The sequence below is a fragment of the Eublepharis macularius genome, chromosome 4, assembly GCF_028583425.1.
Source record: "Eublepharis macularius isolate TG4126 chromosome 4, MPM_Emac_v1.0, whole genome shotgun sequence".
NCBI classification, from domain to species: Eukaryota; Metazoa; Chordata; class Lepidosauria; order Squamata; family Eublepharidae; genus Eublepharis; species Eublepharis macularius.
Genome location: NC_072793.1, coordinates 107,770,467 through 107,914,645, shown reverse-complemented (window position 1 = coordinate 107,914,645; position 144,179 = coordinate 107,770,467). Strand labels below are relative to the sequence as shown.

Sequence of the window (144,179 nt, the reverse complement as noted above, 5' to 3'; positions counted from 1 at the left end):
CCTTTTATTTGGTCAGTTAAAAAGATTTTTACCTGGTATAAAAGGAGTCATGGTAAAATAATTTTCCAATTTTTCTAATTGTAGTTTCATATGATAAAACTTTACCATTACCAATGAGATTACGATATCTACGTATACAAAGGGAATCATACTGCTGTGCTTGCTACATTGGATCACTCAGCAATTGGACTAATAGTTTAGGAACAACTTTGAGAATGGAATGCAATTTCTGATTTTATTTTAAACTAGCAATAAAGTCCATTGTTTGGGAAAATACAATGGGTCCTAGCAATGCTTCCCCCCTGCTTCCCCCCACAGCATCAGTTGAGGGGGGGATCGGGAAAGAGATCACGGGCTCCCCTCTCCTCTGGCCCCTCAGCTGCTGCCCGGCTTGTGCGCGGCCCTTCCAAGCCCTACAGAGGCGACAGGGAGGCTGCCCCCCCAAGCCGCTGTGGGATCCTGAGAGGGCCTCGCTGCCATGATGAGCCCTTCTGGGCCTGTAGAAGCCCCGAGGAGGTAGCAGGGAGGCAAACCATTTTGCCCTCAACTCATTTCTTATCTCTGCATACTGCACCTGCATGAGGATAAAGAATGAACACAGTTTGCCTTTTAGATAGTAGCATATGGAGTCACATGATCGGGCTACCCTACTGTTTGTATATTTATGAAACTTTTGCATTTAAAACTTTGAGTGGGAAATCAATGGTAGAAAGTGGAGTACTAGGCATGCCCAGTTTCTACAGAAGCTGAAAGACAGGACAATGGTATAGCAGAATCCTGCATGCACTAAAAAAAAAAAAAGGAAAGTTGGGTGGGAATGCGCCAACATCATTTGTGACAAGGCTCAGATAATGAACACATTTTCTTTTTTGGGACCTTTTTCCACAACAAACACCCAAAAAACATGCATGAGGATGATACATGTGAAAGGGGAGTTCTCAAAGAGGATTGGGATAATGCGGCTTTGGGACAGGAAAAATCTGAAAAAAATTGGAACATGTGGAAATGGCTAAGAGCAGCTGGACTCTAATCTGGAGAAATGGGTTTGATTCCTCACTCTTCCACTTGAAGCCAGCTGGGTGACCTTGAGTCAGTCACGGCTCTCTCAGAGCTCTCTCAGCCCCACCTACATCACAGGGGGTGTGTTCTGGGGAGAGGAAGGGAAGGTGATTGTAAGCCAACCCAAGACTCCTTTGAGCAGCGAAGGGCAGGGTATAAAACTAACTCTTCTTCTCCTTCTTTTTCCTAGTCATAAAAAATCTTAATGATAACTGAAGAAAGAGGTGAAATTTGTGGAAATTTTTGGAGCCATTTTAAATACATACTTTGACCAGATGTTCAACATAGTGTTAATTATATAATTATCCTGGTGTAGCGGTTTGAATATTGGACTAGGATCTGGTGAGCCCAAATTCAAATCCTCACTCTACCATGGAATTTTGCTGGGTGAACTTAAGCCAGTTACATATTCTCAGACTAACCTACCTCACAGGGTTGTTGTGAGGACAAAATAGAGGTGAGGAGAATGATATAAATTATGCTGGGTTCCCACTGGGGAGAAGGATAAATATAAATACAGAAAATAAAAAAAATATTTTTTAAATTCTTTTTTATTGATAATCAGACATCCAAGGATATTTTTAGAAAAGACTGCTCAGTCAAAGATGTATCCATGTCAGCATTAACAGTGAAATCTTAAGCAGATTTACTCTGCTCTAAGCACAGTGAAATCAATGGGCTTAGACGGGACTAACTCCGCTTAGAATTTTACTATAAACCACTTAGATAGCCATGTAAAATTGGCAACACGGTAGTAAATCTTTGTATTGGAAAACACAGACCACCATTAAACCAGCTGGCTTGCATAGTTTTTAGTGCAATCCTGAGTTTATTTCCCCATACTAAGAAAATTGTTTATTTTCAGTGCATTATTGCTGGAATAGTCATAACAATAAAATTAAATTTGGAGAGAACAGGTTTAGTTAACATTTGCAATTTCCCCTCCTCTTATTAAACCCAAGTACTCTGCATAGATCTGCCCCCTGCTTTAATCTTGAACAACAAAAATTGGAAAATTGAAGGAGACCTAGCTGCTGCCAAGTCAGTTGTTTTCCAGTGATTTTTGAGGGGTAGGCACATAGAACAGGCAGTAAAGTAATCAGGAACTATGTGAGATTTTGTGAAGAATTTGTGAATCCCAGAGTGATACAGTAGTAATATAAACAAAATCTTATCTTATGTGTATAGATATTAAATGGTAGCATTGGTTTCTGTATACTCTTTGTGTGTGTGAGAGGAAATGAATCAGCTGTGAATTTTGTGTTAGAAATAATGGGCACCCTTAAGCCATGTCAAATATAAATCTCTAATAAAATGAGAAGAGCAACAATTCTACAGATACACCCTACACAATTCTATCTGAAACTGTATCATTTAAATTACAGTAACTCATGCATGATCCTTGTATTCGAAGCAATGCCTTCTTTCTGAATAAACTTTAACTCATAAGAAATATTTGTAGCCTTTTCTGACTGAAATTACTCTAGTTCATTAGCTGATTTTTCCTCTTTTTTCAATGTAATTTCTAAGATCCTTACCAGTATCATCTCCTGAGTCCTGGTTAAGCAAGAAGAGCCCTGCCTAGATTCAGTATGTAGAACTAAGACTTAATGCCGTATGGAAGACACTGGGCACTAAGAAAAAAAAAAGCTCCATTCTTGTCAGCATAATTTTGCCCTTGTAGTATGTGTGCTAGATCATGTGATGCAAATATGTTTCCTAGCAACTGGGAGTGAACAGATCTGTTTAGAGAAATGAAGGTTGGCAAAAGATGCTGTGATACGTTTCCCCCCAATGTTATGTTTTCAGTTTAATTTTTTAAAAAGTATATCCAACAGACTCCACATTATGGTTGTTTTGGGAGAAAGGCATTTTGATCCAGAAACAGATAATGAGGAATTTGTAAAAATGATGTAGAAACTGGAATTTTTATTAGCTTTAAAAAAGGTTATTTATGTTACAAGAGAAAAGTTACCTCACTACATGAAGATTAGAAACGCGGCTAAAGGTTTTATAAATAATTTATAAACAATTCATACACCATAGATGTATTAAAAGTATCTGGAAAATCTTTTTTTTTGTGCTTTAGTTCTATTGTATATATTGTACTGGCTGGGATGCACAAACCTGGTTGGCAGATAACCAGCCCTCTTAATTCTGGCAGCTAGCACAATCCCCACCCCTGCTTTTCTAAGCATTATAAAGAGAAGGATCTATGTGTGGGAACAAAAGGCCAACCTGTACAAACAGCAAAAGTCATGTAAAATTATGTTTTAAATATAAATACATATGCAAACATTATGGAGTATTTATAAATAATTATCAGTTTAAAAGAAATAATTTCCCCTACATTTCTAATTATTATACAGCCAGGCTCCTTTCCAAATGAGGAAAATATTAATAATCAAGAATCTTATTTATTTATTTATAGTCTACTTTTCTCACTGAGTTTCAGTAAGACTCAAGGTGGATTACACAGTGTAAATCTATACAATCCAATGCAGACATTTCGATAAACAATGTAATAGGGTAAATAAATGCAAATGAAAACAACTAGAAATCCAATATAGAGCTGAAGAAATGCTGAAACAGAACATAAACAAATTCTGATATGTTAAACAACACAGGAACTAAGTGGTACGATCAAATTTACAGCAACTGACCATACATGGTAGTATAATCCAAAGCCCCTGTCCCTTTACTAATACTTCTCTTTGAGACCACTTTCTTATAGTATAGCCTTCCTATCTGAATAAAAAGCCCTCTTGAATAATTCAGTTTTGCACGGTTGCAGAAAGTGAACTATGAGTGGGTGCTTTCCTGACCTCTTTGTCCGGGGTCTGGGTCCCAGCCCCCAGACTTGGTAGGAGGGAACAGCAGGTCAACCGGGCTGACGGGCATACAGAGGGGGCAGCCAGCAGCCAGCAGGCCAACTGGTCAGCCAGCAGACAGCAGGTCAACTGGTCGGCCAGCTGACAGCAGGTCAACCGGTCTGACTGGCAGGCAGAGGGGGCAGCCGGGGGACAGCAGGCCAACCCCTCCCATGGGCAAATGGGGCCAGAACCTGCCAGTGCCAGGGGCAAGGGGCAAAGGCCCAGGGCCTCAGGAGGCAGGGGGAGACAAAGAGAGGCCTGCGAGTCCCACTCCCCTAGGGAAGGAAAGGGGACTAAGCAAGGCAGAAGGGGGCAAGAGCAGAGGGATTGGGGGCCCAGCAGTCACCCCTCAGCCTGGCTTTAATGGCTGCCACCGTGCTTGTGGTACAGCTCTCACCCTCCTTCAGAGCAAGGACCTCCCCCACCTCTGCCTCTACTCACATGGAGGGCAGTTGGCCAGCAGGAGGAGTTCAGTACCCTCATCTCAGCCACAGCAAGGCTTATGGCAGGCACCAAGCTAAGAAGTTGCTGTTTGGGTCCCAGCTCGGCCAAACTAGTGGGGCCACCATGGCGTGACCTGGGCCATTAAGGTTAAGGTCCTTCCTTACAGGCATGGGTGGACTTGCAGGAGATGGCAAGTGCTGGCCCAGCATCCTGATGATCTGGTCTGTAACGCTTCCATACTGGTCAGGCAGGAAGCAATGAACCCAACAGCAATAGTGAAGTCTAGGCGGAAGGCCAACACAGATATCTTCAAGAGGATGAGCGAGTGGATCTGGGAATTTAGGTTCCCTATCCACAAATTAGGGCTGAATTTACACAGGGGGATGGAGTTCACCTGTCAGTGAAAGGGAATGGGATACTTATAGGAGGCCTGCGGCAAGGGCTCAGGGTGGCTTTAAGACACATGTGGGGCATGTAGGCCTAAGCAGAGGCTTGGCCTTTGCAGTGGCAGGTTAGATGTAGGGGGGAAAGCAGCAAGACGGTGAGCACCCATGGCATATCTCCATTGTTGGGGAATTAGGGTATGTCAGGAGCAGCTGGCTTCCTCATGGCACAGTGGTGCTTTGTGATGAGGGGAGCTTTAAAGGGGTGAACCACATTGCCTGGCCAAGCTAGGGCACAGTCATATGATGGATGGCTTACACCCAGGGCAGAGGGTAGCTCACCCAGACAGGTCAGGGCAGAGGTCCAAGATCAACCTCAGGACCTGAACTGTACCGCTAGTTAGGCCCTTGCAGTGGTTGCAAGTTATGTTGCTATTCAATAAACGGCCCTTTATATCCCAACTCTGGTGTCTGCCTCTTCATTCTGATGAGATGGGGGTGGGTGGGAATAACATTATGGTTCACTGTAAAGTCAAGATAGATCAAGGACCAAACACAAAAGTTATGTGGTTTGCATGGTCTACTCTGGTCAAAAACACTGTAACTTTTGAAGAACAGGTGTTCAGAGGCAGAGGGCATTGAATTAAGTGCTAATCACAGTTCCAGCAGGTCTCTCCACTGCAACAGCAGGTCCACTGTGGCAAGAAATCTGATGCTCCCTGCAAGCTGATTGGATATTGCTGCAGCTTTCCAGTCTGCTCAGGGCTTTGCAGGGGATTGGTTGTGTGATAGCTAGGGGTTGGACAGAATCACAGACTTGGAAGGGGCCATACAGACCTTCTAGTCAACCCCCTGCCCAACGCGGGAACAGGGACTGCCTTCTGTCCATCAAAGGAGATTAATGCAATGCAGGAATAGGGGCTATAAAGAAGCATTAGAAAGGATGTGACAGCAAGGGAAGATGGAATCAAAGAAAATAAAGAGGACAAGGGAAAGGGGAACAAAGAGAAAGATGTAGCAGGTACCAAAGTGTGATGATGCAACAGAAACAGAAAAACCATCTTAGGTTCACCGCAAGAATCCCTATATAACTTTTCGAACTTTTTCTGTCCTATCAAGTATCTGATCCCACGTTAGAGTGGGGCAGGGATGTGATGAATGTGAAAAACCCTTACCTGAGTCCTTGGAGATCTGCTGCTGGTCACAGTAGACAATACTAACCTTGACAGGACAATAAAGTGATTCATTTTAAGGCTGCTTCAGGCATTCTGTTATATCCCAACCAGTTAATTTTATATACAATTTTTCTATGAAAATAAGAATGCATTGAGTGAGGTCAAAGGCATGTGAACTCTGCAGAAATGTACATGATATAAAAATTATTAACTTTGCTGACAGACTGGTGTCCCGGTCAAAGGTGTATGCATCCTACAAATAAGTGTCAGAACAGATTAATAAACTAATTTGCTGCTCCCTAGCCTCTAGTAAAGTGCTGCTTCTTTGCCATTTGACATCATTAGTTTTCATGTATTTGTTTAGGAAATGTCTATGCTGCCTCTCCAGAGACCCTGCTCATACACAGTCAGTATAACATGGAAATAAAATTGTTTTGTCTAAATTACATTTTGTATGTGTTTGTAACCTACTCAGGAATCTCCAGGACTGAGGAAAATGGGATAGAAATAAAGTTTGGTACCAGTAATACTGTGTGAGCTGATCTTTTACAGAAATGGATTTTCCTGAAACACCTAGAACGTTTTTTCCTGGGCTAGTATTACACAAACAGAAGGCTCAGTTTGTTTCTGATATAGTAAGGGCCTAACTCCATGTTACATGCATATATGTGTAACAAAAGCCCAATGGCTCCCCCCACCCCTAGAAAAAGCAGGTTCAAATGGAGATTATTTGGAGCAGGGAACATCCAGCGTGCATGTGTATGTGTGTTTCTTTTCCGTTCCAAAGGCCCCCTTAAAGTTACTTGTGAAGTTCCAAGTGTGTTTCCACAAACGTGCATTTGAACTCCACAGAATGAAAAGCAGTGTGCGAGATAGGGAATTACAAAAAGTGTTGAGCACTGCATTGCCATAACTCCTCTGTTCTATATTAGCCCCTTTGAAACGCTTCCTTCAGAAAAGCAGTCAGTAGGTCTTTGCTACATTAACAATATTTTCCTTGTCCAAGGATCATTTTGCCCTGTTACTTCATTCCCATTTCTTAGTACCCTCTGGAAACTGGCTTGATAAGTTTGACATTATTATTGCCATTACAAGACACTTGCTTAAAATGGGCAAGTTTCATTGTTCCTAACATCAGATCCATTTCTTGTAGGCTGGAAAACTGAAATATTTTCTGTGCATTGCACGTTTCATAAGATCCCGAGGTTAGTGCAGCACGTTCCACAAAGATATGGTAAATATTCTAGATACTGGTCATTGTATGTTTAGATCAAATATTCCTCAAGAAAAAAGGGGGAAATTCCCTTTTTAAAGTGAACATGAAGAGTTGAAAGAAGAATGACTGAAGGCCTGATGGAAGGGAAACAAGCCACAAAGGCACTCAACTTTGGGTGGATTTGTCCTTGGTGTTTGTGGACATATATAGGATGTATATGTACATACTTATGAAATTTGTAGTAGTCCATCTTCAGTAACTGCTGTTGTTAAAACATATGCAATTCTTCTGAAGAAACTGTTTGAATGTTATCATGAGTACATTTTGAGACTGCACAAGGATTGTGGATCTTACTGTTTTTGCCCTCCCTCAAGCAATCCTTTTCAGACTCATTGAGGGTATCTCTAGACAATATGTTTCTGCACAAACATGCACTAGTTTCAACATGGTCCCTGCAGTCTGGTGTCAGTTGAGAGGAACTTCTTTAAAAATGAGAGCTCAAAGGAGCTCAGAAGGGTCCTGCAGAGGAAGGAAAGGCTCCCTCCCTTTAATGTTGTTTTCTCTCATGAAAACTACATGTGAGGGGAGTTATTTCACTGTTCTTGCAGCTCCATGTGGAGAATCTGTGCACAAATTCTCCACTTGGAGCTGCAAAGTTGGCAACCTCCGCCCCTGCTGTTTTCAAACAGGAAAATGGCCAGAGGAAGGCAGGAGTGCTCCCTTCCCTTGGGGAGCTATTCTGAGCTTGTTTGAGCTCTCTATTTTTTTTTTTAATAAAAAGAAGCAGTTTCCTTCAGCTGACATTAAAACCAGTGCATGTGTGTCGTCTTGAGAGAACCCACAGTATAATAGCCATGCAGGTCTGGAAGCTGCAGTGGGAAAGGGGGGCAGGAAGAAATCACTCCCTTCTGCCCTTCCTTGAGTAGAAGAAATCATGGTTCCCACAACCCCAGGAATAAACGTTCCCAGGGTCAGAAAGCATTGTTGGAGGAAGGGAAAAGCCATTTATCATTCAAAACCTTCTGCTGATGGATTTCAGGATCCAACCTAATGCATTTGTAGGAGAATAGATGTTCATTTATTGAAAGTCCAATCGCTGCTGTTAATGTGCTCATCCCTCATTGGTCCTCTACCTGTTTCTCTTTGTGCCCAAAGTAACAGTGGTGCACAACAGATGTTTCCCTTTATATCAGCAAAAAAGTTCACTATTTTTTTTAAAGGATCCTTTTTCTACAGCTGTAGTTCTAGTTTAGTGAAAAGAACAGAACCCAAATCCTGGTGTTTGGGAACTGATAAATTGAATTCAGCAACTCCCTGCTGTTTCCTTAAAAACTACTGCCAATATACATGGCCACAATTAGCCCTCTCCTTTAATACTTCCATTTGTTTGCCAAGTAGGAATGGTTGGGTTTGTATATATATTGCTCTCCCACTTTCTTCTCCTTACGTACAGGGTGAATACAGCTTCAAAGAAAGCATTTGCTGATCAAAGGCAATTATATTTATTGACTGTCATTGAGTTCTTAAGTTTCTTTTGAGCTGAGATCTTTCAAATGTTCATAGAATAATCATTGATACTTTTCACAGCAGCCCTTAGTTATTATATATAGTCATAGACTGTGGGAAATGCTGAAAAAGTCCATGCAGGTTAAAATTTTCTAATGGAAATTGGGTTTTTGTATAAAAACACACCAGAATTTCCTATAATAATTTTCGGTAGGACTCCACTGACTTTTGTGTGAAAAGAATAGCTGTTCTAATGCTTGGGGACTAATTACCATCTCCTTGTGTCCTGCCCTTTACAGGATAATAGCCCTCATGCCATCAACTGCTTTTCTTTTTATGTTTTCAGAGTTCTTCAACTGTCATTTGTGTTGGTTCAAATGTTAAGCCTAGGTTTTGTAACTTGGGGAAGGTAGATTGCTCTGCTGAAGACGATGGAGGATTGTGTTCCCTTTTTGTTCTTGGTGGGGGACAGAGGGAAATTACTCTCTGTCTGGGGCAGCCAACTTTGCTCAGAATGCAGTCTTCTCCCCTTCTTTGACCCTCCAAGTTTTGTGAGCAAGTAGAACATGCACTCACAACAACAGAGCCCCAGAGGAAAGCAAGTGTCTGTGGGCAGGTGCACAATGTGTCAGGAAAACAGCTGCTTTGCTTACTGTTCTTTCAAGGGGGATAGTGAAATGAATATCTCTGGGGCAACTGGTTTTGCTCATAATGGCACCAAAATTACATAGAACACAGTCCTCCTCCCTCCATAACATAAACCCTCTGAGTTTTCAGTGGCTTCAAGCCACTGCCTACCTCCTCCACAACAGATGAGCCTCCCTTTCACTGAAGCCACCAGAAGGCAGGCAATGTCTCTCAGGCACCAGGCTCTCTCATGCAGCCCAGAGAGGAAGAGGCTGGCTCGCCTTTCTGTGAACCTCTGGGCATCAACCGAGGCCTTTCGTCAGCTGGTCAGGTTGCAGTGGCTGAGGAAATACTCCAGAGGTGGTTGGTTCCTGGAAAGGAGAGACAGCCCCTTCCTCTCTGGGCTGCATGAGAAAGCCTTTTGATTGGTTCATTCCTCTTCCAGGCACAGTAACACTGGCCTGCCTACCTGTGCTGCTACTGCACTAGTAAGACCTGCTGTAAGAAACATATGAAGTGATCAGTGGGAGGAACTCATTACAGTTTGAATTTCTAATTTTGTTCCAGTGTTTTGGAAGCCACTATAATGAGCCAAACCAGCAAATTTTGTTTGCATTTTTGGCTCTCCCCCCCCCCCCCGCCCCCATTATGCACACTTCTATTCATCTGGAATTTGGAGGCTGATTCTGATATTTTTTATTGACTTGACTCCATAAGATTAATTTATTATAAACAATGGACATGAGTAAGATTTAGTGATGGTGCTGTTCTTTGAGATGCATGGTTTTTAATACTGCATTCTTATTTTAATATTTTATTACTGATTTTAATGTTTGTATTTATATTATTTTAGCAATATATATATTCTGAAATAGGTTTAAGTAAGATAAATCAGTATAGGGCCAAGGTTTTTATTTCCTGTTGCTGATCTCTTATTTTTCCAAGCAAGAGAAGAAACACTTAAGGGCAGACAAAGTAGGTCTGGAAGGGACTTTTTCAGAGATAAGCCAGACAACTTGGCACCTCATACCTCATTTCAAACATCTTACCTATCCATTGGTAACCAGGCATAAGCATGCCAAATCTTTCTCTGTATCTCAATTTCTTTCTTCTTTTTTAGCATCCATTTTACCAACTATTTCCTTCACACTTACCTGCTTGGTGTAAAACAGTTAATACACAATAAAGGAAAAACTTTGTGTGATTGCCTGAATGCAGACAATTAGTTACAGTTGTTTACCAATTGTCAAACCACAATGTGAAGACAGGAACTGAAGCTGGTTTATTAGCCACACAGACAGGTTTGGTTCTGGTGTAATACAAAACTCATTTAATTTAAATGTGTGGATGGTTAGTGAAAAAAAGGTTTGGCTTGCAGAGGATCTGTGAATACTGACTTGTCTCAGCAAATCTAAGCTTCAGTACTGTCACTCCTTTTGCTGTTTCCCCACCACAGACCCAGCAACTTCAATGCAGCACCCAACTGATGACAAAGCCTTACTTCATCACCAACTAACATTATTGATTCAAAGGCTGGGAAGCTTTTCTCCAGTACAGAGATCAGACACTGAGCCATGCCCCCCTCTACTTGAATGATAGCCAAGGAAGTGGAATTAAACCTTCCCTTGCCAATCCTCCAGGAAAACAAACTCCTACTGCCAAATTCAGCACAATCCCCACATGAAAATTCTATAAAACTCCTTCCCAGCATGCCATCTATGCTGCAAGGCATACAATATGCTTGTGGCATCCTGCCCCTCTCCCAGTCTTGGTTGTAGGCTCCAGTATGTTTCCATCTCCAGCTGAGTGCTGTGTACCTAGAGTATAAATAGGGTGCTTATGTAAATTTACTTTGTTGTTAGAGTACAGGCAATTAAGACAGCACAGGCTCCATTAGAACTTATTTTTCCCTTAGGGATATACAGAAGTTTGCCATGTTGTTTTGTCTTTAAGAGGATGGAGGCAGGAATGGAGACAGAAGTTTACTGCCAGACAGTTTTGTTTTTGAGCCAGGCATGTAGGTGAGGCAGATGCAGAGCATTAGCAGGAAACAATCAAGGGTTAAGCTAGGATACCATGTTTGTACATAATGGTTTAGAGTAACTGTAGTCAACAAACCAGCTTCATATCCTGGTTTCAGACCCTATATTAAAGTACTACTACTTTACTAACTTTAGCTTATGTCGTTATGCAGGTTAATTGAATGGTTTAGTGTTACATTTAAACTACCTACAATTTAATGTTTCTTTGTTGCTTGTTAACTGATCCTTGCAGACATCCTGGGCTTAACCTTCAGTTGTTTTTGGTGATGTCTTCCTACGCTACAGAGAAAGGAAATGAAACCAGCATTTGTCAAGGTGAACCAGGGCCATTTCCACACGGCTTACCTTCTTCCGTAAAACAGCATCATCACGCGAGAAGATGCTGTTATCATGCGAAATCGCGTGAGAAGACACTGTCTTCCACGATAACAGTGTCTTCTCGCATGATAACAGCGTCTTCTCACGTGATTTCACGTGTGAAGATGCTGTTTTCCGGAAGAAAGTAAGCCGTGTGGAAACGGCCCAGGGTTAATCATAAATAAACCATGGATTTTTTTTTGTTATGTCTGAACCAAGCCCTCCCCCACCCCATATACAAACACATGCACCCTATGCTGTACTGAAAAACGAACATGTTAATGTATCTGTTTGTGATGTATGAATTATGTACCTTTTATGCCTTAATGCAGAATTAATTTAATAACAGAAAAAAATAGACCATTAAATAAAGCACAGTGGGTCTTTCCTTTTCTTAGTTGGTTATAAATTCTGGTTGATATATCATAGTTAAGGTTGGTACAGACTTACATCTTAAACATGATTAAGGCTAGAAAAGAACATGCAGTGATAATTAAAGTATTGAAAGTAGACCTGAGTGGTACATCTCTAATAGCTCAGAAAATATTTTTGACCATGGACAATGTGATTAAGAGGTGAACACTTAACAATTCGCGTATGGTTTCAAATAGGGAGCAGGGTAGGACTCATACTTAACTCTTTGAAATTTGTCATGTATATAACACAGATCAAATAAACTTCCAGTGTATTAGGGTGATTCACAGTATGTTGTTCCACAAAAAAAGAGAAAAGTAGCCATTCATATAATTTAATTACTTTTAGTAATATGCTTGCATTGCATTTCATCCAATATATATTTTAGTGTACATAGATTAATAATTGTGATTAATAAAAGTATATAAGTGGGGGACCCACAAGTATATAAGTAGGAGACCCATAAGTCCCCATTTCTCTGCATCCTTCTCTCCTTCCCACTTACCAGCCAACATACTTTTATCTGTCCCCCTACCTTCAGCTTTCCCTCATCATAGCAGCCCCTTCCCAGGAGAGGTTGTACAGTGTCTGAACTGTGCAGTGCCAACTGAGCCTGGCCCAGTTGCATGGTGGGAAACCTGAAAAGAGTAATGGGATATACCTATGGCTGCCAATGCCAGGTTGGGAAATTCCCTGGAGATTTGGGAAGGGTGAATGGGAAGAGAAGAAGCCTCAGGGTATAATGCCATCTAGTCCACCCTCCAAAGCAGCCATCTTCTCCAGGGGAAGTTATCTCTATAGATCAGGGAAGGGGTAAAGCCAGAACAGGACAGAATGGGAATTAAATAAATAGTGGTACCACAAAAAACAGTAGGATGTGTTAAAGACATCAGAGAACAATATTTTAGAAATGAAAACAAGGCAATATCATGCTTTTATTAACCCTTCCCCTGCCAAACTGCTCCCAGAACACCATGGAACAGGCAAGAACATGCACTAAATAAATGATAGGACCACAAAAACCAGTGGGAAGTATGAAAGATACTGCAGAACAAGATTTTAGAAATGAAAACACGGAACTGGCATGTTTTTATTAACCATTTCCGTACCAAAATGTTCCTGAAATACCACGGAACAGGCCAGAACAGGCACTAAAGAAATGACAAGACTGTATAAAAAAGTGGGAAGCATTAAAGACACAAGTATTCTATAAATCAAAACATGGAAATATCAGGATTTCATTAACCCTCCCCCTTCCAAAATGCTCCTGGAACACCATGGAAAAGGCCAGAAAAGGCACTAAAGAAGTGCTAGTACCACAAAAATACAGTGGGGTGCATTATTAATAATTAAGACATTAAGGTGGAAACACCCATCCCCTCTTCACCCAGCTCAGATCAGAAGCAGAGCAGGTGGCAATGCCTGCCCCCCTTCACCTGGCCAGGATCGTTCCATCCAAACCCCAAGACAGATGGGATTTGGAAATAACTTCCTACGAATAATTAAGACATTAAAGATCAGTCAAGGAGCAGGTGACAATGCCTGCCCCTTTCACCCAGCCTGAATCAGGTGACAAGAAGGTGACAATGCTTGCCCCCTTCACCAGGCTGGGATCAGGAGCAGAGCATGAGGCAATGCCCCGCCCCCCTTTACCCAGCCAGGATCAGGTGTGGAGTAGGAGGCAATGCCCACTCCCCATTCACCTGGCCAGGATCAAGCACAGAGCAGTGGCAATGCTGGGCCCCCCCTTCACTCAGCAAGGGTCAGGTGCAGAGGAGGTGGCCATGCCTGCCCCCCTGCCTTCATCCACCCATGATCAGTGATGGAGGACGAGGGAATGCCTGCCTGCCCACCCTCCCCTTTCTAGAGCCCATTGTATTTTTTCCCACAACAGGCTTTGTTGCTAGTTACACAAATACAATCTGAGTTATTAAATGTGACAAATTAGATCAATCATGGTATAATAGATAACATTTAATAAAATCTTTTGCACTCCCCAAATTGATATTTCTTTTCCAAGCAATTCCTATAGTAATACCACCAAAACTCCTAAATCAATGGCAAACTACCTTAGACAAATTTATGTGGCAATGCAAACACCCAAGAATTGCCTTAGCTACATTAAGACTAAAGAATACACAGGGTGGATTTAATTATCCAGACACAGACATATCAAAAATCAATCCAACTAACAAATATACTTCATATGTTACAAATAGGAGACCAAACAGATTGGACCAACATTTTTCAACCGCTACTCTACCCTGTGTCTATCCAAGATTTAATATGGAACAAACAAAACTCTCAAAGATCTTCTACTAAGCAAAATGTCTATTTCATAGCAATTTTAAAAACATGGGACCTTTATAGAAACAAACTCACCCTGAAATTTCTAGATTATCTTCTTTTTGTCACAAAGCTGATTTCCTCCTGGTCAAATTTCTGCTTTCAGTAAAAACTGGAGACAATATAAAATAACTCGCTTGCTTCAAAAAAAGGAATCTTAGACAAATTAGTTAGAAAACTCACCACAATATCCCATGGTATACCTACCTCCAACTTAACCATATGGCCTCTCACATAAGCTTAAAGGAAACCATAAACAACCTAAAAACAGAATTTGAATTACTATTAGACAATATGAGGTCACTCGAAAAGGCCTAATTTCAAAAGTATACAATATCCTTCTTCACTATATAAAACCCATAATAATAAGCTTTCAAAAAAAGTGGTATCAAGATAGTAACTCACCAACAGATGAACAATGGAACAAAATATAGTCTTCAAGTTTATTTGATTCCCCAATAATTAACATCAAACTTCCAATGCCGCACAATTCCTGAGACAGGAAGGCATAGAACACCATACCACAGTGGCCTACACTCCTGAACAAAATGAAATAGCAGAGAGATAGAATAGGACACTGCTAGACATGGTGAAATGTATGTTGCATAATGCTCAACTACCAAAACAATTTTGGGGAGAAGCAGTCATGACTGCCACATATGCACATAACAGACTGCCAACAACAGCTACTGAAGCTACCCTATTTGACCTTTGGCATGGCCATGTACTAAGTGTGAAACATCTGAGAATCTTTGGGAGCAAGGCCTATTCCAAAGGAGAAGAGAGGCAAACTAGATGACAGAGTCTCACAAGGAATTCTTATTGGATATTCAGCACAAAGCAAAGGATACAGGATCTATGATCCATAAACCAGAAGAGCCATTGTGAGCAGAGCTGTATAGTTCAATGAAAGTGAGAAGGCTAGACCTGAAGAGGGGGCCATCACTGAAGAGAACAGCCAAATCACATATCCTGATTCAGATGAAGAACCTGGAGATTCTATGATACTCATCACTAGTACACCAAGTGCAACTATAGTACCAGATGTTTCACTACCAGAGACACCTGACCCATGAGAGGGCCAAAGTCCAGAAACACCTGACCCACAAGAGGAACAGTGTCCAGAGACATCTGACCAACCAGAGGCACAGAGTGCTGAGGTGGAACCAAGGCAATCAAAGCATTTAACCAAAAGTATTCCAGCTCAGTGACTGTTCTACCTTGCAAGAATGATGGAAATACCTGAACCTACTTCATGGGATGAATTATCCTAGCTACCGCCAGAAGAAGCTGAGAAATGGAGAAAAGCCACACAACAAAAACTTGAAGAAGAACAAAACACAAGAACAAAACATGGAGACTTGCACCACTACCTTGGAAGAGGAAGGCAAGTGGTGTGCAAATGGGGTTTCAAGGTCAAGCATGATGAACATGGCTCAGTTCAGAGATACATAGCAAGACTAGTTGCTAAAAGTTACTTTCAGAAATATGGAACTTTTGCTCCTGTTGTGGGACACACCACAGAAAGAACACTACTAAGTGCCGCTGCAAGCAAGAACATGCACGTGGAACAATTTGATGTCAAGACATTTCTGCATGGTGAACTAGAAGAAGATATCTACATGCTCCAACGTCCTGGATTTTAAAAAGGAGCATAAGAACACTTTGTATGCAAACTACAGAAGAGATTCTATAGACTCAAATAAGCTGCTCAAGTTTGGAATTTACATTTTTTTTATTTTTTTTTATTTTTTTTTATTTTTTTTATTTTTTTTATTTTTTTTATTTTTTTTTATTTTTTTTTATATTTTTTTTAATAAAAAAAAATAAAAAAAATAAAAAAAAATAAAAAAAAAATAAAAAAAAATAAAAATAAAAAAAAATAAAAAAAAAAGTTTGGAATTTACATCACTGTATGATGTAGGATTCAAGAGTAGTGAAGATGACCTTTGTCTATACACCAAGCTGAACAATGGGAAATGGATTTATCTACTGATTTATCTTGATGATTTGATGCTGGCCTATGAAAATGCAGATGACAGCAAAGAAGTTGTACAACACCTAAGCAAACATATTGAACTCAAGCAACTAAGTAATGTTACTCACTACCTAGGCATGCAACTTTACAGAGAAGAAGATGGACATTTCCTTATTAACCAAGAACAAAAGATTAAAGACTTTATATCCTTCATGAACATGGAAGAGGCATACACAGTTGCTCCTCCTATGGAATCAAGCTATATAAAGGATCTAGATGACACTGAAAAGCTACCAACAGACAACAAGTATCATACTGCGAAAGTCAAGCTACTCTACATTAGAACACTAAGAAGACCTGACATAAGTGCTGCAGTGGGTCTACTATGCAGAAAGTCTTTAGCACCAACCTTCAAAGACTGGAATGTACTCAAGAGACTTATTAGATACCCGAAAGGTACAGCACATTTCAAGCTCAAGTTACCAGCTAACAGCAAACCTGAACTAGTTGTGCTCACAGACGCTAACTATGGAGAAGACTTGAATACCAGATTATCTTCCCAATGACAAACTTTCTTCTATGGAAATGGAAAGATAAACTGGACAAGCAAGAAGCAAAATGCAGTCACTCAAACTTCAATAGAAGCTGAATACATCTCAGTTGGATTATATTGCCAAGAGATAACATGGCTAAAGAGACTACTAGAAGATCTTGGAATACAGATGTCACAACCTGCAACAATCTGTGAAAACAATCAAACTTATATCAAGCTTCTACAGAGAGATGACATTCACATGGGAACCAAGCACATTGACATGAAGTATCGCCTCCTGAAAGAACTACAACAGAAAGGCATTGTGAAGACGATCAACTGTCCATCCGGAGAGATAATTGCTGATGCCCTAAACAAGCCGCTACCAAGACTTTGTTTTCAGACTCTACGAGACAAGATGAATCTCATAGACTGATCCAAGGTTTCAGAGAGGGACAAACCAAAGAGTTAGAAAGATAGAGAGGTCATGGCATTCTGTTTACTGTTTACTACTCTGACTATCCTTTGATATGTAGATTGCTATTCTCAGGATTTCCTCCTGCTGATTTCTTCCCTCTCACCTCTTCCTGGCTTTGTTACAGGCACCATCTCTCTCCTCCTCCCTCCATCTTGGAAGCATGGATGCAGAACTTGTCCTAGCATCCATGACCATCCTTAGACTAGATAGGTAGTTAGGATCTGTCGCTCTTCCTTTCCTGTCAGAGTATGGAGCTCCTACAATAAAGAACTCTTATTTCCTTTCTAAATATAAGCAAGTGTATGCTTTGTTATTTTCTCTCCTGCACACACACCAGCCAGCAGAACCAGCTCACAACCACCTACAATCACACTTCCTCTGCTAAACAATAAACTCTGCTAACATGAAAGCCTTTAATTGCGTTTCTGGGGCCAACATACCAATTATTTATCAAAACCAGCAGAAACACTAGCAACATAATGCTAAGAGTATAGCAGAGAGCAACAAATATAAATAGAAGGATGAAAAGTGTCCTGCTCACCAGGTTGGAGGCAAGTCCTGGCAACAACAGGGCCCACAACAAGGCTTCTCAGGTCAGAGTCCAAGGTCAGGTAACATATTCCAAAATCAAAGACTGTGGCACTTCAAGGCTCAGGCAACAAGCATGTCTAGAAAACCAAGATTGTGATGCGTTAATCCCACACTGACTGTAGCCTTATAAAGGGAGTTTCCCCTACAAGTGAGGCTGGGTTCATTAGGCTCCTTTCTCCAAGCTGACTCATCTCTGCTACACATGAGGAGCAGATCAGATCCTGTACTGACTCAGGGGTCTCCTGACATTTCCTCAGCAGGGGGAAGACCTTGGGCTGCCAGACATACACTCTTGTGCCTGATCCATGGCTCTGCCCTTACCCTCAGTCTTCTCTGCTCCTGAGGTTCTTTGGGAGACAGTGGCATGTCTGGCAGCAGGCAGGTCCATGCAAAGGCCTCCTGGCTTGACAACACTAACATGATTGCCAACCCTCCTGGAGATCTCCACAAATTGCAGCTGATCTCTAAATGACAGATTTTAACATTCTCAGAGATATGGAGGTTTCTTAGGTTGGCCTATGTGGAATTATACCTCACTTAGGTACCACCTGACAATTGATGCCAACCCACCTAGACAACTCCTCAAATATTACATGCAGTAGGGGTGTGTGGGTTAGTTGTCAGGAAGAGCTAATTAGAGGCAAGATTCATAGAGGCAAGAACAATAAATAACAGCTGAGATTGGAATAACACATTTGGTAGGACATGTAAATAGCAGCAACTTGGCAGACAGATAAAAGAGTTAACAATAATTCATTCATTCATTCATTCATTGCATTCATTCATTGCTTTCCCTGAGAACTGCCCTGGCAGGTTGAAATGTTTTCCTGCGGGTTTCTCAGTTTTGTAATTCTTGATGTCAGATATGTGTCCATTTATCCTTTGGCTAGGGTGAGCAGTAAATTATCATAAAGCATAATGAAGATGTATTGTCGAAGGCTTTCACGGCCGGAGAACGATGGTTGTTGTGGGTTTTCCGGGCTGTATTGCCGTGGTCTTGGCATTGTAGTTCCTGACGTTTCGCCAGCAGCTGTGGCTGGCATCTTCAGAGGTGTAGCACCAAAAGACAGAGATCTCTCAGTGTCACAGTGTGGAAAAGATGTTGGCAGGTCATTTGTATCTACTCAGGAGGGGTGGGGTTGAGCTGAGTCATCCTGTAAGAGTTTCCCAGGGTGTGGAATGCTAATGGAGGGAGGCTTCACTGTATCCTGAGGAGGTTCTTTTGCATATGGATTGGGGCTTGATGTGCTAATCTTCTCTGCAGGGCTATTGTTGAGTATAGAGTGTTTTGTTAGCCTGGTGTTTTTCAGAACTGGAAACCATGCTCTGTTCATTCTTAAGGTTTCTTCTTTCCTGTTGAAGTTTTGCTTATGCTTGTGAATTTCAATGGCTTCCCTGTGCAGTCTGACAAAGTAGTTGGAAGTGTTGTCTAGTATTTTGGTGTCCTGGAATAAGATACTGTGCCCTGTTTGAGTTAGGCTATGTTCAGCCACTGCTGATTTTTCAGGTTGTCCAAGTCTGCAGTGTCTTTCATGTTCTTTTATTCTTGTCTGGATGCTACGCTTTGTGGTCCCGATGTAAACTTGTCCACAGCTGCAGGGTATACGGTATACTCCTGCAGAGGTGAGGGGGTCTCTACTGTCTTTTGCTGATCGTAGCATCTGTTGTATTTTTCGGGTGGGTCTGAATACTGCTTGAAGGTTATGCTTTTTCATAAGCTTTCCCATCTGATCAGTAATTCCTTTGATATATGGCAAAAACACTTTTCCTGTAGGAGACTGTTTTTCCTTGGTTGTTTGATTCATCCTGGGTTTCCCAGAGGATGTAACAGCCTTATTCCATCATTGTCTGACAACCAGTTACTTCCAATGGGATAACGAATTCTATGAACAGATGGATGGGGTGGCCATGGGGAGCCCTCTCAGCCCAGTTATAGCAAACTTCTACATGGAACATTTTGAAAAAACAGCTCTAGAATCAGCACCCCACAAACCTAATGTATGGTTCTGGTTTGTGGATGATACATTTATCATTTGGAGCCATGGGGAGGAAGAATTGATGGGGTTTTTGAATCATCTCAACAACATCCACCTGAACATACAATTCACAATGGAGGAAGAAATCGAGGGAAAACTCCCATTTCTGGATACCTTGGTCATCCGCAAAGCAAACTTTCAGTTAGGTCACAAGGTCTACAGGAAACCAACTCACACTGATCGGTACTTACACAAAAACTCCAATCACCACCCCCGACAGAAAAGAGGCATAATGAAAACATTAGTGGATCGTGCTAGACGGATATGTGAGCCGCACTTTCTCAATGAGGAAATTAATCATCTAAACCACACACTTCAGGCAAATGGCTACTCCAGAAATGAAATCCGAAGAGCAATCAAACCCAGGATGAATGGTCCTAGCTCCTGAGGGGAAAACTACCAATGTGGTCTACAAAGAGGTCCTTCAGTAGAGAAAAACTGGTTGTATGTATTTTTCACTCATAGCAAAGCAGACCTTGAGGGGAGCTCCTGCCTGCTTGCACCCCCCTCTCTCTCTGATTGGTCAGCTGTGGAACTGTGTGCTCTGGGGTAAAAATCAGGTAACAGAAACTGCAGATAGTTGAAGAAAGACAGTACAAGACTCCTGAATAGGAATTTTATATAAAAGTCAGTATGGCAACTGAGTTTTTAAATGTTCTTGAGGAGATAGAGCACAACCTTTCTAGGGGCTATTTCGATGTGAGCCTCTCAGATGAACCTGCCAAAGTGCCCACCACACCATCCTTCCCTCAGTCCAACTCCACCCCACACCTCTTGCAGCCATCACCTCTTACTGCCCCCAAGAAACCTCCTCACAGACATTGTGCAAGGCTGCCACCATTAATGAAAAACTACTTAACTATAGTTTGTATTTAACTTTCAATTGATGTTTCATGTTTCTTGTGTGATTTTATCTTTAACTTTGTTAAAAGCATGTTACAATAAAAAATAAATTAAAAAACACACACACCATCACAGTTAAAAAAAACATCCTACTTAACTTCCTCAAAGGGACACAAATGGAGTACAGATCGATGGTGCAAATGGATGACACAGTTCACTTCCCCATGGATTTCCTCAACTCGCTCAACCCTCCTGGCTTCCCAGCCCACAAGCTTCTCCTCAAAGTGGGGGTTCCAGTGAGGCTGCTCTGGAACCTCAACCCACCCATACTCTGCAATGGCACCAGACTGCGAGTGAAAGCCCTCCACAGGAATGTCATCAAGGCCACATTGTTCACTGGCAGTGCTCTGGGGGGAGTTGGTGTTTATATCATGCATACCACTCATACCATCAGATAACTTCTTCGAGTTCAAGAGAGTGCAGTTCCCCCTCAAGGTCTGCTTTGCTATGATGATCAACAAGTCCCAGAGTCAGACACTGAAGGTGACAAGAATTGACTTGATGGAGGACTGCTTCTCACATGGGCAGTTCTACGTGGCCTGCTTCACGGGGCTCCTTGGTGGCTGCGGGCAGCAGCAGTGGGCTTCTGGGTGGTGAGCCATGGCAGTGGGCTCCTTAGTGGCAGAAGGTTCAGCATCGCGGTGTCAGGCCTTCCTGCTGCCACGCTGGGCCTTTCTGGGCCTGTGGAGGCTCCAAGGAGGAGGAGGGGAGGCAAACTGTTTTGCTCCTGCTTGCTTCTAATCCCCGCATACTGTGCATGTGCCGTATACTGCACATGTGCAAGGATAAAAAGTGATTTGTCGACAACACGGTTTAGCTTTTATGTCTTAGGATGGGCAAGTGTGCCCTCCATTATTCCCTATGGGCAAGTGTGCACTCCATTATCCTCTATGGGCAATCATGCATTCTCTACTGGTAATCATGTATTGTCTATGAGCAATTGGTGTCCTTAGTTTTAGTATGTCCTTTGAACTCCTATGTCTTTAATGCTTCCCACTGTTTTTTGTGGTAGTGGCATTTAGTTATTGCCCATTCCAGCCCACGGTATTCCAGGAGCATTTTGGCAGGGAAAGGGTTAGTAAAAGCATGATATTTCCACGTTTTCATTTATAGATTATTGTTCTCTTGTGTCTTTAAAGCGTTCCTCCTTTTTTGTGGTACTAGCATTTCTTTAGTGCCCATTCTGGACTGTTTTGTTCTGTTCTGGGAGCATTTTGGCAGGGAAAGGGTTAAATGAAGCATATTTCTATGTTTTCATTTCTAAAATCTTATTCTGCAGTGTCTTTAACACATCCCAGTGTTCTTTCTGGTACCACTATTTGTTTAATGCTTATTCCGGCCCATTCCAGCTTGTTCTGGCTTTTACCCCATCCCTGAAAATCAGTTGAATTCTGGAAGATCTCCAGGTCCCTCCTGGAGGTTGGCAAATCTCAGGTTACCTCATTTTCCTTGGTATTCCTTTCTCATACTATTTCCAGCCTTCTGATAGCCCCCATATCATCACCTTTCCTAGTTTCTATCTCTTCTTCCTACCCACCGGCCAATCTTTTATCTGCTCCCCCTTCAGCTATATTTATCTACTTCATTTATATCCATCCTACTTTTATCTGCAATAGCATTCCAAAGCAACTAATATTATTCTCCTCTGTTCTGTTTTATCCTCACAAAACCCCTATGAGGTAGGTTAGGCTGTGTATGATTGTCATGATCCTTGTCACCCAGTGAGCTTCTAGAGCAGAGTGGGGATTCAAACTTGGGTTTCCCAGATCCTAGACAACCACTACAACTGCACTGGCTTTCATATCAGATAGTTCTGATTAGTCATGCAAGTCATGTTGTATCAAGTCACCCAGTGGTTGCTGTCAGGTATGGTTCTGATGAATTCTCCCTCAAAGGCCGAAAGGGCCCTGCTCCTTTCCTTTCCTTTTACTGAGAGAAACCATGCCTTGAAGGCTGGCTATAATGTGTGGTTGCCTAGCAACAGCTACTAAGCACATTCGTTTCTTAAACTACAGATGTTGTTTCTATTTTGGCTTTTTTTTAAAACCCCACTCTGTATTTTTAAAAAAGATTTCAGATTTATATGGAAATCTAGGGCTTTTTTCAGGGTTGTAGAAAGATCTTTCTTGTCTGTTTATGTCTCCAATCCGTGGATTTAAGTATCCACAGATTGATCCATTTTGAAAATTAGATATATTGAATTAACCAAAGAATACATTTGCAGTCATATCTTTAAAAGACATGCTATTTGTCATACCCTTTAGGAAGAAGAACTCTGTTGCTGCTGTATTTGTTTGATCTTGAAATGTCCTCAAGCTTTACTGCAAACATTTCTGCATGACTTGGAGGCAATTCTTGGACAAAAAAATATGTAGCTATGTTATCATCTGTGTGCCACAAAGCTTGTAATGTAGCAAGTTCAGGAATAAATTAGATTTTCAGAATGTATCTGTGAATGGCAGGAAGGTGACAAGAGCAGTACAGTCCTACAACACTGTTTTGAGAGAGAGTTGCTGGCAGTTTGATTGCCACAGAATCTGCAAAGTTCTGTGAATATCTTAGATTTCTATTTGTATCTTACCAAATACTGTTAATATATATTAAAATGTTATGTCTAGGAAAGAGGCCCATATGATTTTAAGTCATGCAGAACATCTTTGAGCAACTACATATAAGATTTAAGACACCTGCTGTCCCTTCTTATTCACCCCAGTAATTTCATCGGAATATCTTGATGTTGTAGAATTGAAAAGTGTAAAATTACAACATCTAATATAATAAAACAGGATACTTACTATCCACATATCCCAATTAGCACAGTTTCTGATCAGTGCTGCTGTATACGTGTAGGATCTGCTTGAGAAGATATTTGGTTACCTGCATCCTTTGTATGATCTCAGTTTATTAGCATCATTTTTAATTGTGCAGATCATGACTGTGTTAATGTTTTTGAAGACACACTTCAGAGAGGCAACTCTGAATGACCACATTTGGTAATTGTCTAGTTTCATTCATTTTGTTGTGGATTTGTGTATGAGATAAAGGGTGGGTAGATTGGTTTCCATTCCCAGCAATTAGATTTGACAGATTTGAAGACAGTAATTTGTTGATCTGCTGCAAAGAAAATGGAACACAAGAGAGAAACTTTTGGGAATAGACCATCATTCAATAGAAATATTCTTATTATGTATCTTGGTCTAATATTGGAGTAACATTCTATAGTAAGTATGCAATAGGAGTTTTGCCATTGACTTGAATATGCTTTAAGGCCACTCTACAAGCAAACACATTTCTGGTGTTTTGTTTTTCAATATGCAGCTGGTGCCTAAGCTCTCAAATTTGTTCCAGCTGCAGTGCTCATGTGACATGGCTATTAGCTTGATTGGTAGGCAAAGCGAGATGTTTTAAGGACAGTTTAATGCGATAAATTATTGTGTTACAGGCTGGGTTTAAAAATACTTTGAGTGAAACAAATGTTTATGGAACTCTGGAAAGGGCTACTATATGAATCACCTTTTCTACCGATTTCATTCAAAAATTAACTTAATTCCTATTGGCTTGTGGTTGCTGTCAGTGCTTGAATTATAGGGATGCCATAGGGAGTGGTCTCCCTTCCTCTTGTGATGGGACTACTTAGGTGCAGGTTTAGAAAGCTGCATCAGCATGCACTCTACACACAACATTAAGCATGTTAGAATTAACATGTGGGGGAGGGAAGCAAGCATGGGCCTACTGACTCTGCCTAAATGTGATTGCCAGCTTATAAGCAAAGCATCTATGCACACAGGAAATGTACATGCATAGCCTGTGGATCCATGATTGGGAATGCTCTCTTTCTAAAGTTCCTAATCACAAGGATGGAACCTACATGAATGCATTTCCTATACACGTAGGCTCCATGCTTATGACCAGCAATTCTGTGTAATTAGAGTTTCAGTGCTCATGCTTGCTCCCTTACCACCTCCATTGATTTCCATGTCCGGAACATTGTATACAGAGGACTTCTTTGTTTAGGTGTCAGACCGAGAAATGCATTCTAGTCCAACTCCTGCTTTGGTTACAGATCTATCCATCCAATTACCCCAATTAGGGCATCTCTGGCCAGCTGGTTTGCTGCCTGCTCCTCTCCTCCAGAGCACTTGATCTGATTAGCTTTCAGTATTGTAGACAACTTGCATCATGATCACTGTGGTTCAGTCTATTGTATATGACAGAAATAATGGCAATGTTTCTAATCAATGGTAGATATTTCCTCAATGGGCCTTTATAACTTTGGTCAAGCAACCTATCACATCTTAGGAGGTGGACAAATGTGACTCTGATTGAAAAGAAATGGCAGCTCTGATGCTGAAGACAGAAGCAGACAGACATTTTTGATGGAGGGCATATAATAACTTACAGGGATATGGGGAGTGGATCTGTTGCCGTCAGTGGGAGCCTCTTTCTTTCCATCTATGCTCTATTTGTGTGTTAGCAGAGAACAGAGCCGCTAACTAGGGTTGCCAGCTCCCTTGAGTTCCCCAGCGGAGGACTAGGAATCTGGCATTTACCCTCCATGCCTTTTGGTGTTTCTTCTTGCGCATATGCTATGCGTGCACATGTGCTCCCGGTGCGCATGATGACATCACTTCTAGGAAGTGACATCATCATGTGGGTCAAAGAGCAGCCCACTGTGAGCTCTTGCGCTCACCAAAGGCCTGAATCACCCCCCATGGGCCCAATTCAGCCTGAAACAGGCCTGTTGTATGGTGCGGGAGTGCACTGTGGCGGGGAGTAGGGGGCGCTCCATGCTGCCCGGGGGTGCATCGGGCTGCTGGGGGAGGGTGCCCCGGGGTGGTGCGCCCCCCTGCTGGCCAGGTAAGTGGGGTCAGGGGGGAGGAGGTGGGAACAGGAGTCCCCCCACCCCCAGCGGGAGGTTGGCAGCCCTACCGCTAACAGAGGGGATTAAGCATGGAACTGGTGCAAGAGGTAAGAAGGGAATAAGTGAACGACCTTTTGATTTGAGCTGTTCTGAAATTGTTTGAGTTTTAACTATATTTCTGCAGCTTGCTTCAAGCACATAGTCCTAATGGGAAGCTGACTGAAGTGAGTCATTTGATATATAGCACACTGTCAAGAAACTGGCCTCTCTCTGTCTGTTTCTTGGCTTTTCAAAACTTTGGTTCAGGCTTTTGGGCCTACTTGGGCCACAGAATGAGAAATCTCTGGAAATTAGCTGACCTTTGAGCTCTGAACTAGTAGAGATGAGATCATTGGATCAGAGGGTTTCAAGGCCATAGATCAGGATGGGAGGCTCTTTCTCCATTTCATTTATTTAGTGCAAGGAACACTGGTTGGGATAAGTTGCTATGATTGGGAACGCATCCTAGCTGCAGAGATGTGGTCACATGTCCTAATAACATCCCTGGTGGGTCAAGAAGGATCAGGCCATGCAGACAGCCTGGCATAAAGCAAGGGTCTTCATTCTACTCTGTATACTGTTTGTGGATACTAGCTGTTTACATGCCATCTTGAGCTCTTGACCTGACAATCAGCTTTGGTGTCAGCTATAAGTCTTTTGTTCCTGGACTCTAGACCTTTGGAGTTTTGCTGAACTTTGTGGTTTGACTTGACAACATCTGCGTTAGGGAACCAAAAGCCTGTACAGGATTTAGGGTAAATATTTAGTTTTATTACTTTCTTTTGCACGATTTCTACATTTGTAACCTTTTGCACAAATCTTAATAAACTTTATTAATTATATTTCTGTGGTGTTGTTTGTGGACTTTGATCTAAATCCAGTACCATGGCCTATTCGGCTACAGCTACCATGTTAGCAGTCAGATTCCTCTCTGTGCTGGAAAGGCAGTTGATGGATGGAATATCATAAACCCCTTCCTCCTATGCCATAAGTCTAATGCACTGCCTGGCCCAAGGCAAAGTGAATATCAACTGGGCAGGAGCCTGGAAAACTACCAGAGTAGTTGACTGGCCCCTCCAGGCCCCGGAGAGATGCAGAAATAACAAGGTTTCCTAAGAAAACCCTTGTCTAATCCCACCAATACACTGCTACACTTCCCCTCACCCACTTATTCTAATCAAAGTTATTCAGCAAACCTGGTTGCTTTCCCACCCAGTGCTTACCAGTTCATCAAGCAGTTCATCAAGCAATATTTTCACCTATAGTCTATCTCAGATAGTCACTTCAAACCTCTCCCAACTTATTGTCCACCTCCAGAGACAGTGATTAAGTCACTACTTACCTTCATCCGGAACGCTGTGGAACATCGTGAAAAAAAATGCGGAAGATAGCAAAACTCACGCGAGAAGACGCTATCTTCCGCGGTTTTTTCATGACGTTCCACAGTGTTCCAGATGAAGGTGAGTAGTGTGGAAACGGCCATTGTTTTGGCACAAGGACGTCAGCTTACCCCAGGGAACATTTCACTCTATAACTGGGCTCTCCAGCCATGTGCTGTGTGTGTGTCCTGGATACCTCCATGTACCCCCAAATCCGTTTGGGCTTCTCCTCATGAAACACTGGTCATTTTGCCACTGTCTTCATGGATCTATATCTTCAAGACTGGTAATTATTGCCCTTCTTGAAACTGCTTGTTCCCCCTTTCCTCTGATTTTCTTAGTAAGCTTTGTATGCGTGCTGTGTGTGGTTTTCTGTACATTTGCCCTTTTATTCCTCATTTAATTAAAAAAAATTCTGGTTGAATATTTCCCTGGCTTATTTGAGAGTTCTCTAAGGGAATAATCCCCATAAACTTTGGTACAGATTCCTAGTTACCCCCTCTTGCTTGCTTCCTTAATGCTAACTCCTCCAACCAATTAAGGAGACCTCCTATTTGGGTAACAATCAAGAAATTGTTTTTGTGGAACTCAGCCTGCTAGTGTCCTGCATTGCAGGGCTGACTGTTTATTTAATGTTTAGTAGGGTTGGAGACTTCATTCCTTGGTCACTTAGCTGAGGTTTAGTAAAGGAGGACTGGTGATGGCTCCCATTACCCTAGGAGGGAAGGTTTTTGTCCCTTAGCAGTGTTTTTGCTCTTGACCACCACTCCAGCCTCCTTATAGATTTGAGGGGCTGCAACACTTACTGTTGTCTGACGTCTGGAGCTTGAGGACGCAACTTTAAGCAATTTTAATTAGAGGTTACACTCTAGTAAGCAGAATGCAGCTTCTGGAATGTATGAAAATAGCATGTGAATAGAGCTTTAAAGGGGAGTTAGAGAGATTCATGGAAGAAAGGTCCATCAGTGGCTACTAATTATAGTGACTAAAGTGAACTTCTGTATATGGAAGCAGCAAAGCTCTGAATATTAGAGCTAGGAAGCGGCATTGAGGAAGCCTTCTATGGCTTGTTCCTCCAGGGAAACTGGATGGCTGCTGTATGAAACAGAATGCTGGACTAGATGGATTCAGCAGGCTCTGCTTATGTTCTCTACTTGCATAACAAATACTACAAAAACACAGTATTCAGTACTCTCTCCTCTAAAGGAAACCAACCCAGGTCAGTGCTAGCCCCTGGAATGTCTCACCATTCAGAGAAAAGGACATGTATAATAATATCTGTCTTGGCATCTCTCTACAGCACTGTTTTTGCTGTGTAAGCTACAAAGGCACAATACATTAGTGGTGGTGGTGGGTGAAAGTGTTCATAATCCCAGAAACCATTTAGGACTTGTCAATATATTGATTACGGTTTCTCAGTACCAATAACTGCTCAGCATTTGGACAGTTTGTTGGATTCCATTGACACTCTTGATACACAGCGGATTGTCAGAACTTTCCTTGGACCTAGTAATTGAGGGACCAAAAGCACATATGCATTATAAAGTGCAATTGTAAATTAGGATTCTTGAACGGTTATCAGTGAAGTAAGAACCCAAGAAATTGCATTTAAAATGGCCTTTTTTCATAAATCAGAAATGGGACACTTGCACATTTTGAACTGTCTTTCATACATATATATCAATAGCAGAAAGGCTGAAAGCCACTTTAGATGGTATGTATGAATTCAGCCCCAAACTCTTCAGGAAGTATAGTATCTTCCATAATCCTATTCTGTTTCCTTTGTTATAGATCCTGAAATCTTCTTTGAAACTATCATAGCCTTAAAATAATGACCAAACTTGAGCTGCCAATGTACTTTAAATATACAATATGATAGCACAGTTGGTTTATTCTGAGATTCGCAGACAAAATGTGTGGCATGAGTTCTATAAGAAACAACTGCAATCCTGATTTTTCAAATTAATTAAAATGAGAAAAGTTAACGCAACCATTCTATCAGCAGTGCAAGAAAATTGATGGCAAAGCAATGTCACAGGCCATTAGACATTCTAATGGGTTCAACAACAAATAGGGATTGTTTGTAAGTCAAGTTGCTTTTTAATTTTCCTAGTGAATTTGTTTGGATTAATAAATTATTTAATTCTACTTTTCAAGAGAAAAATGCATCATTTAAGACATTAATATATTAAAAGGAAAGCCTGTCAGCCTATATAATTTATTCTAAATACATTTCTTCTGATTATTGTCTTTTAGTCACCAGATTTATAAGCATGGGGAATAAGATCTTTGTTTCTTTGTCTTTATTTTCTTATTCCAACCAGTTGCACATGATCTACAAATTTCTTTAGAGGGTAATTAGATCTAATACATTTAAAACTTAAACCCTGTCATTCATCTTGTCTGAACAGTTATATTTTAGGTGGAACTGACTAATATATAAACTTTGTCCCAAAGTAATAATTATAGTGACCTTGTAGTTTCCTGCATTGTGCAAGCGATTGGACTAGATGACCCCTGGGATCACTTCCAGCCCTATGTTTCTAAAAAAAAAAGCCATACCTGAGTGGTTAGAAATGGTTGACATTTTTTATAATAAAAATAGACACAGTGTTATTTGTCCTCCTAACGGTGTTCTACGCATCCATTTGGGCTCACAATGTCCATAAGAATTAGTAATTTTAATACTTCATAGGCTGCTTTCACAGTAATTGTCATTGGTAATGTTAAGTATTGACTGACGTTGCCAGTAGATGGGTGAGTTGCACAGTCTGTATCTATGTATGAATGTGTGTATAATTTATATGTTGCTTTTTCATGTAATAATTCATGTAATAATTGAAAGGAGTTTTACAATCTAATAATAATTTACTCTACAGTATAAGAAAGCCAGTGTGGGAAGTAGAGTTGGTTCTGGGATACCAGGGTTCAAATTCTCACTCTGCTGTGAAGATCACTGGGTGATCAACAACCAATCAGAGGCTGATTCCGCACATGTTGGATAATGCACTTTCAATGCACTTTATCAATCGTTTGAGGTGGATTTTTTGATCCGCACATGAAAAAATCCATTCCAAATGATCTATAAAGAGGATTGGAAGTGCATTATCTAACGTGTGCGGAATCAGCCAGTGTCTCTTAGCCCCTTCCTCAGAGGGTAGTTGTGAGGATAAAATGAGGATGAATAAGCAGGGGATCAATTTGTGCTAGATAGAACACAGAGATAATAAAATAGGAAACCACCAGTTTATGGGAAATCTTGTGTAACATAGAAAAAGAACCTTGTAAGAAGGGCTTCCAAATATCTCAATTTTTCTTTCTGATCATCTAGGCTTTGAAGATATCAGGGGACTGCTGATTTAAAGAGAGCCCTGAGATCTCTCCTGTGTGAATGACATATATATTTTTGTATTTTCCTCATGACTGTTTCATGCTAAAGTCTTGGCCCACAACCAGATCTGATACTGTTGAAGAATGTGATATACAACATGTTCAGGATGTCCATCGAATCTATGTTTTAAAGCTTACATATAAAACATTTACTGAAAGCAACAAGTCCTTTATTTTTATGATCAAATCTTGACTGAAAAATGCCAAAGGCCAAACTATTTTCTGTTAAAGTTAGAAGAGAGATAATAAATATATGGCTTATACATTTATTATATTAAATTTGCTAAAATTGCACATACTGTAAAATATATGATAAATTTATAATGATGAAAATGGCAGCTGCCATTTGAGGGGCAGGAGGGCCCTTTTTCCTCCTCCTCCACTGCCCTGCGGGCACGCGGGGCAACGGTGGAAGCTGAAAATGGCCTTTCCACACCTCAAATGGCAGCCACGGCTACCATTTGAGGGGTGGAAAGGGCATTTTTGGCCTTCTCCTCTGCTGTGCGGGTCTGCAGGGCAGTGAAGGAGGCCTCCACCACCCCAGCATAAGAGGGAAGGTAAGTGGGGGGGCTGGGGCTGGGGGCTCAGTTTTGAGCTGTTTAAAGGGCTCTGCCTTGCAAGTGGCAGGTCCCTTTAAACTATCAGTTGGCAGGCAGCAGGTGGGATTCCCCCGCCTGCCTGCTCATAGTTTAAAGGGTCCTGCCCCTTGCAAATGGCAGGAAAGGGCCCTTTAAATGATTAAATGCCCCTTTCCCTGCCAGAAAGGGGCATTTAAACCCCATGAACCATGAACTGGTTCATAACTGGGCCAGTTCCGTGCCAGTTCGTGGTTTGTGGAAACCCCACGAACCATGAACCCCATGGTTCATTTTTTTTCTGGTTCGTGCCCATGTCTACTCCCAACCAGGATGAAAGAAAAGGGAAAGAAGTCTCCCAACAAAAACAGGATAAGAAGAGTTGTCCCAGCCCAGTGAGTAAGAGCCATTGAGCCTAAAGGAGGATTATTTAAATTGGTGCTTTTCAGAGAAACCATTTTGTCAAAGAGTTACTGACTTCTGCTGTTGGCATGGATGTTTACCTTAGTTTAAATCACTGCTGAACAGGTTTGAATTTACTGTTTCCCTATTGCTTTTATTTATTTTCATTTGATTTATTTATTTATTTGGCTTTATTCTTATTTGCCAGGCTTTCTTCCTGTTTTGTTTTTCCTTGGGGGGAGGGAGACCTTGAAAAATGAACACATTTAGTGTCTGGAGGGGGAAGGGTTGTTTTTCTGTTTCTTTTTATTGCAATTTCTTGGCTTTTGCATGTAAGTTTGGGGGTGGATTCTTAAATCTGTTTCCACCTCCCCTTTTGCTCATTGCTGATTTAGGGTGGTCTGAATTTTAAATTTTTGTGTGTATGTCTTTAAGGGTTCTGGTTTTTTTCCCCTTCAAATTTTAATTTTTGCCTAGTTTCTTATAGGGAGATAGGATCTCTCCTTTATAGGTTTTTTAAAAATGCTTTTAAAAAACATATAATGTAATTGTTTTGGGCATTGATGTTTTTTTTCTGTCCTTCAAATAAGTAAAGTGGTTGTTTGTGGTTTATGACTGGGCCAGAACCAGTGTAACATCACTGATGTCATTGTGTCGCCTTGACAGCACTCCCACACTTTGCAGCAGGCCAATTTGGGCCCCAAACAGGCCCAATTTGGCCTGTTTGGGGCCCGTATTAGCCCATTGTGATGCACACTCATGCTCCCCAGCCTCACATAATGACATCACTTCCTGCCGGTGCAAAGAGCTTGCTGGGAGCAGTAGTAAGGTAAGCACTGGGTCCGCAATCCCACCGGGAGTGTATGGGGACCTGGCAACCCTACATTTGGCAAAAGCGAAACCACCTCAGACCTAGAACTGATTTTCCCATAGAAAATAATGGTCCTTATATTCTGAAAAGGGACCTGAAATGGAACTCTAGACTGGTAACAGCACTCCTGAGAGTTCAGGATAACAAAATTGGTGCATCCCTCAAATCAAATCTGAATTTAAAACTTTTTTCAAACTGCATACTCCTAATCAATGCTCCCACATAATTGTATGTAGAGGAAATTTCAGCTTAAATATTCAGGCCTAGCTGTGCCTAAATAAAATAAGAAAACTTTGATGGTAATCATCATTACCCATGTTAGAAGCTATTTAGTAGCACAGATTTATAACCAGTGTTATCCTTGCATAACCAACTTAATTTGCTGCCGCATTAAAAAACTATTTTCAATATGCTGATCCATAGCTCTTACTTTCACCCATCTGTTGTTACCTATCTTTGGGATAACAACAGATCCCATACTAACTGAAAGCTTTCATGGAGCTTTTAAAACATTTGCTTTCCTCTGCTGTTCATAATCCACAATATATTGCTGTGAGATTGCTTGCAGTTTACTGTGAATGGGTGTCATTATCAGCCTCATGAAAGTCAGTAATGCACGGGGTAAAAGTCGGGCTATGACCAAAAAAAAGTTTAATGTTAAAAAAACTCAACATTACTTAAAGTTAAGGAAACTCATTGTCAGTAGATGATATTCTCATGCTCAAGGGCTCAGCAGAAACTCCTGCTCCTAGCTAGGGTTGCCAGTTACAGGGAAGGAAATTCCTGGAGATTATGGGAGTGGAGCCTGGGAAGGGTGGGATTTGGAGAAGGGACAGGCTTCAGCTGGGTATAATGCCGTAGAGTCTACATTTCAAGGCAGCTATTTTATCCAGGGTTACTAAGTTGCATGGAAATCAGCTGTAATTCTGTGAGATCCCCAGCCACCACCTGGAACTTGGTAACCTTATTCCTAGCTGATAAAAAGGGGCAGGATTGTGTAGGAGAACAAGGAGATTTACAGGTTTGGGTCCAGAAGAGACAGGAAAGACAGAACAATTATGAAATGATTGGCATTGCAGGAATCCTTTCTGGGTATCTAATCTAAACTAGCTATATTTGTAAATAAAACATATTTTACAAATTTCCATAAAAGTCCAGTGGAAAGGGGGTAAAGCTGGTAGCATTCCATTCCTCTGTTACTTATCTCTTCTCTTTGTTTCTCCCCCTAACCCTTCTCTCTCACTCTTCCTCCTCTTTCTTTCTTTCACCCACTGCTCTACCACCCTTTCCCTTCTCTCCTTCTTTCTCCCTGTGAAGAACGAGGCCTGCTTTCAGCCCTTAGTACGGTGCTTTTTTATTTCACTAAATACAAGTTTCCTTCCCTAATCTGATGCTAAATTCTAACTAAAAGCCAAAATAAAAAGCCTCTCTAAGCTTATGCTGTTATCCACAGCCACCAAAATCCCTGTCTGAGAGGGTATTTTTTCCCTCCTTAAGCTGAGGCTAGCTCATCCCTCCCAACCAGTAGACTTCCAGGAGCCCGATTGTCTGGCAATCGCTTAGATTTGCATAAGGCTTAAATCATAAAGATTGGTTCAGAGCCCTGAAGGATAGGTGGGACTTGGAGGATGGTTGCCACCCCTTCCTAGGTCACAGGTGTGTAGAAAAACCTCTTTTCTCTCTTTGGCCCCAATTCATAGATGAGGCCATGTTAAGAATTAGATATATTGATAACTCTGTTCAGGATTGCACTGCCAGTCACCTTTAGTTCAGATCTTTTGACACCTTGAAGAGTACATTCCAGTTTTCAGACAGAGTTACAATTTACATTTTCCCATGATTCTAAAATAAGACTCGCTATTGCTACATTTCTAATGTAATACCACTCTGTTGTTTCCTTCTTTCTTTTATAATTTATCTTTCCAGGCCACTGTCAGCTATCATTAAGGTATATGCAGATACATTTTGTGTTAGACAGACAACAGATTCTGGTTATCTAAACGTAAAATAATGATTGTCAGAACTACTTAATTTCCTGTATAAAACACCTGCTAGGCTTCAATTTTGAATGCTCTGGTTATATACAAAAAATAAAGTGTAGTTACCATTTAGGCTTTTTTGTTTTTCTCCAGGTAAGATATCAGCCATGGATTTTTGAGAATGAAAAGTAGCTTTGGAAGGCTACAATTTTGTGTGAAGGTTAGCAATGGAGAACAGAGTAACTATTTTCTCACAGAAACCACCTCCAAAATATGCCCCCGCCATGATAAGTTCCTAATACTTTAGTGGACTGTCAGGCAATGACAATAAATGCAGATCTCTGTTTCTTCAGGTGCATGGTCTAAGCAAGATTTATGTTGACACATGAAAATTCCTTAAATACATTTTTTTCAACCTTAATACAGCAGACAAATAAAAGCTTCTAGATTCAGTTCAAACACACAGAAAAGGGGCTAGTGCTGATCTTCAAAGCTTTTTATGGTTTAGGACCAACTTATCTGAAGAACCACCTACTCCCTTACGAACCTACTCAAACACTGCGGTCGTCTTCAGAGGCCCTGTTTTGGGTGTGGCCACCTTCCAAGATCCTGCAATGGACAACCTGGGAAAGGGCCTTCTCAATAGTGACACCAAAACTGTGGAACTCTCTCCCCAAGGAGATTAGCCTATCTCCTTCTGTTGCCATATTCTACCATCGGATGAAGATTTTTTTTAATTTACTTGTCATTCCCTCCATCCTCCCCAATATTTTTAATGTTGTTTTTAATCTTCCGTATTTAAATTGTTTTAATTATGTGTTTATATGTTGGTGTAAATGGTTTTTAAGAGGTTTTTAAGATGATATTTCAATTTGTATATTTTAAACTTGTGAGCTGCATTGGTAGTCCTGTGAGGGCAGACAGGCTAAGTAAAAATCCTGCAAACAAACAAAAAAAATTCCTTCTACAACTAATTTATGTAGCTGTTTGTTTCATTATGTAAGGGAATATTTTTACTTATTTATGTATTAAAAACAATTCTATACTGACTTTCCACCCAAATCAGGGTCCCCAAGGCATTGAACATTAAATTTTTCAGACATTAAAAGCATTTAAAATACAAATATATATAGTTAAAAAACAAAAACAGATAAAAAGGGAGGAGGAATATTAAAAGTTAGTGAGGGAATGCAAACAAAAAATAGTCTTCATTCAGTGGTGGAAAACAGTGACGGAGGGAGACAGACGACTCTCCCTAGGGAGGGTGTTCCACTACTGAAGTTTTTAGTGGAGTTTCCTCCAACTTCTTTTCTTCACTAGGTTTATGCATTGGATTAACATAATGACCCATGGTTGAGCAGCGGTGGCACACTTCTTGAATGATTTTCCTGTTATTCAATTGGCTTTTTCTTTGTGCTGTTTATTAGCAAAACTCATTCAACCTGTAATGGAATCCTTTATAAATCTTGCACTTATGAGAATCTTTCTGCTTTTCATAGTTGTTTAGATAATTTAAGTGGGCTCCAGACCATGAATATTTTCAAGGTGCAATAGACTCCCTTTTGTTTGCACTTGTGACTAGAGATGGGCGTGAACAGCAATACGAACAAAAAAAGCCACGAACAGCCCAATCTGCTGTTCATGAACAAGCTGTTCATGAAGCCCCATTCTAAATGAACAGGTGGTCATTGCAAGCTTCGTTCGTTGCTGTTCATTGCTGTTCATCAAGCCAGACAGTCTGGCACCTGCAATCAATTCCCTTGGCAACTTAGGCAGGGATTGTCTGAACTCTGTCTGAACTCCTGCTGTTGCCCTGGAAACCCCAATCTAAGCCCAATTTAGCTTGATAGGCAGGTCTTCCTTTCAAGCGTGGAGCTCCAAATTTGTTACAACAAGGGAGCAAAGACCAGGGGGGAGGGGGGGCTCCCAGCTCTGACTTTGCAGTCAGTGGAGAGATGCTGTTGGCATTTTGATAGAGTGCATTGGAGCTTGAATTTTCTTTGTGTGTGGTGGGCTAGGGATCTACCCCTTCAACTTCCAGGGCTGCTGCCAGGCTCTGGGCCAAGCTATTATTTACTATTGGTACCTTTCCTGCTGCCTGCTCAGGTAAGGTTTCTGGGAGTGGTGCAGTAGGGATCTACCCCTTCAAGTTCCAGGGCTGCTGCCAGGCTCTGGGACCAAGCTATTATTTATTATTGGTACCTTTCCAGGTCAGGTTTCTGGGAGTGGTGTGGTAGGGATCTTGACTTGGATGATGGCTGGAGGAGAGCCTGCTGGCCCCCACGAACAGCCAACCACAAACATGTTCGTGAACAGGGCCATGTTCGTGAGTCCCTGTTCATGGATGGCAACAAACAACGAACATCATGTTTGGTTTTTTCCCTTTTCAGGCCCATCTCTACTTGTGACTTGTATGATTATGTTTTAAATATATTCTTCAACATAGTAGTGTTCATTTTTAGTTGGGGGGATTGTCTTTCCCCTGTGTCTTTTGACTTTTTTGCATCTGTAATGTACTCAGTCACACTAGCTTAACTGGTATTTTAGGGCTGAATTAAGTGTTGCAGACCTAAAATAGACAACATCAAAAATTTCATTGCTACATTTGAATTTCAAGCAATGGAAACAACTTCTAAAGTTTCCTAGTTATTTCTTAAATAACTAGCTGTATGTTCCATCTAATATATGTAGCAGGCTGCCACAGATGATATGAAATTTCCACTATCAATTTACCATAATCCTGACTAGAACAATGTGCCCCATGCACAAAGCCAGAAGTAGAAATATGTATAGACCAATAACCCTCCCTATTTTCTGTATCTATTACAAGTAAAAGGGAGGGAAGGCAGCATGTATAGCCCAATCTCGTCAGATCTCAGAGGCTAAGCAGGGTCAATACTTGGATGGGTGACCACCAAAGAAGACTCTGCAGAGGAAGGCAATGGCAAACTACTTCTGCTTTTCACTTGCCTTGAAAGCCCCTTGCTGAGGTTGTCATAAATCAGGTGTAACTTGATGGCATATGCACACAATACAAGTAAAAGGTTAAACAAAACCCTCAAATAATAACTATTTTGGTAGGGCACACAATTTAAAACTGCTACAGACCTGTGTTGTTGTGTGTATGCTGATGGATGTTATGTTACCAAGGATAAATAACTGTTTTGGGGTTCAGATGCTGCACACATATGAGATACTGCCATGTGGAGTAGCAACATATGCAAGTGGTTTTCTATGGTCTCCAGATGGGAGCTACAAAGTTTATGTTGACCTAAGTATGAAAAGAGTGTTATGTTGTACATAGCTGCAGTAAACATAAGCAGCTGTCTTTGAGGACTGCTATTTTATGGAAATTCTGTTGTTTTTGCCACAGCATGAAATAGATACAGCATGCTGTGAAAGGATGCCACAACCCATATGCCACACGATAAAGCTTTTGACTGTACCAGAAGGAAGATTATGTAATTTTGGCATTTCTAGGATTTGTCAGACAAACAAAATGTAATAAGAACAAGTGTAAATTCCCAAAATAATGAACTCACATTTACATTGATAAAAGAGTCTTTTTCCAGGCAATAAAGTCTTTTAACAACATGAACTTGATTTGAGACAGAATAGCGCCATGTATTTCATTCTGAGTTACATCACTGCCTAATTGTACAATTTAACTTTCATATTTAAAGACAAGCTCCAATGGGTGTCAAAGGAACATAAGAAGAGCCCTGCTGGATCAGACCAATGGTCCATCTAGTCCTGCATCTTGTCTTCCACAGTGGCCAACCAGTTACTATGGAGGGACAAGAGGGTATAGAGGATGATGTTGCCTCTGGGGTGTAACTTTTTTGGGTAGACCTACTATGCTATTTAACATCTTTATGAACTTGCTAGAGAAGCAACCCAGGGATTATGACTGAGTCCTGGTGACTCCCCGTTCATTTTTATTGGTGGCAAGCGTGAGGACAGATGTTCTGGATTAGTCCCTAGAAACAGTAATGTGCTTATTGAGTGCCAGTAAACTGAAGATAAATCCACATAAGATTCTAGTGCTGCCAGTTTTTTAAATAATAATAATAATAATAATGAGCAGCAGCAGGGGCAGTAGTAGTAAGAGTACATTGGACTAGGATCTGGGAGATCTGGGTTCAAAATTCCAGTCTGCTGCAAACCTTGCTGGGTGACCTTAGGCATGTGGACTTGCCAATAAAAAATATCTAAAAGTTTGAATTGATGCAAAATACAGCAAAGATATTCCTGACGAACTAATTGCAGAAACCTTATCTTGTCATTTGTAAAGACTCACATTGGCTGCCAATGTGCTTCTCAGCTGAATCCAAAATGTTGATAATGATCTCTAAAGCCCTTAATGGTTTTGGAACAAAACTATTTGAAAGATGTTCTTGGAAACTGAAAACAGAGTATTTCAAAAGATTGCCATCTCCCATATGAGCCTAGTGCCTCCCTCTGTTCCTACTGACTGCAGTCTCAGCATGCTGATTCAAAACACTTTCTCTCACCCATTGTAAATACTGCCTTATAAGCAGAATACTGGTATAGTAGGGAGAAGACTGTTCTCCCTGATGAGAGGTGTCAGGTTTTGTCTTGCAAGAAGTTTCCACGTGGATAGGAATCATAAAACCTATATTTCCACTTGCAGTCTGGAGTGATATTGTCTACAACAGCATCTCAGGATTCTGCCTCCTCAATCTGCTGTGCTTGTAGACCAAGCATGATGTATACAAAATACCTGCATACAAAATACACTTCCCTACTATCTTCCTCATAATTGCCTACCCAGTTGATAATATTTTAGATTTGTGATTCTTTTACAATAATTACAACTAAATTGATTGTGTATGCTGCAAAACATTAACAGAACAATCCTAAGCAAAGTTATAGCCTCCTGATTCTAAATCCATTTAAGTCAATGGGCTCAGGAAGGGGTAGCTGTCCTTAGGACTGAATTGTAAGAGCACAGGTTTGGATCCAGATTAAAGTGGCAATTTCCACCTTGCTTACTGCAGACTAGGAGCATACAATCAGATATACTCAAACCAAAATTATACCCCAAATTAGCTATTTTGAATCAGCTCACAAAACGATGCAAAAATTCCTGAAATTCCAAGAGTGATGAAAATTTATCTCCCAGAAATTTGGGAACATTTCATAGAGGCTCAAACAGGAAACTGGATAACAGCTGATGGTCAGGTAGACCTGTCTTCCACCAAAGGCCCTTTAAATTTTTAAAGGGAAAGGACCAAACCAGCCCTTGACCTACCATATCAGCATCATCCCTGCTGGAAGCTTCTGCCTGCTACCAGCATCACAGGCAGCATAGCTGGAAAGTAGTTGATGGGTTGGCAGGCTCCTTGACTCCTGCAAGGCTTAACTGTTGCAGCAGCCATTTCCTCCCTTCCCCCCAATTGTATATGGTTATATCAATATAACAATAAGAAATATGTGTACCATGTTCCCTGAATTTCCTGCTCTCATTTTAAAAAATAAGTCTATATCTCCTTCCATTGCAGAGAGATTCTTTTCCTTTATATCTCCAAAATAAAAGGAACTAGAGATTTACTTTTAAAAAAAGGAAAACCAGGATTCAGATAACCTGGTACACGTATCGCTATTATCTTGTTAATATAACAGCTAGTTTGCTATGGTGGTTAAGAACGCGGGAGTCTAATCTGGAGAACTGGGTTTGATTCCCCACTCCTCCACTTGAAGCCAGCTGGGTGACCTTGGGTCAATCACAGCTTCTAGGAGCTCTCTCAGCCCCACCCACCTTACAAGGTGTTTGTTGTTGTGAGTATAATAATGGCATACTTTATAAACCAATCTGAGTGGGTATTAAATCATCCTGAAGGGCGGCATATAAATCAAATGTTATTATTATTATATTGCTATTCAATTGTTGATGAAAAAAATGAAAAAGCCTTCAGTGGCAGGGGATGAAACACCTAATGTGACAACCAAGCTTCACAGAAATTCAGGAACTCACCAGCCCTGGCAGATTAATGGCATTCACAAACAAGACCCTGTCCATCATTTTTCAAGTGTTCTGCTTTTGATGCTGGCAGCTGGGAGAAGCCTCATACAGGAAATATGCTGGCATAGTAAGTAGGGGGCTGGCTTTTCTCTTTCTGTACCTCCCCATTCCTGCTGCTCGATGGAGAGGAATGATAAATATAATGGACCCAAATTTTGGGACTATCAAAGGACTTGCACAGATTGGTTCATGAGTTCTTCTCAGGGTGTGAGTGCTTAAGTAACCATATTATATGTTTCTTTAGAAAAGAAACTATTTGTAAAGTTTATTGGGAGATACAAAGACAAACAACAGCCAACAAATGCCAGAAGTCATACAAAACAACAAATTAGCTTATACTAAGACTTACACAGTCTCCAAATTGTGCCAATTTACAATTGAGAGCAAGCATTTGTGTAGCATAGTTATAGCCCCCTATCTCTCCCAGCATAAAGTCAAACCTGTCCTCCAAGGTTCCTGCCATCTCTTTATAGTTATTTATTCCAATCCAAACAAGCCTTACATCACCTCTTCTCAAGTGTTCCCTTTCTTAACATGAACAGTCAGTCTCATACAGAGCTAATAGTTTTCAGCCTTGAGCTGATAATGGCAGAGCAGTTGATTAATGGCATTCACAAACAAGACCGTGTCCATCACTTTACAATTTAACCCTTAAGGAGAAAGCAAAATGCTAGTTTGCTTCACAGGGACCCCCCTCCCCAAAAAAAGCTGGAATGAAATCCTGAACCAATAAAAACACTTCCAAAAAACCAGGATAATAAATAGTGCCCTACCCAAAACTTTGATCTAAAATTACTAGGAACATATGAAATACATATCTATTCTTTATAATTCATTATGTTATCCAAACTAGTATCACTGCCTGGCAATACAGTTTGATATTCGGTACTGGCAATCCTCCTCGTTTTTTGTCATCCTGTAATACTTTAAATTGTATCCTTGGTTTCTTCTCTTTCTATATAAAGTCATTTATTACTCTCTGCCACTTATTTAATGTCTTTTGATCTATATAAATTGGAACCAAAGTTCAGTTTTGGTAGTATATTCATTTTAACAGTGGAGATTCTTCTTAACCATGAAATATTCAATTTTCCCCATCTTTGCAAATCTTCAGTAATGTTTCTCCACACTTTTTGGTAATTGTCTTTATAAAGATTCTCATTTTGTGCTGATACATTTATCCCTAAGTATTTTACAGGCTTTGTAGTAATGACATAGTCTATTTTTTAAATCACAACTCAGCCACATTGATGCAGAGACCATGCCATGATGGTAACACATGAATCCTTGGGGGAAAGACTTTATTCAAATGGGTGGAATGACAAGCCTATGGCTACAATAAAAAACAGTAAAAATGATAAATACTGAATCAGTAGACCCTGTTTAGGATTTCTTCTTATTTCTGTTGAAAAGATCTCTTGTAAAACTATAATATTTGTTAAAGGACCATTAGGATTTGGGCTATGCTTATCATCAGTAGCATTTGCCAAGCCATTAAGGAAAAACCGTTAAGGATGGTTTCAATAGGAACCATCCAGCACCCTTATCTCAAGTTCCTTTAGCTGATTCCAGAGGAAGAATCTCCCCTCTTTTATTTTTACACACCCTTGTTTCAAAGATAAGCACATAGTCCTATTTAATGCACATGAGATGGAGATTTTAATGCAAAAAGATGAGAAGATGAAATGCAGAGGCAAGAAGAGATTAATCCATGAATTTATAACCTTGATTTGAATAGCTTACTTTCAGTGGTAGTATTCTAAGAAACTAAGAGGATTCAATTTGCTTTGTTTTAATTTGCATGTTTGTGTTAATTCTGATGCTAATTGGAATATCTCTGAATGTCTAATGTACTAATCTAACAAGGGACATTTTCAATTAAATGCATCATAGTGGGAACTCTAAAACTAATATTTATGTACAAAGTAGGATCATAGTTGTTTTTTTGCGCCGTACTGCTTTATTCTGTTTGACAATTATGCTTGACAAAGTGACTGATTGTGAAATGCCTTTAATAATACAAGATAAAAACCTTTTGGGGAAAACAGTTTCAAAAGGTAACAAACAGTGAAGTACACTGCATCATAATATTGCATATTGGCTCTAGTAAAGGCAGAACATGTTAAACAGAGTTACTGTGGTTTAAGCCAATGGGAGTAACTTTGCTTAGGATTTCACTGTAAATGTGTTGGCAGAGTGCCTATGCAGCAGTCAGGAAGACCCTGATGAAGAGTAATGAAAACTTTATTAATAGATATAACAAACCGTATAGAAAAGAGAAGAAAATAAGAAAATAATCCTAGATGCTTTGCTAGTGAGAAATTCTAGAAGAGAAGGCCTAAGAATGCCCTCTGCAGGATCTTTTTATCTTCTTCTTTATACACAAGACATTACTATAGTCCAACAAAATGGAGCAGCAATTTTTAGCTAGTGTGGTTAAAAAAGCAACACTTTCCCTAGACACTTTGGAAACTCATGGAAGTTTCAAAAGTATTTTATAATGCAGTGTAGTTGTGATAGGCTGGCATGGAATGAGATTATCCTTCGGGAGAAAGGAAACAAAGCTCTAACAATGGCACAGAAGTTATTATGGATTCACCAAAGAACTTTCTAAATTGTTATTAGCTAACTCAGACTTCATCATTGCTAGCTGTAAAATGGCAACTCTTTACAAACAAATGGAAGCAAGCTGACAACATTCTAGCTGTGAGATTACATCAAATCTTGGATTGGTGACTAGCAGGAATTTAGATGGGGATTCAGCTCGTACGTCATCATCCAATTTCGGTGTGGCCCATTATTTTTATGAGTCTGAAGCATGCCAAATCACAATTGCACTCATTGTGTATCATCATTGTAGGCTATTGATTTCTAAAACAAGTATTTCTTTCTACTAGCCACTATGAATACAGAAAAAGCAGGATAACAAATAGAGACAGAGTGACTTGCCTCTAGTTCTGTGCTTTTTAAAAGGAGAGTGGAATCCAATAGTTCTGACAGCAGGGAAAGAAGAGCTATACATTGAGGTATGGTAGTATAGCCCCCAGGCACTTGTGCTCCAGCATGGGGAATATAGTTCCTAGACCTTAGTGAGGAGTTCTCCTTTCTTGCCTCCAAACCAGGATGCAGTAGAAATCTTGGATCGCTGCCTAACAGCTGTGGTGAAATGGCTGAAAATGAACAAATTGAAATTCAACCCGGACAAGACAGAAGTGATGCTTGTTGAGAAGGCAGAGATCTTGAAGGATAATATAGTCCTCACTTTTGATGGAGTTCATCTAACCCTTACAGACTCGGTCAAGAGCCTAGGGTTATACTACTACTAGAAAAGCAAGCTAAGGCAACTGCAAAAAATGCTTTCTACAACCTCATACTAGTCTGGAAGATGGCTTTTTACCTCAATATGGCTGACCCGGCCACCTGAATCCATGCTATGGTAACATCAAGACGTGACTCTTGTTATTCATTATACATAGGTCTCCTGTCTAAATTAACTAGGAAACTCTGGTGCAAAATGCTGCAGCTCAACTGTTATCAAGAGCAAGCAGGAGCACGAACATCACTCCCATTCTGTAGTCACTCCACTGGCTACCTAACAGTTACTGTGTCCAGTTCAAGGTATTGGTTATTACATACAAAGTTCTTCACGGCTTTGGTCCGGCATACCTACGGGACCACCTTCCTCCCTATGTTCTTCCATGGCAGCTTCGCTTATCTGAACAGGGTCTCCTGCAAGTGCCACTTTGTACATGAGTGAAATCAGCTGTAGCCTATACATGGGCTTTTACCTTGTAGAATGGCCTGCCTGAGGAGGTCAGGAGAGCCCCTGCTCTCCTGGTTTCCACAAACAATGCAATACTGAATTATTCAAAAAGGCTATTTTACTCAGATAGGAAGGCTATATTGTAGGGAGGGGGTCTCAAATACTTCACTAATGAGTTAGGGAAGGTTCTTAAGCCTTATGTATTATCTGTTGCTTTAAATATGTGCTCCTATGAACTACCTCTGCTTCATGTTGTCTAATGCCAGTCCTAAAATTGCTTATGTTCTGTTCCAGCATTTCAACTCTGTATTGGATTCTTGCTAATACTATGTCTTGTAAACTTGTATTTATTTACCCATGGCATTGTTTATGGAAATGTCCTTGATACTGACTGTACTAATCTCATGCTGTGTAATCTGCCTTGAGTGTCAGTGAGAAAGGCAGACTATAAATGACCTAAATAAAATAAATAAGATTCCTTTTTCAGTCACACTATATGTTTTGTAGATGTATACAGTTCAGACCCTATGAACACTAACCAATATCGCTTTGTCTCTTCCGAGAGACTTCTTCAGATTAAGAACCTTAGGCTTTTCCTGGCCACCTACTCCAAATTACCCTGAATGTAGTAAAGTCTTGGAAACCTCTTGTGCTAATTCAAAGTCAGGCAAGAGCATCTTTTCTTTGTTCTTTAATATGCATGGTTAATGTTAGGGTTTAGATGGTGAACCATCAGAACTACAAATCCATAAAAAGTAGAAAACTTTAATTACAAAAAAAGTAATCGTTTTTAAAACAAAAATATAGAATTGAGCAAAACTCTATTTTTGATTTTCCTAACAAAGGAAAATAAAATGTAAGCACTTTCCCTTATGTTATTGATATTTCTTGCTCATGCCCTCTTCATGTTAGCGTTATTTTATTATTTGTACTGGTAACTTCAGTAATATTAAGCAGAATAGTTAAAATGCATATATTCCCTGAGAAGGTATTTTTTCCCAGCTCAAGGATTTTCTGCTGAAGCATAAAATTAGGTTTTAATTGAAGAAAATCAAGGTTTGCTATGCCCCCTTGACTCACCGGGAGGCTGATTTGTGGGCTTCTGGGTGCTGGTGCATGGTGAAGGCTCCTGCTGTGGTGTCTTGGCTTGAGCAACGTCTTCTGATCCATGTGACCATGCAGGAGCCAATGGATTCCAAATGTTTGGCTGGCCAATCAGGAGCTGGCCAACTGGGCTGAGGGAGCGTGTCTAAGTGGGCGGACCTGGGCAGCCTTGTTGTCCCTCTGGTCCATCCAGTAGGGTTAAGGGCGGAGCTGCTTGGGCTCCATATGCATTTCTCTGCAGCTGGCAGTAGAAGCAGAAGGAGTGGGTGGCTGAGTGGGTGGGTGGCGGTGGAATGTATGATCAAGCACATTGGTGGCCAAGCACAGTGGCAGCCAAGCAGGGATGCAGCAGCAAGTAGCAGCAGCAGCAGTGAGGAAGCAACAAGCAGGGGGTAACAGCACAGCATTGGGGCTGTCATTTCATTTTGCTGGCCAGCAGCAGCTGCCACTGCTGCATCAGGGAGAGCCAATTTTGTCTAGTGGTTTAAGAATGTGGGACTCTAATCAGGAGAACCGAGTTAGATTCCCTACTCCTCCACTTGAAGCCAGCTGGGTGACCTTGGGTTAGTCACAGCTTTTAAGAGCTCTCTCAGCCCCACCCACCTCACAGGGTGTTTGTTGTGGGGATAACAATAACATAGCTGTTGTCTTTTGAGAGCTCTCTGTCTTTTGGTGCTACACCTCTGAAGATGCCAGCCACAGATGCTGGCGAAATGTCAGGAACTACAATGCCAAGACCACGGCAATACAGCCCGGAAAACCCACAACAACCATAGACATTCTAGACTTAGCTCCTCCTGTGTGAGTGCAAGGTACACCCTGATTTTCACAAAGTTCCTCCTGCACACTCTGGGCCTGCCACTGAGTGCACTCTCTCCTGCCTCATGCCATAAATTCCCATGGCAAAGAGCTCTCAGGCAGAGCCTGTGCCAGCATCTCTACTTACTTGGGCTCATGGGCACCCCGGCAGGAGGTTATGTAGGGTGGGAGGGGATTGATTGGCTGCTGGGGAGGGAGCTCAGCTTCCACAAGGGGCACAAGTAGATTTGTCGCTGTGGTAGTCGGCATCCTATGCTCTGCTGAGTTACTTGGGTGGGGCCAGATGTGTGGAGGGAGGCAACTTTTCCACTACAATGGGTGCCGATGCTGTCATTTTTTATGACATAACTTTCCGCTGCTGCAGGGGCATTCCCAAGCAAAAAAACGTCTTAAGGAGAAGACTGTCATGGTCCAGCCTGGGCTCAGTGAGAGTGAGGACTCCTCCTCAGGAGGAGAGGGGCTTCGTGTAGCCAGCCAGGACTCCTCAGGAGAAGAGGAGCTCCATGCAGCCAGCCCTGACTCAGCAGAGGCTGGTAATCAGGAGCCACAGCTGTTGGCTAATCAGAGCCTACAGCCAGCAGCTGAAGCAGAGCCATCAGTACTCTCCAGCCCCAGCACCACAGGGGAAGTGCAGCCAGGGACTTCCACAGGGGAAGCTCAGTCAGGGACTGCCAGCACCACAGGGGAAGCCCAGCCAGAGGCTTCTACCCCCCCAGGTTCACCCACACCCAGAGAACGCTGCAGACAGCGCCAGAGACTGGAGCTGCAGGAGAGACAGCGCAGTGCTCGTCTCCTGAGCCAACGCCAGCTGCTGGAGGGTGATGATGAGTAGCTTCAGGATGGAGCCCCAGCAGCTGGCTGAAAACCATGCCTGGCTATAAAAGCCAGTCAGGAGCAACAGCCAGGCGTGGAAGCAACGTCTCTACTGTCTGCAATCACTCCGTGCTCCGTGAACCTTGCCCGTGCCTACTGTTGGACCTGACACTACCGGTAACTGACCTTGGACTGTGCCTGACCTTGCTCTTGGACTCTGGACTCAACTCTGGCATTAGCTTGTGCTCTGACCACTGCTTTGACTTGGCTTTTGGTTCCTGAAACTCCCTCTGGACTTGGTATCAAGGTTTGGACCTGCACCACCCTGCTTGGGCTGGCCCAGCCCGTGACAAAGACCAACTTGCACCCCACCCCCTGAGCCACTGGTGCAAGGATTTATGCCACAGATCTACCAGTGCCTGGCCACTGCAGCTGGGTGCAAGTGGGGAACCCAGGTGCAACAGCGCTGGAGAAAACCACCAATGTGAGGTTTATACTGGCATAATGGGTGCGTATGCTGATGTGGGGGCTTGTTGTCTTCCTAAGTACTCCCCCTCATAGGATTGAGCTGTCAATTTACAATACATGTACTTCACAGTAGTATCTTTGATTTTAATAGGACTACTCTGGCATAAATAAATAATGAATTATGGCCAAAATAATTAAATGGCAAAGACAGGCTAAATCACAATGTTACTTTTTGTGTGAACTGCTGTGCCATCTTAATATTTTGAGAAATTATTTCAATCACTCATTCAGGAAAATACATGTGACAAAGCACCATAAACCAAATGATCTAGAAGTAATTCCCAAACAGAACCGTACACTTTTATTTAACTCTGTATGGATGTGTATTGTCTTGTTCTGAGAGTATTTTGTCAAAACACCACTGTTTAAAATGATTATGTACTACTCCAGATAGATGCAGCTGTACTTTATCACCTTCTGTGCAAGAACCTCTGGAATATGAATATGAAGTTATGCTTCTAAAAATCAATAGTCCTGTTGCCTGGCAACAGAGAATGGTACTAGCAAAGACAAAATAGCTTTTCAGGAATTTGTTATGAATTAAACCTGAATGATTCGGTTAGTTTATGCATACTTTGCAATGTATGTATGATACAAGTATTTTGCTACTGAAAAATAATCATTCTCATCAGAAATGCACTTGTAAGATAATAGTTTTGTTCATTTATGAATTAAATATTACAACTAACTCTAAATAATATAGCTATATTTATTCACATAGTGTATTTAATTTCATTATTTTAAATATCTCATGGTCAGTTGCGAATACTGTCACTCCATGAAAAATACCTTAAGACAATAGTGAAAATGATGAGAATGGACTTGCTTCTATGTAAGTTTATCCACTTACCCAGTCAGCTGTAACTTGGCTTTTAATTGTCTTAATTTTCTTGCTTGTGAATTTATTTATTTTTTGTACTGTTCTAGTGGCATTATTCTCGAAAATGATAACAACAACAACATTCAATTTATATACTGCCCTTCAGGACAACTTAACGCCCACTCAGAGCAGTTTACAAAGTATGTTGTTATTATCCCCACAACAAAACACCCTGTGAGGTGGGTGGGGCTGAGAGAGCTCCTAGAAGTTGTGGACTGACCCAGGGTCACCCAGTTGGCTTCAAGCACAGGAGTGGGGAATCAAACCTGGTTCTCCAGATTTGAGTCCTACACCCTTAACCACTACACCAAACTGACTCTTATGGTGGTTATGGTGGTAAAACTGTGTCTAGATTGTATCACTTCACAACTGAAGCAAGGACTTGCATAATGGATGCTGCCACTCGCACTGCCCACCCCCCACCCCGAAAATTAGAATGGAGTAGAGAACTTCCTAACATCTAATTTCCTATGTGATAATGTTTTTATTTTTTGTATTGCATTCCACTCTTTTGATGCTCATGATTCCCACACAATTCTAGAACCTGCACTGGGATTAAATAGCTTGTGAGGCTAGAAATCTTGTAATAGACTGTAACACTAGAAAGCATGTGCTCTTTCTTTGTTGTGCTAGAGACCAATAGTGCAGTCCTATACCAATGGTCATAGTAGTGTGTAACTCTGCTTAAGATTGCACTGAAAATGCATGCCAACTTTACCCTCTTAGATATTGTTGATTTCAACAGAATAAAAAAAGAACAATTTTCCCTGAAAGAACATTTCAAATCTATACATTTCGCCAGGCCTGACAGAAGAAGGGAGGATGCCTGTGTCTGAGACACCTGGCTGTATTGTATCCTATGAATTCAGCAACATAGCTAGACAGGTGTGAGAGAGGCCTCAATGAAGGTTTCTCTCCTCACTTCAAAAGGCAAGTACTGAGAAGGGCAAGTCTCCCACAATAGTGGGTGACCTCCCAGCCTAGCCCACCATTCTCTGCTGCTACTTGACAGGTCATTGGGTAAAAAATAGAGGAGAGGGGTTCTTCAGCATCATGCTATTATGTGGTGTTTCTTTTAGTGCAAAGCAGAAAGTGTTATTATGTTGAAAGCAAGGTGTAGTGGCTAGACTGATGGACTAGGATCTAGGTGACATAGGATTAAGTGTCCACTCTGCTGTGGAAGCTTTCTTGTGACCTTGGGCCAGTCACAAACTCTCAGCCTAATCTACCTCACAGTATTTGTTGTGAGGGAAAGAAATAGTGGAGAGTGGAATGATACAAGCCACATTGGATCCCCCATTGGGGAGAAAGGTGGGGTATAAATGAGGCAAAATAAAAAATAAAACCAGCTCAGTACTCTAAGATTCACTTAAAACTCTGTGGCTTAAAAGTAGATTTTTGGGTGAATCTTAAAGCATTGCCCTAATGTGATGATATCACTTCTTATTTTGCGCTGGAAGTGATGATGGACATCATTGGGTCACTGAAAAAATTGTTCCTGCTGAGTGATGCTAGGGTTGCCAGGTCCCTGGGCAACCAGTGGGAAATGGAGGGAAGAGGAGGCGGGCCCCTTTCCAGAGGGTATGCGATCATAATCCCAACATGATGATGTCATCTCCAGTGTGACCTGTAAGCAGCAGCATCATGCTGGGGCTGATTCTTTAGCACTTGGGGAAAACACAGCTTTTTGCAGGAAAATGTTATGGTTTTGGCCCAGTCCTGGAACAACAATGTTGCTTCTGGGTTGTGCTGGAAGTGATAGCATTGCAAAGGAATGATGATCACATGCCCCGTCTCACTGCCCTGCAATCCTTCTGCTGATCAGCAGAGGAGCAGAGGGCAATGGCCTGAATTACTTGCAATTTGCTCATCATACATAGGTAAGTCCAAGTGACATTGATCATTGATACTCCCTAAAATTTTTGGCACAGCTCATGCCTATAAAATAACAGAGACACAAGTTTGGGAAACCGAAGCTCATACTGCTATTTGAAGGATGGCACAGCAATGGCTTCCAGCTTCAAGCCTATTACACATTAGTGGCATATAGACAAGGTCCCCATCAGTGTGGTTGCCAGATGTTGGGTGAGAGGCCCTGCCCTCTCCTTCACTCAATGTCTTGACTTCCTATCTTCCACAGGCCTCTGACTTGAGAGGAGAGGGAGTTTCCAGCAATACCCAGGTCCTCCTTTCTCTGTCCTTCCTCCTTCTGCCATCAGGAAAGAAGGACCAGTATATCCTCCTTGGCATACTCCTTCACTCTCTTAAATAGCTCTGTACAAGCAGGGCAAGTCTTGTTCCCACCCCAGCTTTGTCCCCTGGAGTAACAGCTATCCCTTCTGTCTCTGCCCTCTCCTTGGGCAGTGGGTTTGGTCCTGGCCCCTCCACCATTGAAGTGGAAGTGTCCCCTGCAGTTTCCACTCCACCCTACTCCACCTGAGAACTTAAGTGGAAGTCACAAGACCCAGGTGCCCCTACAGAGTCTGCTCCAGATGTTGGGGTTTAGGATGCTGGATTGAGTTGCTGGTGGGGGCACAACTCTTGCCACCTGGGGGGCGGATTGTGTCCACATTCCCTAGACTGTGATGCAGTGATTAGAATGTCAGACTAGGATCTGGAAGACCCACATTTTAGTCACCACTTGAAACTTGCTCGGTGATTTTGGGCCAGTCACACACTCTCAGCCTAGCATAACTCACAGGGCTGTTGTGAGGATAAAGTAAAGGGGACAAAGATGATATAAGCCAATTTTGGAGCCCGATGTATTGAAAAATAAATAACATTATGACACTACTGGGGAGGACAATACCCCCCACAAACTCCCGAGACAAGCCAAAGACTTAACTGTCAGAAATGTGGCAAGTTGAACCATTTTGCTGCACTGGGTAGGTCAACTTAAAACAGGTCATTTAATACACACAAAATTATCAGAACTGCTCATAGCCCCATGTTGTGATTAAAATGTTCATTAGAGAGAAAAAGTGGCCAAAGAAAGAATGGGAGAGAATGCAGAAAAGCAGAAGCCTACAAAGCAGCCAGACATAGAAATAGGAAACTCTGGTTTTAGGCATTTCCCAAAATCAACTTTATTAAGGTCTCTTAGGGAAGACCAAAAAAAAAGGAATGTCCAGATCTTCTGGTCCTGCCCATATTGGCAAAGTTTTCCATGCTCTAGTCTCTAATGTTCGAACTGAGTTAATAAAGCACAGCCAATTAAAAAACAGAGGAAAGGTGAGATACACTATTCAGAAATCCATCCCTGTTCTGAAGTTCCAGGCCAGGTTTACTTATGGCTCTTGTTACAAACAAGTCTTAGGCAAGCTACTGAAAAGGACTCTAATTTTTCCCACTTCGTTTCACATAGTTTGTTCTGAGTAAAGTTATGATTCATGTACCTTGAAAAGCCCTCAATATGGTTTTGAGTGATTGCAGCATTTTACACTATTCACTTCTTTCCTCCATGTCGTCAGGGTTCCAGGCCAAAGTTGCTGTTTTGCGGTCTCTCATTGGCTACTGATTGGCTTTCAAGTACAACATAACCTTGAATTCCAAACTGATTGCATTCCGCTTGCAGGAGAAAACAACTTGCCTTATCTGTGACTTTCTGGCAGTTAAGCTCAGAAGCATTCAGGACACAAATCCCTTCTCTGGGACAAATATCACCCACTGGAGCTCTTCAGTTATTATTACTTTGAGCCAATAGCGTTCCCAGTGATACACCAAGTTGCCTTAATCTATTAGGCTGTGGAGTGGGATGGGGAGTTCCCTGTTTAGAAACATTTAATGTTCACTGGATTGGTGGACTGATTTTAGTATAAATCATTGCATTAAAAAAAAGTTTTATTTTGAGTTTTTTTCACTGCTTTGGATTTTCATAAAAAGTAATATATAAAGAAGTGAAATAATAGAACTCTCCTTTCTTAACATTCTTCTGGAAGTGACCTGGAGTATGAACAACTTTTAGTGGCTCTCTAATTGGATGTTTATTGTCAACAATTACATTTGCAGGATATACACTGCATTTTAAGTGAAAGCATCACACTTAAATGTCAACTAATTCTACATGCAAAATGTTAACATAAAAGCAAATCACTTTGGAAAACTGGCACTTGTTTTACAATCTCTGTGTCTGGCTTTATGCTTGTTTTCAAATTTTCAGCTGCTATTCTCTTTTATGCTTGTTTTCATTGAATGTCCTAACTGTTGTTCATTATTGTATTTTGCTCAGTGAATGTTCAAGTTGTTGATTATATTGTTTTTCACTTGCACGGTGTAATCTGCCTTGGGTCTCAGTGAGAAGGGTGGACCATAAATAAATGAATACGACAGGGGATCAGAATGTGTTGGATCCTTCCATTTGAGAAATGCAGCACTTTAGGCTCCTTGCTCTGGATGAAGTAGAATGGTAAGATCTAACCCATTTTTTAAAAAAATAGAAAACCCTCTCACACTTGCCCTTTTCTTATTAGTTCTTTTATGTAGTATCTTGGGGTTACCATGAACCAACATAAAGTTAATCATTCTTAAACCCTTCCATTTCAATAGGCTTAAGTATGTCTATTGCTGTGTTGGACTGTGGACATGTCAGTACCTCATTTCCTTCTAATTATTTGATAATCTTTTGCTTATGAACTTCATTGAGATGGCCAGGAGGGATAACATCTCATCAGTAATTAGAATACGTTGAGTCACTTCTTTATGATTGCTAACTGATGAGAAATACTTTTCTGGTTGGAAATACATTATCAAAATTATGTGATTGAAAAGAGGATCCTTCAACATTAGAAAGTTCCTCACATGATGTAAATCTTGAGAGGTACAAAGCTAACATAATAACTGTGTTTCTTGACCTGCAGTAATTAAGAGACTGCTGCAAGCCCTCTGGAGATATTTATGGTTAGAGGACACTTGGCTCCAATTCAAAGTGCTAGTTTGTAATTTTATCACTGACTCACAGGGATACTTGTTGGGGCATAATTATAATTCCTTCCTTTAAGAGTAAGTGAACTGAACAATATAGAATTAGTTCTGTATTTAGTTATTTCAGTACCCAATAATATCTTTAGTGACAGTATTTGAGAGATCACATAAAACTATTTGACAAAGGCCAAACAGTTAAAACCTCAAGAAGGATCACAACATTTTATACCTTTATTTATATCCACATTTGATGACAGTTAATTGATAGATGTTCTGAAATACTTCATGTGCTACCTCTGCTCAGAGTCACAGGCTTCTTGATGAGGGATCAAAGGAGTGGATCCGAATCATTTTGTGAATGGATCTGAAGCATTTCGTGATTGGAAGCAAGCATTCTTCTGGCCACCCAAGAGTCCTAAAAAAAAAAAGGAAGAGAAGAAAAGGAAAGACTTGAGAGGTTAAGAATTTATGTGAGTACACAATGGAGATTTGGCTTGTAAAAGTCAATTCATGTTGGCAGAGCAGTAGTATGAAGGGGAGGAAGAGGTTGGGAACATTTATTCTAGCTGACTGTGACATGGGCTGAGCATCTTGCCCACCCCATTTACAGATAGTTAAAAACTGGGCTTCGCCAGACAGATGAACCAGAGGACGAAAGTCAATGGGCTCTTGGCCCTTAGCCTGTGGCTCTGTGTAACAATGCCAGTGGTATCAGCACCACCCCATGACATCCTCATCGCTCATCACAAGTTTTAAATTTTATTGGGAGCTTCTTTGGATGCAGATTTTTATTTAAATTTGTACTGTATTATGTGCACCTTTATTTTGTAAGCTGTTTTCAGTTTCCAGTAAAGTGGCATCTCTGTGTGTGTACATTAGGGTTGTTATGGGGTGAAGAATTTCTTTTTCTGAAATACACTTTTTTAGATATAGCCATTAATTCCTCTTATTTATTTATTTTTAAGAGCAGGATTTCTCTTTCATTTCTTTTTCATTTCTCTTCAAAGAGAAATCAAGGCATCCTTCTGTAACTTCAGCCCTTGCAGTTATTTTATGTTACACACCCCAAGGTGGTGCTTTAGGAAGGCTTGGGAAGACATTGCCTGCCCCTGAGCATCTGCAGAGTGAGATTCTGAAGTTTTGCACAACTTCCCTTCCTGTCCCTCCTCTCTTCAAATTTCTCTTTGACCAAAAAGTAACTGATTAGAAATTGACTCCAAATTCCTAAAAAGAGGAAAAGCAAAAGATTATTGGATTTCAGGAAGAAACTGAGTAAAGAAGAACTAAGATAATTTCTCTTAACTCTTGTATGTGCATGTGCTCAGTCAGGAGAAGATGCTTCCTAGTTCTTTTATACAACATCCCTCATAAATCCTCTGCCACTGCACATACTGAGGAGTACAATAATTTTTCTTCCAGTGAATTAGCTCAAGACAAGGGAAAAGTAAGAATGATGTCAGAAGACCCTTGTCTGGCTTATCACCCATCCATTGTTGAGCAGCAGGCCACTATGAAGAAGATGAATTGGAGCAGGGCTTTTTGTGGGGGGGAAAGAGGTGGTGGAACTCAGTGGGTTGCCAGCACAGGGGGTAACTCCTGGCAGGAGGTGGTGCCCCTGGTACCACATGCACATGCACAAAGTACGTGCATATTCCCAGGACCGCACAATGACATCACTTTGGGTCAGCTGGAACAAAGGGGGAGTTTTTAAAAGTTTAAATCGCCCTTAACAAAAATAGTCACATGGCTGGTGGCCCCGCCTCCTGATCTCCAGACAGAGGGGAATTTAGATTGTCCTCCGCGCCACTCCAGCAGCCATGTGACCATTTACAAGAGGTGCCGGAACTCTGTTCCACCGCGTTCTAGCTGGAAAAAAACCCCTGAATTGGAGACACGTGATACAATGTGTTTGTAGTGTGGCAATCAGGATTGATAAATGATTGGACAGAACAACAGTGAAACTCTATTAAGTTAACCTTCACAAGGCACAAATGCAAACTCCACATTCAAATACCTTGGGAGATAATTATGTGCATAACTGTAATAATAAATATAATAAATAATTCAGTAGAAACTTATCATCTTTGTGCAGGGATTTTAAATTTTAAGATATACATACACATATGTGTGTGTGTCTGTGTGTATGTGTGTGTATGCTGTACTTTCCCAGCTGACACTATATTTACTGTGATCTTATTTCACTATTTGCACAGCAGATTGGCATTCTTTTGTAAGAGTTGAGTTCCCTAATATGGCACCTATGGATACCTTGGCACCTACCAGTACTTACAGTGGTGCTCACTATGCTTTTCAGAAGTGGGCCAGGCCATTTCAAAGGTAGGGTTTGTTAATGGCTGCCCTCATTCAAATGAAAAGGTTTTCCACAACTGTAATAGCAGCCACAACTACTGGAGGATCAAGAGGACTGGTAAGTAGAGATGGGCATGAACTGAAATACGAACCAAAATTAAGCATGAACCAGGCCGGTTTGTGGTTCGCGAACCGTGGTTCGTCAGATCCCATTTCTGACAAACCATCATGAACTTTAGACTGGTTCATTTGGTTCATGTTTTGGTTTGTGACTGCAGACAGACTGGTGCCAATCAATCAGTTTCCTAGGCAACAGGGGATGGACTTCCTGTAGACCTTCTGCTGATCCAGAAGTGACCTTCTTCTGGCCCGGAAGTGACCTTCTGCTGGCCTGGAAGTGATGATTTTCTGACCCGGATGTGCCATTTTCATGAACCAAACGAACCGGTTCGTGAACCGGGGCAGGTTCATGAAACTTCATGGTGCGTGGTTCATCAAATTTGTTTCTCCTTTCCTCACTCCTGCCTCAGGCTATCCTTAGTCTCTTTTAATTCTTTCTTCTCTTTCTCCCTCCCTCCTCCAACTTTCCTTTTCTCTTTTTATTCCACCTTTTCCCTCCCTTGGGCTTTCCTCCGTATCTTTTTATTCTAAGATTCATTTGCAAAGTGAGGAGGGAGTCACTGTGCTTGATTTTACCTCCTGTGTCAACCATTTTGGCTCTGCTTCCTGTGGAAGCCATTTGTGGTAGTGCTAACCACCCCTCTCAAAATTCCACAGGTGCCCACAGATTCAAAAAGCTTGAGGGCCCATGGTATAGAAACTTACCTGTTTGTCTTATTGTAAATAGAAGGCCATTGTTATCAAATGATGGTTTATATCATATTGGGTGATCAGTAAGTGAATGAACTTCTGATACTATGGCTGATGCTTTTAGGTTGTGCATAGTGTTGCTTGGGCAGATATGGGGACATTATTAGCATCTGGGTATACAGAAGTGTCTGATTCCTGGATTTGTGTCTCCATTAATTGGCCCACTGTTGACTGTAGAGTGTCATTTGTAAGCAAGGAAAGGCCTACCATCCAAAGTTTGTGTGAAATAAGCATGATTGTCTATGATGGGCTATAGATAGTGATAATACATTGGAGTGGTCTTTATCTGGCAGAAGTCAGTTAAAACATTAGTTGTTCTGTTACTTTCTCTAGGATCTGTTGTACAGTAAACTACCTGTTATCAAACTACCTTTTATCAATTCATCTTTGATGTCTGAGATTGTTATGAATTAGGAAATTTTTGTTTGCCATTAGTTGCCATTCAAAAAGTAATAAATATTTTGTAAAATGCATTGGATATAATTATATGTTGTATATGAATAACTGTAATAAAATGTTTCTGCTGCTGAAGGCAAAAAAAAATCCCTTTGAGCTAAAGGTCAGTTTGACCTTTGAAGCCAAACTGATAAAAGTTTTGAAATGAAGTGAGAAAATATCCATTAATTTACATGTTGACATTTTTATTTAGCCTTTGCATCTGCCTTTAGGAATATGACAAGTGGAAGCCTGAGAGGAAATCATGACTGTGACTTTCACTTACTCCTTTTCTTCTTCATGCCTGCACCCACTTGCTTACCTTCTCTTTCTGACAGCAGCCAGTGCAGCAGATGGGGGGGGGGAGTCATATTCTCCCCCTTCTTCTTAATCTCCTTCTGTGCAGGCACTTGCACTGGCAAAAAAGCCGAAAGTGGCAGAACAACCTCCTATTCTCCCTTTCCTCCCAGCCACTGTCTCTTGTCTTCCTTCTCTCCTTGGCAGGACCTATAGCTTTTGAAAGAAAGAGAAAGCAGAGCTGCTTCTTACTTGTTTCTGCTGAGCAGCACTGTCAGGTCTGTGCCCACTGTCCCTCCATGTTGTTACCCATCTTATAATATGTTGCAATAGCCTCTTGTACCTGCTTCCCTTGTTGCCTTCCAGATTCCAGGACGGCCTATCCCTTATTTCGGATGGCTCGCCACAGCGGCCTTGGGACAGCTCCTTCCATCCCACTACTGATTGTGTTCGGCTGGGAGAGCCTCAGGGGTGGGGGAACATGCAAACGGGGTGATATAATGTATCCTGTACTCAATGCGTCATTCTCAACAAGAGACGTGTACAGCCAGACGCCTTTAATTGCTTCTGTGTAACCTATGGACATATGTATCGAGAAGCCTGTGATATCTCAATAAAGATCTATTTACTCAAGAGAGCTTGGATTTCTTGCTCCAAGGGTTGGGAGTCACCTTCAATGTATACTGTCTTCCATAGACTGACAAGCACTACCAGCAATCCAATTCCAGGCCCGCTTGTTTTCTTGCTCTATCTCTCCCTGCCCATTCAGGTTCTCCTGCTCTTTTGTCAGCCAGTGTTATATCAGCTTCCAAGACCTGTTTCCTTTATGTTAATTACACATACACAGACAATGTTTCCCTAGTTCATTTTTTTAAAAAGTCTGCCTCCATTTTTTCTGTTTTTAGATTTTTATGGAAACTTGGTGGGGGGCTTTCCCTCCAAGTTTGTAAAAAAAAATCTCTCCTCTCTATCTGTGGTGGAGAGTGCCTTCAACTCATGGCAACCCCTGATGGGGTTTTCATGGCAAGAGACTAAGTGGTTTGCCATTGCCTGCCTCTGCAACCCTGGTCTTCTTTGGACGTCTCCCATCCAATTACTTACCAAGGCCAACCGTACTTGGCATCTGAGATTTGATGAGCTAGGGTTTGCCTGAGCTATCCAGGTTTTCATGGTCCCAATTCACAGATTTAAGCATCTGCAGATGGGATCATGTTGATAATTAGTTGTATTGATGTATTACTGACCTGAAACATTAATTTTAAGGAGTGAGTCCTATTTAAAAGGCGAAACAATGAACAATCTTAAAACATAATATGTTCATTCATATTTGTCCATAAGGGCAGTATATAAATTGCAAGTTATTATTATTAGATATATAGCAACGAGGCAGGGGTTTATTATTTCTGCATGTAACACATCTTTCAAATGTATTTTTTTATCTATAACAATTTATATCCTATAGTCTGAAAGGTTCTGAGATGTCAGTAGTTTCTGACATGAACAGTTTGAGGCTCATCCTCAGAAAGGCACCTTCAGTGTCAGTAAAATCAGCATCTCAGTGTGACTGCTCAACTGGCTTTTTAGTTATGCCTCTGATGATGTGATTAAATGTTAAGTCTTCCTATGCCTGAGTGGAAGAATATAATATGAGACACTGGATTGCTTATTTGTTTCTTCATAATATACTGTAGGATCTGAAAGGATCTTGTAAAATGTATTGCTTCCCTGCTGTATGTTTATATATTAAAGTCCAATCAAAAATAGAAAAGTACCATGATGGTTTCAATTGAAATAAAAGACTGGAGAAAATTGATTTCTTAGGGGGACACTGTTATTTATTTTCATGATCAGAAACTACCAGAAGCAAGGTGGTAATAGAAATCTGGGACAAAACAAAATTTTGAAAGCAAACAAAAATGAAATTGGAGGATTACCTAACCTGTACCCTTAATATGCAATGCATTCACTCAACCTCTTGGAAGACAGCCTAACGGCAGAGTTTCATGTACATACAAGTCTGTTTGGCAAAGGAAGAGAACAATGCATTGAAGAAGTGGATTAAAAAATTCCTATAAATATATCATTAATGTATCTAGCCACATTTTATTGTATTTGTTATTTACATTATTTGTAATCTGCCTTTCTCACTGAGACTCAAGACAGATTTCATAGTGGATGTCAATACAATTGATTGCTGGGACATTCAATAAACAATACAACAGGGTATAGATTGCAAAAATTTGAAAATAATCAGAAATCTGCTACAGAGCTGAAACAATAGAGAAAGAAAACATAAGAAATTTAGCATGACATATTAAACAATATGGAAACTACCCAGTAGGAGCATACTTGCAGCAACTTACAGTAAAAAGTAGATAGGGGTTCTGTAGCCAAATGTTCCATCTGAATAGAAACACTCTGTCCCACCCTTGCTAATGCAGACTGGAGGATACAGTTATCTCCATAAAGATAAGTTCTTTGACAAACTTCTGTACTGGCAGAATGGAACGGTAAAGTGCCAAATTTAATTCACGAGGCATTGCATGCAGTCTATATTAAAGAAGAAATATAAAATCATCTCCAACAATGGCACAGAGTGTGGTAAGCAGGCTCAAATGATAACAAATAGCTCGCCAATTTCAGAATTAAGTAGTTTTCTGTTTGTACCAGGACTCCTATAGATCTGGCACTTGCCTTCAAGCCCAGAACAATATCTTAAATTATGAGAAGCAGTTATTTATTTATTTATTTATTTACATAAATAATTACATAATTATGCTTTCTTACATAGAGCATAGAGAATGCCACTGAACAACAATGTAGAGTGCCCGCCAATCACTGTTGCTTAATGATAGCTACCATTCATACACTTGGAGTTAAGGAATCACAGGACACAAAGGCTCCAGGGATTTGAACCTTGACGGTTTTCTTTTATAAGTACATACTGATAGTAGCAAAAAGTTCCACATAGTTCCTCCAACTTAATTGACACTAAAAAAAAGTCCTGTAGGGTCATCCTTTAGCAGTACAGGATTTACAGCAGCAGATAATGAGGTGGAAATACCATAAAAATTAACATGAACAAATCCTAATTAATAATTCTTCTTCCATGATTTTGTTCAGATTTTTTTAAAAAAATTAATAAAATGAAGTCTTATGTTTCTACTGCCATCGCCTTCTGGAAACAAACCCCTGTGACTGAGACATTATTTTATAATTAAAGTACAAGCAGCTGAACTAATGTCCCACATAAATTAGAACATGAATTTCTTCAGGGAAATCTTGCACACCTACAGGGAAGAAATGACCTTATTTGCATTTTTCTCATCAAAATGCTGTCAGAGTGTCCTCAGGATACTGTAGAAGCACAGTGAAATATCACAACTAGCTCTTATTCATCCAGGCCTTCCTTCTTTAACCATGTTTAATTGAAGCACAGTAGTATCCAATCATCACTAACTAATACAATGAGGCTAGTGCTATAGCCCTTTTTAGGACTTTTCTAAACATTTACTTTTTCCAGCCAAGGAAGAGATAACATAATGAGAAATCTGGCTCTAAAATGGCTGTCTCTATGCTGTTGCTTGAGCTGATACAAACTAATATCTTCACTCAATATGTTTTCAATTGCTTCTAATAACACTGACAGAAAAATAAACGCAGCTGTAGTTTCTTTACACCTATAGCAAGATATTTCCCATAGATAGTTCAAGTAGGAGAAATCATTCTGTGTAGTATTCACAAAAAGACTAGGGCTGTGCAGTGTGCAAAAGCAAATATATTTTCTTGAACTGGTGCTCTGCTGTTTCCACTGAGTTCCTCAAGCACAACATAGTAGGAAGACATCAGTGTTCTGCACATGCGAAGCTTGTGCCCCCCCCACCCAGCAATTTCTTGAAAAGTGAAGCTTGTGCTGCTTCCCCCCCGCCCCAATTTCTTGATATATGTGCTATTTTTGTTTTTCTTAACAAATGGTGACAACGTGAATTTGTTTCATAAAGAATATTGAATATTAGTTGGTTTATAAATATGATTATTTGAGAACAACAGTGTCAGAATTACATTAAGGGAAGAGGTCATCTATTCTCATGTAAACCATCTCTAGTTGTCTCAATGTACAGAATTTTCCTAAACTTCAACATTATGGTACCTGTGCAGCCCCACATGGATTCTGCACATGTGCAGGCCAGCCATGGAGAGGTTTCTAGAAGCTCCAAGAAAAAGAGGGCATTTCCTTCCCTCTCTCCCACATGGAATCCTTCCTTTATTGGCACAAAAATGAGGAGGAGAGCAATTGTCTTTTTGTTGAAAGTCCTTATCCGAGGAAAAGTTTGGACTTGATTTTTTCATCCTTTCTGTGGAAAACAAGGCACAGTTTCTTTTCTCTTCTGATAACCACAAACTTTGCCTCCTCTGTTTTGGTGAAGAACATGATGTCTCCAGATGCTCTGTCTGTAAACAGTTCACACCAAAGCTGAGGCATGACCCAGTCTCCCAACTGAAGGCAGCATTATCAGAGAAACCTCTTTGGTTCCATTTCTGAAAAACATCCAAGTCCAGCACCTCTCCAGACTCCTGAAAGATGGGTGCGCTTTTTGCCAGTTCCACTTGTTCTGAGTCCAGTTCTGATGTCTTCAGGTCCATCCTCAAATCCATCTAAGACCTCAGCTTTGGTTCACACTGCTCTGAGTCACAGTACTTCTGAGTCACCTCCAAAAAATCCAGCTGACATCTCCTGTTGCCCTCAATTGATATGCTGAGGCTCCTCAGCCCCGCCAATCAGGCTTTGTGCCACATTGTAATGTGGGATGAGGCAAACTAGTCCATAGCTTAAAGTAATGAGCACAGTATTGCTGAGTCATTGTGCTGCTGGACCCTTCCCATTGTGGCTGTGATTTGACATGTTGGTTTGGTACTGGAGTGTGACTAGTTTTTCTTTTGTGCATGGAACCTGATTAACGCCCTGAGGAAGCAATGAATTGTGAAACGGGGGAAATGGAATAATATGCAGGCATAATCCTGTTGGCGTTTGCATCAGAACCTTCAGCCTTCCAGTGTACCACCCACATATGGACATTTATTTTGATCATCATGGTTCTTCTGTATACATTGTGTTCTAAACCAACTTACTTTTGAGTTTATTGGCTATTGGTCCTGGCACCTTGCACATTACTAATTGACATTCATTGTTTTTTTTGTATCCTTATTATTAATTGACATTTATTGTATTTATTGCATCCTTTTCATTGTATTTATTGCATTCTTTTGGTCTCTGACCTTGTATTTATCTTGCAACATATGTTCATTTGACTAATAATTGGAGGAATTAATTTTTGTACAAGCAATTTATTTTGTATTTACATTACACTATTACCAGCATATATAAAAAGTTTTCCATAATTGTTTAGTATGATTTTCGCTGCCTTCCCTCCCCCTTTTCTTACCTGTGTTCACATTTGGCAGGAAAAATATCTAGTTGTCTACTCAACAATGTCACTGCAATGCAATATCTGAGCAAATAGGGTGGGATAGTGTCAGTGATTCTGTCTCCTAGCCATATGAGTATGGAATTGGTGCATTGCCAACTACTCTACAATACATGCAGTTAATGTAGCAGGTTCCACTAACCAACCTGCAGATTTCCTGAGCAGCATCCTAGCACCACATGAATGGGAACTCCTTGGAGATTACCTACTTCCAGTTTTCCATTGTCAGGGCACTGCTCCTATTAACCTATTTGCCACCAACAGCAACAAAAAATGCAGATTGTTAAGCAGTGTGGGACCAGCATCCTTAGGCATTACCGTTTAGCATTCTTGTTCAGACACACTCTACTACACCTTTCCCACTTTCCCTCTTATCGCTTGAGTTCTGTGCAAAATTAGATGGGAAACACACCTGAATTACATTGAGGCAGAAGAAAGAGGACAGCTGACATCTCCTGTTGCCCTCAATTGACATGCTGAGGCTCCTCAGCCCCGCCAATCAGGCTTTGTGCCACATTGTAATGTGGGATGAGGCAAACTAGTCCATAGCTTAAAGTAATGAGCCTCTCTTCAGAAGGTTTTGAAATGATTAGATGTTATAAAGTATGTTACAAGCATGTATAATATATATTTGTAGCTAGCTGCAAGCACAATGTTCTTGGAAGCATAGTTATAGCATAACTCAATCTTTTACTACTCAAAAGGATTCTTTTAGGAGAGTAGCAGATACTGTCCCATATTCACTTCTAGCTTCTACATAATATCTCCTTGCTTCTTTTCCTCTGGCTAGAGAACAATGTCTGTTAGATGTATCTAAGAATCCTAGGAAAGCCTTCTCTGCTAAATGGAGAGATAAAAGAATAGTTCTTGAATCCAACCAAGTACCAAGAGTAGTGGTGTGGCTGTAATGGAAACAATTACTATTGCTGATAATACGGGGCAGAAAAAGGAGAGAGCAATTGAAGTGTCAAGGGATGGGTGCAGACGAGCTATCTGAGTTTAGCAGTGCATGGAGATACTGGTACCAGTGTAGATTGGGGTAGGGGGTTGCCAAAGAGTCACAAAAAGCAATTTCTTGCTCGGAATGATTGCATAACTCAGTGGTGATGCATTTGGGAAAGTTCCAGCTATAAAAAAATAATACTTTGGTTGTACTGAACATACATTGATAAATCAACTTATTTTATTTTTATCCCTTATTTTTCTGAATCTGAAGACCTATACTTTTGACCACACCAGACATAGCATTTTACGTATGGATTGGTTTTCTCAGAGTTAAACCTTCTTTAACACCTTTACATAGAAACATCCAGATATAGTAAGAAGATGGGCATCACCTGAAAACATCTGAACTTACTTGGTTTTCAGAAGTGTAATAAACCATATTCTTGGATATGCCAAGGATGCCAAGAGGAACCATTGCCCCTGAAAAAAGATTTCCCTCATTCCTTCAAAACAATGAGAGTGAGTTGAAGGAATTCACCAGTCCTTCATGTATTGAAGGGGGGGGGACTTCCCGAGGAGTGCAAAATCACCCATTTTAACCCTTTGCTTAACTTAAAATCACAGCAAGTATTCTTTTGCAACTGCAGACCATGCCATTATACCAAACAAAGGCTCCAAATTAATTATTATAAATTCCAAGAGAGCTTGGTTGTTTATGAAATCTGATATTTCAAGAATCATGCCAGCAAAATGGGGCAGAGTTGCTGTACTGTCCAGCAGCCCAGCCCTAGAAACCCCTGTAAGACCCTCCCCTTTTGGATATGCTTAGCATTGCATTATGTGAGGAGGCTGAAGTGTAGTAAAGCATTATAAAACCCCCAGAATCTTACACTGACTTGAATTTCAGAAATCAATCTATGATTTCCAAAATGGTGTCTGAATAATGATACTAAAATATTTTGGCATTGGAAGGTGCATATAGTTGTAGTCATGGCTCTGATAAGAAAATCCAAGGAACAGACAGGCTGTGCATTTTCATTCTCTAAATCCTTGGAAAATCAGGCAAGATTCACAAAAGTATCATAGTAGTGAGTAGGGGTATGCAGATTGGTTCAAAATTCAGATTAAAATACCTAATTTTGGCCAATTCAGTAAAATCTGACTATTCTAAATCAAAAATCAAGTATCCTGAATTTTTATCAAATTAAAAAAAAAATCAGTGAAATACGGCCATTGTTTTCTATCGGAAAATCACTCCTCCATCCACCAGATATCTCCCAGAGTTATTTTTCTATAGAAAACACTGGCTGAATTTTTTGGAACTACCTGAGCTGAATTAGAGAAACAATTTGGAATTCAGGGAAATCTAATTTTTAACTCAGATTTGGTAAAAAAAATAATTGGACTTACTAAATTTTTGGGGGTGCACACCCCTAGTAGTGAGTACAATTCATTCACTGAGTGCTGAGGGACGTAAGGTGGGTAGAAAAATTGGGATAAAAAGAATTTTATATGATACTAAAAATATCATAACTCATACATAGGTATATCTAACTTTAAAATGTGAAAGCAATCTCTCATACCCTGAGATCTATTTCAGTCTTATATACCATCATTTAAAACTATCTTTCTAATAATAGGATCACATTAAAACCACTTCAAAGACCGTATAATATAACCTTTATTTTTTTCTAAGCTCTTGTAAAGTTACATAACAACCGTGCTTTAGTTAGGACACCATTTATGGACAGTTAAAATGCATCTTAATTTATAAATATTTTACATTTGGTCCATAGAACAAGTTGCAATTTTCTAAATTATACTGTAATCTTTTTTTTTAAAACAGACTCTCTCTCTATATTAGAATATGTATATATTACATATATAATATTAAATAGAGATAAATTTGCTTGTTGTTTAGAGAATAATTATTGCAAAAAGCATATATGATCATATAATCTTTCTTTTTTAAGGGTGAATACTACAAAAAGATACAGCTATTCACAGTTTACACACAGGAGTTCTACAACACTATTTTTGTGCTATATATGATGACAGTTTGTACAGAGTTTTGCTGAAGAGCAAATCTGTCAAACATCTGTCATAACTGGTTTACAATCAAACATTGATACTGCATTTTTTCTTAGAACAACATGGGACTTGGTTACAGAAACAATAAAGATAAAATCTGAATTTGTATCTTAACTCTAATAAAATTCACATATAATGTGTATGAAGCATGAGTGATATGCAAGTATGACATAAGTTTCTTTTTTTCTAAACCCTGAAAATCTACAAGACATTTGGACTTATTTGTGAGTTCATCTAGAGACATTTAGCATGTATAATAGATTTCTGAATATTTTACAGTTGACCTACTGTATGAAACAGTTTAGATTCTACTAAACAATACTCTTTTATGATATTTTATCTGTCAGGTTGAAATATATGCATATATATATTTTCTACAATAATGTGCTTGACATTCTGAGAATAATACCTTATTGCAAGAACATGTTTGTTACTTTCAGACAAAAACAACAAAAAACCCAACATTCACAGTTAACATGTTCACATAGTAGGTTCTACATAAAGTGTGTGCTATCTAACATTGTATGTTGCACAAGGTTTTGCTAAAAAGCATGTTTCATTGCACAGTTCTGTCACAGTCATTTAAAATCAAACATCACATACCACTTTTCTCATGATCCTCACTGTCAGTCTTATAGCTGCCAAACAAGAGTTGCCATTATGGATTCTCTAGCCTTGCAATGTTCTACACAGGACGAAATCCATTAGTCTTGGACGCCTGTGTAGAAAATGCATGATAGAGCCCAGAATGGAGTTATTTATGGCAAAACGTTTTTCTCATATGTCTATCATCACCATGTAAAACACAAATATAAATAAAACCAAGCAATAAAATTCTGTTTTCAAAGTGCTTTATAGATAGATATGCTTGCTAGTTAAAAACTGTTGATCAGCGCTCATTTTAAAGCCCTAAGTTATATTCAAAGGGAATATTTTAATACTTAAGCCATTTGTTTGATTCTGTTTTGGTGGAAAGGTGTTAAACCTGTTGATGGGTGCAACATAAAGTGAAACATAATCTGTCTGAAATAATAATTTGTACAGCTTTATTATGGCAACCTTTGAAAAAGGGGCTTGTCACACTTTGATGTAAGTATATATCAATACGACTGATTCTATTTATAAAGTTCACATTATTTTGAAAGATGGCTCTTCCATTGAAAATATTCTAAAAGATATCTCACTATAAAATAAAGGTTACCTACTGAAGTTTTGAGGCCAATAGATAGATAGGTAGTTTTCCAATTTATTCCATGCTGTATATTTAGAAATAACTTCCTAGTAGTATTTCTATGTGAATGGTTCAATAAACCTCTGCAGGTAAGGAGATTGTCAAGAAAATTAGAAAAAAACAACTCAGAAATAAAACTGGTTAATGTTTGGGGGGCAGTATTTTTACTGTTATTTTCTTTGTAAAAATGCTTTGCTGGTGTATACAAAACAGCTTTCTAATTTAACTGTCCCCAGAAATAACAGTCGGGATTCAAACTGTAAGAAATTTATTAATAAACTACTAAAAGCCAGCTGCAAAAAATGTCAAATTGTTGCACTAAAATGTAGATTAAAAATGGCCTACATGTTGTTTATAAATTTCAAAGGTATTCAACTCTTACCAAGAGATAATAAAAATGTTAACAGTCTATGGATTCCCAGAAAACATAAAAACATTGTCAACACCTAAGCCCACAAAATGGTTTGAGCATACCAACATTGCTTCCCTTATAGTGGTGATGGTCTTTTGTGCCACTAGAGGTAGGTAATATTATTCTCAGACATAAATTTGTGGTCATATTCAACCATGTTTCCTTTGTGTATGTGCTTCCCACAGAAGAAGGTCTGTATCATTTCAAAGACACAGATTTATATATATGCTTCTTTGTTTGCAGAATTGCTCTGTTGGGCTTGTTCAGGTCCATTTTCAGGATGAGTAATGTCTTCACTGGGCTGAATCATTACTTGGATTCGCTAAAAAAGTATGAGAACGATAAATTACTCATTTTTATCAGTGTAAATATTCTCTGCTTATATTCAATGTATACTGTACTTTCTAGCTGTCATTCCTGAAAGGTATTATTGTACAAGTTAAATTCTGAGGTAACAAAGAAAATAACGAAGAAGCATAGTTCCACATTGTCTTACTAACACATGTAATCAAAGCAGTAGTTTTTGGTCAGTAAAAAGGAGAAAGTGCCAAAGGAGTATTACAGCTGAACATCAAAAGACGAAAGTAATGACTACTGAGGAATTCTACAATTTTAAGGTTGACAATGAATGAATGAATGAATTTTTACGATCAATGACCAACACTTAAAAACACCAGTAAGAAGGTACCACAGAAATAGATAGAAACATTAGTAAAATCATTCAGAATACAGTAGATAAAAATTTAAAATGCTTGATAGTATAGTAAAATCTTAACATTTGTCTACCTGAGCAGTTAAGGTTTTCCTAATCCTTGAAGCAAGCCATCCAAATCTGGCTACCTGTTGAGTGACTTCAGGATGCCTATCTGAGAGAAAACTTCAAGGACAGCTGAGGGAAGTACAGCTCATTGCATTAGTGTAAATATTCTCCTATACTCTTGATTTGATAAATTGATGAGATAAGGCATAGGAGTTACCCTATTAATAGGATCTAAAAGGACTTGCCATTTCTCTATTCTGTTTAAATCACGTTGCCTTGCAATATCTAGTATGGACTATGTTTGAATATGTCCTTAGCTTTCTCATAACCCATAGAGCACAGACATAGTTTTGAAAGACCATATAAAGCTAATTTCTTATTCAACACCCTAAGCCATGGAGGGACGAAGGAATCCAGAATTATTAAACTTATCAGCCCTTTGGGTAAAAATACTAGTTTTAGCCAATACAAAATCACTGCAATCCACAGCCTTGCCTCTACCATGATCATATCAGTTTCAATTCAAGTGAGTATATTTGAGACGCCTGGGGCACTTGTAAAAAAGTTCTCAAAAATTTAGATTGAATCATTTTTTCTTAGATCTGAGGTAATATTTATAGGGGCTCCATAAATAAGCTGACTAAGGGATTTGGCCTTGAATAATCTGAGGGCCGCTATCAAGCATTTATCTCCTTTATGCCAATAGAATTGTTGAATTGTGCTCAAACTCCTTTTGGCATCTGAAACAACAGAATATAAACAACAGAATATAAACAGTTCTCAAGCCATTCGCCTGGAAAAAGACACCCAGATGCTTAAAATATGAAACTTGTTCAATAGAAATGGATTTTAAAGTCTAATAATAAGTTTTGGGGGGTTTGTTTTTTGCAAAGGCCATCACTTTTGTTTTAGAGTAATTAACCTCTAGGTTGTTTTCTCGGCAGTACAGGGCAAATGAACTCCTAGCTCTCCTAAGTCCAATTGGAGTCCTTGATTAACAATGAAGATACTGAATTTGTTAAAGATTTTCCATTTCTTGGCTCAATCATTAATAGACATGGGCATGAGTTGAAATATGAATCAAATTTTGTGATGAATTGGGCCAATTCGTGTATCACGAAAATGCATTTCGTGGGGCCACATTATTAATTAAATCCACAACTTTTGGGGCCGATTTGTGAATGCTTCATGATGCCAGACAGCCTAGTGCCAATCCATTGATTCCCTAGGCAACATAGGCCCAGAATGTCTGCAGACCTTTAGTTGCTGTGGAAACCCCAATCTTAGCCCACATAACCTAGATAGGCAGCTCTCCCTGCCAACATGAGAGCTGAGCAAAGCTACAAATAATGAATATCATGTGGAGGGTTTGTGCAAGTTTACCTGGGAACTGTAGTCAGAGACTCTTTCTCCTCTCTGTTTCTCTTCTCCGTTTTAAAGAACTGGATGGTGTAGTAGTGGTGGTGGCAGCAACCTCAGCAGCTCCTTCTACCACTGCTCACTGCTTGCCAGCTTCAGGATCCCTTCCCTGACTCTCTACCTCCTGTCCTCCCGCTGCTCTGACATGCCTTCCCACCCACCCCTGCCCCCAAGCTCCACGGAGTGGATCCTGAGCGGATCTGCACTGCTCGGCTTTTCTTTCAAGAACTTGGAGGTGGGGGGGAGGGCATGTCAGAGCAGCAGGAGGACAGGAAGGAAAAGTCAGCAAAGTGAACCTGAAGAGAGGAAAACCCAAGCAGATCCAATCCGCTTGACTTTTCTTCCAGCAGCGGCAGAAAACAGGAGGCCAGGAGGATGGGAGGGTGAAAAGTCAGCAAAGAGAGCATGAAGAATGCTATTTGGGTGGCTGGAGGAGAGCCTGCTGAAGTCTCCCTGTGAGTTTGGCATTTCTGGGTATGAAGGGGGCCGTTGTAGGGCCATGGGACCTGATGAATCACAAACACAACTAATCGTTTTGCGAAACGGGACCATTTCATGGAAGTTCATGTTTCGTGGATTGTTGAACACAACGAACCATGAAACTCAGAGTTTGTCTTTTTCCCATTTCATGTCCATCTATAATCATTAATCAAAAGGGAGATTGCAACCAAGAAATCAGGAGACATACACTTTCATTGATTCGTTGATTTCAATGGGCTTAGACTCTACTTAGGATTTCACTTTAAGTCTTGGAAGAGCAGCCATGAAAGAACTGCAAAAGATCCTTAAGTATAAGGATGTGGTGCTGTAGACCGAGATCAAGATAATTCATACTATGGTATTCCCCATTATGATGTATGGACGTGAAAGATGGACAATGAAGGAAGTTGAAGGAAGAAAATTGATTCATTTGACATGTGGTATTGCAAGAGAGTTTTGCAGATACCAATGACCCCCCCACCAACAAAACAATTAAGTGGATTCTAGATCAAACAAAGTCTGAATTCTCCCTAAAAGCTAAAATGACTAATCTGAGGCTTTTGTACATTGGCTACATTAAGAATAAACATGACAATGAGTTACTGGAAAAGATAATAATGCTAGGAAAAGTTGAAGGCACTAGGGAAAAGGGGAACACCCAACTGGAGATGGATTGACTGAATAAAGGAAACCATGGTTTACTGAATCTGAGGGGGGGAAATCAGAATTCTGTGAATTCTGAATTGATTCTCTAATTTGGTTTGGATATTTCTGAAAAAATTGGCCATTGTTTTCTATGAGAAAATCACTATGGGACAATTTGGTGGGCCGGGGATTTATTTTATGACCAAACTTCACCAAAATTTGAGGGACACTACTCCTCTGTCCTCTAATGACCCTCCAAGATTCACGAAGATTGGACCCCAGGGGCCAATTTTATGGGACCCAGAACAAGGTGCCCCCAAATCGAAGCTGACTCCCATTGCAGAAACACACTGGGGCAAGGCTACGATGGCCAAGACACATTCCCAAATGCAAGCTGAGCTCATCCCAAGCGAAATCCCAACCGAACCAAACTGATCAATATGGGTAGCCGTGTTTGTCTGTAGCAGTAGAAAAGTGCAAGAGTCCAGTAGCACTTATAAGACTAACAAAATTTGTGGTAGGGTATGAGCTTTTGTGAGTCACAGCTCACTTCCTGGTGTCTGACAAAGTGAGCTGTGACTCACAAAAGCTCTTACTCTACCACAAATTTTGTTAGTCTTATAGGTGCTGCTGGACTTTTGCTCTTTTCTAGAACCAAACTGAAGCACAAGAATGGAATCCCCTCAGAACCAAAGTGAAGCAAGGGGACTGACACCACATCTGAGAATCACATCCATTCCACCCCAAACCAAACTGGAGCAAGGGACACTGTTGCAACTTAGTCTAACAGAAGCAAACTGAAGCAAGGGAATGTCTTGTGCTTGTGGTTCTGTACTGTTTGGGTGTTTCCCCACTGGCTAAACCCAGTGCCTGGCTGCTGTGAATGACACTGGTTCTGCTGGGGCTAAGTTGCTACAATGTTAAAAATTCAGGATACCTGATTTCTGATTCAGAATTCTCAGATTTTACTGAATCAGCCAAAATTCAGTATTTTAATCTGAATTCTGAACCAACCTGCACACCCCTAGCCATAGTGTTCAGATGGAAAGACCTGCGCAAGGCTATTAATTATAGGATGTGTAATGTTTTGCCATATAAATATTTTGTTTTTTGTTTCTGCTGTTAATGTGGGGTTTTTGAACATTTGTTATTGTGTAGGCCTCTTAAGTAAGAAGAAGGGAAGCTGGATGGGTGAGTGGAGTGTGCTGTGATTGGACAGTAGCTGTACCCTAGGGGACGGAGAGAACTGTAGGTTTAGTCTGAATGCTGAGGAAAAGTGTTCATTCTGTCAAGGTCAGTGAATCTGTGTGGAAGTGTGAGTGTTCTACTTTGTTGATGAACACAGCCTAAGTGGAAACAGTTCAAGAAGTGTGTTAGATTCAAAGAGTCTGGGTGGGAAAGCCTGAGTGAATCTCTGTCTCTGTGGATAAGAGGTGTGCATATTCTGTTCATGAAGGATGTGAAGAAATTAAGTCTCTGTGACTGGGTCATTTTATTATTTCTAGCCTAAGCAGTAACTGCTTGAAAAATCAGTCTTTGTGACTGGGTCTGTGACTGTACATTTAAGGATCGTTACTAATATGAGACCACCAAGTTTATGAACCTAGGTAGTTTCTACACGTTGTTAAAGAGACAGCTCACTCACTGAACTCTGGCTTTTTCCCACACATCTCCAATTTCAAAGTGGAAGCAGGCAGTTTGGCTTTCATTTCTTTGGTGTCTTTTCTGAAAATGGAATCTTCCACACTTTCCTGTGCTGGCTAAAAGATGCTGAAGAAACAGAAACTAAACTGCTTGCTTCCACTTTGAAATTGGAGATGTATGAAGCGAGTGAAAAAAAAGCCAGAGTTCAGTGAGTGGGCCGTCTCTTTAACAGCATGAGGAAATGGGCCTAATCTGAAACCAATGCTCTTATCAATACTCTACAACCATTACACATATGCACTTAGTAATACATTCTATTTCTGGTTAAGCAAAATGCCTGTTTCATCTGGAATACAGGATCCCTTTTTAACCTTACAGCCATCCATATGACCATTCTGTCATACAGCCATCTATAACTAAGCCTTCATAGTTAAATTATTCAAGTTATTATTAAGTTAAACTAATCAAGAGGGCTTTTTTCTTAAATGGGAAGACTATACAGCAGGGAAGTGGTCTCAGTGAGTGCATTGGTAAGGGATGGAGGCTATAGACTTTACTTCTATGTACTTCCTGTTGATGTACGTGTGATTCTACTGGGTAGTTTCTATGTTGTTTAATATGTCAGGCTTAGAATTGCTTGTGCTTTGTTTCAGCATTTCTTCAGCTCTGTATTGGATTTTTGTTGATGTTAAATCTTTGCAAATTTGTATTTACATACCCCATTACATTGTTTATTGAAACATCTTTGAAACTGACTGTGCTGACTCACATTGTGTAATCCACCCTGAGTCACAGTGAGAAAAGTGGACTATAAATAATGAAGAGCTCGAACGTAAAAGCCATTGGTGGCAGCAAAAACCTTTTGGGAATACTAAGGAAATTGGGGAAGCAGCAATATATAAGTCACACAAAGGGGGCAACATGCCACAGTTGGTGTTAGCAGTGGGATTCAAACCCCAAACAGAAGATGTACTCGAGATATATAGCCTAAGTAAAGTAGAGATCACCTGAAGCTCTGTGTGGGAAAAATAAGGGTGTTGATTGTGACCAGAGCCCTCCTGAGGAAAAGGTTTAAGGTAACGGAAGGATAAGCTAATAAAAATCCTAGGTATTTTGAACAAAAATGCTAGAGGATATTTTGGAGTTTATTTAATTCATAGGGTCACCATAAATTGGAAGCAACTTGACAGCATGTAACACATACAAAGCAGTAGATAAAAATCTGCGGTTTTATGAACTGAGGATGATTCATGGTATTGATTTCATTAGTCAATTCAATTATCCTGATACTATAGTTGTACCACAGTGAATCTGTATTGATAATTATTTCTCTTGAATAACAAAAAAAAACCCATGAAACTTATTGCTACTCTGATGCTAGTCCAGATTTGTAACAAGAAGCTTGATAATTTGTTCAAATAAAATGAAGGATGGATAGTCATAATATTCGTGTAAATGGAGGATGTAGCTTCAAGAAGATAAACGGTTGCCTCTGTTTTCCAAACTCTCAATTGTAGCCATTCCCTGTGGAACCACAGGAATCAAATGAAATGAACCTACGATGATTTAACTGTTGTAATAATTTTCTCTTCACTCTGAAGAAAATCAGATAATTTAATTCTTTGGGAAGGCTATAAATCTTAGCAAAATCTCACTACCAGAAAACTCTTGAGCTGGGGGAGGGCAGGGGAAGAGACTGTGAGAACTACATTGCATAAAGATTGGACATAAACTGGACATTGAATGCTCAAGACCTATTTTTTAAAAATATTATGATTATATACTTGTGTCCTTTTCCTGTTCTTACATAGTTTTCAATTTACTTTGCAGCATCAAGTGCTCCTAAACTATTTACTTGGTCCTCAGCCCTGCTCTTCCCTTTTGATGCAGCAAGGTTACCCAACTTAATTCAACCGAGTATTTTTAATGTGTTCTCATTAGTTTGAGCCATGGCAACGTCTATTAATGTGTATTCTCTAATAAGAGGGATCTTATTGTAGCTAAAAGCTTATCTATTCTTTTATGTTGTAACAATGAATTCAACAATGTTTGTGCATACTAAGGGTGAAATCTTGAAAACACGAGGTATAGTACTTAATACATCATTTACCTGTTTTAAGGAACCTTTTAAAGCAAGGAACATATATGCCATGTATCCTGGAATCAGCACCATAGATGATAGAGCCATGAACCAGCCAACACCTTGGCCCCATTTTGGGAATACATAATTGCCCATAGTGAGAGGAGTCATTTGGACAGCACTGAAGATAAATACACCCTGTAAAATGATGTGAATATATAATAAATTAGTTATTGGTTCATTTAAAAATGTTTAGGCTTTTCCATTATATATTGCCAGACATCAGCTGTACAACTATCCAGTGCCTACCCTTATATAGAAATGTATGCTTTTAAACTGCAATAGGATTTTTACCTCTTTGCATCTTAGTACTATAAAATACGTATTCTGTATATTCACCATCATGATCACTGGTTTTGCCTACTGACAGGAGTAGCCGTAATCAATATCGGCTAACTAGGTAGCAAAAAGAAACATTTTCTCTGCTTAAAAACTTAACAGAGCCATCCTAACACTTTCCTAGGTGTAAGCATCATTGAATAAAATGGGACTTAATTCTGGTTACACCTGGTTAGAATTCCTCTTAAATTAAAACAGTTCAGCAAGAAAAAAAAAAGATTGCAGACTTTATGTTAGATTATCATCACCTCTGCACTATAAATAAATAATAAATTCTTTGAAATAATGTGACTCATGCCACAATGGGCCATTGCTATGTTTCTGATGCCCTGCTGGCACATAAACATTTCATTTAAAATGTCTTTGATCTTTTAAAAAAATGAATTGAAAGATTTTAACCACTTATAACAAAAGCATTACAATGAAATCAAACACAGATAAACATCTTGACACCGGACTGTTTAAAAGCATTCCTAAATTTCAGGCCAGGTAACACTAAATCTTTTAAATATAAAAATACAAAATAAAAACATATCAATGCCAGCAAATTTCCTGACATTTTCCCCCAGATGTCTGAGAAGTAGGTCAAAATACTTAGAGAACTGATGAAAACACTCAAGTTGAATTGTACACACAAACAAAAAGCATTCTTACATTGCTAATGTAGTTTGCTTGATTTTCAGTTACATATAAATGGTTATTATACCATAAAAAGCACACACAGTGTGTGTGTTTGTGTGTAATAAAACAGCCAACAATGCTCAATCTGTGTGAAAAATTAATTTGAGCTGGATATGGGGTAGAAGATACCTCTGGAATCTCACAAACAGTGAATGAAGACGACGGTGTTCCCTTGTTCTTTCCCCTAGTGTTTGGTATTCTGACATTTATTTCTTTAAAGAAGTTGAAATCAACATACATCAAAGGTTTAAAACTACATATTCATAACAATAGCACTGAAAATACACAAGAGCAGAGATAAAACCAGAAAACATCCAACAAGTGGACAACATCACCACTATCCATCCTACAGAACTGAACTTCCAGAAGGCCACAATTTTTATTTATTATTTTACTGAAAACATTTCCATGCTGCCTTTCCATCCAAACAGAGTTCCTTGAGGCCATGAGCATCAAACATTAAAATATTTCAACATTAAAAGCATTTAAAACAAAGTATATAAACAACAGTACAATAAAAACAAAAACAAGCAAAACACCAAAAACCAAAAGGAGGGTTATGCCAAAGAACAAAAATATCTTCACATGCTGGTGGAAGACAACAATAGAGGGAGGTAGATGAATCTCCCTGGGAAGGGCTTTCCAAAGTTCTGGAGTCAGGACAAAGAAGGCCCTTTAGTGAGTTACTACCTGTCAAACCTCAGATGGAACAGACACCTGAAGCAGGGCCTCCAAAGATGACAGAAGTGGACAGGTAGGTTCATATGAGAGAAGGAAGTCCTTTAAGGTAGGCTTGCCCAAAACCATATAGGGCTTTAAAGGTCAATAATACCAGCACCTTTAATTGAGCCAGAAGCAAACTGGGAGGCAGTGTAGATGGAACAAAACTGGTTCCTATGACCCACTCTGGTCAATCCTCTGGCTGCAGCATTCCATATCAACTTTAGCTTCTGGCAACCTCACAAAGCAACAGAGTGCATTTCAGTAATCTACTCTAGATGTTACTAGAGAATGCACCACAGTAGCAAGATCCCCCCCCCCCACTACACCTGCAGGACCACAGATGGTAAAAGGCACCCCTGGTAAAAGGCACCCCTATCCAGAACAGGAGACGTCTCACTTCCTGGGTTAGATTTTCCCTCCACCAGTAGTACTTCTGGTTTTTTGGGACTGTTTCAGTTTGTTAGCCCTCAGCAATGGAAAGCTGTCTCCAGGCACCTGTTTGCAGTTTCCACAGCCTCTCTGGGATCTGTGGAAAGTATGTAATAGAGCTGAATATCATCTGCATATGGGAGGCAATTCAGCCCAGATCTCTGGATGACCTCTCCCAAACTACTTTTTACAATCTCTTCAGAACCTGGAACTCACATTGTTGAAGGACCATCTCACCCAGTATAAATATATGCAACAACTCTGATCCTCCCAACAGTTCCTTCTTTCCATCTATATATCCCTTTGTGGTCAGACATGGCACATTCTTGAGACTTTTCTGTGGCAGCATTTGTGTTGTATTACAAGCTTTCTGAGATTAAGGAAGCACCACCAATTATGTCCATTCCTAGAGAATGTCTGACCACAAAGGGATGGATGGATGGAAAGAAGAAACTGTTGGGATGATCAGAGTTGTTGCATATATTTATACTGGGTGAAATGGTCCTTCAACAATGTGAGTTCCAGGTTCTGAAGGGATTGTAAAAACCAGCACCTGTTACTGAACTCAGAAACAAACACGTAATCAAGTGTCCCAAAATTGCGGGGGGTGGGGTTCATATATGCAAAGCAACTAGCTTCAGATAGTAATTCAATTGGCACTACTGAAGTCCCTGAGACATCCTTAAGTATAGCCCCACATGGAATCCACTACAGTAATCTAACCTAAACCCAATTCTTACTAGTAGATCCACCTTGCCCATCAACAATGTCATAAGCATACTTCATCCACCAGAGCAACTTAAGCTATCTCTGTTCAACAGCCAGTCTAAAGCCTAACTGAAAAGGGTCAAGGGCAGATGAGTCATCCAGAAAACCCTGGAATTGCTCTGCCATGACTTGGTAAATTACTTTGCCTTAAAAGGCAAGTTGGAAAGTGGCCTGTATTTGGCTGCAACATCTTTTTCCAGAGAGGATTTCTTCAATAACAGTCACGCTGTCAAAACACCCAAATCATCCTGGAATCCATCCAAGGCAAGACCATCCTAACCAGGCTGCTGTCCCTGCAGGAGAAGCCATCCCTCATGACTTTAACAAGAAATGTTCCGACCATAGCAGTGGTTGTATATTCTGTCTGTTTACCCATCCAACTGAAATCTGCTTGATAAAAAAAACATCCAACATGTGTCCTTTTCATGTGTTGGGCCCCAAGTAACCTGGCTGATGGTTGCCAAAGTGGCCATAAAGTCACTGGCTATAAAGTCACTGGCCATAAAGGAAGCCTTACAATGGTACTACTCACTGGTAAGCTAGCAAGATGGTACACTCATTACAATCTGTACCTGGAACCCAACACTAGGGAAATGCAATTAAGGGCTGGCAACAGTTTGCATAAGGAACCTGAGAAAAAAGGTCATGGAAGAAATTACCTTCACCTCACAACCCCCACACTGGAAACAGTGAAGGACTGCATACCCAGCTGATATAATTTGAGACAGAGTAACATTGTCAAAATACTTCAGCCAATTTTCAGTCATGCATGACAGTTCAATATTCTGCTATCATGTAATAAGGAGAACTTAGTCCTCACAGAATGGGCATTATACAACATCAAGCCTGAACTGGCGGGATCACTGAGAGCATACACACATATTCCCAAGAATGGAACAGTGATTACATAAATTCAGAGCTCAAACTTTTCTCAGTGCTCACCTCTAACATCCAACACTCAGCCCACCATAGGATTGTCAACACTGGCAGGGGAAATTCCTGAAGATTTGGGGGCGGTGCCTGGGGAGGGTGGAGTATGGGGAGGAGAGGAAGTTCAGCGGGGATGTGATGCCATAGTCTGCCCTCCAAAGTGCCATTTCCTCCAAGGGAACTGATCTCTGTAGTCTGCATATCAGTTGTAATTCCAGAAGAACTCCAGGCTCCACCTTGAGGTTGGTAACCCTAGACCACCACCATACCTCCCTAACAGCACACAAATATTACTCACAGTCATATCAGACATCCACTTAATTGAAAAGAAGAACCCAGAAGACTAAAAGAACACATCAGAAGTCCATCACTGATACTAAAGGTAAATCTACTCTACAGTTCACTCAAATGGAATAGCTAATAAGCAACAAAACAAATAATATTTATTATCTACCAGAAACCAATGTTTCATACCAGAAGAATATGTCAAAAGTATGTTGCCTTCTATCATCTTTCAGCACCACCATTGGGAGGAAGGCTTGGGCTAGAAATGTCTTGATGACAATTTTGGCCTGAGAGGCAGGGCTTCTCAGTCCCTTGGCTTAATGTCTCTGGCTGCCCAATGACTTCTGCATTTGGAGGTTCCATTAGCTACTATGCTGTTGATAGACCTATCCTCCATAAATCTGAGTAAATTTTAAGGTGTGAGTATAATTCATTTTGTTCCACTGTGTATTCTTAACAAACTTGTGAATGAGAGCTCAAAGGCCTTTCTCAGAGAAATCATGCTTGTAAGGAGGTAATACTTATCAAATTGAAAATAGTATCCTGTATCATGAATACGTTATCAAACTCCCAATTAATGCCTCACCTTGTTTTCCAGTTCCAAATTATCTGCACTTTTAAAATTGGCTTTCCCTGAAAGGATTTTATTTCTGGTCAAGACATCCTAAGACATAAAAGCTGAGCCATGTTCCCGATGACTCACTTTTTATCCTGGCACAGGCACATTGAGGATAAAAAGCGTTGGAGGTGACAGGCCTCTGAGGAGCCACAGAGCTGGCGGGAAGGCAAGATGCAGGGAAGCCCTCCTGTGTGGCCTCCCCGCCATCTCCGCAGTCCCTGAGAGGCCTGCCAGTGGGGAGGCAAAGCATGGCGAAGACCTCCTGCATGGCCTCCCCGCTGGCTCCATAGCCCTTGAGAGGCCTGCTGGCAGGGAGGCAGAACACAGGGAAGCCCTCTTGTGCAGCCTCTCCACCAGGTCCGTGGCCCCTGAGAGGTCTGCCAGTAAGGAGGCAAAGCACATGGAAGACCTCCTGCACAGCCACCCCACTGGCTCTGCGGCCCTTGAGAGGCCTGCCAGTGGGGAGGCAAACCACAGGGAAGCCCTCCTGCGTAGCCTCCCCACCAGCTCCGCGGCCCCTGAGAGGCCTGCTGGCAGGGAGGCAAAACATGGCGAAACCCTTCTGCGTAGCCTCCCCACTGGCTCCGCGGCCCTTGAGAGGAATGCCAGTGGGGAGGCAAACTGCAGGGAAGCCCTCCTGTGCGGCCTCCCCACCGGCTTCACAGCCCTTCAGAGGCCTGCCGGTGGGAAGGCAAAGCACAGGGAAGTCCTCTTGCAAGGATTCCCTGCCAGCTCCGTGGCCCCTGAGAGGCTTGCTGGTGGGGAGGCACATTGCAGGGGTTTTATCTGCTACAGAATTAGTTGATATGTCAGGCAGTTCATTTTATACAAAGAAAAATCAAATTATGCTCTGTTCATGCTATTTCATAAGTGAAATAGGATATGTTTCTATATATAATGCATATTGTTTCCAAATAACTTGTTCCAGTGATAGATGAATTTTTTTTAAAAAAGGAAGCACATGAACTTTTAAAATAGGGCATTAAAATTATTTTTTGTTTGGATTTGATCTGATTTATCTTAGAGAAGATAACAGAAATCATGACATATACATTTTTTAAGAATGAAGTTTGCTTGTTGTATCTTATCAGTAAAATCACTTATAACTTTTCAAAGACAAATATTTTGTTTCTTACTGCCACAATGATTGGAGTAAAGAAAGACCAGCAGAGTTTCCACCAGATACAAGGCCTATATCCAACCATCTCCTGGATGTTGTCATAAAATCTGTTCACACCTTAAAAAACAGAAATAACATATGAATTAATGTCAGCTGGAAGAACTGTATCTACATTCATCATAATAAAAATAATGCACGTGCAACTTCTGGGTGCATCATGGTAAAATATAGGCCATTTCCCAATACCCTCCTAAAGATTTTATTAGTGTTAACCCCAATCCTTTAGCCTTTCCTCTGTATAATGAAACATAGGGGGTAGTCTCATCAGGGGAATAAACTGGTCAATTTTATTTTGGACAATACATTCTAGCCTAAGAAATTGAAATGTGTAGCCTATAGGAAACGAACAAGGAACAGAACCATAGTCTAGATAGCTGTAGTTACAAAATAAATTGGTGCACCCCCTGTCTCCCTGCCACATGACTTAACATTGAATATATAGAGTGCACACATAGTTTCTCAACAATAGAAACATCAGCATGATAGACTTGGGTTTGATCTCATAGCAGCAAGTGGTAACTACTTCCCGGAACCTATGCAAAACACAGCAATTTGGAAAGGCCTATAGAAGTGGGGAAAAGGCATTCTAGTTCTCTGGCACATGAATTTGAAGTAATTTATGCCTAGATTTAGACCCATCAATATTTTACATTAGAATATTTTTACAAGGAAATCAAATAAGTCAACAAAGGAGCAATAAAAAAATTAATAGAATTACTGAAGGTCTTCTGGAGTTAATAGTACAAACAGTTTTGAAAGTATTCAAGTACAGAATTAAAGAATTATCCAAGTAGAGATTTTTAGCACAGTGTATGAATATTCTCTGAGGCATGCTACACAGATTCTTTGCTGTGGTTCCTACGGAACAGCAGCCCAGCAGTCCATCGTACGTACATTTATGAGGGAGAAAGCAGTTCTTTAAGTACCCTGGTCACAAAGTGTTTATAGCTTTGAACATCAAAATCAAACTTAAAATTGAACCTAGAAACAAACTTCAAACCAATTAAGTTCTATTGTAACAGGTATAATGTGCTCAAACTATAGAAACAAAAGTACAGTCATCTTTTGAACTTTTAGACGCTTCCGAGAACTTTTCAAATACAGTCCCATGTACAGTATTTTACAATAGTCCAGACCCTATTATCAACTTCTGATTTTTGACTTTGAAAAAGGACTGGAACAACCATTGGATGGTACCTCCCTGTCTAGATCTAGCTCAGTAGCCTGGTAGAAAATCGTGGTTAATGTTATCAAAAACTTCAGAAAGTTCCAAAATAATTAATAGGGATGCAGTCTCATTATCCATCTCAGAATGAAGTCAGGTTTTTTTGAGCCATACTGAAAATGGTCCAGATAATTTGCATCTTCCAAAGAATGTTGCATTTGAGGGAATACTGCATGCATGATCACCTTTTTCAAGTTAGCATATTTAGAGTGTCCTGAAGATATTAAAGTTGAAAGCACCAAGAACAGGTTTCTTCAGAAGCAGTCACACCACAGCTTCTTCAAATGCCACTGGAACTATCCCCTTCATCAAGGAACTATTTAGTACTTTTATTGCCCATTTGGCCATCCCTCCCTTTAAGAAGGCAGGGAGCGTAAGGATCAAGCATACAAGTGGTTGCTTTCTCAAACAATCCACATATTGTAAAGTATTCCTCAGGCTTGACCAGAGGCACCTATGGGAACAACGACCTATGGAATTAGAGGTACCTATGGTAGATGGTTGTAATATATGTGGTATTTTCATATTAGGGTCTTTTTTGTTTTCTACACTTATACTATTTTCATAGAAGCCCTGCTCCTTTTCCCACTTATGGGAGTAAACTAGAACATTCTTGCATCGAATGTGAGATTCAGTGATTCAAATGATGTTATTTGAAAAATGTTCAATTAAAGTCACCAAGATTTTCCCCATCCCCCTTCTGGGACAGGGTTGCCAGTCCCCTGGTGGGTGCAGGAGATCCACTACCTAGACCTACTGTTGGCTGCCACTGCTCATGTGGCTAGCAGAGGGGAAGAAGGCATGGAAAGTGGGAGGCATACATCTGAAATGGGCATGCAGGTTCCAGCATCTCTGTCTGATGATGACATCATTTCTGGCATGACACAGAAGCTCTGGGTTGTGTCAGGGGCAAATTATCTCAAAATCAGCCCCAAACACTATGTTTAGGGCCAATTTTTAGAGAATCTGCCCCCAGGGTGACCAATTGCTTCCACATTGGGCTGGAAATTATGTAATTGGCCAGTGAGGTGGGAACCCACATGAGCATGCATGTGCTTTGCACATGCAAGAAAAGAGTCCACCCCCAGCCAGCCCAGGCCACCAGTTTGGCCCCTAGGAAACCTGGTAACCTTATAAATCTTGGAAGAAGGAAGTAATACTATTTAGAACAGCTCTACTGCATAACACTGAGCAGATGCAATGATGGTGAAGTAAAAAAAGAATATTTTCCCAGCTAGTCTATTGAGGTTTGAAATACCATGTGGAATGTTGGTTGTATAAGATTTGTGAATTTTTATCTGTTTTTAGCTGCTGAGACATAATCAGTACTATCTTAATAATTATTCCCATAAAGTTCAGAATGCTAAAACATTACATACCATAGCACCAGGATATGGAGATACACTCAAAGAATACAAGAAATAAGAGACTCATTCCACTTGCAGAGTAATAGTCAAAAAGCTTGAATACATATATTCCACCCTGGAATGTATAAAATTTAGGTTAGTTCATCATGTTTTTATCTGAGATTCCTTTTCCGATTAAGTTTAAACTTAGTATTAAGTATAGTTTACCATTTCATTTCAATATATATTACTTAGAAAAATGTTTAAGGCCTACAACGGTCATTAATTAGACACTTACATGGCATAAAATATGTTGCCTAATGTACAAATAAAAATCCCACCCCCTGGGATATTGCTTAGATGGTGTACATTCGAAATGAACAAGACACACAAGGGATAGAGAAATGGAGGGAGAGATTTAAAGAAATAAAACAAGTTTACACCATTTAAATCTTTAAAGGTATCAAAATGAGAATAATAGCTAATTAAACTGTGCACATGGATTTTTGCCTCCTTACAAAGGTTAGAGTTCTGAGGACTGTGCAAGTTAATATATAGCACATGTGGCACAGGAAAGGTATTTTTTCATAGGTGAACTTGGTCAGTGTAAGGACTAGAGTGATATGCAGAAGCCTTTCCCCTTATTTGTTTGTTTGTTTATCTATCATAAATTTGATTGCCAATTGTCCAACAAAGTGCTCATGGCAGTTTACAGCATATTAAAACATAAACTGTACATAATAAAAACATAAAGATAGTATGAAATACCTCACTCCAGGACAATCCAGAAAAAAGAAAGTATGTGATTTCTTCATCTAAAGTATCTGATAGTTAACAAACCAAGATGGGATCCACTGTCTCCATAAATTAATTTAATCAAACAGGCTGAAAGATTAAGTCTCACCTCTTGCCTGCTAGTGTAGGTATTATGTTCACATGCATTATGCTAATCTCAAAGCCATTAAATGATATTGGCATTTAATAGTTTAGTAAAAGTGGAATCTTACCCATTTCCCCATACACTTAAATTCATATGCTTATTAGAAAGGGTCCCTATTGTTTAGCTATATTTGGTAATAAATGCAACCGTAACAAAAGATGGATAATATGCCCCAGTATATGAACATCTGAAATTACTTTATGCTTAGTCAGACAACTTGGTTCATCTAGTTCAGTATTGTCTAGCTTGATGGGAAGTGGCTGTCCAGGGACTCAGATACCAGAAGGTCTTTCTTAATACCTGCTATCTGTAATATTTTAACTGGAGATGCCTAAGTTTGGGACCTTCTGCATGGAAAACATGTACTTTACCACTGAGCCAAGGTTCTTTCAATATCTAATTTACCTGAGTAATATTGGACAGTCCTATCAGATAGGAAATAACACACACAATAGCAATGAAAATCTCTCTTCGAGTTCGCAACAACTTTGGAAATTCATCCACTAGAGCTGTTATGAATCCTTCAACAGTACAGAACTGAAAGAAAACATAGAGGTTACAAACAAAACCAATATTAGATTCAACCACAGACATTCATTAATATTCCAGCTCTTCTTTACTGAAAAAAACTCAAAGCTTTTTTCTTTGTCACAGATTAAACTTATTTTAAAATACTGTGAAAAACTGTATAGCTAGCACAGCACTCACTAAAAACTGACATTCAATTCAACACTTCAATAAATCCAGTTGGTATATTTCATAAGTAAATGGATAAATTTTGCATTCAAGTGGATTATAAATAAGAAATGAAAATACAGAAGAACTTTAAAATCAGAACATGATATTAATTTGGTATGATATGGGACAGGTCTCTCTGGACTCCCATTCTTCAACTAATTTACTGCTGCTGAGGTTCCAAACTTCAGTTCAGAAACTAAAGGCTTCCATCCTAAGAACACATTCAAGGGAGTAAAATCCATTGAACAATATGAGACTTAGGGGGATTCCACATGATCAATTTTGATCGGACTTTCTGATCAGTCATGCCGCGGTGGAGTCCTATGAATCCACTTCTCCTCGATTCCACATTAGGCTTTTGTTTCGCATATTTCATCAGCTCAAAGTCCATCATGCGGAATTTTTGACAGGATAAAAATCGATTCCTCATCGCTTTTTCCGGGGGAAGTGTCGAATGATGCACATCTTCATTTTTTAAATTTTTTTCCCCCAAAAAAAGTTGCTACACATAAACGTTGCATCAAACCAACACATTAGAAAAAAATTTCTCACAAAAAAAGTTGCTACACATAAACATTGCATCAAATAAACATATTGGATAGGCCAGAGCACTTCCCACCGATATTGTGGAAGAGTATTGGCTATTGACATTTGGAGGGAAAATTGTTACCAATGACCCCGCGTCTATCTTTCCCGCTTTCTTCGTAAGCAGTGTGGTTTAGTGATAGGTGTTGTGTTGAGGACGGTCTCTTTCTCCCTCCATGAAATGCCTAGACCACTAGTTGAATGCTGAAGTCCCTCCATCACACTTTCACTCTACCTCAGAAGCTGTCAGCTGTCAGCGAGCAACAAGTAACAAATTTGGCGTGTTGTAAAATGGACCTGTTATTGGTCAGCTGTTGTCATGTGACACAGGATATGTTTCTGCATAGATTTGTAGAAACGTTGCAACGTTTTTTTACATTTTTTTTTTTAAAAGAGGGGAAGGGAAAGGGTAGTGGGTGTAGTTTAGAAAACATGATTGGCCAATCAAATTAAGTTGATTCGAAGGGCGAGAGAAAAGGGCAAGGGTGGGGAGAACATCGGATAAAGAATTCCGCATGACTAAAATCCCTAATCTGCTGCGCATGGACAAATAAGTCAGGGGAAAGCAGGATGGAAAAAAAAACGGACAAAACGTGCAGCGACTTCGAATCTGCTGCTAGGATTGCCTTCCCACATGTGGAAACACAAGAAAAAATCGAGGTCATTTAGAAACTGAAGCAGGGAAAACCATTCATGCGGAATCACCCTTATCTGAATAGATCTGTTTAGGATTGGTCCCGTAATAATTTATAGTCACAGAAGTACAATGATGTACATGCCAATCTTCTCACCATTCCTAAGTTTCAGTTTTTTCATGGGAGAGTAAATATTTCATTCATTAGGAAGATTGCCACTGAAAACCGCCTGTTTGTGGCAAATGATCGCTATTACACAATAAGAAGGCAGCCTATGGATTTTTCCATCATACTGTTATTCTTCATACCACTGATCTCTATTTCTGGTGACCATTGGAAAGTCTGTGATAACTGTTAGCATTTCAACACACTTCAATAAGAATTATATTCCATAGGAAAGCCATTTTCAGTATCAACCCTGTTGTAATGTAGAACAGGTGCATTGTATAACCACAGGGGAAAAAATGGAAATAATCCTGAAACTTTTTTTTTAGAAGTTCAGGTTTCAAGAGAGAATGAAGAGTTCTTAATTTATTTCAATCCATGTATTGTCGAAGGCTTTCACGGCCGGAGAATGATGGTTGTTGTGGGTTTTCCGGGCTGTATTGCCGTGGTCTTGGCATTGTAGTTCCTGACGTTTCGCCAGCAGCTGTGGCTGGCATCTTCAGAGGTGTAGCACTAAAAGACAGAGATCTCTCAGTGTCACAGTGTGGAAAAGATGTAGGTCATTTGTATCTACTCAGGAGGGGTGGGGTTGAGCTGAGTCATCCTGTAAGAGTTTCCCAGGGTGTGGAATGCTAATGGCGGGAGGCTTCACTGTATCCTGAGGAGGTTCTTTTGCATATGGATTGGTACTTGATGTGCTAATCTTCTCTGCAGGGCTATTGTCGGGGATAGAATGTTTTGTTAGCCTGGTGTTTTTCAGAACTGGAAACCATGCTCTGTTCATTCTTAGGGTTTCTTCTTTCCTGTTGAAGTTTTGCTTATGCTTGTGAATTTCAATGGCTTCCCTGTGCAGTCTGACAAAGTAGTTGGAAGTGTTGTCCAGTATTTTGGTGTCCTGGAATAAGATACTGTGCCCTGTTTGAGTTAGGCTATGTTCAGCCACTGCTGATTTTTCAGGTTGTCCAAGTCTGCAGTGTCTTTCATGTTCTTTTATTCTTGTCTGGATGCTACGCTTTGTGGTCCCGATGTAAACTTGTCCACAGCTGCAGGGTATACGGTATACTCCTGCAGAGGTGAGGGGGTCTCTACTGTCTTTTGCTGATCGTAGCATCTGTTGTATTTTTCGGGTGGGTCTGAATACTGCTTGAAGGTTATGCTTTTTCATAAGCTTTCCCATCTGATCAGTAATTCCTTTGATATATGGCAAAAACACTTTTCCTGTAGGAGACTGTTTTTCCTTGGTTTTTTGATTCATCCTGGGTTTGATTGCTCTTCGGATTTCATTTCTGGAGTAGCCATTTGCCTGAAGTGCGTGGTTTAGATGATTAATTTCCTCATTGAGAAAGTGTGGCTCACATATCCGTCTTGCACGATCCACTAATGTTTTCATTATGCCTCTTTTCTCTCGGGGGTGGTGATTGGAGTTTTTGTGTAAGTACCGATCAGTGTGAGTTGGTTTCCTGTAGACCTTGTGACCTAACTGAAAGTTTGCTTTGCGGATGACCAAGGTATCCAGGAATGGGAGTTTTCCCTCGATTTCTTTCTCCATTGTGAATTGTATGTTCAGGTGGATGTTGTTGAGATGATTCAAAAACCCCATCAATTCTTCCTCCCCATGGCTCCAAATGATAAATGTATCATCCACAAACCGGAACCATACACTAGGTTTGTGGGGTGCTGATTCTAGAGCTGTTTTTTCAAAATGTTCCATGTAGAAGTTTGCTATAACTGGGCTGAGTGGGCTCCCCATGGCCACCCCATCCATCTGTTCATAGAATTCATTGTCCCATTGGAAGTAACTGGTTGTCAGACAATGGTGGAATAAGGCTGTTACATCCTCTGAGAAAATCTGATTAATAAGTGCAATAGTGTCTTTTACTGGAACCTTGGTAAACAGGGATACAACATCAAAACTGACAAGTATATCTTGTGGATTGAGTTTCAGAGAACTGATTTTGTTGATGAAATCTGCTGAATCTTTGATGTAAGACGAGGTTTTCCCGATGTGGTCCTGCAGGAGTTCTGCCAGATGTTTAGCTAATTCATATGTCGGTGAACCAATGGCACTCACAATGGGTCGGAGTGGGACTGAATCCTTATGTATTTTGGGGAGTCCATATAGTCTAGGTGGCTGTGCTTCAGTCTTGCATAGTTTTCTGTGCGTTTCGGGATGTAGTGAGGAATTCTTGATCAGCGCATTTGTTAGCCTGGTGATTTTGCAAGTGGGATCTCGTTTTAGTTTTTTGTAGGTGGAGGGGTCCAGGAGTTCCTAAATCTTCTTTTTGTATTCCTCTGTTTTCATGATCACTGTAGCATTGCCTTTATCAGCTGGTAGAATGATGATGATACAACAGATGCTACGATCAGCAAAAGACAGTAGAGACCCCCTCACCTCTGCAGGAGTATACCGTATACCCTGCAGCTGTGGACAAGTTTACATTGGGACCACAAAGCGTAGCATCCAGACAAGAATAAAAGAACATGAAAGACACTGCAGACTTGGACAACCTGAAAAATCAGCAGTGGCTGAACGTAGCCTAACTCAAACAGGGCACAGTATCTTATTCCAGGACACCAAAATACTGGACAACACTTCCAACTACTTTGTCAGACTGCACAGGGAAGCCATTGAAATTCACAAGCATAAGCAAAACTTCAACAGGAAAGAAGAAACCCTAAGAATGAACAGAGCATGGTTTCCAGTTCTGAAAAACACCAGGCTAACAAAACATTCTATCCCCGACAATAGCCCTGCAGAGAAGATTAGCACATCAAGTACCAATCCATATGCAAAAGAACCTCCTCAGGATACAGTGAAGCCTCCCGCCATTAGCATTCCACACCCTGGGAAACTCTTACAGGATGACTCAGCTCAACCCCACCCCTCCTGAGTAGATACAAATGACCTACATCTTTTCCACACTGTGACACTGAGAGATCTCTGTCTTTTAGTGCTACACCTCTGAAGATGCCAGCCACAGCTGCTGGCGAAACGTCAGGAACTACAATGCCAAGACCACGGCAATACAGCCCGGAAAACCCACAACAACCATTATTTCAATCCATTTATGAGTTTATACAATAATAAATAAACAAATAATATATCATATAACTTCAACAAAAAAAAACCATTAAGCAAGGTGAACCATAAAGAACTGGGTTTGCTTGCATTTTTGTACATTTATATGAATTTTTAGAGATTTGCAGTAATCCCTTATCTCATTTTATGTTCTCATCTTATGTTCTCATTGCAACTGTGATATTGGTTATATCTGTGATTTAGTTTATGGATGAACTATTAATTATATGAACCAGTGTTTCTCTGCACTGGATGTGTACAAATTCCCTGGGCCAGATGGGATGCACCTGAGAGTGCTTAAAGAACTTCCGAAAGAGCTTACAGACCCTTTGTTTATCATCTTCAGGTCTCTTAGAGGCAGGTAATGTGCTGAACGACTGGAGGAAGGCAAATGTCATCCCAATATTCAAGAAAGGAAAAAAAGGACAAACCAAGGAACTACAGGCTAGTCAGCCTGACCTCTATCCCAGGGAAGATACTGGAGCAGATACTAAAGTCATCAATCTGCAAGCATCTGATGGATAACGTGATGATAAGGGGAAGTCAGCATGGATCTGTTCCCAGTCGGTCCTGCCAGACAAACTTCATCTCCTCCTATGACCAAGTTATAGATCAACTGAATGCTGTCAATTTAGTTTATCTGAATTTCAGTAAAGCTTTCGACAAGGTTCCTCATGATGTTCTGATGGGTAAACTGGGGGACTGTGGACTGGACTCTAGAATGGTTAGATGGATAGGGAACTGGCTGGATAACTGCACCCAAAGAGTAGTTGTCAACAGCATCATGTCTGACTGGAGGGAGATGTCCAGTGGAGTGCCACAGGGCTTGGTTCTGGGCCCAATGCTTTCCATATTTTTATAAAGGATCTGGATGAGGATGTGAAGAGATTACCCATTAAATTTGCAGATGGCACCAAACTAGGATGAGTAGCAAACACTCTTGAAGACAGAGATAGAATTCAACAAGTTCTGAACATACTAAAAAAGTGGGAAGAGTTGAATAAAATGCAACTTAACATGGATAAGTGCCAGTTCTGCACCTGGGTAACAAAAATGCAAAGCATGCATACTAGATGAGTGATACACTTCTGGGTAGCGGTGTGAACAAGAACAAGATCTTGGAATACAAGTAGATGGGAAGAGAAATATAAGCAGTCTGTGTGATGCAGCAGGAAAGAGGCAAATGCAATCTTGGGGTGTATCAACAAAGGCATAACATCCAAATCACAGGATGTCATTGTCCTACAATGGGTGCAAAGCAACCAGGATGATTGGGGCCTGAAGACCAAGCCCTATGAGGAAAGACTGAGGAACTGGGAAATGTTCAGGATGGAGGAGGTTGCAGGGAGACATGATTGCTCTCTTTAAGAATTTAAAAGGCAGTCACTTAGGAGAGGGGAGGGAACTGTTCCTGTTGGCAACAGAGGATAGGACTTGAAACAATGGGTTTAAACTACAGGAGAGAAGGTACCGGCTGGATATTAGGAAAAATGTCTTCACATTAAGAGGAATTCAACAAAGGAATTGGCTGCCTAGGGATGTGGTGGGTTTCCCCTTATTGGCAGTCTTCAAGGAGCTGATGGATGAACACTTGTCGGGGTGCTTTAGGATGTTCCTGCATCGGGCAGGTGATTTGATTAGATGGTCTGTATGGCCTCTTCCAACTCTGATGCTCTGATCTTATGAAATATTTTAAGTGATTAAAAGTTCTGCTGTTTACAATAGACAAACAGGGCAGCCACAGACACAAGAAGAAACTAGTGGCCCAGTGTTCCAGGACATATTATATTTCTACAAAAAAAACTTCAAAGGGAGAATACAGCACAGAAGTGCTGAATTAGGATTCATCATGAAATCTCAATCAGGATCAAACAAGGACTTGGCTTTCTCCATTCACTATAGGTGAACACATGAACACATGAAGCTGCCTTATACTGAATCAGACCATCAGTCCATCAAAGTTATACTGAATCAGACCATCAGTCAATCAAAGTTACATGACTGATAAAGTCACTCAGACTGATAGCAGCTCTCCAGGATCTCATATGGCAATCTTTCACATCACCTATTACTTGATCCTTTTAACTGGAGATGCCAGGGACTGAACCTTGGATGTGCATGCCAAGTAGGTGCTCAATCACTGAGTCACAGCCCCTCCCAAAGGTGCTACTAGCTCTGTGTAGCCTTTTACAGATGTTAAATGTTCCATTTATCTTGTTTTGCACTGCATCTTCCTTGATTAGCAGTGCAGTCCTAAACAGAATTACACCTTTCTAAGCCCATTGACTTCAAGGGGTAACTCTGTTAAAGATTGTACTGAAAAGCTGGTTTTATGTTAACTCTACTCTGTCCAACTTTAACAGTCAGGATTTATCTTTGATTGTTTTTTGTTTCCAACTGACCTCTGCTTATAATAACCCTCCACTCTGCCTTTTGTTGCTGAAAAAGGGAGCTTTGACTTTCAAAATCTTATACTCTGAAAATCTGATTGGTTTCTAAGGTGCCACTGGACTCAAATCCTTTGTTGCTTGTAACTTTCAGCATAAATAATGCTATGGATCTACAATTCAACCACTGAATCAAGTGAACTCTGACTCGTGAGAACACTCAGAGTCATAAGGAAGAAAAGGTTGGCCTTATATATAATCAAGAACTGCTCTGATGATCAAAAGATGCACAAAGGAATAAAGTGAAGTGGGATTTCTTGACATTTACATTAAATTGAGATCTGCTAGCAGACATAAGGTAATTTGGAGATTTTGGAAAAGACATATTTGGTAGTAGCCTGTTATCTATGTGGGGACTACCAGCTACATCCCTCTGGTGGACATTCACTGTTACCATAATCATGCATTTCATAAAAACTCTGGTGTGATAGAAAGGTAAACTGAAAAAACCTTTTCTTGAAAGTTGATTTGTCCAGTATTGAATCAAAGAAACTTGATGTTAAGTTCTAATGACTATATGGAAATATGCATCCTTCTATTGAACAAAATAATCCCCTTGGATGACAGGATTAGGATCTTGGACAAGAATATTGTTTTGAATTTTTTTGGCGTTATAAACTTGTTCACTCATCCAAGGTCAATAATTGGTCAGTTTCAGTTAAAGGTTTTGAAAGTAGAGTGGCATATTTTTTATAGAATTCTGACAGATAACCATCTGGCCTGGCAGCTTTATTGTTCTTCAGTTGCTTTATAGTTTCTATTACTTCAGTATTTGTTATAGGGTTATCCATAATCTTGCTGTGATAGCATTCTAATTTTTTAAGATCCTTAAGTGAATTCATAAAGAATGATATTTTGTTGATGTTTGGATTTTTAGAAGTATAAAGACATTCGTAAAAGTCCTTAAATACTTGAATAATGTCTACAGTTTTGAATTGTAGATTGTTATTCTTATCCCTAATATGATTAATATAGTCGCCCAATCTCCTTACTAAATCAGGATTATAAAATCTTTACAGCCATCTTGGCAAAGCATATAAACTCATTTATCTCCAATTACATACATTCTGATCAAACAGGTTTTATTCCTACTCGTAACATAACAGATAATATTAATAAAACACTGCACTTAATAACACACTATAAAGCTTATAATACTGAGGCGGCATTCTTATCTTTAGATATTGAGAAGGCCTTTGACTCCCAAGAGGTTCCTTATTTACTCAATATTCTAGAATATATTGGATTTGGCTCTAAATTTCTCACCGCAATAAAATCGATATACTCCAATCCTATTGCAAACATAAGAATCAATGGTAGAACTTCAGAAAATTTAAATATTAGCAGAGGAACTAGACAAGGGTGTCCACTTTCACCAATACTATTTGCCATTGCCCTAGAACATTTGGCAGTAGCTATAAGAGAAAGACAATCAGTGAAGGGAATCTGCATAGATACAAACACTTTTAAAATAAGTTTGTTTGCAGATGATATGCTGCTTTACTTAGCTGATCCTTTAGCGTCATTCCAACATCTACAACCAATTGTATCTGATTTTGGACTAATATCTGGTACAAGTCAATCAAAGTGAATCATATCTTCTGCCGCTAAATACTGATGAAAATACAGACAAATTAATAGCAGCACTATTCAAATTTAAATTAACTTCTCAAATAAAATACTTAGGAGTAAATATCTCAGCTAATATTAGCAACATACTGCAAATAAATCATAAAGAGATCATAACTCAAATTAAATCCAGTATAACTAATTGGAATAGTATAAATCTTTCATGGCTAGATAGATTTTATCTCATCAAATCATTTATACTTCCTAAATTAATATATATATTCAGAGCGATACCCATTTATATATCTCACACATACTTATCTCAATGGCAAAATATATTAAACAAATTTTTATGGCAGGATAAAAAACCCAGAGTTGCTTTTGAAACGATTAGACGTAAATCTTAGAATGGTGGGTTCAATTACCCTGATTTAAATATATACCAAATTGCTACAAGACTAATAAACATTATTCAATTGATGTCAAGCAACAATCTTCCTTCATGGGCATTTATCTGTCAGCCTTTATTAATCAAAAGATCATTACTTGAACTTATTTGGGAAAAACCCTGTAATCGTCCTTCTAAAATAAAAAAATATACTTTCCTAAATGCTACGTTAAAGGTTTGGGATCAAATTCTTCCAAATATCTCTAGATTATCTCCAATTATATTAAATTCCATGCTAGAACCAGGGCTGAATAACTCATTTTATCAGTTTTGGCAACAAACACAAAAATTTAGATTGATAGATATTGCAACGCATAATGGTCTTATGTGTCAACTAGAACTGGAACAAAAGACACATCAAAAGATTCAATGGCTCCTCTATTTGCAACTTCAAAGCTTAACAGACAGAATCAATGTTAATCAAATAATGAATACGTCTAAAACTGAATTTGAAGAAATATTAGATTCTCAACAATTGTCTTGCAAAGGCCTAATAACCAAAGTTTACAATATTATATTAAATACACGTAACCAAAAGACTCTAAATTATCAAACTAAATGGTCAGATGATTGCAAAACTAATTTAACATCTGAACAATGGCGCAAAATATGGTCTTCAAATTCAAACAACTCTCCAGTAGTTGTTATCAAACTACAAACTTTTAAGATCATAAACAGGTGGTATTTGACCCCTAAAAAACTATCACAAATTTACTCCTCTTTATCCCCTCAGTGTTGGAAAGGCTGTGGGGAGGTTGGAACATTCTCTCACTGTTGGTGGGAATGCCAACATGTTGTTAATTTTTGGAAGAAAATCCTCACTTCGATTAAAGACATCACTAACTACACAATCCCTCTAAAGCCTGAATTAATCTTTTTGGATCAATGGGGCAACCTACTCATTCTCAAAATAAGAAAGGACCTTATAACAAGCCTGTTAACAGCTGCAAAGAGCGTTATTGCAACTTATTGGAAAAGTAATAGTGTTCCAACATTATCTGTCCGGCATAACAAGATCTGGGATAATTTCATTGCGGAAAAATTGAGTGACAAAATTTATCAAGCTGAGCACTTTCCCAAAAGCACTAATTTTCAGGAGAAATGGTCTCCATTCTTTGAATATCTGGAAAACAATAATATCTGGGCTGTATCAAAGTTTCACAAATCTGTTTTTGAATTGCTATAATGTAGTTCTTAGAATTTAAGCCTTTTCACTGTTACTTTACATTGTATATAGTATTGTTATTTGGTTATTGGTTGTGTTTTAGTTACCAATTGTTACTTGTTAATCTATGCTATCTTGTAATTTATTGTATGCTTTTTATTAATAATTTTTGTTTAATTAAAATTAATAATAATAATATGTCAGATGCCACCCTCCTTCTTGGAAACAGCAAAATAATGTGAATAATGGCTAATCTTCCTTTGAGAAAAATATCTGATTTGGGGGGCATCTTTTTTTTGCAGTGCTATGACTTCCTTCAAGGATTCTTTTGATGTTAGATTGAAAGCTTTATTTTGTTGTTGATTGTTCAGGAGGATAAGATGTAACATGATGAATCAAATGATTGAATAAGTTCTTTGCATATATCATTTGTTTTTATGCAAGGTCTGACTGGATGTATAGTCATGAATGTTCATAGATTTGAAATTTTCATATCATTATTTGGTACACTGGATTTTTTGGTTGTCATTCTTGGCTATATGTTCAGTGAAGGGGAGCCATTTTTCTGTAAAATCTGTTGTTCTGGGCTATATATCAGGCTTGAAAGAGGCCATCTGTGATTTTCTCTATACTGTAGTGGTTCCATAACATAGAGCACCAATTTGCTAGCGTAGGAGATTTCTGTGATTTCCACTTGGAAGCGACTGCAATTTTCGATGCCACCAAGAATATCTTTATGAGACCGCACCTGATATGTGGTATAGTTGAGTTCTGCCATTGGTCCAGAAAGATTATTTCAGGGCTTATTGTGAGCATGTAGCCAGTTATGTGGGTTATTTGTTCCAAGATTTCTTTCCAGATTTTTTCAATGTGTTTGCACTCCCACCAGCAGTGGGCATAGATGCCCATTTCTCCACATCCTTTCCAATGTAGAATGGATTTTGCTCAAGATACTGTGATTGATTGACCTTAATCAAGTTGTTTAAGGTGGAAGGGATCAAGATCCCTAGGTTAGGTAGATTATTGCCAGTCCATTCAAATTTAAATTGTTGATGAATTAATTTCACTGTTTCAGGAGATAGATTAATGGGAAGTAATCCAGATTTGGTTTGATTAACTTTCAGTCCTGATACATGTCTGAATGTTGAGAGCATTTCTTGAAGCTGGGGAAGATTTACTGGATTTTTGATGTATAGTAAGTAACATGTTGTCAGCAAACATGCTTAACTTGTAGGTGTTGGATGCAATCATTATTCCTTGTATCTGATCATTATCTCAGATTGCTTCCACAAGAGGTTCTAAAGCAAGTGCAGATAGCGTTGGTGACAGAGGACAGCCTTGTTTGGTCCCTCTTTCCAAGAGTATAGATTCCAAGGTTAACCCATTCACTTTGATTTGTGCTGTGGGTTTAGAGTAGATTGATTTGATGGTTCTAAAGTTATCTCCAAAGTCCATATAGATATGGGATTTCTAAGGAGTCAAATGCTTTTTCAATTTCCAGCAATAGAAAAAGAGCTTCTGATTTGCTGCGATTATACGATTCAAGTATGCTCAAGGTTTTATATATATTGTTTGTTAGCTCTTTCCCTGGGATAAAGCTGGACTGATATTGAATATATTCTGTTATGAAGGTATTGATACATTTGGCTATAATTCTGTAATCTATATTTAACAGTGAGATCAGTCTGAAAGAAGCTGGATTTAGAAGGTTCTTTTCTTGTTTGGGTATGACTATTATTGATGCCATGGACCACGATGAGGGAAAATTTCCTGTTTTTAGAATATTACAAGTTTCCATTAATTGATGAGTGAGAACAGAGGCATACTGATGGTATATCTTTTTTGCTTCCCCTTTCTTTGTGCAGGGTTTCAATTATCTTGATTTGATCCATTAATGCCTGTCTAGCGGCTCTTTTACTTTTGTTCAAGTGTGTAGATATTGCTCTTAATTGACCTCTTAATACCACTTTCATGGCATCCCATACTATATGCGGTGAGGTGTCTTCTCTCATGTTGTCATTAAAATATTGTTTGATAGCTTGATCTATTTTTTTAGTATTCTTTTCAGTAAATAGAAGTGCTGTATGTAGAGTCCATCTCTTTTCAGTTTATGTTTTAGGACCTAATAATAGAGTGCAACTGACCCAGGCATAGTCAGACTACGTAATATTTCCAATATCCTAAGTTAGGACTTGGTTTGTCAATGAGTTTGGTGTAAATGTTATGCCTTGCTGAAAATAGGTGTAATTTTTTTCAGAGATATGCATCAGATACCATATGTCCACCAGTTGATGGTTGTTGATTATTTCAGCTAAATGAGTGAATTTATTTTTCCCTTTCCCTTTCAGCATTTTGAAACATGTATGTTCAGTGACATGGTTCAGTATGAAGTTAAAGTTGCCTCCTACAATCATTTTTTCTTCTTGGAATTTTGTCAGTGTTTGAAGAGTTTCCTCCATAAATTTGAGCTGATTGCTATTAGGAGCATATATTGCAGCAGACGTTAAACATTGGTTTTCTATTGATCCTTTTACGAATAGAAATCTACCATGAATCCTTTAATGTTGCTTTGTGCTGAAAACCTACTTTTTTTGAGATTAGAACTGATACACCATGGGCTTTTGAGGAGCCTTTGGCATAGTACTGAAACTGAATCCAAGTTATATAACTTGATGCTGAATAATGACAACTAATATTACAAATTTTGTTTTGAACTATAATAGATAAGATATAGATCAATCCAGTATCAATAGTGGAAAATAACCAACAGTAACTTAATACAGGGTAATAACTTACCAATACCCAACTGTAAATTCTAAATTTTTGTTGCCACTGAACCAATGTACATGCTACACAAATACAATAATGATCCCAGACATGTGATTTAACCATATATTAAAGAGCCCAAATAGGCATTTTAATGACCAAAATAGGCCAAACTCAACATTGAATGAAATTAGGGATGTGCCTCATTATTTTGTGCCCCTTTTGGATGATCATTAGTAATGATTAACTTCTAAAAAATTAAATAGATATCAATTGTTTTTTTACAATAACATTAAAAAGACTTACTAATCAATAAGATCAGTAATTCGATAAGAGAGTTAATTAGCTGAATAAAATATTTCTCCCCCTTCCACTGATTATTAAAACAGATTGCACCTCTTTTAAATCAAAATAGCAGTTAGAACACAACTTTTGCCACCCACAGTCAATTAATATAGTTATAATACATTTATTTGTTTCCCTCCCCCAATTTCCCCCTTAAAAATACAACTATTAAAAAACCATATTTATAGAAAAATCAATTTAAAATTATCTCACCTTCTTTCTATTTGTATCTATATATCTACCAGAACAATTATTTAAATAATAATTTATTGTAAGAGTACCAGTATTATGTTCAAAACTTAAGGAATCACCTAGGTTATAGATCTTTCTATCTAGATTAGCATAAAGCAATGTAGAATTTTAGAGAGAAGGGTAATATTATAATCAGAATGAAAAGTAGAACCTAGCAGCTATAATGCCCTCTATAAACAGGTGAGAATAACTTCTCACTCTAGTTATTGGTTTTATCACCAATTAGAAGGGCTACAAATGAAAAAAAAGGTTGAGAGCTACTTTAAGTAAACACAGAATCCTCCCCTCCCCAAAACCACATAAAGCTTTTTATATTTAATTATAAAATTAAAGTCATAACTTTCCACAGAATAATAAATTGATAAATGTTTTATATTTAGAATCCATCTGCATTTTCCATTAGTTTTGATGAACAATCATTTTACTTTCCTTGTGAGGAGTGGATGGCTGTGCTAGTTTCCTTTTTTGGCATGTTTTATCAAGATCCATAGGTGTAGCCAGATTTTCATCTTGTAACAGCATTAGACCTGAATCATAGTGTGTGGCATAGAGAAATTTATCTTTGTGACTCACTTGTAATTTTGTGTAATTTACCCATTTGTATCTGATATGAGCTCATTTCAATGCTTCTGTTGTTGTTTTAAGTTCTTTCCTTTTATTTAGTATTTCACTTGGAAATCAATCAGTGAAAATCAAAATTGGATTACCTTTAAATGTAAGTGCAGATTGAATTCTGGCAGTGTCAAGTATTTTTTTCTTGTTCTCCTGTCAGGAAAGACTGCCATGATATCCCTGTGGCCTTTTCTGGTTGGGTGACTCTGAGGGCCAATCCTGTAAGCTCTTGTTATTAAGGGGGCAATATCATCTTCTAAATTTAAAATATTAGCTAGCCAATTTGCCAAAAAGGAAGGTAGGTCCTCTGAGGCCATCAAATATTCATCAAACCCCCTAAATTTCAGGTTTGATTGACTTGATTGGAGTTCTAAGTACAATATTTTCTCTTGCATTTGTCTCTTATCCCTTTGAAGTTCCCAGACCTCTTTCTGTATTTTCACTCCTTTCTAAAGCAGTCTGCTTTCTGTGTGGCATTGTTTATGCTTATTTTAAGATCTGCAAATTGATCTGTTAGTGGTTTAATAAGTAGGGACATTTTTTCAAGAATGGAAGCCAATAGAGCAGGATCGAGGGGGAGTCAATGGCAAACTCACCCAGCTTCCCTCTGCAACCATTTTAAGTGTGTCTTTTCCAGTGCTTTTTTTCTGGGGCGATGCAGGGGTATGCATACCCCTAAACATTTTGTGAATATAATGGGAGAAAGTAAAAATTTTAAAATGTTGGAATTCCCGCGTACTGAGAGTACCCCTAAACATTTTTTTTAAAAAAAGCACTGGTCTTTTCTGCTCTCTGTTTGAAGTACTGGCTTCTGAGGCTGAGGTGAAAATCCTGTAAGTTCTTGACTGCTTTTAATTTTGCTTTTTTTCTGTCTGTGTCTTGTTTTCCCATATCCTGATTGTTTTGGGTTGATTTTGAATGTAATGACAATTTTATTTGTGGTTTTGGGGTCAGGGAGAGATGGAGCTTACTTTTAATCATCCATCTTGTATGGCGCCAACGCTACACACCCCTTCCTTCAAGGATTACAGTTGGAGTCATAAGTCTGAAGACAGAAATGGTTGGTTATGTTGTATTCTATGGCAAAACAGCTGTGTTCATTATGAGAACCTAATAATCCAGTCTTATGTGCTTCCAGTGAGACAGATACTTGTAGAAAGCAGAGGGATGAAACTGACAAATTTGGCAGAAATCAAAGGTTCCATTCAGAAGTAGTGGATTTGGAATGTAAGACTATGGTTTTGATGAAGTCTTCCTTGAAGAAGAAAGACAGTCAATGGCACGAGCAGTAATTGAGCAAGGTGGGTGTGGAACCAGTCTTTTTGAGTGAAAGGTTTATGTGCAGCTGATGCTAAGCCCATAGATTGTACTTTGGAGTGCAGTTTTTTCAAGTACTTCAACATGTTGTAGATTTAATTAAACAGCCCCACACTAGCAAAAAGACCAATCTTGTATTCTGGCCTTGGATTCTGATGTAAAGGATGTAAACTGTAGCCAAACATATCTTCTAAGTACAATGGCACTAGTCATGATCCACAATCTGTGGCAAGATGTATTGATTTGCTGCTTTGTTGATACAATGGTTTCTCACAGAAGACTCAAAGCTACGTTCTTTTTATCCTGATGAATATAATCTAGTACCAGCAAAGTCATCTTTCAAACTACATAGTATTGTGCCATACATGCAACATAATTTGCAATTCAGAGGAAAAATGCTGAGGAGGAATAAATTTCTTCCTCATAGTGTAAAATTTTCATCCTTCCTTGCCAGTCCAAGCATTCTGTCATTCTGGGTACATTCTGGACCCACTAGGGACCACCATCAGGTCTATTATTGGCAAAAAATATGTTGATCTTGAGAATTTTCACCAGATCAATATAATTGTTAATGTTTATGGACATTCCAGCTGATCCTGACTTTTAATTACTTTATTTTTTTGTGGGTGTGGATCCCTGTGTGTGTGTTTGTGGTGGCATTTTTTTTGCTTTGAGTGGTTGCTGGCTGGGGCATTTGTTTTTTGTTTTGGGTTTATAGTTTAGTTGTAGCTTTTATTTTCTAGTGGGCCTGGGCCTTAAAGGTTTAAAGGGTTAGGGCTTGATTTTTTCCATTTGTTGGGAGAGAGTTAGTATTTGGATTACTATCCTGCTTCCATTCTGTTCCTGGACTAGAGAGACTCTCGCTGCTGCTGCAGCTTGTAGAGGCTCTCATCTCCAGTTTGGTGCAGCCTGCCACTGAGGAGGAGAGGACTTCACCTGGGGGATTCCTGCCTGCCTGCCTGACCACCACTGGTCTGCGGTTTTCTATTGGGGGGATTTTGCTTGTCTGGGTGGGGGGCGGGGAAGGGAAGGGAATTTAAAATTAGAGTTTGGGCTTATTGTTGCCCAATTGTTTTTAATTGTTACAGTTAGTGCTGTTAGTTTAGCTGTGTTTGGTTCTACTTTGGGTTTCCCAGAATAGTTTACATAGTGTTTTTAGAAGGTAGGCTAGTTGTAGACCATTAGGCCTTCACTGAATATTTGCCCTCTGAACTAAATTGATAGGGGACCAAGGGTAGTTTTCCCAATAAATAGGCTTCAGTAGGAAAAGAATTAGTTAGAGTTAGGGTCTGTTCAAATTATATATATAAATAGGCTGCCCATTAGTTCTCCCCTGACTAGGGTTTCACTGCCCAGCCACCCTTGAAGCCAGGCAGGGCACATTAGTTGTAATAGGCTTTTGTTTGTATTGGAGTTTAGGGCCAGCTAGATTCCTGTGGAGGAATTCAGCTGTTTGGTAGGTTAAGGTTCCCAAAAATAAATAGGGTTGTTTAAAAAGATATTTAACTAATCATCTCCAATAACAAATAGAGCCACAAGACACATAGATTTAGAAATAGGTAGATAGGTTTTGAAACCAAATTGTAAATTTTTGGTTCTTTTTTAAAACTTGACAACTGGTAGTGTAGGTTCAAGGAGGGGAAAGAATGGCTGATAGAAAAGCTGAGAGGGGCCCCAGGGGAAAGGCTAGAGGTAAGTCTAGAGGGGTTGAGGGGAGGTGGGAGTGCTGTGACTATCCTCCCATCTGAGCAGAGGAGGCCCTCCCCTGCACTGCTGCCATTCACCAGCCTGGCTTCTGGTAACAGGAAGAGGGTTCACAAGGCTCTCTTTCCTGAGGCAGCTGTTGGAGGGCCACCCCTAACTCAGGTGTCTGAGGCAGGGGCTGGCACTGGGCAGGGGCCTGCTGCTGAGGCTCCCCCTCCTTCAGCGGTTGAGACCCAGCTGCTGGAGAAGGGGCAACATGCGGTGTCTCCTAGGATGGATGTGGGACACATGACTTTCCCTGCGTTCCTGCTCACCCTAGGGACCCGTCGGATGTTGGAGGAACTGCAGGAGGAGCCCTCCACTGGGTGGTCCTCCCCTGTTTTCTCTGAGACCAGCAGCAGGTCTCTCATGGCTGTGCAGGAGGAGAGGGTGCTGGAGGAAGAGGAATAGACTGTAGTGGAAGTGCCCACATCTCTGCCTCTTCATCCTCATCCATCTCCAACTGCCCAGCCGAGCATGGGACACGGTGTGTCTGGCCCAAGCACCTCACAGGAAGTGTCTGCTGGGGCCCCCATAAGTGCCTCCCCTGTGTGGCGTGGTGCCCCTATTACCTCCGATATCTGAATTCACTTCCAGAGATCGGAGGACCCCCAGTTTGCCCAGTGCCAGCATTGTAGGCAATGGATCAGTCATGGTAGGGATGTGAACAATCTCTTCATGTCTGGAATGAGGAACCATCTAAAGAGACAACACCAGGTGGTGCTTCTAAGAGGGGAGAGTTCAAGTGGCACCACATGGCTGCCAGCTAGCCAGAAGGAGGCAGGCTCCTCTAGTGCTCTCCCCCTATGGGTTCCCGTAGGGCAGGGACACCAAGCCTCTCTGCCAGAGAAGTTTGGTGCGCTGGGCCCTAGTGTGCCCAGAGAGGGGATCCAGAAGGTGACCCGGCACATGATGTGCCACCTTGTCAATATGATAGAAGTAGACGGTCAGCCTTTCTTCGTAGTAGACAACTTCAGCTTCAGTGGGCTGCTCCGTGATCCCTTTCCCTGGTACACTATCCCTGCTCGCACGACATTGAGCAGGGCCGTGCTGCCCTCATTTTACAGGGCTGCCAGGGACCATGTGAAGGCACAGTTGTCCCACGTTGCTTGGAAAACTGTACACTTCACGTCCAACATCAGGACCTGCCCAAGTGTGCAGGATGCGTACCTCTCACTTACTGCACACTAGTGGCAACCCGAAGACCTTCAGGGTGGGGGTGAGGTGTCCAGAGTTAGGCAGGGAAGGATGGGAGAATGCTGGGTTGGCTACTGCAAGGCCTTGCTCCACACTGAGGTCCTTGACATGTCACACACGGCGGAGAACATCACGGCCACCTTGAGGAGGGAGTTGGATGGCTGTATAGGAGAGGGCACCATCACCATGGGATGCATGGTGACAGGTGGTGGCCAGAACATGAGGGCAGTGGCACGGCAGGTGAGGCACAAGCATATTTACTGTGTAGCTCTCAAGCTTCACCTAGTGGTGAAAGCTGCACTTGGGGTGGGCTCCTCCTCAGAACCCCAGGACCCCAAGACTTGTGACTTCTAGTATCTCCTGCAGAAATGTCAGAGGCTCACGAGTCACTTCTTGTGCAGTGTGAAATCCACTCACAAACTGTGCCAGAAGCAGGCCAGGGCAGGCATGCCAGAGCATGTTCTGATCTCTGACATAGTCACTCACTGGAACTCCACCTGTGCCATGCTGGAGTGCTTTGTGGAGCAGCAGGCCGCACTTGAGGCGTAGCTCTCAGAGAGCAATACTGCGAGTTCAGCCAGGAGGATTGGCTCACCACATCCCTGACAATGGAGGTCCTGAAGCCCTTCAAGGACTTCATTGTAATGGTCTCATCTGACACAGCGACCCTGGGTCTGGTCATTCCTCTGGTGCACATGCTCCAGAGTTCATTGGCCTCCTTTGTGGACCCAGATGCACCACGTGCAGACAGTGTTCCAGCAGTGCACGCTCTCATGAGAAGGCTGCAGCTGGGCATAGCTGCCAGGCTAACGCCTCTCATGCAGAAGGAGTCGTACATGTTGGTGGCCATGTGCAACCTGTACATTGAGGGCACTTTCGCCAAGCAGGACAAGAACCTCACCCAAGCCAGAGACGCCCTCTGTGCGCGGATGAGGCACAGGCAGGCCAGGAGGGGACACCTGTCATCAGAGGGGATGGGCGGGGGACCCAGGGCTTGCGGGTCCCTCTCATGCCCCTTCTGAGCAGGCTCCCCCCGCAGCTACTGCTGGAATGTCCATGGAGATGGAGATGCTCCCGTGGGCTCTCGGCCCCTCTGGGATTGTGAGTTGTGTGAGAGAGGATTCGGCGGAGGCAGTGGTCAGGGACTACCTTGCGGAGCTCTGTGAGTTGCTGTCCACCGATCCGCTGAGCTACTGGGCTAAGAAGGAGGCGGTTGGGCCAGATGTCTCCCTCGAGGTGCAGCGGCTCCTCTCATGCCCTCTGACGAGCGTGGAGAGCAAGCGTGTCTTTTCCTATGCGGGCGACATTGTCAGCCCACATCGCTCTCGCCTTCTCCCATGGAGAGTTGAACAATTGGTCTTCCTGAAGGTCAACTCTCGGCTCTTCGATTTCCCAGGAGTGGACTTCCAAAGTGAATGAGGTGAGCCCACCTTGTGGCCTGCATCCTCTGCAAGGCTAAGACCTGGGGAATTGCGCTCTTCCCTACATTAAACTTTTAGAAGTAGAAAAAAGTCCAGCAGAAGGAGGGTGGATCTCAGTGGCAGAGGGAATGCAATTTGGCTCCCCCCCACCACAACAGGAAAGAAAATGACCAAAACTGTCACAGACCCTGTGGGCACAAATTTATTATGATAATTAATAACATGCCCCAGAAATGTTGATTGCCACTGGAGGGAGAAACAGGCTAGATAGGGACTGGTTAGGTTAGAGACTCCCAGCATGTAACTCAAAGCTGCCAAACTTAGCTATGCTGCAGTGCTGAGGGAGAATGTTCTTTAATGTTGTTAGATGTTGTTTACACTACAGTTGTTTTTGTTAAAGTTAAAAAATGTTCATGTTGAAGGGGCGAGGAAGGAGTGGGGCAGGTAGGGATGATGTAGGTGGGGGCCACTGCCAGCTGATGATGAAGGCTGCATCCCAACTAACTCACAGGTGTTTTCCAGTTCAGCCTGAAGCTGGCAGGGGGGGCGCTATGCAACCATGCTCCGCAAATGCCATTGTGTTGTGTTTGTGGCTAGGTACTGCTCTGCTCTGTGGTGTTTCCCCACTGGCTGAACTGAGAGCCCAGCTGCAGGAAATGACAATGGTTCTGCTGGACTAAGTTGCAAGACTTTCCCCCATTTCAGTTTTGTCTGGGTGGAATGGATGTGTGACATTGTGGTTCCTTGGAGTCACTATAGTTATTGGGGGGGGTGTAAATGTTGTGCTGTTGTTGTTGTATGCTGTCTCCCACCCTCAGCCCAGGAACTCCAAGAAATAAAGTGTTTTTGCAAGTTCTTCTGTGTGTTGGTTGTTGGGGGCCTTCCGGGCTGTATTGCCGTGGTCTTGGCACTGCAGTTCCTGACGTTTCGCCAGCAGCTGTGGCTGGCATCTTCAGAGGTGTAGCACCAAAAGACAGAGATCTCTCAGTGTCACAGTGTGGAAAAGATCTCTGTCTTTTGGTGCTACACCTCTGAAGATGCCAGCCACAGCTGCTGGCGAAACGTCAGGAACTGCAGTGCCAAGACCACGGCAATACAGCCCGGAAGGCCCCCAACAACCATCGTTCTCCGGCCGTGAAAGCCTTCGACAATTCTTCTGTGTGTGTTGGTGATTCTCTGATGTGAGGATAATTGTGGTGTTACTGCCCTAGGAGAGTGTTGTGATATGTTGTGATGTGCCTTCCATGCTGTGTAACTTAAAGCAAAGAAATAAAATCCTTTTGCAAGTGATTGTGTGTGTGTTGGTGATTCTCTGATGTGAGGATAGTTGTGGTACTACTGTCTAGGAAACTGTTCTGATGTGACACTAGTGTCATGTGCCTTTAATACTGTAACTGAAAGCTAAAAAATATTTTTTTAACTTGATTCATTATGTGTTTCTGTGTTATTCCTTGGTGTTAAGATTGGTTGCAATCATAGGGAACAATGGGGAGTGGCTGGCCAGCCCGCTCTGGGAGTGGTGGGGAACTTGAGGGTGTGTGTTTGTGGTTCAGGTGTGCTTTCCCAGGGATGAGCTTGCACTCAGGAGTGTGCCCTCCACTGTGGCACCCCTGGCCTGTGCATAATTGCCCTGGGAAAGACAGTTTAAAAGTTCCCATCATAGGGAACAATGGGGAGTGGCTGGCCAGCCTGCTCTGGAGGTGGTGGGGAACTTAGGGGTGCATGTCTTTGGCTCTGTGGGGCTTCTGGGGTGGTAGTTTGAAAGGGGGATTATGCCTGTGGCCATGGATGTCACATTCCATAGGTTCCTGCTGTGGGAATCTGGATATTCCCACAACAGAAACCAATGGAGAGTGGCTGGGCAGTTACTGCAGGGGTGGTTGGGTTTTTGTGGAAGGGGGAGTTTGGTTCTGAGTGGCTGCTTGGGGTGTGTGTAGTGTAGCCATGCTGTGGCTGTGACCATTGGCAGCCACAATCCATGTGTTTCTGGTGTGTGGGAGTCTTCCCCACAGTAGAAATAAAATGGTGTGGTGGGAGAACCACTTTGGGGGGGCATAACATGCCCTCCCAAAGTGCTATCTCCCTGAAACTTGGGGAGGGCATGGTAGGACAGGTAGGCGCAGGTTCTCTGAACATTGGGTGCATTTTGCAAGCAAGCCACCTAGAAAGCCCCTTTGTTTTTCCTCGTAGGGAATAATGGAGAGTGGAGGAGGATGGGGGCACCTTCTTTGGTGGGCCATAACATGCCCCCCGCAAAGTCCAATCATTCTGAAACTTGGGTGTTCATTAGAGGAGAGTTAGGAGAAGGTCCTCACCAAGTTGGTTTCCTTTGTAAAGAAAATGGCTCCCCTCAGGCTCCCGGAAAGCCGTGAGCATGTTCCCCATTGAAAACAATGGATGAATCTTTAAGAAGCAAACCCGAATCTTTCCGAATAATTCCCTTTATTCCAAATCTTTTTCCGATTCAGGTATTCCAAATCGGGAAATCTGAATCACCCTGGCCCTGCACACCCCTAGACAGAGCTCTTCACTTGTTTAGACAGAATCAATAAACCCTGCACAATCAGTAGTTCCTCAGTAACATCTGCTTCACTAACACCTTCATCTTGTTTAGATCCAGTTTCAGCTTATTCAATATCAGTCACTTTACCACAATATCTAGGTTGTTCCCAGCATAGAGACAGCTGCATCTGAAAGTTTTAATAGGGCAATATATAGCTGGTGCCATCAGTCGTATGTTCCAAATAATTGAATTCAAAGGTCTAATATAAATACTGAAGATTATAAGCAGAAAATACTAAAGTTTAAGAACCCCATATGAAACTTCCCATGGTCCTGAAATGCTATTATATACACATTTATGCTATATGTTATTATAACAGCTTCCTTGTGCTCTTTGATTTTGATTCTATGCAACAGAATTGTATGTTCAGTAGACAGCTGCAATTTCATATATTGCCTTATTTGGAAAGAATTGCTGTAAAGACATTTGAAATGAAATTAATGAAAAATTGGCTTCCAGAAAAAGAATGGGTAAAAGTAGTCTCAAAAGAACAGGAAAAAAACCAGAGGAAAATAAAAAAAACCCAAAGAGAAAACTAAAGGCAAAAAAAGTGTGTGGAAATCAGGAGATAAATTGAAGCAGTATGGGATCAGAACTGACAGGAAAAAAAACTTATTAGTTATGCAAACCTTAGCAATCAGCACCAACTTCCTAGAAGAATATGTGATATTTAGCCACCTGAGAAAGAGTAATAACAGGTCTGTGATGCTTTTATGGTTAATTCTGATAATGAACAAGACTCTAGCATGCTATCTAGAGTAGTTGGCGTCCAAGTTCTTAGAGGGACAAGTACTGTTCAGCTACCCAAGAATGTGCAAAAACACATCTGAACAATGGTTGTTGTGGGTTTTCCGGGCTGTATTGCCGTGGTCTTGGCATTGTAGTTCCTGACGTTTCACCAGCAGCTGTGGCTGGCATCTTCAGAGGTGTAGCACCAAAACACAGAGATCTCTCAGTGTCACAGTGTGGAAAAGGTGTTGGCAGGTCATTTATATCTACTCAGGAGGGGTGGGGTTGAGCTGAGTCATCCTGTAAGAGTTTCCCAGGGTGTGGAATGCTAATGGCGGGAGGCTTCACTGTATCCTGAGGAGGTTCTTTTGCATATGGATTGGTGCTTGATGTGCTAATCTTCTCCGCAGGGCTATTGTCGGGTGTAGAGTGTTTTGTTAGCCTGGTGTTTTTCAGAACTGGAAACCATGCTCTGTTCATTCTTAAGGTTTCTTCTTTCCTGTTGAAGTTTTCCTTATGCTTGTGAATTTCAATGGCTTCCCTGTGCAGTCTGACAAAGTAGTTGGAAGTGTTGTCCAGTATTTTGGTGTCCTGGAATAAGATACTGTGCCCTGTTTGTGTTAGGCTATGTTCAGCCACTGCTGATTTTTCAGGTTGTCCAAGTCTGCATTGTCTTTCATGTTCTTTTATTCTTGTCTGGATGCTACGCTTTGTGGTCCCGATGTACACTTGTCCACAGCTGCAGGGTATACGGTATACTCCTGCAGAGGTGAGGGGGTCTCTACTGTCTTTTGCTGATCGTAGCATCTGTTGTATTTTTCGGGTGGGTCTGAATACTGCTTGAAGGTTATGCTTTTTCATAAGCTTTCCCATCTGATCAGTAATTCCTTTGATATATGGCAAATACACTTTTCCTGTAGGAGACTGTTTTTCCTTGGTTGTTTGATTCATCCTGGGTTTGATTGCTCTCTTTGTCAGACTGCACAGGGAAGCCATTGAAATTCACAAGCATAAGGAAAACTTCTACAGGAAAGAAGAAACCTTAAGAATGAACAAAGCATGGTTTCCAGTTCTGAAAAACACCAGGCTAACAAAACACTCTACACCCGACAATAGCCCTGCGGAGAAGATTAGCACATCAAGCACCAATCCATATGCAAAAGAACCTCCTCAGGATACAGTGAAGCCTCCCGCCATTAGCATTCCACACCCTGGGAAACTCTTACAGGATGACTCAGCTCAACCCCACCCCTCCTGAGTAGATATAAATGACCTGCCAACACCTTTTCCACACTGTGACACTGAGAGATCTCTGTGTTTTGGTGCTACACCTCTGAAGATGCCAGCCACAGCTGCTGGCGAAACGTCAGGAACTACAATGCCAAGACCACGGCAATACAGCCCGGAAAACCCACAACAACCATCGTTCTCCGGCCGTGAAAGCCTTCGACAATACACCTGAACAACTTCTAACGAACCATATTTTTGTCTTCTATAATTTTTTTAAACAACAACAATTGTATCTGTGTTACCTGGCTGTCTATTCCAAGCATAAGCAGCATGGAAAAGAACAGTACTGCCCACAATGGAGAGACGGGTAGCTGAGTCACTGCTTCTGGATAGGCTAAAAATGCCAGACCAGGACCTGGCAAGAGAAAAAAAAATCATTGGTTGTTACTTTTATAACTAATCAAAGATAGAATTACTTATTATTGTATTGCAAATTTACTGATGTCTTCTATTACAATTTGCATCTCTTATTGCAGTGTAACAACAACAACACATTTATATACCACCCTTCAGGACAACTTAATGCCCACTCAGAGCGGTTTACAAAGTGTGTTATTATTATCCCCACAACAATCACCCTGTGAGGAGGGTGGGACTGAGAGAGCTCTGGAGAACTGTGACTGACCCAAGGTCACCCAGCTGGCTTCAAGTGGAGGAGTGGGGAATCAAACCCAGTTTACAAAATATGTCATTATTATTCCCATAATAATAATCACCTTGTGAGGTGGGTGGGGCTGAGAGAGCTCCTAGAAGCTGTGACTGACCCAAGGTTACCCAGTTGGCTTCAAGTGGAGGAGTGAGGACTCAAACCCAGTTCTCTAGATTAGAGTCCTGATGCTCTTAACTACCATACTAAAGAAGTTGCTAATCAGAAATGTTCAGGAAAAACATTGACACTATAATTCAAAATCAACATAATAGAGAAAATATCAGTATCATCTGCTGCAGATATTATAGTAATAGAAGGTGTGAAATGAACTTTAGAAAGTGTTCAAAATATATTATAATTAATTGCAAAATGCAATTAAACTGATCAAATCAGAGCCTTATCCATATAGACCACTCAGATTAAAATGTGAACTATGAAACTTTTGATAAGCAGCACAGAAGTGCAATTTGGATTCAGAAATACTTGGAATCACTGAATAATGCTATATTTGGAATTGTTACAAATAATTTTGAATCTGAACTTTAAAGTTCCAGATGTTTGGAATAATTTCTAATGTTTATTGATTCCTATGGAAAGCAGGCAAGGCTGCTTGCATGAAACCTATTATTCCTCAAACTGCTTCTTGAGAAAGGAAACTGAAACATTCCCCAGACAGCCTGACAGTGTCCACAGCCTGACCATGGTGGGGGCAGAGACTTCAGTGCCTCCCAACTGATCTTGCTAAGGGAGGTGGTGGGAATGGTGTGAGAGCAAAGCCTGTGAGTGATGTCTATTGAACTTACAAAATTCTAAAACAAGTGCAGAAATTTTCAGTCCCTTCCAACTGATAGATGGGCATAACTCTTTATATAATTCTTCTGCAATCCCCTCACCATTTTTTCTACAAGCTTCTCTGTGTCCCTCTCTGCATTTGATTCCCTTTTTACCCCATAGTGCATACTAGGAATAAAGTAAGACTAGATTGTAGAATAATAAATTAGACGTACATAAATACATGCATGCATACATACATACATGTCTGTGTGTGTGTGTGTGTGTGTGTGTGTGTGTGTGAGAGAGAGAGAGAGAGAGAGAGAGAGAGAGACATTTGATTTTAGATTTTGGATGTGTGATTTTTGTTTGAGAGGCTGGATTATGTTCTGTTGCAGCAGAGTCAGATACTGTTGTTTTGGGAGGAGAGAATGCCAGCAGTATGGAACGTGGGCATGGTAAAGGAAGTGGGTGCAAGGAGATGTCAGCAGAAACATTGCTGGAATTCCCTGAAGAGTTTGTCAAGTAAGAGAGAATGGCCTGGTCCAGTCCACAATAGAGATGGGCATGAACAGGGGAAAAAAACACGAACATGATGTTCGTTGTTCATTACCATCCACGAACAGGGACTCATGAACAACCATGAACATGGCCCTGTTCACGAACATGTTCGTGGTTGGCTGTTTGTAGGGTCCAGCAGGCTCTCCTCCAGCCATCATCCAAGTCAAGATCCCTACTGCACCACTCCCAGAAACCTGACCTGATCAGGCACCAGGAAAGGTACGAATAATAAATAATAGCTTGGCCCCAGAGCCTGACAGCAGTCCTGAAACTTGAAGGGGTAGATCCCTACCACACCACTCCCAGAAACTCTATCTGAGCAGGCAACAGGAAAGGTACCGATAATAAATAATAGCTTGGGCCAGAACCTGGCAGCAGCCCTGGAACTTGAAGGGGTAGATCCCTAGCCCACCACACACAAAGAAAATTCAAGCTCCAATGCACTCTATCAAAATGTCAACAGCAGCTGTCTCCCTCTCCACTGTCTGCAAACTAAGCCAGAGCTGGGAGTCCCCCTCCTCCCTGCTCTTTGCTCCCTTGTAACAAATTTGGAGCTCCACACTTGAAAAGAAGACCTGCATATCAAGCTAAATTGAGCTTAGATTGGGGTTTCCAGGGCAACAGCAGGCGTTCAGACAGAGTTCAGAAAATCCCTGCCTTAGGGCCAAGCTACACATGACAAATGACACTTGAACAGCAAGTGTATTTCCCCCTGTTCACTTGCCCTCCACTCAATCCACTTGCCGTTCAAGTGTCATTCATCATATGTAGCTTGGCCCTAAGTTGCCAAGGGAATTGATTGCAGGTGCGAGACTGTCTGGCTTGATGAACAGCAATGAGCGAGGCTTGCAACAACCACCTGTTTGTTTAGAATGGGACCTCACGAACAGCTTGTTTGCACACAGCAGATTGGGCTGTTGGTGGCTTTTTTGTTTGTTTGTATTGCTGTTCGTGCCCATCTCTAGTCCACAATACAGATTATGCCATTCTTCAGTTTGCTGCTTCTGCCTGTTGTCCATTCCTTTCCTTTCTTTCAACTAGTACTCCAGAACTGTGCCCACTCATTCAACCAGTGTTGTTGGGGTAGTTCCCACCCAGACATCCTTGCCTGTCTGCCTGCTGCCTGTCAGTGCTGTCCAGGATATATTTCCACTCCCCAGCAGAGTGGGGTCTGCTTCACTGTGCCATGGCCAATGCTGCCCTGGTGGAATTTGCACCATTCCGGGTTCATGTCCAGATTGCAATCATGTCCTAATGTCTGGTGCTGCTGCCTGGAAATATTGACTGTTGCTATGTGCACTTGCCACATTTTCTCAGCTATATGAGGTTGGTATAGGAACTGGGAAAAGCTCAGAGGGCTGAAGGAAACCTTGTAAAATGAGAGGAGGGGTGGTTGAAAGTGGAAAATAGCTATTCCTATTGCCTTCAATTGAGTTTGAGATATTCAGAAATTTATTTATGCTATCTAGCTACACCTTCCTCACTAGGACTCAAGGTGGATTACACAGAACGAGTCAATACAATCAACAGGATGGGGCAGCCAATAAATACTGTGATAAGATTTTACTTGTGAAAACCTGGAAAAAATCACAGACAAGAAACGGTGGTGAAGCAAAGCACACGTATCTGGATTTTCTAAATTCCAACGTCCAAATCTGAAGGATCCTAATCTCAAATGCTGAAGCCACATTCCTATAAATTCCAAATTCTAAATCCCAAATAAACTGTCCAACAGAGTTTGGGGGTTTAAAACACATTTCTTCCTTGAGGGTCAACACACACATTGGTGAGCCCCAAGTGCTCTAGAGACACACCTGTGCAGGTTTCACACCTGTGTAGGTTGCACATCTGACACATGTGTTAGTCTGTTCTAGTTCAGGGTTGGGTGGGCAGTTTTCTGCTCACATTGCATTGAACTTCTCCTAGTTGAACTGGAAACTATTTATGCAGCTCCAAAGTTGAGCAGTGTCATGCTATTGTGGCATGAGGGAGAATTTCCAAATGCTTTATTCCAGTCTGATTTCTTGTGGGCTCTAACTTTTATTTCATTGTTAGTAAACATTAACACTGAAAGACATTGGTTCCATTCAGACATAATGCAAAGCTATGATTTATCTTAACTATACTTATTTAGTAAATAACTTATAGCCTGCCTTTTCCCGAGGTTCAAGGCAGCTCACATACAATACAATACATAATTAACAATGGGCATGTAACACTAAAACTCCAATCTACTCCCAACCTAATAAAATGACTGCAACTTACACTCTATTAAAAGCTCAAGTGAATAAAATAGTCCTACAGTGCCTCCTAAAAAAAGAAGGGTGCATCCATCACTTCCTTGGGGAGCCCTTTCTATAAAGTGGAAGCAATAACCAAGAAAGCAAGAGACCTAGCCAATGCCAGGCAGGCTACCTTTAGAAAAGGGTTTTAATTAATTAATTAAAAATATCCGTATGCCATCTTTTCCATCCAAGGGTCCTCAAGGCAGCAAACATTTAAAACATTAAAACAGCATTTTAGATACAAATATATAAAAGTATTTTAAACTCTTAAAACATAACAAACACATAAAACACACAGGCACACAAATAGGGAGGAGGGCTAGTAAGTGTTAATGAGGGAGGAAATGCCAAGCAAAACAAAAAAAAAGTCTTTTAAATATTTCTTCTAAGTTTTTAATTTTTTTTAAAAAAATTATTTGCGCAAAGCAAAAAGAAGGGGGGACCCCCCCCAAAAAAATAATGTGGCAAATCTATGCATAGACTTCTATAAAAGTTCTCCAAATATCTAAAAATAAGTTCATACACAATTGCCATCTATATACGATACGTTCAAATGTTTCGAAGGTCATAAACTCCCCAATCCAATTAATTATGGGAAGTGGGCTTTTGTATTTCCAATGCTGTGGTCAGTTAGGTTCCATGGGACAAGCACATGTTGGGTTGGGGTTCAGGACTGGACTCACAGTCAAAACTCCATCAGGAAAACTCACCTTAAAAAGCAGTCATTTGCTCGGCTCTGCAAGAGAATGCTGCAAGGGAGGGGGAGCTTCCAGTTTCCCTCCCACCCCACTTTTGCCAGCGAAAAATACACAGGAGTCTTTTCCACAAAGCCAGAGCAAAGGGGAGAAAAGTCCTCCTGCTGTCAAAAGCCTGGTGGGGGGGGGGGGAAGCCAGAAACTCTTTCTCCCTCCTTGCAGTACTGGGAAAAAATAGCACCTTTTAAGAAGAATTTTCCTGATGTACTGTCTGTCTGACTGCAAGTCTGGTCATGCACCTGTGACCTGACACATGCTGGGCTTATCATTTAGTTTGGTCCTAAATCCATGAAATTCTCATTAGAAATTGTCTCTACTTCCTCTGGTCCTGTGCTGTCACTCAGTTGAATTTCCATACAGTAACTGTGTGGCAGTTGCCCATCTCTGTATGGCCACATTGATTCATGGCTCTTCATTCTGGGCCTATAAAAAGCTGTGCTTTTCCATAGTGTGAGGTGTTTGGGTTGCTGGTTGTTAAGCGTGCACTCAGTAGCAATGTCAGATTGAAAACTGAGTTAATGGGTGCTGATCTTATGAAAGTTGATCTCATGAAAGCAGGGAAAAGGAGTGATATTTTCCTGTGAAGCTTTAAAGAAAGGACATTGTATGAGGCAATGCTGTAGAAAATATGAGAATGATGTAAGGAATAATGGGCATAAAAAATAATATTTCAATCAGCGGGACATATTATCATTCCGCCGGGCCTGTAAGACAGAGCTGTTCCGCCAGGCGTTTGGTGATTGAAGGGGGCGGTGCCATGTCGGCCTCCCACCTTTGGGGTGGGGAAGGTTCTCCCCACCACTGCACTTTGTTAATTTGTTTTATTATTTGTATATTGATTTTAGTTTTTGTTTTTATCAATTTTAACTGTTCACCGCCCAGAGCCCCTGGGATGGGCGGTATATAAATTGAATAAATAAATAATAATAATAATATTCTGTTTTTTTTGACAAGTCAATCACTTCCTAAAGGCATCTGAGGCTGGTGTGAAAATTTTTGGGAACAGTTAAAAATTTGGGGACTTCCACTTATAGTGAGAGACAGGTTGGGATTTGCAGTATTTATACAGAGTATGAGAACAATCCTCAGCAGAAGTTCCATTTTATTTAATGGTGCTTACCCCAAGAAAAGTGTTTTTAGGATTGCACCATGAGTTCCTTTAGAGTTGCCAGGTCCCCTTCCCCTCTCGGTGGGAGGGAGAGGTCCAAACGCTTACCTTCTGCCTACTCCCAGCATGTTCCTCATGCACACACTTTCCATGTGGTCCTGCACCAGCACAATGACATCACTTCCAGGAAGTGACATCATTGCACAAAGCTACGGAGTGCCTCATTTGGGGCCCAAATCGGCCTGCTGTGAAGCATGAGAGCATTCTTGGGGTAGTGCAATGACATCAGTGATGTTATTGCGCCAATCCAGGGAGTGCACCTGGAGACCCCTTTCCCGCCCCCGAGGGAATGAGATCCCTAGTTGCTTTAGTTTTAATGTTTACATTTTTATCTCACCCTCCCTTCAGAAGCTCAGTGTAGTGTGCTTGCTTCCTCTTCTCTTTTATTGTCACAATGACTCCGGGAGAGTTATTAACTAGTCCATGGTGACCCAATGACTTTATGGTTGAACAGGGATATGAACCCAGGTTTCCCTGACCCTAGTTGTTAACCATGACCCCACACAGGCTCTCATTTATTGGCTTTGCAAATAATTCATGCAACTTAAAGAGAAAGCAAACCTGATGCTGCAACTTCTTGAATGTCACGCTTAGTGACATGAGCCATAAATCCAACAATAGAGAAGATAACAAAACCAGCAAACATGCTTGTGCATGAATTTATGCAGCACACTATAATGGAATCCCTGAAAAAGACAGCCAGAGAGAGAAAACTAATGACATCGGGAAAATAAAATATTTAAACTTAAGACACTGGATTGTGGTTCTGGATACAAAGTTGTCAGCACACTTAATCTTGCATTATTTGTTCTTGATTTGTAAGAACAACCAGCCTATTATCTGTTACATTAATAACGTTTGTAGCTAAAGATGCTGCAGGGGAAATTATTGAATTCAGTTTTCTTTCAGATAGTTGGATGAACAAATCCTATCTTGTAACTTTTGTTGTTCTGGAGCATGCAAAATTATCCTTTTTATGGTCTGTTAATTCCAGGAACTTGCATGGAGTGTGTTGGGAATTCTGATTTATGTCCCAACCGCATCTTATTTATAAGATTCCTAATTTAGAAGGGACGTCTAAAAATACAGATGCAAACTCTGTTGCTCTGTGTGGCTGAGAGGATCTTTGGAATTAGATTCCTCTTTGCTCACTGTAATTTAGATGAGACTTCCTATAGCATATCTGTAGCATCTAGCATGGTAGATAAGTAGTAGTGAATGATAATCACTTCACCTGTAAACATTGTTGTTGAAAGGGTTGTAGCTTCCTAGAGCAATCAATGAACCAAGACCCAAACCATAGGAGAAAAAGATTTGTGTGGCGGCATCCAACCATACCTAATTATAAAAACCAAACGATTATTTGTTATAATTTTAAATAATCTTAAATATAGGTACTAGATATGAAATAATGGGCATAAACATAATAGTATGGATATTTAAGTTATAAAACCTGAATGCTTACCTCAGAGTCTGAGAGCTTTGAAAAATTAGGGGTTACATAAAATAAAATGCCTTCTTTAGCTCCAGGTAATGTCACTCCACGGAAGAACAAGATAAGCAACATGACATATGGATATGTGGCAGAGAAGTATACCACCTAATACGAAGAATAAGAGGCATTGTTGGAAAAATGATCTTACTGAGTTCTCTGTACATGATTTTAACATTAACACTGGGGTTTAAGGAGCATCATAATAAGTAAATCCAGTTTCTTGTAATGCCATACAAAAATCTTAAATCTGAGGGTGATGTAACACAGTATTCTGCTCTTCCTTCTGACATAATAAGTACAGGAAATCAGAATTTGCTGGTGTATGAAAGAGCCATATACACTTTCAAGCCTGTTTATATACTTTGTTTTTCTGCTATTTTTTTAGACAAATGTGTAAATCAGAGAATAATAGGATTATTAAAAGATGTATATGTGGGAATTCAACCACAACATGAGGTGAAATTACCAATTGGGCTTCAACTGAGTATTTACCTTATGCATTACCTATTAAATTTATCTCCAGCATTGCTCATAAAACACACTGTTATATGTAATTGGGTTGAGTTCTTAAGATCATGGCCTGAGATACTTACTTCTCTTCACCTAGCCCTTTTATTTTTTAAACTTTGGGGGGGGGGGTAATATTTAGCTTTTACTGCATTGTCTTCTCCCTCTGTAATTCTACTTTCTGTATTGTTTCTCTTGCCATATCTTGCCATAGACAGTTTGTTGTTTGCAATGTTTTCTAATTCTGAAATCTTAGTCCTATTGCATTGTTCATCGAATGGTTTATGGTGTTTGATTGCACTATTTTATATTCTTGAATCTCTGCAAGAAAGGCAGCCTATAAACAAAGTGAATAAATACATAGTTCTGATGAACTGGAAAACTTGCACACTATGTTGTATCTGTTTGGTTGTACAAATGTATTCCATGGATTGTGTTTTTAGATTTTGCTCTTTTTAACATATGACAGCCACATTGATATAATCACTCCACTTGTACATTGACATAATCTCACACAGCAAGTCATTTTTAAAAATCTAGTAACGGATAATTCAGATATAGTATATTATTTACAAAGGCATTCGAAAGGTAAGAATACACACATTTAGAATTGGAAGCATATGGAAGGTATGCTGCACAATAAATTGATTCCTGGAATGCTGCATTGTTTTCAAAAGGGAAGACTGCCATATCTAGATTTGTTAAAAAATAATCTTACCTTTCCAGTCCAGCCTACCCCCTTCCAGATGCAGAAATACACTAAAATCCAAGCAATTGCTAGTGTCACTGCTAATGGCCAACGGATTTGACCTGGTTTTTCTAATCCATCAGTCATTTGGTGCATGTTGCGTCTGAAATCAAAGTGGAAAGATATAAACAATTTAGCTGGATTTGTACATACTGTAAAATTTTAACAACCTATATTTACAGGAATAAGAAAAATATTATAAGCTTACTCCCAAAATTCCATAACAGCACTTGTCATGTTGGTGGTATTTGCTATAGAGTAATTAGAGAAGCACCTCTCCGTGTTCCACGTGTTTCCACAGTGTCTCCAGGGAAGATTCTAATTGGGGGATGGGGGTAAGAGTTGTGGGAGAAAAAAAATGAAAGTATCAATGTTTTAAAAGTCAACTTTGCCTATGGTAAGCATACTTTTCTAACTTTTCTGAAAACTAATGCAATTTTATTTTTTCAGTGCATGATCACATGGGTTCTCCACGTGGTTCATGGGAAGCTGTCCTCTTCTAGTTAACTCCTCCCCCCAAAAGAGCCTGCATTTGTACTAATATCTACTAAAATCATAGAAATCCAAATTGATATTGGTGGGGCTTCTAAAGTCAGATGAACAGCACATTGTCCTGTTTAATCCTAAACATCCAATAGGCACCATTCTTATATATATATATATATATATATATATATATATAGAGAGAGAGAGAGAGAGAGAGAGAGAGAGAGAGAGAGAGAGAGAGAGAGAGAGAGAGAGAGAGAGAGAGAGAGAGAGCACACTATTGTGCTGGACCATGCGATTCTAATCCATTTTCTCTATTTCAATCATATTCCTTTCCAGGATACTTATATCTTAAGTACTTCAGAAGTCTTTAAGCCAAATTTAAGAAGTCTTTGAACTAAAACAACTTAGACTGTATTTATTCTGTGCATAGGAATAATAATTCTTTGTATTATCATTTGTGCCCAGCAATGGCCCTAGGGAAGTGGATTCGAATTTCAGCTCAGCCACGGAGTCACCAGGTGGCCTTAGGCAAGCCTCAGTTCCACATCTGTAAAAATGGGAATATTAATGACTCATTCTCACAGGTTTTGACCAAAAATTATAAACATAAAATCTGACAAGCACACTTGACATTAAGTCAACATTCACGAAGAGAGATCAAATGCCCTTCACATTTGCATCTTATTTATTTCCAGCAGCTGGCATATGCCCACCATATATAATGGTTCTATAGCTATCTATCATGGCTAATAAAGATAATAACAAAGGTCAAACTGCCACACTATCCAATTCCCAAAATTGGCCAGGATGCCATAAAAATTTGGGATTCCTGAAATCAGGGTCAGATTGTCTAATCTGGTTTGGTAGGACTAGAGAACCCCAAATTTATTCAGCCTTTATACCCTATGGGGGAAACTGTCCGGGGGAGGGCTAGAGGGGCATTTTTCAAGCAAATTCCACCACATTTGCAGAAAAACTACTTCTTCTTGTCCATTAAAGATCACCCCAAGTTCCAAGAAGACTGGACCCTGGGGTCCAATTCTATGGGCCCCTGAACAAAATACACCCAATCACTCTTCTTTGTTTCCAAGCAAAGAGAAAAGGCAACCTCTGGCCAAAAGACTCCCAATGCAAGTCCCACTTCCAATGGAAGCTGAACATCAAAGCCCAACAGAACCAAACTACAGCATGGGAACTAATGTCACACCAGAGAATCCTAAACTGAAACCGGGGGGGGGGGGGAGGGGAGACTCGCCAGACAAGCCACAGAGTTTAAAAGGTGGCTGGCAAAAGCTTGACGGATTCTTTTGGAGCTCAGCCAGGGGTGGTAGGATGGAATCCACAGCCCTCGCCTTGCAGAGAAAAGCAGGTAGCGGCAGCAGCAGAGCAGCAGTGAACAAGATAGATGCAGTGAAAAGTGGCTTGAAGTGCTGCCAAGGCAAGAGAGTGGCATGAGACCAGCAAGGGACAGGAGGCAGCGGGCAGAGAGGCTGGAAGAGAAACCAGCCAGTAGCATGGGAAGCTGTGATGGCATGGACTGGAAAGATGGGCTTGCCTTCTCCCCGCACTGTGTCTGGAAAGAAAAAAAACTGTTGGTTTAATCCAGCCAATTAGTATCCAGCTTCCTAGATCTGATCTGGGATCCTCTACTTGGAACTGGCATAGCCAGATTTTGCCAGATCGGCATCAATCCATCTAATTGACCAGTTTATGAATGCTGAATAGCACACCCCTAAAGAACTGTGCATAAATAGCGTGTATATATTCCTCATTGACTAGTATCATCTGCTTCCTTAATCTTCTCAGTTATTGCTCTTTATTGTTTTCTTTTCCCATTTGAGACTTTATACCTGTCCTGTTTCTGAGCACCAATGGGCTCATAAACAGGCCCCCTTGCCTCCAAGCAGATACCAACAGATGTGTGACAAGGGGCACCACAGTTGGATTTCGTAAACTCTCTTAGATGTCTGAAGAAAGATAGCGCCCTCCTTTCTGCCTGAAAAGTTTTGTCCTTTTGAGCTGGCTTGGATAAAAGTATACAATACCTAGTCAGATGTGCCTTGTCATTGAACCAAAAGGCCTTTACTCTTTGGAGCACAGATGAGCACGAACCGGGGAAAAAATGAACTGAAAAAAAACCTAACCGGAAAAAACTTAACCACCGCATTTCTTGAACCACGAACCACGAACTTTCAAGAACTTTTTGCGAACCGGTTCGTTTGATCCGTGAAAATGTCACATCCAGGTCAGCAAATTATCACTTCTGGATCAGCAGAAGGTCACTTCTGGGTCAGCAGAAGGTCTGTAGGAAGTCCATCCTCTGTTGCCTAGGAAACTGGCCTGGTTCATCATGAACTTTGGTTCGTATTTCGGTTCATGCCCATCTCTACTTTGGAGAACTGTGAGTTTATACAAAAGGAGGCATCCAAAGGTTGTTTTTTTCTAGGCTAAAGCACATTCATCAACAGAAGAGGGTTTTGTTTTGTTTTTTGCCAATAATACCTTTCACTTCAGGTCTTCATGTTATTCTTATCCGGTTGACAAGGGTCCAGACCCTGGGAGCTTATTTGGAATGCAGTGCCAGAGAAGAGATTGGGATATTGCTTTCTTGTAGTGGCGTTGTGCTAACCACCTTACTTAATATATTCATTAACTGCAGTGCACTTTCCCAGGACTGGAAGGAACCACAAGGGTGGGGGAAAGCAGGAAGAGCTGCAGTCTGAGAATCTAGGACACTGAGTGGTCTACTAGAATCAACTCACTACTCATGGAAGTGTCCTCAATAACAGCATTAGTGCATTACACAAGACAGATATGAGGAATTTTGTTGTGGAATTAAAGAGTTCCTATTACATTTCATTCAAACTTTTTAAAAGTCTAGCTCAGAAATTCCCAAACTGTGTGATTGATTGACTGACTGACTGACTGACTGACTGACTGACTGACTGACTGACTGATTGATTGGATTTCTAGCCCTCCCTCCCCGCAAGCAGGCTCAGGGTGGGTTACAATCATAGATAAATTACAACAAATAAAACCAGTAAAATACAACTCTGTACCAACATGGATTTCAACGTTCCAGGTAGTGCACCCTTCCCCCTTTCCCTGCCCACCATACACAAGGGAAGAAAAGGGTGGAGGTGTGGGTTGGTGAACCTCTAACTCCTCAAGCATGGGGAGGCAGATGAACCATATGCTCCCCCCCACTGGCAGGAGACAAGCAGGGAGGCTAATTAGATGGATCCAGTGTTGGTCTCAACCATATGCCTGATGGAACATCTCTGTCTTACAGGCCTGACGAAAAGATACAAGATCTTGGCGGGCCAGAGTGTCTTCCAACAGAGACTTCCACCAGGTTGGGGCCAGGACAGAAAATGCCCTGGCCCTGGTCGAGGCCAGCTGAGCCTCCCTGGGGCCAGGGACCACCAGTAGGTGTTTACTTGCAGATCTAAGAGCTCTCCAAGGTACATATGAGGAGAGGCGTTCCCTCAGGTATGCTGGTCCCAGTCCGTGCCAAGGCACATTATCTGTACCATTGGAAAACTGATGATATTGCAGGAAAATGTCCAAAGTACACATCCAGAGAAGAGGATGGCTGCTGCATCTCTGAATGCTTCCATGCTTTGATTCTGCCTTGCTGCCTTCCTCTCAGCCTGTGTTGCAGGCAGATAATTTGCTTTGTGTCTGCAGTGGCTGCCTGTGATCACACTTATCTACGTGCTGCAGAAAATTCAGTATAAGACAGGACATAACAAATTGGGGGAGGGGAGAAGTTTCTATGCAGTAGGTCATTGTCACTCTTACACAATTAACAAGGACCCTTTTTAAGATGTAAGGACTGCAGTGTGGTTCAAGTTATAAATTGTGCTTTTTTCCTTAAAAAGGAGGTGCTGGAACTCATGATGTTCATCGCCTTGGGGACTCTATTTTGGGCAGTAGGTAGCACTGGTGGTATAAATCTCTCTCACTCTGTGTGTGTGTATCCATATAGTACCTATATACCCATATAGTGCTTTCCATCACTCATCTCTGCTTTAGATATGACTGGCAGATCCATGTTTGAGATATTTGTCACTGAGCCATGTAATTTAGATTTCAGATACCAGAAGTCTGGGAAACAATTTACGTGCTGTCCAGAACAGGAGATGGAGAGCTGAACTCAATGGAGCTTTCTTCCAAGTAAATATGCATAGGATAGAGCTATTTAATCCAGCCTTTGTCTCTCTCTGCTCCCATCTATGGATCTGTAATCTCTCTCCTCCACTGGACTGACACAAGTACTGTTCAGGAAAAGGCTTCACTGCCTCAAACACATTACAGTATAAGAATATGGACTTTTGTTACCACCACAATTTCTATTTATGTGTAAAGATCAACACCAAGATTTTGTTATGGTAAAATATTACGTTATTGCAAGAGTTTTGCCAACAAATCTTTGATGGACAAAAAAACTCCTACACTAATGAAATAATACCTAATATTCAATTGGATTCAGCCTAGATCCATTGTAAACAATACAAAAGGCTGGCAATTACAGAAATCAGGCAGAAAAAATAAAAACTGTACCTGCCCTAATAAGTTAATGCCTAAACAACAGATTACCATGACATTCTTATATCAGTTTAATTAATCATATTCAGCTATCATGAATACAAGAAGAAAAATTACTTACTGTAGTAAAAGAGTTGTATAAGTAATATATGGCCCAGGAAATAATCACAATGTAGTAAATATTTAGCCAGAAGGAAAGGACAGCAGCAGCTAATCCCACACCTGAAGAATGGGGAGAAAACTGGTAGTTTTATAGTTTTTAAAATTTTTATGAGGAAAGCTTAAGACTGTAACATCATAAAATGACAATATTTGGAAATATTTACTTCAAGCAAGCTAAAAGTAAATTGGGGTTTTGTACATTTATACTTGCCTTGACCTGGATAGCCCCAGTGAGCCTGATCTCATCAGATCTCAGAAGCGAAGCAGGTTCAGCCTTGGTTAGTAATTGGATGGAAGATCTCCAATGAAGACCAGAGTTGTGAGGCAGGCAATGGCAAGCCACCTTTGTTAGTCCCTTGCCATGAAAACCCTGCCAGGGGTCGCCATAAGTCAGCTATGACTTGAGGGCACTCGCCACCAAACATATATATTTATAAACTGAAGCCTACCTAACCTGGCCATTCCTAATTCAGTTCACATTAGTCACAGATCAGGATACACAAAGATTTTGAACAATGGCATATAAAATTATATCTTCTTTTCATTGTTTTTGTTTGTGTTCAGAAGAGTCAGACAACATATTTATCTCAAGGAGGGAAGTAAGAAGGGGAAAGAAAAAACATGTCCTAAAAAAAAATCAACGTTTACACTGAAAAGACAGATTGTTGCCAAAAGAAAAAAGAATGGATTTTTAAAAAATAGCTGTTAACCCCTAACTGACCTAAAATATTATGTTCAACTTAATGTGATGGCATCCATGTATCTGCCATGGTTTGTGCTGCCATTTTAAGATTGGGATTTTCTTCTTTCAAGACCAGTCCTGAAAACCAGCCTGACAGTGCCCCAGCTGGATGGAGAGCCAGGCAGCCTTCCTCAGGCTGGGGAGGCTTGAAAATGGGGCATGGCAGGGAGACCAGTATCCTGGTGGCACTAAGGTGATGGTCAGGTGATGGAGCTGCCCTTATTATCCAGCAAATATTGCCCCTCAGTCTCCTTCAGAGACTAAGAGATGTATATGGAAATATAGAGAGAATAGATAGAAAGGGGACAAATTTGATCTCAAATTCCAGCTCAGCCATGAAGGAATAGGCAGTTTTGGCAAGTCCGTGTTTTTTACTTGAAGGTGGGAATAATTGGGATTACTTGGCTGGTTGTGGAGTTGAATAAGATAATATTTCAAATTTCTTTGAATAAGTACTATGTAATTAAATGTGTTGGATCCTATAATTCCCACCTGCAAAGCAATGCAAAAAGGTTGCTTCCTAAGGCTTGTCACCTCGCAGATGGAAACCATAGGATCCAAGCCATAATGATTATGAAACCATACAAAAGTTCACTGAAGGGTTTACTTTGTCTGAATCTCAGTTGCCTCAAGGATATGATCAATTCTCTCCTTGCTTGAGGAAGTCATGCCATGCCTATGCCCAAGAAGCCACATCCAGAAAGGAAGGAGAGAAAACTATGTGACTTCACTATTTTGCATCCTGTTATTTGCTGAAAGGAACAGAAGGTGAACTTTGCACCTTAAAACTGACAAAGGCAACTACTTATTCATACAGGTGCACAATTGCCTGGACTTTACTAGTAGTAGGTTTCTCTGAAACACTGTGGCATTAGTGCTTCAGTTTTAAATCCTGAACTAAAGCCGTTGAGAGTTGTATGGATTCTATATGAAATTCCTGAAGAAGTTCATAGCTGAGAAAAACAAATCTTATTTTGCTTTATTTATTTATTTATTTTTTTGAACATGATGTTCGTTGTTCATTGCCATCCACGAACAGGGACTCATGAACAACCACAGACATGGCCCTGTTCATGAACATGTTCGTGATTGGCTGTTTGTAGGGGCCAGCAGGCTCTCCTCCAGCCATCATCCAAGTTTGGTCAAGATCCCTACTGCACCACTTCCACAAACCTGACCTGAGCAGGCACCAGGAAAGGTACCAATAATAAATAATAGCTTGGCCCAGAGCCTGGCAGCAGCCCTGGAACTTGAAGGGGTAGATCCCTAGCCCACCACACACAAAGAAAATTCAAGCTCCAATGCACTCTCTATCAAAATGCCAACAGCAGCTGTCTCTCCCTCTCCACTGTCTACAAACTAAGCCAGAGCTGGGAGCCCTCCTCCCCCCTGGTCTTTGCTTCCTCCTTGTAACAAATTTGGAGCACTACACTTGAAAGGAAGACCTGCCTATCAAGCTAAATTGGGGTTTGATTGTGGTTTCCAGGGCAACAGCAGTAGTTCAGACAGAGTTCAGATAATCCCTGCCTAAGTTGCCAAGGGAATTGATTGGAGGTGCCAGACTGTCTGGCTTGACAAACAGCAATGAATAGCAACAAATGAGGCTTGCAACGACCACCTGTTTGATTAGAATGGGGCCTCATGAACAGCTTGTTTGCGAACAGCAGATTGGGCTGTTCGTGGCTTTTTTTTGTTCGTATTGCTGTTCATACCTATCTTTATTCCTACTCATGGGCAGAGTAGGAACCAGTGAGCCAAGAAGAACTTGGAGGTAGTGAGGTGAATAGGCTTTGGAAGTTCAGTACAAGGAGGGGAAGATGGGAGAAATATTTTTGAAATTTATATTTAGATTTAATTAAAATACAGAGCATGACCTGAATCTGCAAGTTTGCTACAGAAATCATAGCAATCTACTTAATTCAATACTGTACCTTTGAACATTGGAGCAAGCTTCCAAACTCCAAGACCACCTATTGATGTGTATTGACCTAGTGAGCATTCCAAAAGGAACAGGGGAACTCCAGCAAAAATTAAAGTAAGGAAATATGGAATCAGGAAAGCCCCTGTAGAGGATATAGAAAACAAGCAATTAAAATGAAAGAAACATTTTACTAAGTGTATCATTGAGCAGTAGTTCAACATGAATCCTTTCTTTTAGTAATAGATGGAATAAATAAATCGTTCTGAGCAGCTTTCTCTTGTAGAAGAAAACAAGAAAGAAATTTTGGAATATTAAAATATAGATATTTGTCCCATTTGTCTATTCCCATCTTTTTTTAAATATTCATTCCTGGTCTATTCCCATCTTTATTAATTCTAATATTTGATTTATGACTGTTTCCTCTTTTCTCCTTATCATCCATTTTTCCTTCAGATGCTTCCTCAAAGACTATTTCCCATGCCTAGCATCCTGGGATACTATTGTCTTAAATTTTTGTATTTTGTGCTCACAGTTAACTCTTTTCCTATTTCTAATAAACAACATATGAGAAGGGAAAGTTAGTAATAAAAGTAACAGTGATCTTATAAACTGCTTTTCTAGACAGATTAGTGCCCACTCAACAAAGTCAGTATGATTATTATCCCCACAATACAGCTGGGGATCTGGAGCTGAGAAGAATGGCTTACCAAGGCCACCTGCAGAGTTCATAGTAGTAGTGGTAGTTGAACCAGAAGAGTGCTGATTTGCAGTCCACTCACTTAACAACTATGCTACAGCATTTGTTCCACAACTTTGCTTTCAATTGGTTCTTCAACTTTGCTTGTTCAACTGGTTCACATACAGGCTCATATGTCTGAGTGCTTCATCACACAAATACATTATGTTAACACAGAAAACTTAGTGCAGGGAAGTTTATAGCTTGGTTTTATCCCTTACACCCTAGTTTCCTATGTATAAGGACATGGGACATGTATAAAGACATGGGAGCCCCCACTTACAGTCTAAGTGCTCCAGTCAGGAAGGGTTTACTACCTCATCTGCTATTTATAAAAACAAAGCAAATGTTGCTTCTGTTTTCTGTACAGTGCCCACTGTTGAATACATATAGCAGAAGGGAAAACATTTTTTAAAATATTTGTGTTTTTGTTTATTTCCTTCTACTTATGGAATAATCCACCGCTACAGGATTGCTGGAGTTCAACTTTTTATGTTTGAAAATGGGTTAAAGCACTTAGCTCCATAAATTACCTAACTGCCACAGGTCTCCTTTGACATTATTGCTCTGAGAGCATATGGATAACATCAATGTGCTTTGATTTACTGTCATGCCTTGAGATCTGATTCCCACGTTAAAGGGAAAAAAAAGGATTTGAGTTGCCCTTGGGTTGTTTCTGATTGTTGTGGATGGGAACAAGATCATTTCCTCAAGGAATTAATACCACTGGAAGGAGAGCTTGCCTTTCCTTATCTTAGGAGGCGGAGCTGTCAGTTCTGCTGGCACAATTAGATCCAGGCTTTTGAAATCAGCTATGCTTTGATTACACAGGAAGTAGCTGCGTTCCTGTAATGATGGAAACTAAATGTCCCCAGAGTAAGGAAAGCACAGCTGCTTTCCAAAAGCTAGGTGCTGTGGCTGCTGCCCAGGACAAGGACAAAAGGTGCATGAAGCAATGGTGATTACAGCTGGTTATCTTCCTCAGCACAAGGCAAAACAAGTGGCAAACAGAGGACCCCACATGAGCTTCTCAAGTTTTGTAACATGTGAATTAACTCTGTGTTGTGATAGAATTTTAAAATACCAGACCATGTCCTAACAATCAAAAGTGAATTGCCATCCCTTTCTGACCTCCTGTGATGATCAACACAGCCATCAGTGGTCCATCAACAACAGCTTGACATGCATCAATCCCATGTGTTTTTTTATGCCTATGCTACGAGCTACAAACTGTTATCGTAAATTTCTGTGTGCTGCATCAGTAGCTGATAATATAAGCTAAACATAAACTTGCATTTCAATAGAAAGTTCTGCACTCTAATCTAAAACATTCAAAACAATTTAAAATAAACTGAACTATGTACCTCCTCCATTTTTTCCGCAAAGGTATGGAAACCGCCACACATTCCCTAAGCCAATTGCATAACCCACACAGGACATAAGAAAATCAAATCTTCCCTTCCAGGTGTCTCTGTCTGGAATGTCTCCTTTTTTCTTCTGCACCTTCACTACCAATGTTTTAGGCTTGTCATTTGTGATTGAGGCATCACTGAGTTCTGTGGAGATTTGCCCATCAGAAACTTTTGTTCCATTTGTTGCCATTTCTCTAGGTTTGGGTGAAGAGGCTCTTGCAGCCGGACGAGAAATGTCAGCACCAGTCCACGTGGACAGCAGTTTTGCGGCTCTTAACTATCCAACTAAAGATTTACGGGGTGGTTAAAGTAATAATAGAGATGATGCTTGAATGCATTAAAATGCAAATAGATGTCTGGTAATGCAAACAGATGTCTGTATTAATCTGTAAAACAGGATTGGAAGGAAAAATGACATTGCATTTATTGTAAGAAAGGTCAACAATTATACAATGGTGAAGAAAGGATAGCATATTGCATAACATTACCAACTGCATGTATATACACATTTCATTTAAAGGAACCAAAACCAATATAAGACAGTATCATTACATATGCCTATGTACTTACATGCATTTACTAATGTGCTGGTTTAAAGATTATTGCCTATATCAGTGGCTGTAATATCAGCTACCAATTTATAATAAGCACACCAAGATTGTTGTAAAATCTTCATCATGATGTATGTTATTGGGGTTTTGTTACAGTTGTGCTTGTGGCTCTTTGGTGATCCTCCTGGAAATTACCAGAAATATAGCTAATACAGGGATTAAAAACTGTGCTGAGTCATAGCAAACACGACAAGCATGTACAATGAGTGGAGTAAGCATTCATTACACTATTTTCCTGGCAGAACATACATACAAGGAACCCATCAATGATAAATTAACAGTCCAAATGTATTAGTTTCACATTACAGTATTGGTTTTGGACATATATAATGAGTCATTTTCAATCCAAACTTCAGTAATCATTTAATTAAGACCTTAATTCCCCCACCCCCTTTCATTTGGATTACATCTCACAGCAGAAATTCGATATTCAGATAAATAACTGAATTTTCTGGCTAAAGAGAGCAAAGCAAAATACTTCTGCTAACCTGCATTTTGTCCAAAGCTGCCTTTAACCACTGGCATTCAGCATTTTTAGACATTTGCACATTTCTTTGCAATGCAACCCTGTCCAATTATTGTTAGTGTTATATTACATATCAAATCTATTTAATTTCATACATGGGTAAAACTAATGGAGCAAGATTTTGTGTATACATTATATTGCAAGCATCTCAAATATTTATTCACTTTAAAGGGTTCTCTGTAGTTTTCAACATGCTGGCTTCTTTAGTCCATCAAAACCCACATTTGACTAATTTTCATTTTTCTGGGATGAACTCTTGTTCCATTTTGTGGTGGTGAATCCTGTCTTAACATATTTCCTTCTTTAATTCTATTGTACCATCCCCCATGAAAAAATGAATAGGCAGAAGAATGAGACGATGAAAGACACAAAGATGAAATACAGGGATTTTTTTTTTACTTCCAAAGAACATCACTTGCATTGTATCCATTTTGAGCTCTTAAACATTGTTGATCCAAGAGTACAAGAAGAATCCAGTTCTTCCAGGATCCAGAGATTCTATTATACTCAATGCTGGAGTAAAATCACCTTTTTAGCCTTTTCTTAATGCCAACTGTTTTTGTAAATGCAAAAAAAAAGTTTCAGTTCTTTTTTCATTAAAAATATATATATTTGCCAGAGGTTTAAAAAAATCAGGTGTAGCTTCCAATGCGAGGGGCTTCTTGCTGATAATTACATACTGTAAATGTGAAGGTGCAATTAGCATTATGGGACAGGTTTAAAAACACACACCCTTCACATCAGAAAAATGCACATTTGATTCATTGTTTTGTCCTATTGTCAGGAACAATGCAACATTATTTCTTCAAACTCACCTCAAGGATTATTCTGCCAAAATTTGTTCCCTTTTGTTCCAAAATTTGCACCTGTAGTTTTCTGTGCAGGTTTTTGGTGTTTCTAGCAGGTCTCCCCCTCCCCTTACCAATAATTTTGTCTGGATTTACTTTAATATTTTGGATAGATTAAAAAGTATCTCAACTCATTAGTTTGCAGACTTGCTTCTTTGCTTCACAGACTGTTAGACAGAAAATTAATATGGTTTCTTGGTTGAAGAAAAAGGCGCATATCACCAACCCAAGAAGGAAGTCTGCAGGGATCAGCCAAAGGACACTTTTCTAGCACTAACTACTGAGAAAAATACAGGACTGCAAAGATGACATTGCTATCTTCTGTCATTGAGAAGAGCCCAAAGATTACCTGGTGTTTTTGTGTTCAAATGCCTTTGTTACCAAATTTAAAGTATAACTTTATTGGTATAGATGTCCCACAGAAACTCTGAGTGCACAAGACTATTTTTATAATCTTCTGGGGGAAAAGTTATTCTACTGCAACAGTACAAGCCATGTAATAAAGCGTTCAGACTCCCAAGTAGATCAAGATACTTCTGCATTTCACCAGGCTGATTTCAAAGTGAGTCAAAAGCAGAGCTGTATGTTCACAAGTGCCAGATACCCTTTGATGTCTGAAGAAGCAGGAGCAACATATCAAAAGGCAGTGCACATAATCATAAATCCTTCTTTCAGGGATCTCAGATGTTAACAACATACTCAAGTGGGCCAAGCTTTTCGTGTTGAAATACTCATTTTTTGCTAGTGGAGGGTTTTTTCATTGAGTAGGCTCAAAGTTGACTCAGCCTTCCATCCTTCCAAGGTCGGTAAAATGAGTACCCCGTTTCCTGGAGGTAAAGTGTAGATGACTGGGGAAGGCAATGGCAAACCACCCCATAACAAAAAGTCTGCCAAGGAAACGTTGTGATGCGATATCCCCCCATGGATCAGTAATGACTCAGTGCTTGCACAGGGGACTACCTTAACCCTTTAGGTGTGGAAATCATGTGAAAATCCAAGACCTTTCATCCAATTCCTTGACATAAAGTATTAGCTTAGGATGGTGCCGCCCCTTGTTAATAAGAGGTTCACTAAGGTTGGTGCTTATGGGAGAGCTAAAGGGCTGCATGGTTTCTTAATATTTTCATAAAAACTGTCTTCTGCATCTTTGTGCAAGGCTCCCTTTCGACAAGACATTGTATCCAGAATTAGGATGCAAACATTGATAATTATGAGCGCTGCCAAAACACATAGAAAAATGAAAATCCTGAAAAATGTCCTGAAAGTCCTGAAACATGAAAGTTTGGCTCAGGCCTATGCACGATGCAAGAACTTCAGTATGTAACGTAAGGAAGTCCCAGGAAACCCGTTTTAAAAGGAAGAGAGATTGTAAGGTACATACATGACTATCTTGTGACTTTTCTGAAGAAAGCATAATAATATCATTATATTAAAAAAATCAGATTCTAGGCAAAAATAAAAAGGCATTGCTATTTTAAACAGTTACTTATATACGTTATTCATATATTATTCCTTTAGGTTTTGATTGTTTAAGTAGGCAGCAGAGAAATGACCCAAGATTATATATTGAAACAGTAATGTGCAAGCAGACATTAACTTATCAAAACTAAGGCTAAATATATTTGTTCTTTAATAATATTATTAACCAAATTAAAAAATTAATGTAATATTTCTGGGCTTACAGATAAAGGCAGCCAGAATGAAAGTTGCTTAAAACAGTATTAATACGAAACGCCACTAAAACATATCACATAATAGTCTCTAAATTTTGTTCTGGAACTAAAAGCCAAAACACACGTTAAGAAATACCTAGGTTCAGCACGTGTTCTCTTACCTCAAGGTTTGCCGGGATCTGTAGACGTCCTGGAAGCTTAAAGTTTAGCATTTACAGAGCAGCAGGGAGGGAAATACAGGCGCCTGTATTTCCCTTCCCCTTCCTGCTGCTCTGTAAATGCTAAACTTGTTCTCTTACCTCAAAGTTTGCTTGGATCTGTAGGCATCCTGGAAGCTTAAAGGTTAGCATTTACAGAGCAGCAGGAAGGGGAAGGGAAATACAGGCGCCTGTATTTCCCTCCCTGCTGCTCTGTAAATGCTAAACTTTAAGCTTCCAGGACGCCTACAGATCCCGGCAAACCTTGAGGTAAGAGAACACGAGCTGAACCTAGGTATTTCTTAACGTGTGTTTTGGCTTTAAGGGCCAAACTAGATGAGATGGGAATCCCAGGAGATGCCTCAATTCATTTTGGCATTTGTAATTGTGGGGTGATTCCGCATGAATGGTTTTCCCTGCTTCAGCTTCTAAATGACCTTGATTTTTTCTTGTGTTTCCACACGTGGGAAGGCAATCCTAGCAGCAGATTTGAAGTCACTGCGTTTTGTCCATTTTTTTTCCATTTTGCTTTCCCCTGACTTATTTGTCCATGCGCAGCAGATTAGGGATTTTAGTCATGCGGAATTCTTTATCCGATGTTCTCCCCACCCTTGCCCTTTTCTCTCGCCCTTCGAATCAACTTAATTTGATTGGCCAATCATGTTTTCTAAGCTACGCCCACTACCCTTTCCCTTCCCCTCTTTTTTTAAAAAAAAAATATGTAAAAAAACGATGTATTGTCGGAGGCTTTCACGGCCGGAGAACGATGGCTGTTGTGGGTTTTCCGGGCTGTATTGCCGTGGTCTTGGCATTGTAGTTCCTGACGTTTCGCCAGCAGCTGTGGCTGGCATCTTCAGAGGTGTAGCACAAAAAGACAGAGATCTCTCAGTGTCACTGAGAGATCTCTGTCTTTTGGTGCTACACCTCTGAAGATGCCAGCCACAGCTGCTGGCGAAACGTCAGGAACTACAATGCCAAGACCACGGCAATACAGCCCGGAAAACCCACAACAGCCATCCTATGTAAAAAAATGTTGCAACGTTTCTACAAATCTATGCAGAAACATATCCTGTGTCACATGACAACAGCTGACCAATAACGGGTCCATTTTACAACGCGCCAAATTTATTACTTGTTGCTCGCTGACAGCTGACAGCTTCTGAGGTAGAGTGAAAGTGTGATGGAGGGACTTCAGTGTTCAACTAGTGGTCTAGGCATTTCATGGAGGGAGAAAGAGACCGTCCTCAACACAACACCTATCACTAAACCACACCGCTCACGAAGAAAGCGGGAAAGATAGACACGGGGTCATTGGTAACAATTTTCCCTCCAAATGTCAATAGCCAATACTCTTCCACAATATCGGCAGGAAGTGCTCTGGCCCATCCAATATGTTTATTTGATGCAACGTTTATGTGTAGCAACGTTTTTTTGCGAGAAATTTTTTTCTAACGTGTTGGTTTGATGCAATGTTTATGTGTAGCAACTTTTGGGGGGGGTTAAAAAAATGAAGATGTGCATCATTTGACACTTCCCCTGGAAAAAGCGATGAGGAATCAATTTTTATCCTGTCAAAAATTCCGCATGATGGACTTTGAGCCGATGAAATGTGCAAAACAAAAGCCTAATGTGGAATCGGGGAGAAGAGGATTCGTAGGACTCCACCGCGGCATGACTGCTCAGAAAGTCCGATCAAAATTAATCATGCGGAATCCCCCATTGTTACCATTACACCTGTTTGTTTTCATTATTGATTTCAATTATTTTCAATGTGATATAGATTTCAAGCTGTAACAGTGTTCTTCTTTCAGAAGCCATTTTAAGTCAGAAAAATGGCACAGAAGGAGGTAGGTGCCCCTACTCTCCACATACCACAGCATCCTTTCCTATGCTTTCCCTTAAAAGGTGAGCAGGGAAGTAGCCATACTTTAAGTGTTGCAAAGTTCTGTAAGTCAGCAATGATGTATACAAATCTCCACCAACAAAAGTTTTCTTCATTAGGTTTTTGATGGTCTGGACACATCTGTTTATAAATGGGAAGCTTGGGCTAGTTGTGTCTTTGGCATATCATCTGAATTCTGTGCAGGAAAATAATAGGGCCATGTCGCAAAAATCTTCCTTTGGAATACCATGCCTTGCAAATACTCCTTTTAGGACAGCAATTATCAGTTTGCATCCATGTAGGCTAATTGTGACGCTGGTGCCCTGGCAAAGAATACACAATACACTGCCCTTGGATGAAAACAGGCCACAGCTTCATTGACTAAAACCATTGGAGCATTAGCATGGCATGGGGCAATGCCATACACTATGGCTCCATGCTGCTCAATGGCATGCCTTCCCCAGCCCACCTGCAGGATAGCAGGGGGTGTTGCACCCACCCATCCCTAGTGGTCCCAGCCACCCAGGGTAAAGCCTGCAATAGTCAGATGAGGCCCATTTCCTTCAGCTTCCCCCAGTTCCCTGGGTGGCTCACTCCGAAAATGGTGAGCTGCCCAGTCAGCACAAAACACTCCCCGTGGATCTAGTCCAATGCATCTAAACTACCACTAAGTTGTGAGAAGCCAACTCAGCTGTATTATTTATTTTTTATTCATTTAACTTGAAGTCTGCTCTCCCTGCAAGTGGGCCCACAGCAGATTACAACATAAATATATAAAACAAATAAAAACAAATAAAAACATTGGTAGCAATCGTATGACACAGCATTAAACATAAAAGGCAGTTCATATTGCACCCTACATCTCAACACCTCGAGCTCACAGGGCAGAGTGGTTAAAATATAATCAGTGTAGGGTTGGGTGCATATCCCCCCTCCACTGGGAGGGGTTGGTTGCATGGCTCGTCTGCCTCAACCCCCATAAGCCTGGTGGAACATCTCCATTTTACAGGCCTAGCAAAATGATAGCAGATCTTGTTGAGACCAGGCCTCCACAGATAGAGAGTTCCCCCAGGTAGGAAGCAAGGCGAACCTCCTTGGGGCCAGGGATCACCAGTAGTTGTTTGTCTGCTGATTGAAGCAGCCTTCGGGGAATATAAGGTGAGATGCAGCCCCATGGGTATGTCAGTCCCTGTCTGCTAAGGGCCTTAAAAGTCAGAACTAAAACCTTGAACCTGACCCAGAACTCCACTGGGGACCAGTGCACCTGGGGCAGAACAGGTGTAATATGTGACTGGAAAGACGTTCTGGTCAGGACCCACACTGCCGCATTCTGGACCAGTTGTAACTTCCAGAGCAGATACAAGGGCAGCCCACCGTAGAGCAAGTTACAGTAATCCAGCCTGGAGGTGACCGTTGCATGAATCACTGTCGCTAGATCACAGGTTGACAGGTAGGGGGCAAGTTGCCTGGCCTAACGAAGATAGAAGAACGCAGACCTGGCAACTGCCATAACCTGGGCCTCCATTGACATCCAGAATTATGTCCAGGCTCAAGAAGTGCCCCACCAAGGGCCGGGAGCCGGATGCCCAAATCTGATAACCCGTGGTCCAGATGCCGGATCTCTGTCTTCACAGGGTTCAACTTCAGTCAACTCTGTTTTAACCACCCAGTCATGGCCTCCAAAGCCCTGGTCAGATATATGGCACTTAGGGAGGGAGGGAGGGAGAGTTCGGTGAGAGATCACTGCTTGTCCTCCATGTTACCATACTAGTGCTGTGGTGATTGGCTGGCACAGTTCTGTGCTGATTTCTCTGATTGGAAGGAATAAATGCAGAAGGTTTCCTGGAAGAAAAACAGAAAAGTTGCCTCTCATGTGCCCTCTCTGGGATTTGGTGATTGGCTGCAACAGCTTTGTGCTCTATTATCACATTGGAAGGAATAAATGTGCTCTATTATCACATTGGAAGGAATAAATGTGGTTGGTTGCCTGTGGGAGGAATTGGGGGGGAACCACGGCAACAGAGAAGTACCTGCGCACTGCTGTGATGAAGTGGCTCTACAAAGCACTCACAATTGAAAAATATCTTGGAATGTTCAGGGTGGAGTTTCCCTGACTATTAAGCAGCCTGGACCAGCATTTCATTCTGGAGAGTCACAAATAAGGTCCCAAAACAATTATTTTGGTGATTTTTAAGGCTCATCATGACTTTTGTTATACACACTCCTAATGTGTACCAAATGACATGGACATATTAATTGGCAGAGTTAACAGATCTTGATACTAAAGATCATGCTGATAATGATAAGTCTGTCTTTCCACTATGTGATTTACATTAATCCATTGCCTTTGATTTGATTCTATATAAACCATTAAGTCCGAAGTAACCTTAATAGCTTCAGGAAGCTTTGATTCAGCATTTCCAAATTGGAGCCAGTTCCCCTCCTTTCTCCACAATATTTTACCCAACTGGTCCCCTTGGGTCCACCTCCATCTTCTTCCATGTGAGCAACACTATGTTCCTGAAATTGCATTCCTATATACACTAACTTGGGATTATACTCCACTGAACACAGCATAACTTATTTCTGAATAAAAATACATAGGATAGAGTTAATTCTAAACATATCTATTTCTAAGTAAACATGCATACATTTGAACTGTAAGGATGGATCACTGTTCCTATTTAATTGTGGGCAAGTCCTGATTGAATCAATGGGACTTGCTGCCAAGTAAGCATACATAGGTCCAGGCACAAAAGCTGCAATCACATCAAGTAAATCCCAGTTAACTAAGTACAGTTTTCTCCAAATACACCTGCATATGAGAAGCCAGCAGAAGAAAATACTGCTGATGCGCCCTGAGCCTGCTGATGTGGGGAGGGCGGAATATAATTTGAATTAAATAATAATAAATAAAATGGTAGCAAACGGGGGGGGGGCATGTATCAGCATCATGCAGGCACATAACATCATTTCTAGTGAAAACTGGAAGTGATGACATCGTGAAAGGGGGGACACTCTAGGAGCACTCTAGAGTGCCCCTGATGTTGTGTTATCACTTCCAGTTTTTGCCAGAAGTGATGTCACACACTGGTGTGATGCCAGTGAACCTGTCCCTGCCTCCAAATGTTCTTGGGGGTTCCAGGCTGTGACCTGGCAAATCTAGCATAGGATCAGGCTGTGTGTGTGTGTGTTATGTGCCGTCAAGTCACCTCCGACCTATGGTGACCCTATGATGAAAGACATCCATAATATCCTATAATTAACAAACTTGCTCAGATCTTGCAAACTTGGGGATGTTGCTTCTTTTATTGAGTCAAGCCATCTCGTTTTAGGTCTTTCTCTTTTCCTACTGCCTTCTACTTTTCCTCATATTATTGACTTTTCCATAGAATCTTGTCTTCTCATAATGTGACCAAAGTAGGATAGCCTCAGTTTTGTCATTTTAGCTTCTAGGGAGAATGCAGGCTTGATTTGATCTAGTACCCGCTTATTTGTTTTTTTGGATGTCCATGGTATCCACAGAACTCTCCTCCAGCACCACATTTCAAATGAATCTATTTTCTTCCTGTCAGCTTTCTTCACTGTCCAACTTTCACATCCATACATCATAATGGGGAATGCCATTGTTTGGATTATCTTGATCTTGGTTCCCAGAGAGACATCTTTATCTTTAAGGATCTTATCTAGCTCCCTCACAGCTGCTCTTCCACGTCTCAATCGTTTTTTGATTTCCTCATTGCAGTCTCCCTGTTGGTTGATGACTGAGCCAAGGAATAGAAAATCTTGGACAATTTCAGTTTCCTCATTGTCAACTTTAAAATTGTGTAACTTATCAGTAGTCATTACTTTTGTCTTTTTGATGTTCAGATGTAATCCTGCTTTGGTGCTTTCTCCTTTAACCTCCATCAGTAGTTGTTTCAAGTTTTCACTATTTTCTGTCAGTAACGTGGTGTCATCTGCATATCTCAAACTGGTAATTTTCCTTCCACCCATTTTTACTCCAGCTTCTTCCTAGATCTAATCCATCTTTACTTATGATTTACTTTTCATAGAGGTTGAACAGGTAGGGAGATAATATGCATCCTTGTCTGACACCGTTGCCAACTGGAAACCATTCTCTTTCCCCATATTCTCTTGTCCAGAGTACAGGTTGTGCATCAAAACAATCAGATGTTGTGCCACCCCCATTTCTTTTAACACTATCCATAACTTTTCATGATCCACACAAGCTAAAGCTTTGCTGTAATCTATATAACAGATGCTGATTTTCTTCTGAAATTCCCTGGTACATTCCATAAGCCATGGATGTGACCTCTAGTGCCTCTTCCTTTCTTGAATCCAGTTTAAACATCTGGCATTTCTTGTTCCATAAGAGTCTATGCTGAAGAAACTTGAGCATCACTTTGCTCACATGGGAAATTAACGCACTAGTCCGATAGTTGCTGCACTCTTTGGCATTCCTCTTTTTTGGAATTGGAATATAGACTGAGCATTTCCAATTTGTGGGCCATTGTTTTGTTTTCCATATTTGTTGACAGATTCTTGTTAAGATTCCATTTCTGTAGCTTGAAATAGCTATATTGGTATTCCACCTACTCCAGGTGTGTTATTTCTCCTAATTGCTTTGAGTGCAGCTTTTACTTCACTTTCTAAGATTTCAAGTACTTCATCAAAGGACTCTTCTTCAAAAATATCTGCCATCCTTCCATCTCTTCTGTATTGTTCTTCTGTGTATTGTTTCCATCTTTCCTTTATTTTCTGATCACATACTGTATTTCCATGTTGATATTTCAGCATCCCAAACCGTGGCTTGAATTGCCCTTTGATTTCCCGGATCTTGTGGAACAGATCTCTTCTTCTTCCTTTTTTGTTGTTCTCTTCTATTTCTTTGCATTGGTTATTTATTATAATAGATTTCTTTGTCTCTGCATGTAGATCACTGAAAAGCTGCATTTAGAATTCTGACTCTATTTCTGTCACCGTTTGCTTTTGCTTCCTGTCTGTCTTTAGCAGTTTCCTCAGTTATCCGTTTAGGCTTCTCCTTTCTTCTGTTCACATTCTTCCTTGATAATATCTCTGGTTTCAGCCCATGGTTCTTCTGATTCACGATCAATTAAACTTAGCAAATCTGGACTTTGAATTTTTCAGAAGTATCCTTTAGATTGTATTGTGGCACTATGATTCTTTTAGTGTTTCTCTTCAGCTTTATTCTAATTTTTGATATTAGCAACTCATGATCTGTACCACACTTAACTCCCGGTCTTGTTTTAGCAGACAGAATAGAACTTCTCCATTTCTGCTTCCAGATAAGTAATCTATTTGGATTCCGTATTGATTACCCAGTGATTTCCACGTGTACAATCATCTTTTCGGTTGTCATGTGTTAGCAATGAAGAGTTTGTTGGCTTCACAAAATTCTATGAGTTGCTCTCTTGCTTCATTTTGTGATCCTAGTCCAAATTTTCCCACGTTTGATTCTGCTTTGTCTCCTACTTTTGCATTCCAATTACTTATAATTATCAGCATGTCTTGTTTAGATGTGTGATCAATTTCATCTCGGACACTTTTATAAAATTTTTCAATTTCTTCCTCCTCAGCATCTGTAGTTGGGGCATAAACTTGAATGATAGTTATTTTAATAGGCCTTCTCTGAAGTCTGAGTGATATTACTTGGTCAGACTTTGCATTGTAGGTCTTGACTGCTTGTGCTATGTCTCATCTCAGTATTAGGACAACACCATATCTTTCGAGTTCGTCATTCCGCAGTAAAACACTTTGTGGTTTTCTGACTGAAAATGTCCTGAATCAGTCCACATTAGTTCACTCACAGCCAGGATTGCATTTTTTAAACATTCCATTTCCTGTTTTACTATTTCTAGCTTACCTGGCTGCATACTTCTCACATTCCATGTTTCTATTGTTTGTATGGCACAGCTCTGGACATTCTTTTTGCATCTATTCACGTCCACAACTGGACATCCTTTCAGCTTTAATCTAGTCCCATCATTAAGAATAGCGCTATTCATAATTGTCCTTGGCTCTTCCCCAGTAGCCAATTGAGTGCCATCTGACCTGAGGGTCCTGTCTTCCAGCATGATATCTTTTTTCATTCTGGATTGTCTCATCATAGGGTTTCCAAGGTGAGAGATTAGCAGAAGTGGCCTTCTTCTACTTTGCAGTACTAACCAGTTGAAGTGACACTGCCATTGTCTGTGAAAGATCCTCTGTCAGTGTCATCTTCCAGTACTGCTGCTGCTGCCCAGTAGCTAACCTTCTAGAATTCCTCTGCTCCCATCACCACTAGAACATTCAATTCTCTTCTGCTGATGTGACCTTTGATTCCTGAAGGGGGTGGATACATCTTAGTCTAGTGTCTCAGCTTTGACCATTCCGCCTTGAGTGACTCTTCCAGGAAGAGTCCTGGAAAAGGATCAGGCTGTGAGAATGTGTTTACTCTTTTTGTAGAAATCTGTTCTTTCTCTTTCACTGTTAGCAACAGCTGTGAGTCTCCAATGTGACAAGAAAACAGAAAGGCTAGAATGAACTCTCTGTTTTCAAAAGGAGCCGGATGTGTAAGGCAGTAAAGTAGAAGAAATGCATGAGGGGAGCAGACCCGGAAAGGAACTCTATTTTCTCTTGTGCCAGTCAAAGCTATATTAGTCAAAACTGAAAGTGCATTGGGCCGTAAGCTTCAATTTACCTATCAAAGAGCCTTGTATTTCTTTCAAGCTATGGTTTAGCCATCGCTGCTCTACTATTTATTATTTGAGCTTACCTATTTCCCTAGGTTGCCAAAAATGTGCTTTGTTCTGCTCTATAAGCATTTAATTGCCTACAAAATGAGGTACATTGCTTTTTTCTATCTGCCTCAATTTTGCAGGGAAAATCAGGGTTAAATCTTTGAGAATTTCATTCCACTTACATAAAAGAACAGCTTGGAATTTGTTTCAAATTGAAATAAATGGAAATTAATAATGGCTCTAATCAGATCAATAGGTGCAATAGTTTTAGCTGGGTAGATGCATTGGTTTACAGTAGAACCACAGGATTCGAGACCAGTGGTGCCTTAGAAATCACCAAGATTTTCAGGATATGAGATTTCAAGAGTCAGAGGTCCCTTCTTCAGGTGTAATAGTATCAATATTAATTAACTTCAAAAACCAAAATTAACTGAGATCAACAAAAAAAGGCACATCTGTTATAGTGGTCCTTAAACAACACTACTTTATACTGACCAGCAAAGCCATGTATAGTAAACACCAAGAGGTGAAAACTAAATATAACTCAAAAGAATATTCACTGAACTGCTGCCAAACTTCAAACCAACCCATTATAACAGTATGGTTGAATTTTCGTTGGCCATTTAAAACAAAATCTGAAACAATAGCTCATGATGACTTAGCTGCACCAGAACTACTGCTTTGTGGTTGCTATCTCAGTCTGGAGTGGCTCCTCAATATGTATTAATACTACAACCTCATGAACCATCTGATCAGTACTCAGAACCCTTTCCTTCATGATATCTAAACAACAGCGGGATTAAGCAGGGATGTGGATTGCAAAATTTCCGAACCTAAAATATACATGAAAATTTCTATTTTGAGTTCTCAGAATATTAACACAAATCCAGGTTTCTTAGGCATTCAAAAAAAAAACACCCCTCTCCAAAAAATGTGTGTCATTATTTCTCTGATTCTTCTGATTTTCCAGGCAACGATATTCCTACCAACTGGATTCTTTCAAGGGGATGAGCACAGAGCTCTCCCAGCCCATCACATTTGGAGACAAGATACAGAGGGCAGTAGTTTTCCTTCCCTCCCTCCTTTGTGTGTGTGTGGGGGTGGGTGAAGACCTTTTTTCATTGCAAGTATGATAGCTGGGGAATCTTGTTCAGCAGTCTGTAGAATTCGAAGTTCTCTATAAGGAATAAAGGTAAACCTGCTGGACAGGACAGGTCATTCTGCAAAGGAAGCCATCCTCATCTTGTAAAAGGAAACAAACAACAGAACACAACAAGAAAAGATGGAAAACACAGTTTTCTATGGAAAAGGTAAAAAAAAGTGTCACTTAGTAAGAATAGGAAATTGAAATGAATGCAGACAGGTTTTTTTATGCCAGTAGCTGGCTGGCACTCTCCTTGCTGGGGTGCCTCTTGACTTCTGTTTTAAGAATCACTAGCAAGAAGTGCACCTGTGCAGAGAGGTACCTACTGTGCAAATTTTGTGTCATTATTTTTTATAAATAGATGCATAAAACTCTTGTATACATTCCTCTTTGAAAGTAATGATCCCAAACTACAGACTCCCCCCCAACACACACAGATTTGAATCCCAAACCAGTAATGTCCTACCCAGAAACAAACAATCATGACAAAAATCCCCCCTCCCAAATCCTGGATCCAAAATCATAACTTTTTTTTCCCAGAGTGAACCCCTAAAATTAACTGCAAAACAGTTGGTCAATTCAAACTGTTGTAACTTTCCAGAAGCACTGTAAATTGAAAATTTACAAACATGCACAGATTTGCCTTGGGCTTTCAACCATAAGAGTATTACTTAAAATAGAAAATGTCTTACTACTGTGATCTGGGATACCTCAACTGTTATCTACCAGATAATAAACTCTATAATAGCCTTTCACTCTGGAAAACATTAAAAAAGTAGCAGTACGTATATTTTCTTTTTATCCTTGGGTGAAGAATGGAAGCCTATACCAAGTGGAGACTGAAGTGAGATTAACCATAACTTTGTATGAGACAGAAATGTCTTTGAAAACTCGGATTTCTAACACAGTTATTATTATTGAATTGTACTCATTAAGATGCAACAAACAGCTTGGAATAATAATTGGACTGTCCCTAGAACAAGAAGACACTAGAAAATCTGCAAAAATAACAAGACCACGTTTTTGGAGGTTTGCAACTTTATTTCCAATCTAAAGAACACTTTAAATATTTGAGTTTGGAAAGGATGTACAACCTAAATTAGAATAAGGCTCTCCTTTTACATGTCTTGAGAATAAGGAAAATATGTGTCATTAGTTCCTATGGCTACATGAATGCTTCATCTCAGACTGCCCTGATTCTTCCCTGCTCCTAGCAGTAATAAACCCCAGGCTTTGCCATCATTTCTCTCTACAGCAATTCAATTACTCAAACTGCCTCCATTCCCTTCGGCTACTTTACTGCTACATGAGTGGCTCTTTATATTAACTGCAGCTGTGCTAGCTGGTGCCTAAAGGCACAGGCTGGAAGTAACAACTCCAAAGCTTCTAAGCTACAGCATCATTTTACACATGTTCAGTTCATGTTGGCATCTTCAGAGGAACAGTCTTCTAATACTGAATTAATGGTTATCTTCCTTTCTAAATGATAAATTGGTAATCTGGTACTTCACCCTACCAAGAAAGGAAATGATGTATCTCAGAAAATGTCATGCAGAAATCTTTTATTAAGTGCATTTGTTTTTTTTGTATAAAGAGGACTATTTCCACACTGAGTCCATTTAAGATAGTCAGCTTGTCATTTAGAAAACCATTCTGTATCTTAAAAAAAAACTTTAGTTGAAAAAAATGTGGTTCTTTAACTGGTACATTTTCCCTCAGTAGTAGTTAATTTTCTATTGATGAAATAGGGCTATCAGTCAATAGGAAAATATTCATTGGTAAGAGGAAACTTTTAATTGGCGGGATGTATCTTTTTATAGGTGGGATGAGAACTGCAGAGCCAGAAAAATCCATATTTATGACAAGGTCAACAACTGGAGAATAGCTCCTCACTCTAACAATATAATGTATATGGTCTTGGGAGGCAATGGTACTACATGTTTACCTTCTAGTTGTGAGAGTTAAGTCTAATTTCCATTCACTTCATATTTATAGAGTGATCCACTCTGACAAGATTACAATGTATTTGTATCTGTTCTCACAGGGTAGAGAAATAGACATTTTATTCAGCTGAATCTCATGTATCATCTATAACAGCTTTATAACAAGAGAGAAGGCAATCAGGTGGTTGATCTTGTTCCTACCAACTGAGCCAGACAAATAACCTCTCCACTAAAATACATCCAGCTTTATTGTTCTGAATTGTTGTAATCTAGAGATAAATCAATTTGCCTTCAGACACAATGAGAAGATGGAGCATTAAATTAGTTTGTACTTTTTTGCTACTATAGACATTTTAGTTTGCATTATATCCAATATTCATACATGGCATACATAGAATTAGAGGCTCAAAGGCATAGATAATAGACCTGGGCATGAATCGAAATACAAATACAATTTTGTGACGAATTAGGATGATTCATGTTTTGCAAAACACATTTCATGAGGCCGCGGTTTTCACAAAATTCATGACTTTTGGGGTTGATTCATTCAATTCATGAATGATTCGTGATGCCAGACAGGCTGGCACCGATCCATTTATTCCCTAAGCAACATAGGCCCGGAATGTCTGCAGACC

General features: G+C 40.4%; 2 protein-coding genes across 2 annotated transcripts; one reads left to right on the top strand and one right to left on the bottom strand.

Moving 5' to 3' along the window:
* The first annotated feature begins 16,455 nt into the window (after positions 1–16,455).
* On the top strand, positions 16,456–16,986 carry LOC129327629 (uncharacterized). Its single transcript, XM_054976381.1, has one exon. It carries the CDS (start codon positions 16,456–16,458, stop codon positions 16,984–16,986), a length of 531 nt encoding a protein of 176 aa, XP_054832356.1.
* A 48,388-nt stretch (positions 16,987–65,374) lies between these two features.
* SLC6A1 (solute carrier family 6 member 1) lies at positions 65,375–128,338 on the bottom strand. Its single transcript, XM_054976057.1, has 14 exons — positions 127,930–128,338; positions 125,840–125,971; positions 123,126–123,226; positions 118,173–118,282; positions 117,935–118,067; positions 116,680–116,814; positions 116,449–116,552; positions 115,776–115,900; positions 109,268–109,380; positions 84,365–84,496; positions 83,053–83,155; positions 80,405–80,505; positions 74,465–74,632; positions 65,375–67,728 (listed from the first exon to the last, which is right to left on the bottom strand). Exons 1-14 carry the CDS (start codon positions 128,165–128,167, stop codon positions 67,624–67,626), a joined length of 1,800 nt encoding a protein of 599 aa, XP_054832032.1. The 5' UTR covers positions 128,168–128,338; the 3' UTR covers positions 65,375–67,623.
* Positions 128,339–144,179: the final 15,841 nt, after the last annotated feature.

What these genes read in the sequence shown, in the direction of transcription:
- LOC129327629 (XM_054976381.1), top strand. Translation starts at nt 16,456, where the DNA reads ATGCTGGCCTATGAAAATGCAGATGACAGCAAAGAAGTTGTACAACAC.
- SLC6A1 (XM_054976057.1), bottom strand. Translation starts at nt 128,167, where the DNA reads ATGGCAACAAATGGAACAAAAGTTTCTGATGGGCAAATCTCCACAGAA. An exon ending in TATACAACTCTTTTACTACA is followed by an intron (nt 118,283 to 123,125) that starts GTAAGTAATTTT and finishes TCCCCCAATTAG; the next exon opens with AATCTTCCCTGGAGACACTG. An exon ending in GGGTAGGCTGGACTGGAAAG is followed by an intron (nt 116,815 to 117,934) that starts GTAAGATTATTT and finishes TCTTCGTATTAG; the next exon opens with GTGGTATACTTCTCTGCCAC.